At 47.0% G+C, this 144,179-nt stretch overlaps 1 protein-coding gene across 4 annotated transcripts; it reads right to left on the bottom strand.

The window, feature by feature from the left end:
* Positions 1-45,431: 45,431 nt before the first annotated feature.
* st8sia4 (ST8 alpha-N-acetyl-neuraminide alpha-2,8-sialyltransferase 4) lies at positions 45,432-119,162 on the bottom strand. 4 transcript variants are annotated; one of them, XR_005461629.1, is made up of 6 exons: positions 118,892-119,162; positions 117,276-117,407; positions 108,027-108,284; positions 82,879-83,172; positions 47,694-49,482; positions 45,432-46,252 (listed from the first exon to the last, which is right to left on the bottom strand). XR_005461629.1 is itself a non-coding variant. In XM_038805187.1 (5 exons), the coding sequence occupies exons 1-5, from the start codon at positions 118,996-118,998 to the stop codon at positions 49,206-49,208; spliced, it is 1,068 nt and encodes a 355-aa protein (XP_038661115.1). In that variant the 5' UTR covers positions 118,999-119,162; the 3' UTR covers positions 45,432-49,205. The 4 variants fall into 4 exon arrangements, 2 of the variants coding, with proteins under 2 accessions (XP_038661115.1, XP_038661118.1); XR_005461630.1 differs by having other exon boundaries at positions 49,138-49,482; XM_038805187.1 differs by having other exon boundaries at positions 45,432-49,482.
* Positions 119,163-144,179: the final 25,017 nt, after the last annotated feature.

The following is a 144,179-nucleotide window of genomic DNA, read 5'->3' as shown; positions in this document are numbered from 1 at the left end:
ACAGGTTTGTTTCAAACACGAGCTTTCGGAGCACGGCTCCTTCTTCAGGTGAATGGAAAGGCTTGTTCCAGAAATGTTTATATAGACACAGTCAGAGATGCGCCGGAATGCGAGCACCTGCAGGCAATCAAATCATCAAAGATGCAGAGAGAGAGGTAACTCCAGGTTAAAGAGGTGTGAATTGTCCCAAGCCAGTTCAGTCGGTAGGCCTCTGCAAGTCCAGGCTTGTTGGTGGGGGCCGAATGTAATGCGACATGAATCCCAGATCCCGGTTGAGTCCGCATTCATGCGTGCGGAACTTAGCTATAAGTTTTTGCTCAGCAATTTTGCGTTGTCGCGTCTCCTGAAGGCCTCCTTGTAGAATGCTGACCCGGAGATCAGAGGCTGAATGTCCTTGACTGCTGAAGTGTTCCCCAACTGGAAGGGAACAGTCCTGCCTGTTGATAGTCGCACGATGCCCGTTTATTCGTTGTCGCAGTGTCTGCATGGTCTCGCCAATGTACCACGCTTCGGGACATCCTTTCCTGCAGCGTATGAGGTAGACTACATTGGTCGAGTCGCACGAGTATGCGCCGCGTACCTGGTGGGTGGTGTTTCCACGTGTAATGGTGGTGTCCATGTCGATGATCTGGCATGTCTTGCAGAGATTACCCTGGCAGGGTTTTGTGGTGTTGTGGTTGCTGTTCTGAAGGCTGGGTAATTTGCTGCAAACAATGGTTTGTTTGAGGTTGCGCAGTTGTTTGAAGGCCAGTAGTGGGGGTGTGGGGATGACCTTGGCAAGATGTCCATCCTCGCTGATGATGTGTTGGAGGCTGCGAAGAAGATGTCGTAGTTTCTCCGCCCCAGGAAAGTACTGGACGACGAAGGGTACTCTGTCAGTGGTGTCCCGTGTTTGTCTTCTGAGGAGGTCGGTGCGGTTTTTTGCTGTGGCGCGGTGGAACTGTCGATCAATGAGTCGAGCGCCATATCCCGTTCGTACGAGGGCATCTTTCAGCATCTGTAGGTGTCTGTTGCGCTCCTCCTTGTCTGAGCAGATCCTGTGTATACGGAGGGCTTGTCCATAGGGGATGGCTTCTTTAATGTGTTTTGGGTGAAAGCTGGAGAAGTGGAGAAACAGGAATGTTTCAACACCTGAGTCCCCATCTGGGCGCTAAGACCTGAACAGCCCCAGTAAAAGGTCTCAAATACCCCATTCACCTTACCTGGGTCAGAAACCATGCTGTCCCCGGGTCTTTTATTTGCACTATATCCCTTGACGCCACCTGCCACCTCAGCTGATGTGCCAATAACCTATTGGCCTTCTCACCATGCTCGTAAAATGCCCCTCGCATCTGAGGCAACTGGCCAACCATTTTCTGTGTCAAAAACAATTTGAACACCATCTGGAGCTTCTTTCTCTCCTTCAACAACCCATCCTTTGGGATAGTCAAATACTGCCAGATTATTTAGAACAGATGCACCCCATAACCTCCTCCAGCCCCGGTGAGGCCTGCACACTTCCAACCTCTACCAACCTTCACCTTTCCATCCTTCCTGCCTTCTCGCTGTGCACCTTAATCAAGATCAGCTCCCCCCATGAACTGCATTTAACGCCTCCCAGAACGTGAAGGGTGAGACCTCGTTCTTTTTGAATTCCGCATACATTTCTATAGCTGTGATTATCCTTTCACATGCCCCCTTATCCATACTAAATGCGGCGTTCCTTTTGCCAGCTCCACTCCCAAGGTCTGGTAGATTTGGATAGTGTGACTTTCCCAGCTGCACTCCTGCATTTCATTTATCCACCTCTAAATCTTTTCTTTCTCTCGGTATCTATGGAGCTGAACTATGATTGCCTGTGGCAGCTCCCCAGCTCTAGGTTTGTTCCTCATCGTCCAATGGGCTCAGTCCACTTCAGGAGGGCATTAAAAGACCCCCACCCCCACCAACTGCTCGAATATCCTTGCCACATATTCTGTGGCTCCCACTCCTTCTATGTCCTCGGGCAGCCCCACAATCCTCAAGTTCTGTCATCTGGAGTTGTTCTCCAAGTCATCAAGCTTGGCCCTCATCATTTTTTGCCCCTCTGGCATCATCCACATATCCGCTTCCAAGAAGGCGGCCCGATCCTCATGGTCAGTAACCATCTCCTCCATCCTCTGGATCAACACATCCTGCAACCACCGTTTCACCCTTTCCAAGGCTGCCTGAATTGGTTCAGTCACTTTGCTTTTTAAATTTGGTCGATAGGAAGTCGACCAACTTGTCCATCAGCCACTGAGCGGGCAACAATGCCAAAGGTCCCTCCGTCATATTTTCCCCTCCTGCGCCATGCATGTCCTCTGAGTCCTCTGAGTGACCCCAATTCGACATCCTCCTCATTTGATTGCTCCCCCCTTCCATAAACATTCAATCCGCAGTCCAAGGTAACTGCCTTCTGCATGTATGGCTTGTCCACAATATGCAACATGGTTTGTGCGTGTTCATATTAAAATTCACTTTATTGGTGGAATTGAGTGAAGCACTAGGGTCTATTTGCTTCAATAGTGGCTTTGACAAAACATTACATTCTTCCCCAGTGTCAATTTTGACTTTCAGTTTAGCATTATTGTGAGCAATGTTGAACGTTGTGAATATTTCACCCTTTCAGCAGTGAGGTCAACAATTTTCCAAGAAAATGATTGCAGGGGCTCATGGTTTTAATTTGTCTCTAGCTCATCTACTTTGTTTGTATGCTGAGCTTCGGAGAGGTATCTGGCTGCAGCATGTCTTGTGTTAGTAGCTGGTTGATGTGGCTTTGATCTGCAACACTTGCCAAAATGATTCCATTTACCACAGTTATTACAGCGCTTGTTAAATGCAAATCATATGCTTCTTTTTTGTGGGTGCTGGACGTTGCAGTTTGAACAGGCTGTCTTTTGTACTGAAATGACTCCAGCTTCTCTTTATTCTTTAGTGTTCCTCTCGGATTGTTCGTTCAACATGCAAATATTAATGACAGATTCCAATGTTAAGCTTTGTTTGCACACCAGCTCCTTGCACACACTGACGCTGTGTATTCAACACACTACAATCTCTTACAAGTTAATCAGTGAACACACCAAATTTGCACTTTTTGCCAGAATTTTCTGTGTTGAGATGTTCGACCAGGTCAATTCATTGGGTTTCGAATGAGCAGTGTTGAAAGCATGTCAATCCATGAGGAGATTTTGTACAAGCGCACAGATTTGATCAAAATTCTTTGGTAGTACTTCAGGATCCTTGTCTTCCCCCTGTTGGAATGCGAATGATTCTGATTTCTGCACAGCCTCTGGGCCTGCCAGGTTCTACAACATGTAGGCTTGGACTTTACTTCACCAGTTGGACAAACCGGTGTAGCAGTCTACACGCTATTCATTCTTGAACTTTTTCCAGATGTCAGCAATATTCCAATCAAAACTAAAGTGGACGATGCGCCGGTGGCTTTGTGCCATCTCAACCAGCTCCTGGCATCACACATTCTTGTGTGGTCGCGTAGGAATGAAGACACAGGCGATAACTGCAACAGTTTTTGCAAATGTTCTTGATTGTTCTTACATACCGTGCCTGTAGCCATGTGGGAGTCACTTCTTGCGCCTCCCCCGACATCATCATGGAATTTACAGTGCAGAAGGAGACCATCCGGCCCATCGAGTCTGCACTGGCTCTTGGAAAGAGCACCCTACCCAAGGTCAGCACCTCCACCCTATCCCCATAACCCAGTAACCCCACCCAACACTAAGGGTAATTTTGAACACTAAGGGTAATTTATCATGGCCAATCCACCTAACCTGCACATCTTTGGACTGTGGGAGGAAACCGGAGAACCCGGAGGAAACCCACGGGAGGATGTGCAGACTTCGCACAGACAGTGACCCAAGCCAGAATCGAACCTGGGATCCTGGAGCTGTGACGCGTTTGTGCTATCCACAATGCTACCGTGCTGCCTTTATTCACAGTTTATGTATTACTCCTGGTGCACAGGTCATTTGGCAATATGTGAATGGAACCACGTTCTACAAGTTTCCCACAGGGATGAGGGTTTCTGATTAATAAAGGCTTTATGCTGTTGAATTTCAATAATTTTACACCATTTGCATGAGCTGGGTAATCTTGTTTACAATGAGTTATAATTGGAAATTGCAAAAAAAAAGCATCTGCCAGTTCACCAAGTGTGAACGAAGCGACGAGCAAAGAACCACGGCAGTTAGAACTAAACATTTTAGCCCAAGTATCTTTGGCACCAGACAGAAACAAAGTCCCGTTTTGGGCACGTTTAGTGGTGTGTTTCCTGGTGCCAGCAGCGCCGAAAAAGACATGGCTATTTAACGGCATTTTGCCGTTTTCTTTTGGCCTCAACGACGAACGATCTGCCGAGGCCATACTTACACTATTTCTTGGAAAACAAGTTGCGGATCGGAGCGCCATTTTTAAATGTTGCCCTGATCTTTCCACCCCCTCAGCCAATGCAGCCCGGCCTCTGGAACCCCATCCACTGCAGGAAAGGTGGTGGCGTAGCGGTATTGTTAGAACATAGAACATAGAACAGTACAGCACAGAACAGGCCCTTCGGCCCTCGATGTTGTGCCGAACAATGATCACCCCACTTAAACCCACGTAACCCGTATCCCAACAATCCCCCCATTAACTTTACACTACGGGCAATTTAGCATGGCCAATCCACCTAACCCGCACATCTTTGGACTGTGGGAGGAAACCGGAGCACCCGGAGGAAACCCACGCACACACGGGGAGGACGTGCAGACTCCACACAGACAGTGACCCAGCCGGGAATCGAACCTGGGACCCTGGAGCTGTGAAGCATTGATGCTAACCATCATGCTACCGTGAGGCCCCCTAAGTAGTCCCTACTTAGTGGACTAGTAATCCAGAGACCCAGGATAATGATTTGGGGAGCCAGGTTAAAATCCCACCACGGCAGTTGGTGGAATTTAAACTCAATAAAATATCTGAAATTAAAGTTCAAATAACGATTGTGAAACCATTGTCAATTGTTGTAAAAATCCATCTGGTTCTTTAGGGAAAGGAAATCTGCCATCCTTACCTGGTCTGGGCTATATGTGACTTTAAACCCACAGCAATGTGGTTGGCTCTTAAATGCCCTCTGAAATGGCCTAGCAAGCCACTCAGTTGCGTCCAACCACTAGAAAAACGCAAGAAATAAATAAAACCAGACGGAACAAAAGGCATTGAACCAGGCACCGGAAACGATAACGGCAAACTCAGCCCTGTCGACCATGCAAAGCCATCCATGCTAACGAAGTTGGGAGAGCTGTCTCAGACTAGTTGTTCCTGAGGCAGCACCTTCCAAACCATGACCACTACTATCTAGAAGGACCAGAGCAGCAAATACCTGGAGGTTCCCCACCAAGTCACTCACCACCCTGACTTGGAAATATATTGCTGTTCCTTCACTGTTGCTGTGGTAAAATCCTGGAACTCCCTATCTAACAGCATAATAGGTGCATCTACACCAGAAGGACTGCAACGGTACAAGAAGGCAAATCAACACCTTCTGAAGGGCAACTAGGGATGGGGAATAAATGATGGCCTAACCAGCAAAGCCCACATCCCGCAAATGAATTTTAAAAAACAACCTAATTCTTACAGGCAAGACCCACCCCCTGACCGGTCCCTGGTATGGGCAACCTGGCACTCAGACACCTTGGCACTGCCAGTTTGGTAGTGGCATCTGGGAACCCTGGCAGTGTCAGGTTGGCATCACAAGGGTGACCAGGTGGCACAGCCAAGGTACCAGGTTGGCAGTACCAAGGTACCCAGATATCAGCGGGAGTGCAAGGGTACCAGTCTGCCCAGAGCTCGACCGCCCAGGAGTCTCAAATGGCCTTGGAAACCACCTTAAGTGGTCCACATTTGTGGAAACCAGTGTTATATGCTGCCATGGCGAGGTCTCCCATGTGAGGCTGTACGTTCCTGGGCTTCGGGAGAATCTGGCGCAGACTTATAAATATGACAAATCTGGATTTCGCCCAGTGAAGGCGAGATCCAGACCGCGATGTCTTCTGAGATTTCATTAAACAGGAAGTATGTGGGAGGATATTGATTTTACCTTTTTTATTGCATTCCTCAATTTATTTTCATTTCAAAATATTCTTGAACAGAATTTTTGTGGGGGAAACAGTGACCTGAGGACTGTGGGAAGGAACCGGAAAGAACCCGGATGAAACCACAAGGACACAGGAGGAACGTACAAACTCCACACAGACAGTGACCCAAGGCCGGAATTGAACCTGGGTCCCTGGCGCTGTGAGGCAGCAGTGCTAACCATAGTGCCACTGTGCCGCTTCAGTTGTCTCTGGTGACCACATGTGCAGGAAATGTTTCCAACTGCGGCTTCTGGCATTTTGGAGCTGAGAGTGGATTCACTGTGGAGCGTCCGCAATGCTGAGCAAGTCGTGGATACGTGGATAGCACATTAGTGAGGTGGTCACTCCGCAGGTGAGGATTGAACAGGCAGAAAGAGCATGGGTAACGATCAGACAAAGCAGCGGAAGGCAGGTCGTGGAGACCCCTGCGGCCATCCTCCTTTCAAACAGATATACCATTTTGGATACTGTTGGGGGAGATGACAGTGCAGGGGAAAATTGCGGCAGCCAACTTCATGGTACCATGGGTGGGTCTGCTACACAAGAGGGGAGGAGAAAGAACGGCAAGGCGGCAGTGATAGGGGATTTAACTGTAACGGGAACAGACAGGTGTTTCTGCGGGTGCAAAAGAGACTCCAGGATGGCATGTTGCCTCCCTGGTGCAAGGTTCAAGGATGTCACTGCAAAGCTGCAGGGATATTTATGAAGGGGGAGGGCAAAAGGACAGGTATCGTGGTACACATTGGTACCAACAATATAGGTAGTAAGAGGGATGTGGTGCTGGAGCAGAATTTAGGGAGATAGAAGTAACATCACATTGCATTTCTTTGAGGACGTTTGCGATATCCCACACAGGTCTACACTCAAGCCCTGGAATGAGCCAGAGGCATAAACATTCAGGGCGACCGTCACCTTGACGGACAGCAGGAGCGGGTGTCCTCCTCCATATCTTCGTGGTGCCAGGTGTGCCACATCTGGCACAGATGCTGCATGGTCTTCCTGGTGAGCCGGGGTCGGCATCGGCACACAAAGTCTGGCAGCTCCACGAAGGACATGCGGCGGAGGTATACACGTGGCCAGATGCGGCGTCTCTATTGCACCTCCTCGGCCTGTTGAGCAGCCAGCTCAACATTGAGTCTCATTGACTGGCACCTGCTCTTCTGGGAAAGGGTCCTCCCTGGGCTGGCCATGGCGCTCTAGCCTCCATGCATCTGCAGCGGCAACTGCAGGCAGGTAGATAACGAGCATAGCTGGTTGTACTCCGATATCCCTGTAACTGGGGTGGAGGAGAGAGACAGAGAACGTTCGCAAGATCAGGATTCCCTTGACCATCCAAAGCCACCAGGATACCTGAGTTGTACTACTGCGAAATCGCCCCCCCCCCCCACCACTCACCAGGCGCCTTTGTTATGATGTCGTCTGCACTGCACCCCTGTCCCCATCAGTGAGTTGCACCGGGCCTGCGATGTGGGAGCCTCTATCCTCACCACCATCCCTGTCAACAGGGGTACAATATTGAGCATCACATAGATGTGGCTGCAAGTGGACCAGGGCTGGGATCTTAATATGCAAGGATATGTGTCCTATCGAAAGGACAGGCAGATGGGCAAAGGTGGCGGGGTTGTATTGTTAGTAAGGAATTAAGTTAAATCGATAGCAAGGAGTGATATAGAATCAGAAGGCATAGAATCTCTGTGGGTAAAGTTGAGAAATCGCAAAGGTAAAAAGACCCTGATTGGAGTTATGTATAGGCCCCCCAGCAGTAGTCAGGATGTTGGGCAGAAAATAATCAAGAGATAGAGAAAGCACGTAAAAAAGACAATATCACAATAATCATGGGGGACTTCAATATGCACGTGGTTTGGGAAAATCAGGTTGGTAGTGGATTCCAACAAAAGAATTTGTGGAATGTGTAAGAGGTGTTTTTTTGGAGAAGCTTGTGATAGATCCAACTATGGAACAGGCAATTATGGATTTGGTGATGTGTAATGAGGCAGATTTGATCAGGGATCTTAAGGTGAAGGAACCCTGAGGGAGCAATGACCACAATATGATAAAATCTACCCTGCAGTTTGAGAGGGTGAAGGTGGAGTCAGATATAATGGTATTCCAGTTAAATAAGGGTAACTACAAAGTCACGAGGGAGTAGTTGGCCTGAGTTGATTGGAAAAGGAGCCTAGCATGGAAGGCAGTGGAACAGCAATGGCAGGGGTTTTTGGGGGTTATTCAGGAGGCACAGCAGAAATTCATCCCAAGGAGGAGCAAACATGCTAAGGGAAGGACGAGGCATCCATGGTTGACAAGGGAAGTCAAGGACAGCATAAAAGCAAAAGAAGAAGCATACAAAGTGGCGAGGTTAGTGGGAAGCCAAAAGATTGGGAAGCCTTTAAAAGCAAGCAGAGGACAACTAAAAAAGCAATAAGGGGCGAGAAGATGAAAAGATATAAAAGAATTAGGAAGATATATAATATATAAAAGGTAAGAGAGAGGTAAAAGTAGACATTGGACCACTGGAAAACGTGGCTGGAGAAGTAATAATAGGACACAAAGAAATATCAGGCAAACTGAATAGTTACTTTGCATCAGTCTTCACGGTGGAAGACACAGTGGGATGTCAGGAAATCAGGGGGCAGAGGTGAGTGCAGTGGCCATCACTAAGGAGAAGGTTCTGAGGAAACTGAAAGGTCTGAAGGTGAATACGTCACCTGGGACGGATGGACTACACCCCAGGGTCCTAAAAGAGATAGCTGAGGAAATTGTGGAGGCATTGGTGGTGATCTTTCAGGAATCACTGGAGGCAGGAAGGGTCCCAGAGGACTAGAAAGTGGCTAATGTAACACCACTGTTTAAGAATGGAGGGAGGCAGAAGACAGGAAATTATAAGCCGGTTAGCCTGACTTCGGTCTTTGGTAAGATTTTAGAGTCCGTTATTGAAGATGAGATCGCGGAGTACTTGGAAGTGCATGATAAAATAGGACTGAGTCAGCACGGCTTTGTCAAAGAGAGATCATGTCTGACAAATCTGTTAGAGTTCTTTAGGGAGGTAACAAGGAAGTTAGACAAAGGAGAACCAGTGGATGTGATTTATTTAGATTTCCAGAAGGCCATTGACAAGGAGCCGCATAGGAGATTGTTAAATAAGTTAAGAGCCCATGGTGTTAAGTGTAAGATCCTGGCATGGATAGAGGATTGGCTGACTTGCAGAAGGCAGAGAGTAGGGATAAAGGGGTCTTTTTCATGAAGGCAGCCGGTGACTTGCGGTGTACCTCAGGGTCTGTGCTGGGACCACAACTTTTCACTATATGCAGTAATGATCTGGAGAAAGGAACTGAAGGCACTGTTGCTAAGTTTGCAGATGATACAAAGATCTGTAGAGGGACAGGTAGTATTGAGGAAGCAAGGGGGCTGCAGAAGGATTTGAACAGGTTAGGAGAGTGGGCAATGAAGTGGCAAATGAAATACAAGGTGGAAAATTGCGAAGTTATGCACTTTGGAAGGAGGAATTTAGGCGTAGATTATTTTCTAAACGGGGAAATGCTTAGGAAATCAGAAGCATAAAGGGACTTGAGAGTCCTTGTTCATGATTCTCTTAAGGTTAACGTGTAGGTTCAGTCAGCAGTTAAGAAGGCAAATGCAATATTAACATTAATCTCAAGAGAGCTAGAATACAAGACCAGGGATGTACTTCTGAGGCTGATAAGGCTCTGGTCAGACTTCATTTGGAGTATTATGAGCAGTTTTGGGCCCCATATCTAAGGAAGGATATGCTGGCCTTGGAAAGGGTCCAGAGGAGGTTCACAAGAATGATCCCTGGAATAAACAGCTTGTTTTATGGGGAACGGTTGAGAACTCTAGGTCAGTACTCGTTGGAGTTTAGAAGGATGAGGGGGGATCTTATTGGATACTGCGAGGCCTGGATAGAGTGGACATGGAGAGGATGTTTCCACTTGTCGGAAAAACTAGAACCAGAGGACACCATCTCAGACTAAAGGGATGATCCTTTAAAACAGAGATGAGGAGGACTTTCTTCAGCCAGAGGGTGGTTAATCTGTGGAACACTTTGCCACAGAAGGCTGTGGAGTCCAAATCACTGAGTGCATTTAAGATAGAGATAGATAGGTTCTTGATTAATAAGGGGATAAGGAGTTATGTGGAGAAGGCGGGAGAATGGGGATGAGAAAAACATCAGCCATGATTAAATGGCGGAGCAGACTCAATGGGCCGAGTCGCCTAATTCTGCTCCTATGTCTTATGGTCTTTTGGGTACCGGTGGCTGCTGCAACTTGTGTTAGCGATAGACTGTGTGGCTCCTCTCCTGTTTCCTCCAGTATCCTGTCTTGGTGGGCCATGTGTTATCCTGCCAGCAGGGTGGCAACTGGTTGTATGGTGGAGATGGTCACAATGTCCTGCCAGTTGCCTCCATGCCAAGAGGCTGGTATGCAAGTAGGTGCTACAGATGAGGCTGAGTGAGTGATGTGTGCGTTTCCTGGTACCTTACCTTCATTGTGACGTGGGGTCTGGGTGTAACACATAGGTTGTAACAGAAAGCTGGTCAGGTTTCCTGGCCGGGGGCAAGATGGATGGGATCAGTGGTGCGGTGGACATGCAGCACTTGGAGACATCTTGTGATCCTCAGGGGTGGGCTGTGATAGTATCACTGATGAGACTTCTACTCTGAGAGGGCTGTGTGCCAGGGAGGGGTACAGCAAGGATGGTACATTTGTCCTTTGTTGGGAGTGAGATTTGCTAATGGGTGGGTTTGAACTGCAGCAATGCCAGTCTCCGCTTGGCGACCCCGATCCCGAGGGGGACACTTTGAGTGCACGGACCTGGCAACATGTTGTTCCTCACTACTCCCTGTGGTCCAGGCAGACACCCTCTGGCAAGGCAGCAACATTATGAGAGTTTTCTTACATTCTTGCTTCCCCTCAACAGCCATGATGCCCAGATCCTTCTCGGAAATACCTGCACCAATTCACCTGGGAGGGGTGTCCTACCCATTAATCACAGTAAAATCCATGCAAATGGCGAATTTGACCCTCACTGCCTCAGCCAACAGGAGACAAGAGCAACATGTCTGATTTGGTGCTGGGCGCAAATCCAGATTTTGTCTCCACAAAACATTCTCCGCCCGATCACGATTCTTGCTGCCGTTATTGAGTAGCACAGAATCCAGCCCATGATTTGGCGAGTGTGAACTGGGAGCAGGCACTTTTAGGTAAATCTGTGACAGAACAGTGGGACACACGCGAGAAGGAAATAGGGAGAGTACAGGGCCAACATGTTCCAATCAAGAAAAAGGATGGGATCAACAAGTCCAGTGAACCCTGGATATCGAGGGATATACAGCAATGGATAACGAGAAAAAGAGAAGCGTATGGCAGATATCGAGGAATAAAAACAGCAAAAGCCCGAGAGGCATATAGAATGTGCAAAAGGGAATTTAAAAAGGAAATTAGGAGAGCAGGAGAGCAAAACTAGGGAGCGGGGTTCTCGAATAATGGGGCTAGGTCCCCACTCCAGCGTCAAAACACGGTCGTTTCATTCTGGACTTTCTTCCTACCTGCAGGAGGCTTGCAGGGCCCCAGAGTACTCCTCGTAACTCTGGCCTCCAATATGGGGCTCTGCACTTCTGATCGGGAGTCCGCACATGCGCACGGCGGTGACCGCCCCATGCGAAATGGCAGACTCCCCGAGATGGCGCACGCCCGCGGAATGGTGACCCCCGATCACTAGCCTGGCTAATCCATAGCCATGACCGTCGCCCCCAATGCTTCCACCGCAACGCCATCTGTGCACCGTTCGCCTGGGTGGCATGCATGGTTGGCACCACCACTTGCTGCTGCAAGCGGTTGGACTCCTCAAACTGCACCTGCAGGTGCTGGATGTTTGCCAACAATCCCTCATGTAGTCCCTGACTCTGCGACTGCATCTCCACTGTAAATGGGACTGTCTGTTCCAGAAACCCGAAGCCCGTCATAATAGCAGCTCAGGTGTTCCTAACTCCAGCAGCTGTGTGGTGCACACCAGATAGCGTCCCAGGAGCCTCTTCACTACTGTACCCAACCGAGGTGAATGTCTCGGGCATGGCTGAGAGTGTTGGAAACAGCTGTGATGGAAATTAATCGTCAACTTCCGACAGCGAGCTCCGGGGTCTCCTGAGTCTTGGGCGGAGGGCTGGTGTCCGAGCTGCTCTCAGCGTCACAGCACGTCTCATGGGAGAGCTTCGGCTATGGCACAGGCTGGTGGTGGCGGTGCCAGATGGGCTCCCCCATCCCCAGCCGGTCCTGCAAGACACAATACAAGATGTATGATTAGACCGCACGCCGGGGAGGGAGTGGGGGTGGATGTGTGGGTGGGTGTGGGGGGTGGTGGGGTGCAGGTGGTGCAGGGTTGAAGGTGGTGTAGGGTTGAGGGTGGTGTAGGGTTGAGGGTGGTGTAGGGTTGAGGGTGGTGTAGGGGCTGGTACCGCAACTAAGCGACATCTCGTTTCTTCACCCATGGCCGATCTCCACCCCGGCGACCTCCCTTTCTTCCAGGCTGCTAATCACGTCCAGGGCCCTCTGCTCTGCCAAGGTGAAAAGCCACAGGTTCAGCGATCCTCTCCTGTCTTCTCCCGCTCCCGGCGGTTGTGTGTGCCCTGGGCAGGGGGCGGGAGAAACACAGAAGACAGTGTTAAACAGTCCAATGCATGAAGCCCTGGTGGGTAGCTGCTGCCCTCAGTAGCCAGGGCACCCGGCCATGGCAGCTGGTATGGGTCCCGGCATGTAGTGCAGGGTGAGGGTTTGGTTATCCTCCGGGTTGGGTTGGGTAGGGCTATGAGTTTGTGGGGGAATGGGGGTTAATGCCGGGAGCACAGTGCTGCCTAATCACCCTGGTCGCCCTGAGAAGATTGTGCAGTTTCTTCCAGCTCTGCCGGTCGGTCTGACTATGTTTCCCATGGTGCTGACCGCCTCTGCCACCTGCGCCCAGGCACCATGAACGGCGGCAGCTGGCAGCTTCCTTACCGGGCCAGAGTACAGGGTCACCCTCCCCTTCTTCACAGTGCCCAGCAGGATCTCCAGCTTGGTGTCCGTGAAACCGGGTGCCGCTCTCCTCATTGCCATCTTGTTGGCTGGGATGGTGTGTATGGGGAATGCAGGGTGTATATGCAGCTGCAGCTCCTGAGTGTCAATCACGAAACCGCCAAATCCCGCACCATTTCTCTTTGGAATCAATTGTATTCCAATGACGCCAGTTCTAGCCCCTTAACAGCAGCAGAATCGGTCGAGGTGCGACACCAGTTTTTCTGTCGTCAAAGTCCATGGGCGGGATTCTCCCCTACCGGGCGGGGTGGGATGAACCGGCGCCGAGGAATGGCGTGAACCACTCCGGTGTCAGCTCGCCCGGAAGGTGCAGAATCCTCCACACCATCAGGGCCTAGGCCGGAGCCAGCGGGGTTGGTGCTGCGCCAGCTGACGCAGAAGGGCTTGGTGCCACACCAACTGGCGCTGAAGGGCCTCCGCTGGCCGGCGTGAGTTGGCGCATGCGCGGGAACGCCAGCGTCTGCTGGCGTCATCCCAGCGCATGTGCAGGGGGGTTCTTCTCTGCGCCGGCCATGACGGAGGTTGACAGCAGCCGGCGCAAAGGGAAAGAGTGAGCCCACGGCACAGGCTTGCTCGCGGATCGGTGGGCCCCAATCGCGGACCAGGCCACCGTGCCCCCCCCCCCACCCCGGGGCCAGATTCCCCCGCGCCCCCCCCGAGGACTCTGCAGGCCGCCCACAGAGCCAGGTCCCGCCAGTATGGAACTGGTTTGATTTACACCGGCGGGGCCGACCAAAATCGGGCGGCCGCTTGGCCCATTGTGGGACGGAGAATCGCCGGGGGAGGCGCTGCCAACGGCCTCCAATCGGTGCGGCGCAATTCCCGCCCCTACCAACACCCCGGCACCGGAGAATTTGACAGCCGGCATCTGGGCGGCGGGGCGGGATTCATGCCGCTCCCGGCGATTCTCTGACCCTGCGGGGGGGGGGGGTCGGAGAGTCCCGCCCCACGTATTCTGTGTTGGCGTCAACAGTTAGTCTCAGAAACGGAGAATCCTGCCACATGACTCACTAAGTTTTTTTTCTCGGGATAATCCCAGACTATCCAGAGCATACATTTTCACACTGACTTTTAAAACTCATGAAACAAGACGCACTCATATTTCTTTTAATCTCGAGATAATCCCTAAATATCCGGAAAACAAATTTCCACACTGACTTCTTCTGAAAATTATAGTTCCATTCTTTCTTCTTCTAAAACCCATATCCTCCTCGCCCCTTTGACACAAAGGATCCATCGAGGAGCCTTTTGTCACTGGCCACCTTCCACAAGATGATTCGAATATCCTTTTCCTATTCCTAGACTTTAGATCTGAGACCCTTGATTTTAGTTCATTTTTAAGTGTTTCTCTGCTAATTATTCTACTCAGTGCTTAACAGTAGATATGGAAAGCAGGCCAGGTTTACGTCAATACTAACAAACTTACCGAGTACAGGATGGTTAATGGTGCCAAATAGTACAGGAGGGGGTGGGTAAACCAGCCACCACCCGATGAGAGGAGCACCGATGCAACTGTGCTGCGCTTTTTAACTGCGAGGATCCGTAGCCTAATTATTGACCTTTGGTCCCCAACACTTTCAAATTTACTGTAGTATGTGACCCACTGGGTCACTTCTACTCTGGGCACACTACCATTTCGCTACTGTTTTCTTATTCTCTCTCTCTCCTTTGGGTTTGATGTGGAGATGCCGGTGTTGGACTGGGGTGAGAACAGTAAGAAGTCTTACAACACCAGGTTAAAGTCCAACAGATTTGTTTCAAATCACTAGCTTTCGGAGCACTGCTCCTTCCTCAGGCGAATGAGGAAGGTTTGTCACAGATGTGTAGGAATCCTCTGAGTTAGGGGGCCGGCTTTCTCTAAACTCCCTCCCAGATTTTACCCAACTCCCTTGACTATCCTAGGTCTAAATACGTAGTTTGTTCACCTTGTGTTACGGACACCTGGTTTATGGCCCAATTTACTGGTTGAATCTGTATTGGTCCTTCACTCACCTAATGCTACATGACGTGGGGTATTTACCCTCTTAATTCAGGCTCAGGAAGAGTGTCGGAAAATACGGATGGATGGTTCTGACTTCGGAGCAACAAAGTTACTTCATTTTGAAGTCCCATCTGATGGTGCCAAAATGTTGTATCTGTCCAATTAAGATACTATTGGCCACTTCACTTACTCTAAAGTTTTACCCAGGTGCCCTTATTTGCGAGATGAACAAAATATGACTCGGACTCACAGCTGAGCTTTAGGTTTTACCTGCACTTAGTGAAGGAGAGCACCAGGCTACGATCACTCGATGTGGATACCTTCTCTGGGCTTTGAAACCCAGGGTCCCGTCTTCTTGCCATGGTTGTGCCTTGGGTTCTCCCAGGTTATCGCTGAGAATTTGTTCCGATGTTCCTTTCTTTTTACTGGTCTGCCAGCATTGAGTCACAGGTATACACTCACAACTGGCCATTGTCCCATCCAGACCCGAACAGGAGACTGTTAATCCAGGGTGATTCAATCAAGACCTCTGAAAAACCCTTGCCTGACCAGCCATCAGCCTATTATAGAGACTGATAGCTTCTTTTGACTGTCCTTTGCCCTGCTGCAAAGTTGATAACCTGTGTCTGGACGTTCGTTATATTTTCATAGTATGTGCTTGTTCTTTTGTGTAACCGTGATGGGGTAATCATAAAGCCCACATTGTAATATCGAGAATATGTGTTGATTTGAGTGCTCTTATAGATGGCCAGTATCAATTCCAGCCTTGCCAGTCTGACAACAGTCCTCTGACCTCTTAAACGTTATGTTGCACAGAGACATTGAAGGACTCCAATACTTCACGCTGACAGTTAAGAGCTGTGTTGTTCAATCATTCTACTTTGTTGCTCAGGAGTCATTTGACTTTTTTATCCTTACTGATCAAATAGAACCCAATTTTATGTAATAACTATTACACTCCCAGGCAGCAGAAAGTTTTTTACACAATCAAAAAGATCTTGTGTAGTTTATCTTGGTTGCAAGTATAGAATTTTTCCCCAAATATTAATTTACTGTCACTGTGTTAATACAGAGCAATATAGGGGCTGGTTTAGCTCACCAGGCTAAATCACTGGCTTTTAAAGCAGACCAAGCAGGCCAGCAGCACGGTTCGATTCCCATACCAGCCTCCCCGGACAGGCGCCGGAATGTGGCGACTAGGGGCTTTTCGCAGTAACTTCATTGAAGCCTACTCGTGACAATAAGCGATTTTCATTTCATTTCATATACAGAACAGTTAATGAGGGCCAAGTCATTCACCAAAATCAATGTCATGTTCGGCACAGTATTACAAATAACTAAGAGGATAATTTCCTGTCAAACTAACACTATTGCACAATGCTGTTAAAGTAATATTTCTGCAAGTAATGTAAAATATTCTCTGGTTTGTTTAATAGTCGCATTGGAATCATCTACAGGACGCTCAGAAACAAACATTGCATTACATTTTTGCTGCGCTTAATACTAGTGACCCACACTGCATATATATCCCACAATATTTGTAACCAGATGCCAACAATGGATGTTAACATTTTACCGTGAACCTTTCTGTGATTGGTGAATTGCTTGGTGCATCTTGAAAGGAGGAAAAATATTATGCCTGATTGAGGGGGAAGGTTAAGTGGTGGAGGGTGGGGGAAGTAAAGAGCTGGAAAGAGGAGAAGCACATGATTCCTCTCCCTGCTCCTGGATGCGGTATCCTATTATGGGGAGTTCCCACTATCCTGACCTCAATGAGACACAAAATAAAATGGAGATGCTAGGAAGAGAAGGCACCATGGCCTCCAGGAGAATACATTAAATGCATGGAGACCCAGGTAAGAGATAGAAGGTTTTTTAAAAAAATTTTGAGTATCCAAATCATTTTTTCCAATTAAGGGCCAATTTAGCATGGCCAATCCACCAACCCCGCACATCTTTGGGTTGTGGGTGCCAAACCTCCACAAACACGGGGAGAATGTGCAAACTCCACATGGACAGTGACCCAGATGCGGGGTCGAACCTCGGATCTCGGCACCGTGAAGCAGCTGTGCTAACCACTGCGCCACCGTGCCGCCCTACCCAAAGATAGACTTTACTATGCATTCCTTTAATCCCCTTAGTAAGGAAGCCAAAAGAATGAAAAAAATAATAATTCTCCAGGGCAGATGGGACCCCTGACTTAACTCACTCACATCGCTACCACCCCACCAACAGATAATAAATAAATAAACAGCCAAGCACCAGAGTTTCTGGCTGGGTGGAAATGGTACATGGTGGACATACTTTGTGTACCCTGGGCCATGGGTACCTGCTGCAGGGATGTAAACAAGTTACCAGAAACTCTACAACAGGGTTAGTGTTGGAGGCACTGGTGGCTGCAATCCCACCATAACTATGAAGATCATGGTCCGATGATATTCAGGATCAGATTCCCAATGTAGGAGTGGAATGGTTGAAGGCAGTGCCACCTGCAGGATGGATTGGGAATAGAAGACCAGAGATGCCAAACTGAAGGTGCATGATGGGATATAGAGCTGTAGAAAATTGTAGAGGTTTGATTGAATTGGCATCATTGAAGGGTTGGAAGATTTTCATATTGATTTTAATTGTCCTAGTATAAAAAAAAGTAGTTGCCATAGTCCCAGATGACTATAGGTTGCTTTGCCCTGTGACAGGGAGAGCTGACTGGTGGTGATTTAACCTGAGGATCACCACACCTTGGGCAAGGGGCAAGGTTGAGAAGGCGGGCCTTCATGTAATCTCAGCCCAGTCGAGGGATTGAACCCATACTGTTGACTTCACCCTGCATCAGAAACCAGAGGCTGGATTCTCTCACCCCGCTGCGCCACATTTCTGCCCCGTCCCGCCGGCGGGATTCTCCGTTACGCCGGCCAGTCAATGGGGTTTCCGCGCCGTCGGGAAACCTTTGGGCACCGGCAAAACGGAGAATCCCGCCGGCGCAGAATCCCGCCCCAGCTGTCGAGCCAACTGAGCTAAACTGGCTGAAGATAGAAATATTGAGCACGATCTACCGACTCTTCATGCCAGTGGGATATTCCGGACCCACGCTGGCGCTCGGTTTTCCTGGTGACAAGGGGTGCAGTCATCGGGAAATCCCGTTGATAAGGGCGAGGGAGGTAAATCCTGCTGGCGGGCTGCCTCCACAGCTGAAAAACATGCAGCGGATTGGCCGGTAATTCCCATCTGTAGAGTAAGATCAAGTCAAAATGTGAATGACAGAGGTCAGCTTGATAAACAAGTGAGAACCTGGCTGAACGTTTATAGAAAATTCATGGTGGAAATTTAAAAATAAGAGAAGGAAAAAGAGAATGTGAGAAGAGATTAGAACTGACAACTAACATAAAAGGAAGCCCAAAAGTATTTTATAGAGATATAAATAGCAAAAGGTTGGTAACAGTAGAGCTGTTATGAACCAAAAAGCATGGGCGGGATTCTCCGACCCCCCTCTGGGTCGGAGAATCGCCGGGGGGGGGCGGCGTGAATCCCGCCCCCGCCAAATTCTCCGGTGCCGGTGTTCTGCCGGAAGCGGGAATTGCGCCGCGCCAGTCGGGGGCCATTGGCAGCGGCCCCCCCGGCAATTCCCCAGCCCGCAATGGGGCGAGTGGCCGCCTGTTTACGGCCTGTCCCGCTGGCGTAAATGACAACAGGTCCATACCGACAGGACCTGGCTCCATGGTCGGCCTGCAGAGGCCTCGGGGGGGCACGGGGGGATCTGGCCCCGGGAGGTGCCCCCACGGTGGCCTGGCCCGCGATCGTGGCCCACCGATCTGCGGGCTGGCCTGTGCCATGGGGGCACTCTTTCCCTTTGCAACGGTCGCTGTCAACCTCCGCCATGGCCGGTGTGGAGAAGAGCCCCCCTGCGCATGCGCTGGAATGACGCTAGCACATGCTGCCGCTCCCGTGCATGCGCCAACCCGCGCTGGCCGGTGGAGACCCTTCGGTGCCAGTTAGCGTGGCACCAAGCTCTTCCGCGTTGGCTGGCGCGGCGCAAAACACTCCGCTGCTGGCCTAGCCCCTGAAGGCGCGGAGGATTCCGCACGTTCGGAGCGGCCCGACGCCGGAGTGGTTGACGCCACTCCTCGATGCCAGAGTGGCCCGTCCCGCAGGTTCGCGGAGAATCTCGCCCCATATTTATGCATTGGGACAGACAGCATGGCTTTACATTTACTTAACCAAGGAAGACAATGCTGGAAAGTCTTAGTGAAAGAGGAGGCAGGTTTTGTCATATTCATTCATGGGGTGTGAGCTTTGCTGGCTGGGCCATCCCTGAATGCCCTTGAACTGAGTTCTGAGGGCAGAGCAGAGGGCATTTAAAAGTCAGCCACTTTGCTGTAGGTCTGGAGTCACATGTCGGCCAAACCAGGATGACAGAATTATTTCCCTAAGCCAGATGGTGTCATGTTTGTCATTGGACTTTTAGTTATTTTTTATAAACTGAATTTAAATTTTACCATCTAAACCTAGATCATTTCTTTGGGTCTCTAGACTACTACTCCAGCGAAAATACCACTATGCCATCACTCAATGGGATAAATGGTCTCCACCATTCGACAAGGTGTCCTTCTGCACTGTAAATTCTATGGTCTATGGTCATAAGATAAGGGAGCAAGGCATTACGGGTGATGTATTAGCATGGATAGAGGATTGGTTAACTGACAGAAAGCAAAGAGTAGGGATTAATGGGTGTTTTTCTGGATCAGTGGCTAATGGTGTGCCTCAGGGATCAGTTTTGGGATAGCAATTGTTTACAATTTACACAGATGATTTGGAGTTGGGGACCAAGTGTAATATGTCAAAGCTCGCAGATGACACGTAGGTGAATGGTAGGGTAAAGTATGTAGAGGACACTGAAAGTCTTCAGGGGGATATAGATAGCTTAAGTGAGTGGGCAAAGGCCTGGTAAATGGAGTGCAATATTGGTAAATGTAAGGTCATCCATTTTGGTAGGAATAACAGCAAAATGGACTATTATTTAATGGTTAAAAAAATTGCAGCATTTTGCTGCGAAGAAGCATTGTGCATGAAGCAAAAAGGTGGTTTGCAGGTACAGCAGGTAATTATAAGAACATAAGAACATAAGAACTAGGAGCAGGAGTAGGCCATCTGGCCCCTCGAGCCTGCTCTGCCATTCAATGAGATCATGGCTGATCTTTTGTAGAAATTGTACCATTGGGCAGACGCCCTTTATGAACCCATGCTGCATCTCAGCTCCACTTTCCGGCCCGAACACCATAACCCTTAATCCCTTTATTCTTCAAAAAACTATCTATCTTTACCTTAAAAACATTTAATGAAGGAGCCTCAACTGCTTCACTGGGCAAGCAATTCTATAGATTCACAACCATTTGGGTGAAGAAGTTCCTCCTAAACTCAGTCCTAAATCTACTTCCCCTTATTTTGAGGCTATGTCCCCTAGTTCTGCTTTCAACCGCCAGTGGAGATCACTGCCCGCATCTATCCTATCTATTCCCTTCATAATTTTAAATGTTTGGACACAGACATAGCAGCCTTGGTACGTCGGTGCCAGGAGTGCCAACAGGGGCAAAGAGTGCTACCAGCGGCGCCATTGCACCCGTGGGAATGGCCAGGCAGACCGTGGACCCGCCTGCATATTGACCACGCCGACCCTTTCATGGGCTCAATGTTTTTGGTGATAGTGGACGCCCACTCCAAATGGTTAGACGTCCACCGGGTAAACGCGGCAAGCACAGCATCGACAATTGAAAAGCTCAGTGCTTCGTTTGCAACACATGGACTTCCGGAGGTATTGGTGTCGGACAACGGAACGGCATTCACAAATGGGGAATTTGGAAAATTCCTGAAGGAAAACGGAGTCCTTCACATCAAAACGGCCCCTTACCATCCAGCGACCAACGGCCTGGCAGAGAGAGCGGTCCAGACACTTAAAGCAGGACTCAAGAAGCAGCCGGCAGCGTCAATAGACACAAAGCTCTCCCGCTGGCTGTTTGATTACAGGACCACACCGCATTCCACAGCGGGCATACCGCCAGCTGAACTCTTAATGGGAAGACGGCTGCGAACGAGGCTGAGTCTCCTTTTCCCAAATTTAACGGGGAAAGTGGAGAAACAACAGGAGGCCCACGCAGGGGGCATGATAATAGTCGGCAGCAGAGACATTTCCAGGTGGGGGCACCGGTTTGGGTCAAGAATTATGGGAATGGACCAATGTGGGTCAAAGGCACGGTAGAGTCCCAAACAGGGCCTATATCGTATGAGGTTGCAATAGGAGGTAAGGTGCTGAAGAAACACCTAGACCAAATAAGGGCAGCGGAACCACACCTGGAGGCAGGCGAAGCAGGACCGCTTCAAGCTGGGATAGCCCAGACGGAAAGGATACCCACACCCCAGCCCCGAGCAATTTCTCCAGACCCCATCATCCAGTCGTCAGAGTCGGAGATGGACACGTTCTATGAAGCCGCCGCGACACCTCTCCCCGAGGAGGAGGAAGAACAACTTCCAAGGAGATCGTCAAGGAAAAGACGGGCACCTATGAGGTACACCCCGCCCACTTCGGAGAACGACCCGGCGGACGACACAGTGGTGACAGACCCAGACATGAGGAGCAGGAAGACGCTCAGAGGAATGCCAGCTGGCAGAAATTCCTCGGACCTTGGGGGAGAGGGGTGTAATGAACTCCAATTGGCTTTATTGGTTGGCCAATTGGAGTATGAGCTCCCTCAATGATAGCTCATTGAGGGGGCCCATATAAGCACCTGTGTAGGCTTTGTGAGACAGTCTTAAGTTGACTGTACTGCTAGCAGAACTGTTTGTAGCTGCTCCTGTTATATCGTTATTGTAAATACATATTGGTGTGGTGATGGAACTCCTGCCTCCCGTGGATTACTACAGTAACTTTCACCTGCGGTGTGACCAACTCGCTAAACGTGCTATCCACAACCTCCTCAGCATCGCGGATGCTCCAAAGTGAGTCCATCCGCAGCTCCAGAGCCGTCAAGCGGTCTAACAGGAGCTGCAACTGAACACACTACTTGCACGTGAAATAGCCAGAGACAGTGGACGTGTCCCTGAGCTCTCACATCGCACACGAGGAACATGACACGGGTCTGGGATCTCCTGCCATGTCTTAAACCTTAGGTAAACTTATACAACTACAATTTCAAAATAAAATGAATAAATTAGACAATGAAAAGAAAAACCACTTACCAGTCACTTACCAGGGTTAAAAAGCACCTCTGAAAAAGCACCTTCTCTCACTCTGCACCGAATTACCTCACTGCACCAAATTAACAAGTTACAATTCCCACTCTGGATGAGCCTCACTCCAGCTGTGTCTCCTTGACAAGCGCAAGCTTACTGAGTGCGCTTTCTGTCTGTCTTTTATGCAGACCTCAGCTAATCGATGACTCAAAAATACCTAAACTTCAAACAGTTGAATACAATGTGCCCTTTGTGCCCCTAAACAGGCCTCAGGTGACTGACAGATAACTGCCTCTCAGCAATTAGGATGGGGGCAGCTTCAGCCAATCAGACACTAAGCTACACATTGCACTTTTAACTGAAAAACAGCAGAATTAGATTTACCACTTACCTTTCCTGATTACTTCACTGCACCAAATTACCAAGTTGCAATTCCCACTCTGGATGTGCATCACTCCGGCTGTGTCTCCTTGACAATTTTGTCCTTCATTGATAGAGGGATGGAGTTTAAAAACAGGGAGGTTATGTTGCAGCTGTAAAGGGTGCTGTTGAGGCCACACCTGGAGTATTGTGTACAGTTTTGGTTTCCTTACTTGAGAAATTATGTAGTGGCACTGGAGGGGTGCAGAGGAGATTCACTAGGTTGATTCCGGAGTTGAGAGGATTGGCTTATGAGGAGAGACTGAGTAGACTGGGACTGTACTGCTTTGAATTTAGAAGAATGAGGGGGAATCTGACAGAAACATTATGAAAGGAATAGTTAAGACAGAAGCTGGGAGGTTGTTTCCACTGGCAAGTGAAATGAGAACTAGCGGGCATAGCCTCAAAACGAGGGGAGCAGATCTTGGACTGAGTTAAAGACAAGTGCAAAAACAGAGTGCAAAAACAAGGAAGTTATGATAAACATTTATAAATCACTGGTTCAGCCTGAACTGGATTATTATGTCCAGTTTTGGGCACCACACGTTATAAAGGATATGAAAGCATTCAAGAGGGATGTGATAAAGGTTTACAAGAATGATTCTGGGATAAGGAATTTCAGTTAGGTGGATAGGCTGGAGAAGCTGGGGTTGTTTGCCTTGGAGAAGAGGTTTGAACGAGGTATTCACAATAATGTGGACAAAGTAGATAGAGAGAAACTGTTCACATTGGTGGAAGGGCCACGCGTGACTGGCAAAAGAACTGCATGTTACAAGAGAATAAACGTTTAACACAGTGAATGGTTAGCATCTGGAATGCACCACCCGAGAGTGTGGTGAAGGCAGATTTAATAGTGGCTTTCAAGAGGGTTTTAGATCATTACCTGAACAGAAAACGTTTGCATGACTTTGGGGTAAAGGTGGGGGAATGGGAATAACTGAGCTGCTCTTGCAGGGAGCTGACCTCAACCAAATGGCATCCTTCTGAGCTTTCTATGATTCTAAAGGGAAGCCCTTAAGAACTGGAAAGGAACAGGTTAATTCTGCTTTCTTTTTCAAGATGAATCACGATTGGAACAGAATACATAAATGCAAATTGAGAAAAGACATCTCAGGAAGTGGTTTTTCACACAAATCACATAAGCCTTAACTGCAACTAAAAATGCGAAGCAAGTGAACTTGTTTCCAAAATGGAGGCCAATGGTCATCCACTAATGCAGTTTTAGAAGGTGTCAGTGACTGGGCTGGAGTTCTTGGGTCTTTGAAAGCAAAAATGGCATGAGTGTAGGGGATGGGGTGGAAGGCTGTACTTCATGGGATTTGAGAAGGGGCAGCAGGGTAGCATGGTGGTTAGCATAAATGCTTCACAGCTCCAGGGTCCCAGGTTCGATTCCCGGCTGGGTCACTGTCTGTGTGGAGTCTGCATGTCCTCCCCCTGTGTGCGTGGGTTTCCTCCGGGTGCTCCGGTTTCCTCCCACAGTCCAAAGATGTGCGGGTTAGGTGGATTGGCCATGCTAAATTGCCCGTAGTGTCCTAATAAAAGTAAGGTTAAGGGGGGGTTGTTGGGTTACGGGTATAGGGTGGATACGTGGGTTTGAGTAGGGTGATCATGGCTCGGCACAACATTGAGGGCTGAAGGGCCTGTTCTGTGCTGTACTGTTCTATGTTCTATGTTCTATAAAACAGGAACATACCAACATCTTAAATGGTCTTGGTAAAGGCAGATGCAATGGCCTGATTGTCCTCTGCCTTTGCTGCTTGCTACAGTTTTGCAACACCTTTATCCTGGAAGAGAGAGGGAAAAATGTCAATGAGTATTTTGCAATATATTTCGATGTGCCTGCCATTGTTGAAAAACTGGAAGTCTGTGGAAGCAGTAAGAGGGGGTTTGAGGCTAGTAACATTGGTAGATGTACAATGGTGAGGTGGAGTACCAGAAAGCTGGGCATGAAACCTGATTCCTAGAAATTTTTGCCTGGTGAGGGATAGAGGGTGGTGTATTGAATAATGGGAGAGAGGTGTGGTGAGTAGGAAATGTCAGGTATGGCTACATTCACTGACCTTGATAACCCATGTGAAGGTATTGAACTTCACAGCCACTACTGTGCTAGGTCCATATTGTTCTATATTGTTTTTTTTTTTCTCTTCCAAAAAAGGGCAGCACGGTAGCATGGTGGTTAGCATAAATGCTTCACAGCTCCAGGGTCCCAGGTTCGATTCCCGGCTGGGTCACTGTCTGTGCGGAGTCTGCACGTCCTCCCCGTGTGTGTGTGGGTTTCCTCCGGGTGCTCCGGTTTCCTCCCACAGTCCAAAGATGTGCGGGTTAGGTGGATTGGCCATGCTAAATTGCCCGTAGTGTCCTAAAAAAAAGTAAGGTTAAGGGGGGGGTTATTGGGTTACGGGTATAGGGTGGATACGTGGGTTTGAGTAGGGTGATCATGGCTCGGCACAACATCGAGGGCCGAAGGGCCTGTTCTGTGCTGTACTGTTCTATGTTCTATGTTCTATCCTCGAAGCCAGGCTCTGTAAACTGACTTCCCTGGTCACCTGCTCCTATTCACTTTCTAGGGCACCTTGAGAACCTCCTGGCCCTCTGTAAAAGGAACATTGCACAGAGTGTTAGCTGCCAAAGGATGAGGTGTGTGTTCGAGCGCTGGTAGGAGGGGTTGAAGCCCCAAAATGTGATATTGGGACAACAGGATCACACCCAGTTCTGAGTTTAACTGGTATGTAACTTTCTGGTCTGCCAGGCCCTAACGATGCGTGTTGGTGGATCCCCAGAGTGTACATGAGGAGTTCTGGAAGACTGCTGTGATTCCTGCCCTGTGACCTAGGTCCCCTTTGGCGACCGTCTTTTGGGGCGACTGGGCCTGGATGGGCCCGGCTGCTGCTTGGGTGTCCCAAGTCTCGTGATGACTTCCTGTTCTGCCCAATGTCCACCAGATGCACCGGGGAGTCCGAGGTGCTGCAGTGTTTCAGCACCTCCCTTGCGGGAGTCACCGGCACAGGCCCCATCAACTCCTCCTCCTTCGGGTTGCCCGGTGACCCCTGGGCTATTCCATGGGATGGGGGTGTGAGCAGAGCTATCCCTTGAGGCTCACCCATGCTGCCAGTCCTGGAGGCCCACTCTGCTCTTGACCAGCTCTGCTTGCTCACGGCCATGGAGCACAGGGAGTGGGCCATCGCTGTCTGGGACTGCGCCACATCACCCCTTGACGATGTCATCCCCTTTTGGGTCTGTGCCACTTCAGCAAGCGACTGTGCCATCTCCCTCTAGCACTGGGCCACCTCCCGCTGTGTCTGCAACATGTTGGCCAATGCCTGGGCAATGCCCCTGACATTTCTAGCCAAGGCCTGCTGTGACTGGGCCTGGCTCTGGTGCATGGCTGCCTGTGAGATGGCAGCCCTGTCCTGGTCCTCAGCCAGTGCCCACACAGAATGCCTCAGGCCTTGGACATGCTGATTCATAACCCAAAGCGCCGCCCCCAATGCCTCCACCACAAACGCTACCAGTGGGGAAGGGATGCGATGTCCATGGCCCTGGCCAGTTTCCAACTCCCCCTAGTTGGTGAAGCTGGAGGCGATGAAGAAAGTCCCATGCGCATTGGCCCTGGCGCATGTGTTGTGCGGCCTCCCGTGCCTGACTGGGCCCCACGTCCTGCCCATCATCTCTCTCCCCCGCATCCTTCTCATCAGACGAGGACTAGTGTTCATCCGCCTCCTCCAGCACATCGCCCCTCTGCTGAGCAATATTGTGAGGACGCAGCAGGCCGCCAGAATATGGGCAATCCTCTCAGCGTCATATTGGAGGGCCTATTCAGAGTGGTCCAGGCACCTGAACCGCATGGGCCGCGTTGTAGTGGGTCTTGGCGTCGGTCTGTGGCCTCCAGATAGATGTCATCAGCCATGACTGCAGTGAGATAACGCCTGTTGCCCAGGATCCAAGCCACCAGCTGGGGGGACATCTCAAATATATCAGGAATGGTCAAGTGTGCCAGGATGAAGATGTCGTGCACACTAGCTATCGGGGGCAGATGTGCATGGTCCGCAGATGATGGTCACATATCAGCTGTATGTTCATCGAGTGGAACCCCTTTTGGTTTGTATAGAGTGGCCTGTCATCTGCAGGTGCTCGTAGGGGCACATGCACCCATCGATCATGCCCTGGACCCGGGGCACCCCGTCGATGGCGACCAATCCCGCTGCCCGAGCATCCTGTGGGTCCGGTCCACATTGAAATGAATGTATTGTGCTGACCGGGCATATAGGGCCTTTTGTGACGGCACAGATGCATCTATGCATCGAGCTCTGTGAAACCCCGGACAGGTTCCCACTCGGCGCCTGGAAAGACCTCATCAGGTCAAAGTTCAGGGCAATCATCACCTTGACAGCCATGGGGAGCGAATGTGCTCCCACATTCCCCCGTGGTGCCAGGTGTGCCATGATCTGGTAGATCTGTCGCATGTGCCTCTGCTCAGCTGGAGTCTTCGACGGCATGCCCGGTCCAGCATGTCCCAGAATGACAGGCGTGGTTGGTACAATCGAGGCCTCATGCGGTCCCTCCTTGGCACCTTCCCCTCCTCGGCCTGTAGGGCACCTGGCTCCCCATCCTGGTGTAGCCACCTAAGATGGACACTGGGCTAACAAAATGGAGAACTGCTAAGGCTGTAGGGAGAAAACAGTTTTAGCCAGGACAAGCAGTTTGCAAAAGGCTAATTAGCATTCTGCACGTATCGAAACCAGTTTATGGCCAGGTGCAAGGTCTCAACCAAAGGTGTAAATGGCAACAACGCTTTGCATAGCAATGAGGCGATCCAGATCTGGGCCCACACAATAGAAACATTTGGGTTTGAATGGATACTTTGAGTGGACGCCCAGACGAAACGGCACCAGAAGTATCCATCACAAAAGACCCTAGAGACCGCCCCACCCATCGAGAAGAGACCCTCAGATTGGGGGATTTGTAAGATATCGATTGGGAAATGACCCAATCGATACATGGCAGGTAAAGGCCCGCCCCGAAGAGGCACGGACATTGGGGGACCTATAAAGGTTCTGTCTGTTTTTGTGCTCCGGCTTGGACTGCTGTTTTGGCTCCGGCTCCGCTTCTGACTCCGACTCCAGCCTCCAGAACCTGTCTTTCATCACCGGCCGTTGAGCACCAGCCATCGTTCAGTAAGTGCCAAACGACGCTCGCTACGTGACCCCGGCATTACCTATACTCTAGCCGACTATTAGAGAACAGAAGGTGCAGTCCGGAAAGGAACAAAGGCCTTGTCCCCTGACCTTGCTGGTTCCTACTTAGGTAAGTATTTAGTCGTTTAATAGTAGAAATAAGTATTAGTCTTTAGCGTATGCATGCGTATTTATTATATTTGTATAATAAATATCAATCGTTTGAACTTACTAATCGGTGTATAGTTTTATTACTTTGAACCTGACCTTGAAATACTTGTGAGGTGTCTAAATACGGCACCTGGCTACTCCAAGCTGAAATTACATACACAGAGCTGTAGTAGTGTTAAGCACACGGCCTTTAAACGGAGGCGTGTTAATACACTCCAATAAACGCGTAATACACTCAAGTAAAACGTGCAACACTGGGTAGCTGTCTCCTGTTCCCCTGGGGCATGCTCCACTGCTGCAGTGTCCTCTTCCTTGGGCAGTGCCAGCTCGTACAGTTACAGTGCATCCCGCAGGGCTGCGGCGACTAGCAGGAAGGCCACCATTGCTGGTGGAATTCCGATATCCATTCTCTGCAGGGGGGTGAAAGCCCGATATGTTAGCATGGTGCATACCCCCGTGCTCAACCAGGTCCAACAGGCTACATGGTGGCCCCAGTTGGCACGGCGGTTCCTGCTCCACCTGTCCCTCACCGCAACCGCATCCCTGGCCCTGTCGCCCGTCCCTGATGTCAGGGGTAGCGTCGGCTGGTGCTGCCCTTGCCTGCAGTATGGTCTGCTGCCTGCACCCAGGACCCCTATAGGGGCTACTGTGAGCATTGCTGTGGGTGGATTGCCTGATGCCCTGCCATCAGGTGGCAGCCGGTTTGTTGGTGGGGAGTATGGCGGAGGGTGGGGTGTGGGAGATGGGGGGGGGGGGGGGGCACATGCATGGCCGGTCTGCAGAACTAGGGGCCAAAGTGGGTGATCAGTGGGATGTGCAGCAATATGGCTGCCTTGCAGGCTGCGGAAATGGCGGTCCGTGCCAGGACACCACCCCAGCCCCATGGAGGGTCACTCCGGCCACAAGTCCCGTTCCCCCTTCAACTTCCCCCCCCCCCCCCAAACTATGGCAGGCCCTCCCCCACCACTCCCAGCCTGCCCGGCCAGTGTCCGGCCCTGCAGCCCACAGTCACGCCTTCACGTGTCCTCATTCCTCTTTTTCTCTTGGAAACTGCCACAACGCAGTTTTCATGATTTTAAAAACATAAGTGAACCTCGCCACTAGGAATTCATCCCATTGGAGGCATGGGAATCGCTCAGGCCCTGGAGAATATCGGATTGGGCCCGCTAATGAAATGTGATGGAACCATCAATTCAGCGAACACATGTAGTTGGTTCTGAACAGAGGCTTTAATATACTTACAACAGAGCTAGCCTATTTGTCGTTGAACTCCAGGAACTGGCAGGCTGGCTCTAAGGCACTGATCTTTATACATCGGTCCCAGGGGGAGGAGTCCTGGGCGGAGCCAAGGGAGGAGCCCAGTACAAACTATCGCGTACTCCCAGAGCGACTCCCCCTGGTGGTCGGATAGTGCAACTGCACTTACAATGGTGGATAGTGAACATATATACACGGAGTTATATTGGCAACTATATACAGCATTGATCTTACAACGGGTAGATAACGAACATATATACATGGAGTGATATTGGCAACTATATATAGTGTGAATCACATTCACCACAATATGCAAATAGTATTTAATATATGTGTGTTCTGGGACACATTGACACCGCTGTCAAGGCGACAGAGAATTCCGATTTGGCGTCAAATCGGCTATTTCCGTGTCGGACCCAATTCTCTATTCAATCGCGTTACCGACAATGAATCCCGCCCGTTATCATTGTATATAAGCCAGAGATAGACATCTCAAACTGAGTAACAAATGTCAATCCAAATTAAATTAACTGCTTACCTGTGAGTGAAACCTCCAAGTAAAGCACAAAAACAGATCAGTGCGAGAGGAGTAGATACATAAAGGTTGAAATATGGCTGGTCACAATCCTGCTGGTGCCCTCCAGATTTACAGTATCAGTGGAAGATCATCTCAGCACCATGGAACTGTTGGTGCAAGAGCCATTTTGTGTGCCCCATTTCCCTAGATTAACATTCATTGCATATGCTTGATCGATTCCCCATGAGGTTTTCTCTGTCAAGAAGGAATTCCTCACTATCAGGTCAGAAAATCTACAAAAGGTGGGGAAGGACCTTAAAGAAGCAGATGCATCCCAAAGACGATTGCAATGGAAGCATAGAAGGCCTTGCCATGGTTTGGAGGAGGAGGATGCCACATGGCACTCTCTCTCTCCTACCAGAAGTAAATAACCGTGGAACGTGAAGTGAACGGTCCCAGTAAAACTTGTCTGAACCGGCCTTGTATACCTTAAGATAGAACTCCAGTAGTACTGGTGCTAACATTGCTGATTTTTACTGGGATTTGAAAATTTGAAACTTCCTTTTTACTTACGTGGGGAAATCTGGGGCCTCTATTTCTCAATCCTGACGCCTATTACCATCTTTTACGTGACAGACCTGGGAAGATGGGATGAAACCCCACTGGGGAGTGGCTTCTTGCCTAATTTGCTATTTTCATGTGTTGGTTCGAAAGAAAAGTCCTGGTCGTGGCATTAAAATGGAGGCAGTTTGAAGTGGAAACGTGGAGGAGAATGACCTCTCTCCCAACAACTCAAGCTTACACCTGAAGCCTTGGGTAAGAAGGCTGATGTTGTCTTTGAAACTGTACCCGATATCTGTCACATTTCACACCAAAAAGAAGAAAATATGTACGACTAAGTACTACTGCTGGAAAACTGAAAACTGTTCCTAAAATGGAGGCAGGACAAAAAAAACAGGCTATTACATTTAAAAATTGTCACATTTAATTGTTCTTCAATTGTCTAAGGAAACTGTATTTAAATTGTATTTAGAATACTCATATTGTAAGAATTGTTTTCTCATCATTAGCATGTAATGTAATGTCTTTTTAGTCATTCATTTTTTTGAAGACAGTATTAAAAATATTTTACCATAATATAGGTTTGTCATTTTCACAAAAAAAATCAATGCTTTCCCTTGAAATGTACCAACTATGATTACATACACTATGTAGGAACATAGAAATTAGGAGCAGAAGTTGGCAATTCAGCCTTTCGAGCCTGTTCCGCCATTCAATCAGATCATGGCTGATCACATCCTGGTCTTAGATCCACCTCCCTACCTGTTCCCATATTGCTTTAACCTGTTTTTAAAATCAGAAATGTATCTATCTCCTTCTTGAAACCTCTCACTAACTCAAACTCTACCGCACTTTGGGGCAGTGCGTTTCACAAATTCACCACCCTCTGCGAGAAGTAGTTCCTCCTCATCTCAGTTCTAAATCTACCACTTCTCAACCTCTGTCTGTGACCTCTTGTTCTAGATTGCCCCACAAGGGGGAACATTTGGCTAAAATAATGAACACTGATGTTGATTTTTAAAGGCACAAGCTTACCCCATGTCTCAAATAGCTTATGTTTTGTCAAATTGTCTTAATCACAGTTGGAAAAGAAAATCTGCAATTCTTCACATATGGCAAAAATAAATAAGATTCAATCACTGTTTGAGTGGGATCTAAAGACCCATTATACTATTCAAAGAACAGGGGCTTCTCCATATATCCTTGGCAACATTCAACCCTCAGCCAACCATCAAAAAATAAATTAATTGGAAACTAATCTCCTTGCTATCAGTGGACCTCTGCTGCTTTAGAATAGCTCCATAACTGCATTTCAAGGTAGTTAATTGTGATTGGGGAGCACTTTGAGATATTTCAAAGTGGTTGATGTGACCATCAATTCACATGACATGTGGTTGGAAGTGAACAGTGGTTTTAATAGTCTTACAACAGAGCCTGCCTGCGACGAGATGAAATGGCAGGCAGGCTCACGACTGCCAAGCTTCATTCTTCCGGTTAGTGGGAGGAGCCATGGGCGGAGCCATGGGCGGAGCCATGAGCAAAGCCAAGGGCGGAGCCCAGTACAAACTCCTCATCTCCCCCTATGGGCAGAGCTGCGCAACTGCTCATATAACGAGATTACATAGACACAGTACATCATATATAATAACAGTGTCAATTACACGGACTGTGATTCACCACATTCACGCCCTGTAAAAAAATTGAGTCCAGCGAGGGTGATGTGTCTACAAATTCCAAATTACGAGTTACAAGTTACAATTTACAGGTTATAAATCACAAATTAAGTCTATCCGGCGGCCGAGTCGTCCTCTGGGATGGATGAAGCACCGGGGTTGCAGCCTCTTCTGGTGGCTGGGTGGTGCCGGTCGGCAAGGGAACTATGCCGGACTCCGGTGGTGATTCGGACAGAGCTTCGTATCCGACTGGTTCGACTGGTGACGGGGAGCTGGCAGGCAGGCTCACGACTGCCAAGCTTTATACTTCCGGTTAGTGGGAGGAGCCATGGGCGGAGCCAAGGGTGGAGCCCTGTACAAATTCCTCATCTCCCCCATGGGCAGAGCCGCGCAACTGCTCGTATACCGAGTTTACATAGACACAGCACATCATATATAATAACAGTGTGAATTACACGGACTGTGATTCACCACAGTGGTAAAGCACAATGACAATTGTTATGACCCCCTCAGGTGCCAAACTCAATGGGTGGGATTCTCCCGTACCCGGCGCGGCGCGGGGTCCCAGCGGGACGGAGTTGCGTGAACCACTCCGCCGTCGGCCCACCCCAAAGGTGCGGAATCCTCCGCACTTTTAGGGGCTAGGCTGATCGCCCCGTGCCCTCCCAGAACCCCAGAGCCCGTCCGCGCCGCCAGGACCACCGGTAGGAGACCTAGTCTAATTTACACTGACGGGACCAGCATAGAACGGGTGGGACTTCGGCCCATCACACATCGGAGAATCGCCGGGGGAGCCGCTGTGAGCGGCCACCGACCGGTGCGATTCCCACCCCCACAGAATCTCCGGCGCCGGAGAATTTGGTGGGAGCGAGATTCAAGCCGTCTCCCCAGCAGGTCGGAGAATCCTGCCCAATACTGTATACGGTTCCCCTCCAACACCTTGGAGTACAAACTCCCGCAGCCCGCGCACCCCACCCTCTGCCAAATCGGGAGCTATCTGACAGGACTGGGAGCAGGTCGTGGAGGGTGACCCTGTGGATTGATGTAATTGTAGTATTGTGTGCAGAGTAATTAAACCTAGTTGTTATTCTACCTATCTGATGTTGTACAAAGTCCTTGGTTGGAATTCTCCGCAATGGCCGACGCCTTCGTGAAACCCGGAGTGTTTCACGACGGCGTCAGAAGTTGCTCCTCGCCCCCTATCCCCCCCCCCCACCCCCCCCCCCCCCCCCCCGTCAAGGCCTGGCGGCCGAGAATGACGCGGCCGGCGATGCCTAATTACGTCAGCCGCGCATGTGCAGGTTGGCCGGCGCCAACCCGCGCATGCGTGGTTGCCCTCTTCCCCTCCGCTGCCCCGCAAGACGTGGTGGCTTGATCTTGCGGGGCGGCGGAGGGGAAAGAGTGCGTCTTTTGGACCCCGTCCCGATGATCGGTGGGAACCGATCGCGGGCCAGTCCCCTCCCGAGTACGGCCGTGATGCTCAATCCCCTCTCCACCCCCAACAGGCCCCAAACTCACCTTTCGCGCGCTGTTCATGCCGGCAGCGATCAGGTGTGGTTGCCGCCGGCATGAACAGGTCGGGAATGGCGGGCCGGAAAATCGTGGGTCGCCATGAAAAACGGCAACCCGCAATTCTCCGAGCGGCGTGTTGCAAAACGCGACACGCCATTTTGGGGGGGTGGGAGAATCGCCGGGGATGCCCTACCGTTATTCTCCCACCCGGCCTGGGGAGCGGATAATCGCGCCCCTTATCTTCGGCTCTCACAACGAGGCTATGGCAACATGAGAAAAGTGGAGTTGCCGCAGCCACCGGACTTTTTGATCACCAACCAGCTTCATTTAGGCTTGGAGTGGCCTCCAACCCGAGTAGAGAGATGACGCTCATTGGGAAGTTGGAACCATTTGACACTGACACCAATGATTGGGCCCAATACCTCGAGTGGGTACGACTGTTTTCTCGGACAAATGCCATCGTGGGTGATGAAAGTCACACTGCTAACACGCTGCCTTTCGCAACGCCAGTCGACTTGGTCAAAAGACACTTAAACCTCCAGCCCCAATCATGATAAGGAGGTACCGTTTCCACACAGCGTCGCAGGCCTCGCCCAAATCCAACGGGGAGTTTTTGGAGCACCTGCGGGCGCTTGCCACCCCCTGCAAATTTGATGCTGCCTTAGTCGAAACCCTCCAGAGCCTTTTTGTCTATGGCTGAGGGACCATGAGGCGCAGCGCAAATTACGGATGAAGACTCCCCGACCCTCCAGTGAGCAGTAGACATAGCACTCTCCAGGGAGAGTGCCGAGTGTGGTCTCCAGGAACTCCAGGACCTAGCAGTTCTCACTAACGGCTATCAACAGGACCGCTGGCCAGCCACAACCTGATGTGATCAGCCGGGGTTCTCGCGAGGACAAACCCATCGTAGGTTGTACAACAGTTGCCACGACTCATCCGGAGCGACGCTGGAGTTTCACCCAACCCAACGAGCCAGGATGGCAGTTACCGAAATCGAGCGGGACACCACGACCAGGTCCGAGGCTCTTGGAGTTCATGTGGGGACGTTGTTCCCCGGAAACAGACCAGTCACCACCCTGTGAGGCCAGACGTACTACATGGCAGCCCAGAAGCACAGGACACTCCCCTGTCGCTGCACTGTGGTACGGACTCCAGGACCTCACTTATCTGGTTCATGCTACAGCTAAATGGCCATCCCACCAAGATGGAACTTGACACTGGGGTGGTGGTTTTGGTGATCAGCCATTTGATGTCCGCCATAATCCGGACCAGCCTCCAGATGTTGAAACTTCGAGACACAGGAGCCAGGATAGCCACTTACATCAGGGACACCTTGGCCATCAAGGGTGCTGCCCATGTGCCCGTAGTAGGCAGCAACCAATCAACATGTTTGCCATTGGTAGCGGTCCATAGCAATGGACCCAGCTTGCTGGGCCATGATTGGCTTCGCCACCTGCAGTTGAATTGGCAGCGCATGTATTGGATGTACCTTGGTGGGCCGGACGGAGTGCTGGCCAAGTTCCCGGGAGTTTTCGCCAAGGGCCTCGATGTCATAAAGGGAGTGATGCCCCGTTCAGCATGGACGAGAACGTTCAACTTCGGTATTTTCGTGCCTGCCCAGTACCTTATTCACTGCCCCAAAGTCGAACATGAGTTGGGCCAGTTACAGCATTTGGGCATCATCTGCCCCGTCCACTTCGGAGATCGGCCACACCAATGGTCCCGATATTGAAGCCCGATGGATCCGTACAATTCTGCGGCGATTACAAAATAACCTTGAACCAGGTATCCCACCTTAACCATTACCTGGTCCCCTGTATCGAGGACTGAAATACTAAGCTCAGTGGGGGAAAGATGTTTACAAAGTTCGATATGAGCCATGCATACCTGATATAAGATATATGATCCAAGGTCCCAAAAATTTGTAACGATCACCATATACAAATATACCCGGTCGCCACTCTGGATTTCCTCACGTGCCGCAATTTTACAGCGTTTGCCAAGAATGGTCGTGTACTGTGACGGTTTCCTAATAACCGGCACCTCCAAGGAAGAACATATGGAGAATCTCGTCAAAGTCGTCGAGAGGTTTGATAAGTTTTTCATGCCACTGAAGTCACTGACCTGGGTAACTGGGTGTACAGCCGGGATTTCCAGCCGGTGGAGGAACAAGGTGACCCAACAGAGCACCGCTCCTTTCTCAGAAATTTAGTTTGGAAAATGTATACCTAGAATGTTCAACCCACTCCACCAGCTCTTAAAGGAAGGGCAGTGATGGGACTGGAGCCCCTCACAACAGAATGCCTTCCAGGAGGTCAAGCAGTGCCCATCATCAAATGAACTACTGATGCACTTCGACCCGTCAAAGCCGGTGCTCCTCAGAAGAGACACCTCGCCTTACACCGTCGGAGAGGCCCTGACGCATCGGATGCCTGAAGGCTCAGAACGGGCAATAGCCTTTGCTTTCCGCATGCTCGCCAACCAAAATTATGCGCAGGTTAAAAAGGAAGATTTGGCCGTCATATTTGCAGTATGGAGGTTCCATCAGTACCTTTATGGCCGTGCCTTCATGATTTACACAGACCACAAGCCCTAGCTGGGATTATTGAAAGAGGAAAGGGTGATTCCGCCGATTGCATCCGCTTGGGTACAATGGTGGACTTTGCTATTAGCCACCTAGAATACACCTTGGAGCACTGCCTGGGCACAAAAATACCACATTCCACGCATTGAGCCACCTGCCCCTCTCCACAAAACCGCCAGTGCTCACTTCGGCTGCGGAGGTAGTCGCCAACCTCCACTTCATGGACACCTTGCTGGTCACAGCGGCCTGTATCAAGGAGTGGACCCAGACGGACCCACAATTTTCATGTGTCCGCACATGGTTCTATAGGGGGCCCAGCACAGAGCACTGCCGGACGATCTAGGGGCCTGCACCACTGAGCTACAGGAGCTGAGCATCGAAGATGGCGTCCATTTGCGGTCATCCCCAAAGAGGGTCGCACGTCCTTGTTGAAGGACCTCCACAATGGGCACCCTGGGGTGGCCAAAAAGATGCTGGTTCACAGCTACGTTTGGTGGCCCACGATGCACTCTGAGATTGAGAGAGTGACCCAACATTGCAACCCTTGCCAGAAGCATCAGAAGGCTCCATCAGCGATCCAGATGCACCCATGATAATAGCTGAGGAAACCATGGTCTTGCATCCACATGGACTTTGCTGGCTTGTTACAGGGGCCACACTCCTTACTCTGGTAGATGACCATTCCAAATGGCTTACGATCCACCGGGTACAAACCACGGCTACATGGATGACTTGTAGACAGGCTACAACACACTTTTAGCATACAAGGAATATCCAAAGCCCTGGTGACCGATAATGGGACGGTGTTCACCAGTCAAGACTTTGCATCATTCATGGCCGCGAATGGAATCCGGCACTTGAGGATTGCCCCATACCACCCGGACCCCAATGAATTGGCCAAGCGGGCAGATCTTAAAGCAGGCCATGAAGAAGATGACCACCTGACCTTGGGAGACATGGCTGGCTCACTTCCTCTTCAGCTGCCATATGGCACAGCATGTCATCACTGCAGTTGCCCCAGAGCAATTGCTCATGGGACGATGGCTCAGAACTTGCCTCATTCTCGTGTTCCCCGATGTAGGCAGGATCACTCCAAGGCGGACTCACATCGGTGCACTTTTCAAGCCGGGTGACACGTTCTACTTTCAAAATTTCTGCACCGGAGCCATATGGATCCCTGATGTGGTCCTCTGAGCGGCGGGCCCAGTCTCCTATGCGGTCCAGACACGAGGGAATTAAGCTAAGTGACACCATGACCACATTCAACGACGCATGCAAGAACACCTGGAGCTAGGGTCCGACCAGGGTCCGAGCACAATCCCCTTTACAGCCTAGGAGGACCCCGAAGCACTACTTGCTATCGCCGCCGCCTGTCAGACATAGGGAAGCTGAGGTACCTGATGCACCTGTCCAACGACGATGGCTCCGAAATGGACACTAACACGCCTGACAAAAGCATACCAGCGCCGTTTGCCGGCCGAGCCCCTCGCACCTCGGCACTCTTCACAAAAACGTCTGTCGCCAATGCGCGACACACCTCCCGGACCGACCTTATCGCCACTGGACCACCGTCCGCTTCCCAAATGGTCAGGGAAATCACTATCTGAAGTTTTTCTAGACTTGGGGGTGTGGCGCTAACAATTGCACTCAAAGACGACAGACAAGTACAATCAAGGCTTTATTGCTGTGTGATGCTATTCCTCCGGCTGCAACTGTAGACTAGGGTCTGAGTGACTCACACGCATATTTATACACAAGCTCACTGTGGGCGGAGCTAGCCGGCAGGGGCTTACCGGAGGAACCTGGATTACAGGTACAGCCATACATCCCCCTACTGCAAGTATGCATATCTACAGTGGTTATCACCACATTCACAAAGTAATACAAACGATGAAAGATGTACAAACAAATATAGGTTCAAACAAAGAAAACCAAGAGTCCATCCAGTTAGCAGGTTACAGGTTGAGCCGAACCGGCGGTCAAACGTTCCGCTGTGATTGGCGTAGCTGTGGTGGCGACGTCGGTGCAGGTGCTGGCGATGTTGGTGCTGGCTGCTGGCGGGGTGACTCCAAGAGTGAGCCAAAATCTTCCGTGTCCTCCAGTGTGGGCAGGGGGATGAGGGATTGACCTGGTGGGGACGAATAGGGGGGCGCCGGGGAAAAGGAGGGTGGTGCGGGGGAAAAAAGGGGTGTGGGCATGGGATCGGCACCTGAGGGAGCCAGGTCCCGGAGCGAGACTGTGTCCTGGCAGCCGTCGGGGAACTCCACGTAGGCATACTGAGGGTTGGCGTGGAGAAGGCGTACTTTGTCCACCAGTGGTTCCGCCTTGTGGTGCCAGACATGCCTACGGAGAGGGACTGGCCCCGGAGTTGTGAGCCACGTCGGGAGCGACACCCCGGATGTAGACTTCCGAGGGAAGGCAAAAACATGTTCATGGGGGGTACTGTTAGTTGTGGTGCACATTAGTGACCGAATGGAATGGAGCGCGTCAGGGAGGACCTGCTGCCAGCGAGTGGCTGGGAGGTTCCTGGGCTGTAGGGCCAGCTGGACGGCCCTCCATACCGTCCTGTTCTCCCTTTCTACTTACCCGTTTCCCCGGGGGTTGTAGCTGGTCATCCTGCTGGAGGCGATACCCCTGCTGAGCAGGAAATGACGCAGCTCATCGCTCATGAATGAGGATCCCCTGTCACTGTGGATGTAGTCGGGGAAACCGAACAGGGCGAAAATGGAATCCAGGGCCTTGATGACGGTGGCAGACGGCATATCCGGGCATGGGATGGCAACGGGGAACCTAGAAAATTCAGCGACTACACTAAGGATGTAGGTGTTGCGGTCGGTGGAGGGGAGGGACCCTCTGAAGTCCACGCTGAGGCGTTCAAAGGGGCGGGACGCTTTCACCAGGCGCGCGCGAACTGGCCGGTAGAAGTGCGGCTTGCACTCGGCACAGACCTGGCAGTCTCTGGTGACTGTCCGTACTTCCTTGACGGAGTAGGGCAGATTGCGGGCTTTGATTAGATGGTACAAGTGAGTGACCCCTGGATGGCAAAGGCTCTCGTGCAAGGCACGGAGCTGGTTCACTTGTGTGCTGGCACATGTACCTCGGGAGAGGGCGTCTGGGGGCTCGTTGAGCTTGCCGGGGCGATACAAGATCTCGTAGTTAAAGGTGGAGATCTCAATTCTCCACCGCAAGATTTTGTCATTCTTGATCTTGTCCCGCTGCGTGTTGTTGAATATGAAGGCTACCAACCGTTGGTCAGTGAGGAGAGTGAATCTCCTGCCGGCCAGGTAATGCCTCCAGTGCCGCACCGCTTCTACGATTGCCTGAGCCTCCTTTTCAACAGAGGAATGTCGAATTTCGGAGGCGTGGAGGGTGCGTGAAAAGAATGCCACGGGTCTGCCTGCCTGATTCAGCGTGGCGGCAAGTGCGACATCTGAAGCGTCGCTTTCTACTTGGAAAGGCAGTGTCTCATCTACTGCGTGCATCCCGGCCCTGGCTATGTCAGATCGAATGCGGGCGAAGGCCTGTTGTGCCTCGGCCGAGGGGAAAATGTGTGGCTGGATAAGTGAGCGGCCCTTGTCCGCGTATTGTGGGACCCACTGGGCGTAATAAGAAAAGAACCCAAGGCAGCGTTTGAGGGCCTTGGGGCAGTGGGGGAGTGGAAGCTCTATGAGGGAGCGCATGCGGTTGGGGTCGGGCCCCAGTAGTCCGTTTTGGACTACATAGCTGAGGATGGCTAAGCGGTCTGTGCGGAACACGCACTTTTCCTTATTGTATGTGAGATTAAGGAGAGATGCGGTGTGGAGGAATTTAGAAAGGATGGCGTCATGGTCCTGCTCGTCATGGCCGCAGATGGTGACATTGTTGAGGTACGGGAAGGTGGCCTGCAGTCCGTCTCGGTCAACCATTCGGTCCATTTCTCGTTGAAATACCGAGACTCCATTCGTGAAGCCGAAGGGAACCCTAATAAATTGGTACAGATGACCGTCTGCCTCGAAAGCAGTGCAGGGTCGGTCCGATTTACGGATGGGGAGCTGGTGGTAGGCGGATTTCAGGTCAATAGTAGAGAAGACCCGGTACTGTGCAATCTGATTGACCATATCAGAAATGCTGGGGAGGGGGTACGCGTCGAGCTGCGTGTACCGGTTGATGGTCTGGCTGTAGTCCACGACCCATCCTGTGCTTCTCCCCGGTCTTAACCACTACCACCTGGGCTCTCCAAGGGCTGTTGCTGGCCTCAATGATATCCTCCCAAAGCAGCCGCTGGACTTCGGACCTGATGAAGGCCTTGTCAGCTCCTGGTGGCGAAGGGCTTGCAATCTGCGGTCAGATTGAGGGTCGCGAGGCCGCAAACGGTGAGGGGAGGTAGGGGTCCGCCGAATTTGAGGGTGAGGCTCTGGAGATTGCACTGGAAATCCAGGCCTAGTAAGAGTGACGCGCAGAGGTTGGGGAGAATGTACAGACGGAAACGGTCGAATTCCATGCCCTGTACAGTAAGTTTAACCAGGCAGAAACCCCGGATCGGGACAGAGTGGGAACCGGAGGTGAGGGAGATCTGCCGGTTGGCGGGATGGACCGCAAGGGAATAGCGCCTTACCGTGTCCGGGTGGACGAAGCTCTCGGTGCTCCCGGAGTAGATGAGGCAGGATGTCACGTGGCCGTTGACCAGCACCGATGTGGAAGAGGGTGCCAGGTGGCGAGGGCGCGACTGGTCGAGCGTAACGGAGGCGAGTAGCGGGCGATCGGCAGTCGAGTCAGATGAGTCCGACGAGGAGCGGTAGCGACCCGTGTCCTGTGGCCCTGTCCTGGGAGGACAAAATGGCGGCGTCTGGAGTACCTGTGTGGGAGAAGATGGCGGTGGACAAAATGGCGGCGCCCATGGAGTGCACGTTGTGGGGTCAGGACAAAATGGCGGCGCCCATGGAACACACATGGTGGTGGGGGATGAAGATGGTGGCGCCCATGGAGCGCACGTGGCGGGGGCGGCGAAAGATGGCGCCCACTGAGCGCACGTGGGGTCGGGGGAAGCGGACAGCAGGACCCATTGTGCGATCGGCTGAGGCGAGGGGAACGGGGGCACGATAACGGAAACCGTCCAGGACTGACACACCGCTGCAAAGTGGCCTTTCTTGCCTCAAGCTTTGCAGGTCATGGTGTGGGCCGGGCAGCGCTGGCGAGGGTGCTTCTTCTGATTGCAGAAGTAACAGTGGGGACCCCCAGGGAACGCGGTGCGGCGAGCAGCGCAGGCGTAGTGCGCGGGGGCGGCTGCTGGGGGGGGGCGGTTGCGGGGTCCACGAGGGGTAGGACGGGTGGGCCTGGGGGGCTGTTTGCGGGGTCCACGAGGGCTAGTACGGGTGGGCCGAGCGGCTAGCGGAGTAAGATCGCGCACTACAGGGGGCGGCCGTCATGGAAAGCGCCAGTGTCTTTGTGGCTGTGAGGTCGACGGCGGCCCCTTCCAGCAGTCGTTGCCGGATGGGGTTCGATGCAATGCCTGTAACAAAGGCATCGTGCATGAGTAAGTCAGAGTGTTCCGTGGCTGTGAGGGCCCGGCAATCGCAGTCTCGTACCAGAGGTATAAGGGCCCTCCAGAAGTCCTCAATCGACTCACCCGGCTGCTGGACGCGAGTCGAGAGTTGATGCCTCGCAAATAGTTCTCCTTGAGCAGTTCCATAGCTCTGGTGTAGTCAGTCGCATCTCAAATTAGCGGAAAGACACTGGAGCTAAGTCTCGAGTACAGGAGTTGCTTTTTCTGAGCCTCCGTCGGGGGAGGGTCCGCTGAAGAGATGTAGGCCTCGAAGACTGCAAGCCAGTGAACAAAGTCTTTCCTGGTGTGAGGCGACTGCGGATCCAGCTGCAGATGGTCAGGCTTGATTCTGATGTCCATGGTGTACGGAAAATCACACAGCAATAAATTGTGGCGCTAACAATTGCACTCAAAGACGAGAGACAAGTACAATCGAGGCTTTATTGCTGTGTGATGCTATTCCTCCGGCTGCAACTGTAGACTAGGGTCTGAGTGACTCACACGCATATTTATACACAAGCTCCCTGTGGGCGGAGCTAGCCGGCAGGAGCTTACCGGAGGAACCTGTATTACAGGTACAGCTATACATCCCCCTACTGCAAGTATGCATATCTACAGTGATTATCACCACAGGGGGGAGGGGTGAATGACCCCCTCAGGGGCCACACCCTATAATGCAGAGTTCCCCTCCTCCACCTCAGAGTATGAACTGCAGAGTTGATTGGGAGGGTGCAGCCTCCCCCCTAATAGGGGGGAACCTCACAGGATATAAACCTGGACCTGGTAGCAGGTTGGGGAGGGTGACTCAGTGGGGTGAGGAGTAATGTAATTGTAGTGAGTAGAGTAAATATACCCAGTTGTTATCCTGGCTACCTGTTGTCATTTGAAGTCCTTGGGCGGGATTCTCTGACCCCCTGCCGGGTCGGAGAATTACCCGGGGCCGGCGTCAATCCCGCCCACACCGTGTCCCGAATTCCCCGTCACCAGAGATTCAGCGGGGGCAGGAATCGCGCCGCGCCGGTCCCCCCGCGGCGATTCTCCGGCCTGCGATGGGCCGGATTCCCGTCGCTTTCAAGCCTCTCCCGCCGGCGGGAATCAAAACACCTACCTGACCGGCAGGATTGGCGGCGCGGGTGGACGCAGGGTTCCTGGGTGGAGAGCGGGGCGATCTGACCCCGCGGGGTGTCACCACGGTGGCCTGGCCCGCGATTGGGGCCCACCGACCGGCGGGAGGGCCTGTGCCATGGGGGCACTCTTTTTCTTCCGCCTTCACCATGGTCTTCACCATGGCAGAGACGGATGAGACCCTCTCCCGTGCACATGTGCCGGGATAAAGTCAGCAGCCGCTGACGCTCCGGCACATGCGCAGACTTACGCCGGCCGGCGAAGTCCTTTCGGCCCTGTCTGGCGTGGCGCCAAAGGCCGTTCACGGAGTGGTAACCACTCCGGCGTGGGCCTAGCCCCTCAATTTGAGGGCTTGGCCCCTAAAGGTGCGGAGAGTGGTTCACGCCACTCCAACACGCTGGGACCCCCCGCCCCGCCGGCTATCACAAAAATGCAAGCATTAATTCCTCTGAATGGCCGACAAATGTAACTAGGAAAGGAACAGATGCTACATGTTTTGTTCCCTGGCTTTGCGGTGGTTTGCTATTCAATGACTCATGCTGGAAGTACGTGTATGAACTTAAGGTGAAGGCAAACCCAAGTTTAAATCTGATCATCCTTCTGTCCTGCTAATGCCAATACTCACACACAAATAACAGCCACTTGGGGAAGTCTTCACAGTGGAAGACACCAGTGACATACCAGAATTTCAAGAGTCAGTGGGCAGAATTAAGTGCGGTGGCCATCACTAAAGAGAAGGTACTGGAGAAACTGAAAGGTTTAAAGGTGCATAAATCATCCAGACCGGGTGGGCTACACCCCAGGGTCCTAAAAGAGATAGCTGAGGATATTGTGGAGGCATTGGTGGTGATCTTTCATTAATCACTGGAGGCAGGACGGCTCCCAGAGGATTGGAAAATGGCTAATTCTTGTTTGAGAAGCGAAGGAGGCAGAAGACAGGAAATTATAGGCTTGTTATCCTGACTTCAGTTGTTGGTAAGTTTGCGGAGTTGTGAGAAGTGCATGATAAAATATGGTTGAGTCATCACGGATTCATCCCGGGGAAGTCATGCTTGACAAATCTGTTAGAATTCTTTGAGGAAGTAACAAGGACGTTCGACAAAGAAGAACTGGTGGACATAATTTATTTAGATTTCCAGAAGGCCTTTGACAAGGTGCCTGACAGGAGAATGCTAAATAAAATACAAGCCCATGGTGTTAGGGCAAGGTACTGGCATGGATAGAGGATTAGCTGACTGGCAGAAAGCAGAGAGATGGCAGCCGGTGGCTAGTGGTGTTCTGCAGGGGTTGGTGTTGGGACCGCAGCTATTCACGATGAACATTAATGATCTGGAAGAAGGAACCGAAGGCACTGTTGCTAAGTTTGCAAACAATAAAAAGATACGTAGAGGGACAGGTAGAATTAAGGAAGCAGGGGGGCTGCAGAAGGACTTGGATAGGCTAGGAGAGTGGGTAAAGTGGCAGATGGAATACAATGTGGAAAAGTGTGAGGTTATGCACTTTGGTAGGAAGAATAGAGGCATATTTTCTAAATTGGAAATAGCTTTGGAAATCAGAAGCACAAAGGGACTTAGGAGTCGTTGTTCAGGATTCTCTTAAGGTTAACATGTAGGGTCAGTTGGAGTTGGGAAAGCAAATGCAATGTTAGCATTCATGTCAAGAGGGCTAGAATACAAGAGCAGGGGTGTGCTGTTGAGACTATAAAAGTCTCTGGTCAGACCCCATTTGGAATATTGTGAGCAGTTTTGGGCCCTGTATCTAAGGAAAGGTGTGCTGGCCTTGGAGGAGGTTCACAAGAATGATCCCTGGAATGAAGGACTAATCATACGAGGAGCGGTTGAGGTCTCTGGCTCTGTACTCAATGGAGTTTAGAAGGATCAGGGGGACCTCGTTGAAACTTACAGAATGCTGAGAGGCCTAGAAAAAGCGAACGTGGAGAGGATGTTTCCACTAGGAGAAACTAGAACCCGAGGGCACAGCCTCAGATTGACAGGACAATACTTTAAAACAGAGTGAGGAGGAATTTCTTCAGCCAGAGGGTGTTGAATCTGTGGAATTCATTGTCGCAGAAGGTTGTGGAGTCCAAGTCACTGAGTGTCTTTAAGACAGAGACATATAGGTTCTTGATTAATAAAGGGATCAGGGGTTATGGAGAGAAAGCAGGAAAATGGGGATGAGAAACATGATTGAATGGCAGAGCAGACTCGATGGACTGAATGGCCTAATTCTGCTCCAATGTCTTATAGTCTGTGGTCGAAGATATTGGATAGTATCTTGAGCATGGAATTGTTTTTCAGCAAGGAGCAAATAGATGTTGCTGCCATTTTTGTCATGGGTGTAAATTTGGTGACTTAGATTGGTTGCTTATAAAGAAAGTCTAATCGAGCACAATATACCTGTGGCCAATCCATAACTACTCATTTTCCATCCACACCAGTGAAAATCATTCCCGACAACTCTGGAAGGGAGAGAGGAAATTTGAAAGACAAATGCTGAACATTTGAGATGTTTGATAGTAAACCCTCATAAACCTTTATTTACTTTATTACAGAGTTGCAAACAAATGTAATAAAACTTCCAGGAATCATGAATGAAACATGGGTAAAAAAGGACATGAACCTGCAAAGATGAAGGATTTCTCACAGTTAGGTCTCATGACACGAACAATGTGTTGCTTCCTTACAGCTTAAAATGATTCCCAAGCAATCACTCACATTGCAGAAGGCAGCACACAACTGTGGAACAAGCCATGTTTGTCCTTTTAGCTGGACTAAGTACTTTCCTTAACATTTTCAAGTAAGGTCATTACCAATGTATCATAACGAACTACAAGAATCTATGAGAATGCTACTTACTCTATTATACTGAAATTATCCCACATTTGGTCACTTTGACAGTATAGATCCCAACCAACCTTTTTCTTTGACTCATTTCTGATTCCTTCCAGATACTTCCATGTCCAGCTGCTGAAGGTGAAAGCAAGGAGTTCCAGACACAAAACAGCCTGGAGATCTCGGAATATAGATTTCTGCAGGTAGAACATAATTCTTTTTACAGCAGCTTGTTTGAGGGTCCAGGTCATTGGAAGTGGTTAGCTGCACATGCTGTACAGAAGGCTCATATGACTGATGGCCTTCATGCCAGCTTGGCAGTACCTCCTATGTTCCATTGGTGTAATGCTATGAGGGATTAGCTGGAGATCTGCTATGTGCTGTTGTCCTGAGGAATTGCAATACTCTGCAGTTCTGACTGCTAGTTGGCTTGCTCCTCATCCTCTTCCCATCATCTTCCTCTTCTACCTCCTGCGTCCATTGCTGTTGTGGATCTGCAGGAAAGGAGGACAGAAGCTAAGAATATGTGAGCACCACCCTCTTGGGATTAAGACAGAGAATGTGGTGGAAGCTGGTGCTTCAGCGTGATGGCATGGTGACTGCTGAGTGGAACATTTTCTAAATTTCTGCCAGAAGGCCTGATGCTTAAAGAGGTCAATGGCTAACATTGGGCCATGAAGCAAGATGGTAAAGATGCCAACAGACTTGTTTGTGTGAAACTAACTACTTCTCAGCAGAACGACCTTTCTGGGAATGGGCTGAACAACTTGCAGATGGACATTTCACTGGTAATACTTTGTTATGGAACAATGAGAAAAAGGTTCTTTCTCTCTCTCTTCAAGGACGAATGAGGCCTATGTGTGCTTCGGGAAGTTTATATGATTTAAATATAAACTAAGAACTGAAACCTTATAATACATAGCACCACCGTGATTTTGTTAGTGATAGCCGCAGGGATCAACCATCGTACAATCAGACCTGATTTTGAAGGCTTACAACGCACAGCTCCTGAGAAAAACTGGCCAAGTGCTCTCCACTGGGGTAGTATATTTTTGTTCAAGTCGTGAGTCTTGAAACTTATGTAACTGTTTAAATAAGCACACAACTATAATAAACTTGTATTAATTCAACTGGCAGTGAGTATTCAATTTTGTCTGCATTCGTCAATTGGTGCTCCACATTGAGCACCAACATGACAGTGTAAGGTGCTCAGTAACGATGTCAGTAAGATGCAGCCATGCTGAACATTGCGCAAGGCAAGAACTGCATGTCTTTTCCTTGAAGGTCATGATGTACCACAATTAAGAGAAGCAGATTCTCTCCCCTCCCCTCTCTGTCCCAGTGCCCTGTGATAGAGAGTGTGTGTTGACAAAGGCTAGCAATTGAACATTGTGCGGCATGCAGTATGGAAAAGATGAAGTTAGAAATTTGGGGATATGAGGCTGTTAAAGTTGAGGGAGCGGTTTGAAAGTTTGATATGCAATTCCAATGAGAGGAGCTCAGCCATAGTACAAGCTGAAGCCCATCAACAAAACAGCAGTGTGAAGGATTCATTGGACAAGTGCTGTCTTAAGAGGGTGAGAAGGAAAAGGGGAGGTTTGAAACAGGTTTGTTTTCCTGACTAGCTAAGGTTGTGGAATTGGTGTGGCATTGCTCCGTGGTCGGGGGATGAAAGAATTGATAAACAGTGTCAATGCCACTTCTCATCAGTTAGTGGCATGCATACTTTGGGGCCTGTTCACCTTGCTGAATGGCTCAAGAGGCCTGAATGGCATAAAACTGTACATTCCTTATCTCTGGTTTGATTCTCCATCCTGCTGCCTTCTCTGCACAGATGGTTTTAAAGTAGTCAATATTCTGTTCAAGTAAAAAAAAATTGCTAAAACAGGCAGTGAAATTATTTGAAAGTGAAAAGAGCCAAGCATCATTCCTCACTTGTCTGTTCATCGTCCAGTCTGTTCAAATTTGTTTTTAAAAGCTGTGCAGAAGTTTCCAGGCAGTTCAGTTGCTCTTTTGTATTTTCACATCAACCAGTGGGAATGTAAACGATTAGACTCAGCTAACGTATGTATAGCTGTCTCTAGAAATTTCCAGTGTACATATTTTCAAAGGAGCAACAGCAGTGTAGCTCAGTGGCATTCCAAGTGACCAGATACTGTGGTTCTATTCCAACATTTGCAGAAGACAATCTACAGAAATAAAATTAAATGTTGTCGGGCTCCAACTCTGGGAAGATCCTGAGTCACTCCTGCCATTTCCCAGGTCTGCAGGCAGAGCTTTGTGGCAACCGCAGTTCTGTTTGGTATTGTGCAGTCAGGAAACCAACCATTAGGAACTGGAACCAGGCACAGTTGACCAGGGATCCTCCTGGGTAGATTTTAAAGAATTGCACGAACAAATAATTTAAAAGGAAGCAGGACATTTACAATGTTACCTCAGAATATACATTACATAATATTTACAGAAAGGAGAAATGGTGCTGATGCTGGCCGCGTTATGAATGGGAAATTGCAAGGTAAGAAGTAGGATTTTTCCACTCAGCATGGATTCAGAACATTTAGTAGAGGAACTTGTTAGTGAGTGAACTTTTCAAATGTACCAATTTTATTTAAATAAATTAGAGTAGAATTCCCCCTGTGTTTTAAGGACCTGGTAATCTGTGCTTTTGTTTAAATAAGACTTGTGCTTTTTACTCTGTCCAATCTTCCTTTTTCTCCAGATTCCTCCTGCTGAAACCACAAATGTAGTAATTGCACAAAACACTTTACCCTATAATTTCCGAAATGTCAGTCTTTACAAGCAACTTCTGACAGGGTCAGTATATAAAGATCTTTGGTACCAGCAGCAAGGGCACCTTTAACTTTTTACAGTTCACATTCAGCACACCACATAAGACAACTTCTTTACATTCATTGAGCTATAAAACTACCAACAACACCGAGCTGGGGTGCTATCAGACCTTCAGTCCTCTCATGACCTTTTCATTCTTATAACTGATAATACCCTTGGCTGATTCACATATGCAGACAACAACAGTGTATCTGTGACTCAGTCCTGTTACACTCAGAAAGCACTTTGGCATTGATTGCTTGCTGAGATAGCTTCTCAAGACAAATACTGACCTCGAGTTAACACCAAATCTGATTAGTCCTCAGGACTTCGGTGGCTACAATAAATGCAGAGCCCTACTGATGGTGACAGTGCTCACAGACCTGAACCATTCTGTCAATCAATATTTAATCATTTTTAACACATCACTGCTTGATCTTTTGCTTCTAACAGTGAGATTATATTATTTCATCACAACAATCTGAGGCTGTAAAAGTAACTGTGAGATGGGTACTTTACAGCACTGTTGCAATTATCACCAAGGTGTTACCTGTTCACATAAAATCTACAGTGTGCAAATATCGCACCAACTCTGCTTTTCAGCTTTGGCGTCTAGGGTTACACACATTTCCCAGTTGTTAGTTTCAGAGCTCCTTTGTCGTGTAAAGATTTTAATGTTTTGAACTCCAGTGGCATTCTGTGTGGTCCAGCATTAGAAAAATATCTGTACTTTAAGTTGTCATAGTAGTGATATTTAACTGGTGTCCCCTTTGCATCTTTTGGGAAAGGCCAGTATCCGTAAAGGTGGATCTCATCACAGAATCGAGTTGAAAGTGTATACATCAGTAAGCCTGTGCTTGGTCGCTTGATGTAAATCTTGTTTGTCAGCCAGTATCTGTAAGAAAAACATGCAGTGGTATTGATAAGTTCAGAGTAACCTCCTTTGTATTACAATTTCAAAACCGCAAGTAGATTCCAAACACAAACATAATAGCATACAACAGTGACATGCTGAACCCCACCTACCCATCTATGGTAACCACTAAGTTCTAATGACGCAAACAAATATCTCCAGATATTGACTGCATGGCACATCCTGGGATTGACCATGGTTTCTGGGAGGCTAAACCAGCATATTGCCTGGGAGGCTGCCTTTTCCAGCTGCAATATTGAGGCTACCGCAATGAACCCTGCAACCAAACTTCAGCCACTGAATGGGTGTTCCACCATAGTTGGGTCACAGCAGTACCAGCTGGTTAGGACATCAGTTCTACCTGCTGGTATAAATCCCCAGGAAGGGGAGAAGAGTTGGCGAGTGTGCCCAGCCAAAAAAAGGCCAGCACCAGCCCTTTTTGTGGGGACCAAAAGGGCAATCCTGCTCCAGCTGGCCCATGGAAGCAACTTAAATCTCCCATTACCAGGACCTCTTTGGCTGCATTGCTGGCTGACACTGTACAGAGTCCCTGTCCTCCGCATCAAGCTAAGTCCACTAAGTCTGCTAAGTCCACCAACACTTCCTAAAATGAGTTGCACACAGACCATGTGGTAAGGTTTACTTATTGTCACTCTGTATTCAATATTCTCTGGGAAAGTTATGGAAATCTACAGGGTTAACTTCTTCACAAGGTGATCAAGTTGAATATGAAGACTGCACAGAAAGATAAACAACATTTAGCAGGTCAGATAAAGAACAGTCAGGTTTGATTTTTGGGATGGTTTCACCTAAAGTAACATGCAGTTTTGTTAACTTTTAATTAAGTGCAGTAGTGAGACCGCTGCAGAGATCAGTTAGTTAAACAGTTGATGATTCATATGATTTCAAGGGTGTCAATGTTTTCTATTTTATTTAACTGTTGGCTTTAGAGATGATTAATTGCTTTAACTGGAGATAGATGAGGCTCAATGAAAATATCTGGTTCCACCATTTTATTTTATTGAGATTCACAGGGTGTTTACACTCACCAACAATGGTGTTTCAGACTTAATAATGATTCTTCACCACAAACTGCATCCACCAATTATATCACAGTCTTGATCTCTATCGATTGCTTTATTTACAATATATTTACATAGATTAATATTGCATTATAAGATCTATTTAATTTGAACCAAACAAATCCATTATTTACTAATTAGAAAGAAAGTAATTAAACCATTAAATCTCAGCATTTAGATACATGATTATAATACAGGATGAGAGTTACTGAAGAGAATTAAGGACAATTACGATTATACTGCCAGACTTCAGAAAATTAAATGTTAATACTGCAACAAGAAATCACAAAAGATTAATTGGAAAATACATTAGATGATAATGTAATTGAAGAGAAATTGCTTTTAGAATGAAATGCAGAAAGATGCAATTAAAATACACACCACTGAGAAACAAAAGAATAAATAGGATTTTGTAGAAATCTGTAATAGACACAGGACCTTGCTAGTATCAAGCATGGGTCAAGGGAGTTGGGTTCATATTGCTCTAACTCTACATTTTACCTGTGCTAGCAGCGGACCCTTGCAACAGCCCCTAATATTTATACTTAAGCCACAGCAGTTGAACAAAAAGTAACTGAGATGTCAACATGCACTCGAGTCATAGAACTGGGCCCATTAATTTTTCAAATTTTGAAACAAAGTTGAAAAGGTAAGAAAAAATTAAATCAATGTAAAGAATAAGCAGTATTTCTGCTGCTAGCTTGCTGTTAGTGACAGGGATGGGATGATCTGCCTGCAAAATGATCCAAAGTCATTTTTGTGCCATTAAAAGGCAGCGGAAAAAGTGACATGTGATTCCACTAGTCCTCAAAAATACCCAGTAGAAAGGAACAGCGGGATGGTAAATTAGTAAAAGAGTCGTCTTCAGTTACCAGTATCTGCTGTAGTGCACCATTCTGGCTGCCTGCAGATATCAATAGGAAGCTGCCCAACAAGTAACAAAGGAAGGACACTTAACTGGCAGGAACAGATTACTTCCTTGGCATTCTCTTCTTCTGTGAATGCAGCACTAATTATTCAAATCTCTCATTATAATCGTAACCTCTCACCCAATCATTTAAGTGAACATAATTTGCACCTATTCCTTGGCCTCAATATCCCTTCTGTAAGCGTACCTGAAACAACAAAATACCTTACTGGTGCCCAACAAACTTGTCAATGAAAAGGAAAACTGGGCATGGTGCCAACCGATCTACAGTCACCAGCTTTCCACCCATGCCACAAATCAACATGATCCCAAATCTTTTGTACAGATATATCATCAGTTCCTTACCTTTGTGCTCAATGTCCTTCTTTAAAAAGGCAGAATTCGATTTGCTTTTTGTTTCCATCAGCAATCTTCCTTAAATTTCAGTCATCCTTAAATTTCTCTCCCCTTCCAGCCCACTGAGAAATTTACTATTTTGAGTATATTTCACTCTCTGTTCTTCTCCCTCAAGTGTACTTCATGGGCGAGAGCTTCCAAGATGTGGCAATCACAGTCGGATTTGCCCTCTGCTTCCTCTTCACTACCTTAGTCGGGGACTGCACCTTTGTTGTCTGACCTTCCAACTTTGGCCGGATGAGAAAAGTGTTGTACAACGGATTCCCGAGGCCTTCAGTCAAGGACAGTAGAGTTGGATGAATGGAAACCTTTCTTACTGTTTTAGCTGCTGTAAAGTAGGTAGGTATAAAGGTCCCAGCAACTTTCAGAAGCCAAAGTAAGTGTTTAGGATGGTGGGGAATGTCAGGTGGCCAGTGGGTGGAGGGGGGGGGGGGGGGGGGGGGGTGTCAGGAGGTAAGAGGGGAGGTGGAGGATGGGTCTTGGGGATCAGATGCTTCAGATGGACAGTGGAGGGATCAGGATAGGTTGGGGGTAGGGTAGTCAGTGGGGCGTAAGATTTGTTGCGGAGTAGGGTGGTCAGTGGAGGTTCGAGAGAGGAGTCGTTGGTGTCAGCAGGGTAGGTTGATAGGTGTGGGGGGTAGTCAGTTTGTCATGAAGGTATTTGGAATGGGTGGTAGTCTCGGAGGAGGGTTTCCATGAGAGTTGGGAGGTTAGTTGGGAAGTCTGTGAGGGGACGGGAGTGTCAGTATTTCAGGTACTGAAGAGTTAGAAGTGATTTCATTTCTTCTAATGTTTCCCTGGTGACTTCTTGGGAAGAGGGGGGGTCCCCCAGTGCATCCTCTGGAGTACATCCTGGGAATGACCTTCTCGAGATCAGAGGTAATAGGCCCATATTTGTTTTACCCTCTTATAGCTTTGATGTTTGTAAACTGTTCATTTAGAGAGCAGAGAGGTTGATGCAGCTCAGGAATGGGTTAGATATTGATCTCAACCATGAACAAAGGGGGCTGGATTTTAGAAGGACTGCAGACTTGGCAATGGAGGAGGGCTGGCCCGCAATAGCTGGCTGCCGGCTGGTGCACCTGGTTGCTGCCATGTTCCCACCTCATCACCATGTTTAAAGACTCTGGAGGGATAGGTGTTGGCCCGCCAATTAAGGTTGCAGTGCATTTACCTCCAGTTGGCAGTGAGTCCTCCACTGGAGATTAAACTCCAGCTGATGAATAGAGATGGCAGACTAGGCACGGCCTAGTTCTCCATTTACTGTTTTAAACACACCATTCCCACCCTCCCTATCTCCACCTTCCACTCATGGCCTTAACTATGAGATGGCTACAGCTGTGGCCACAATATCCCCTTCTTGGAAACAGTCTGACAGATGTGTCCTCTTTTTATTTTCAAGTTTTTGTGAAGACTTGAGAGAGTACATCCATCCTGGGGTATATGGGAACTGCCAGCTCCGATGGTGCCCATGCCGACCTTTCAATGCTGGAGGGCCTCCAATGGGTCCTCCAGCCCCAGTACTCTGCCTGCCATCCTTAATTGGACAGTAAGTATCCAGACTGACCACTAATTGACCTGCATGTTAAAAATGGCATCAGGCATCACGTGATGTGGGTACAGGACCCTGATATGCATCCAACGCCGGAACCCCAACCCAGAACAAAAACACAACCTATGGTGGCAGGCTTTTCTTGCATTAGGGTCCGAACCAGCCACTGTAAATAAGAGCAATGCAAAATGTTGCTGACTGATTACACTTAAACAATAGAGTCATTGAATTTTACACCAAAAAGAGGCCCTTCAGCCCATTGGATTCACACCGGTCATTAAGCACCTACTTACTCTTAACAGTTTACAAATCTCTAATTCAATTTTCCTGCACTTGGTCTATAGCCTTGTATGTTATGGAGTTTCAAGTGCAGATTAAATGTTGTGGGCGTTGACGCCTCTACCACTCTTTCAGACAGAGAGTTCCAGATTCCCACCATCCTCTAGGTGAAAAAGATACTTCTCAACTCCCCTCTAAATCTCCTGCCCCTTACCTTAAATCTTTGCCTGGTTATTGACCCCTCCATTAAGGGGAAAAGTTCCTTCCGATCTATGTCCCTCTTAAATTTATACACTTCGATCATGTCCCCCTTCAGCCTTCTCTGCCTGAAGCAAAACAACCCCAGCCCAGCTAGTCTCTCTCTTTATAACTATAATGCTCCAGCCCAGGCAACATCCTGATGAATCTCCCTTGCACCCTTTCTAGTACAATCACATTTTTCCTGTAGAGTGGACCAGAACTGCACACAGGACTGCAGCTGTGGCCTAACCAGTGTTCAATACAGTTAAAAAATAACCTGACTACTCTTATATTCTATGCCTCAGTTAATAACGGCAAGTGTCCCATATGCCTTCCTAACAAACTTATTTACCTGCCCTGATGTCTTTGGACATGCAAATAATGGGGAATGCTGATAGCCTTGTAACTACATCTACAGTGAAATCCAACCCACCATGTTTTCTTATGGGGTAGAGATGAAATTGTCAATTGAGTCCTGTAAGCTTTTATTTCCAATGGATAGGTAGAAATTGTGTATGTAAGTATACAATCGAAGAGCCAAGTAAACTAAATCTTCATCAAGGTCTCCACTAATTGAGTTTTGATTTCAGCTCTGTGGAATCAGTTGTATTCCTTCCATTACATCTGAATAATTTCCAGACTTCTTCATGAATACTGAGGAAGATTTTCTTACAGACGACTTCGGGACCCCAAAGTCATGAAGTGAGGCAGACCAGGGATCGATTTGCCCAGAGGCAGCCTCCTGTTTGGCTGTTTCTGAGCTTTCCATTTGATTAAGGATGGCGGGTGAACTCACGATGCAGCTGGCCCAATCTGAGGCCTGTCAGCTCAGACGCACCATTAGGAGAGTTGAGCATTGCTGAGGCAGTTAGAGAATGCGAGGGTATTTTCATATGGAGGTGCCCTTTTGAGGGTTGATAATTAATACATGTTTCCGGAGTGCCAAGCAGGCTGACTCCTCCACTCATTCGGGAATCCCCTCCGGTCACAGCGATTGGCCATAGGACACAGCCGTTGTTGCCAGCGCTTCCAGCTTTGGAGGTCGAAGCTACCGACTGTGATGATCCCACACCCAGACTGCTGCAGTAGAGCCAACGTCAATTAGGTTGGCAGGCTGACAGTGCCAGATGATCAACTTGCTGGCCTGACTCCAGGAAAATGCTGTCTTTCTGGCCCCCACCACTTAAGGATTAGGAAATGTTACCCTCTGCTTCTGAGGAAAGTGGTGTTATTTGCAATGCTCACTTTTGTCGTTAAGCTGAGTTAGCAACAAATGAAACAATATTGAAGACAATTTAAAATTAATTCTTGGAGGAAAAAGTAAAAGCCAATATTGGATAGATCAAAACAGCTCTTTACTGTCTGCCGAGCAGCCTGTTAGTAAGACTCCTGGAGTCTCACTGGTTCAACAACTACCAGTCCAATGATTCCATAAGCACTTTGCTGCTGTAATATTTTAATGGCCTTAATAGAGCATGAAGGGAAATGTATCTCCTTCTAACTCTGCCACGCTTCTTTCATTAATGACAGTGAAACTGTACAATCAATGTTTAGTCTGCCCAGCTTGCTGTTGATCAAATCTCCAATTAACACTAAATGAATTTGAGCTACCACATGTAATCATTTTTGTATCTGTCCACAGCATCCCTCTGACAATCCTGAGTTTATATTGATTCATAATTACAGAAAGATGAAATTATTAGTCTACAGTAACATTCTGCCACTGCTGTGAGCATTAATCTCAAGGACTTAAAATGTTAAAAGTGATCTATTGTTTGTAAACATTATTTCAGTGACTCTTAAGAACTCTAAAATTATCTCACTTTGATCTCCTACATTCCTCATGCAAATGAAAACTGTTTCTGATGGATGAAAAGGAGACTTGGCTGGGTTTCATAGCGAGTGCATTGATCAGCGATGAGGCCATTTTTCCTTGCTTCGAGTGAGGAAGGAAAATTGTTTCCTGAAGACCCTGTGTGGAGGTAACCTCCTGCTGAGAGCACTTCCCTCCCAACTCTCTTTGGGCAGTTTGCCCTCCGCTGAACAACCATTCATCTATGGTTGTATACTAGTGTCAGGAGTCTGAGTTAGGAGAAAAGATAAAGAAACCTAGGGATTTGATGGGTGATTTCCTAAAATATACGAAGGATTTTTAAAGAGTATAGAAAAAGTTAACTGAGAACACTGCATTTCTTTAAAATATAGGAGGAGGATAAGGAGGCATTTTAGTATCAGTTTAAGATAACATCAGGAAATTCTTCCAGATGTAAAGAGTGATTTTAGCTACAAGTTTAGGTAGGAGATGTTTGTTCTCCTTGGAGCAAATGAGATTGAAGGGAAATTTGGGTCACAATTCTCTGATGTTTGGGAGTCCCTGAATATTCTGGCAGTGCACCCTCGCCTGTAGGTTCCCTGGTAGCATTGGGTTTCTTCAATGGGAAATCCCATTGACAAGAGGCAGCAGTAGATAAACCCTCTGCCAGTGAATGGCTTGTCGCTGAGAAATAGCTGCTGGGGGACCGGAGAGTTCAGTCCCTGATAGAGATCTACAAGATGAGGATAAGTTTGGATATGGTAGTCAAGGAAAAACAGTTCCTATTAGCGTATGGAACAAGGACTAGGGGACACAAGCTCAAAATTTGGGACAAGAATCGAAGGGATTGTGAGGAACAATACTGCACGTGGTAATGGAACTCTCTTCCCATAAGGGTGGTAGAAGCAGAGATAATCAATAATGTCAAAAGGAAATTGGATGTACATGTGTAGGAATTAAACTTTACGGTGCAAAGGGGACCAGGCAGGTGAATGGACTGACTGGATTGTTCATCAAAGCTGACATAGGCATGGTGAATGGCCTCCTTCTGTGCCATAAATGATTCCATGATCAATGTTGTATAAATGTTCAGAAAGAGCCGTGAAAGTAAAATTGTGGGAGTTATTTAAGGAACGATTCAGTGCAGTATGGAGGGATGATAGGAACTCCCTGATTAATAGATTAATAAATTAATATGGACTAAACAGTCTTCTTCCTCAGCAAGTATCTAAGATCCTGCAAGCATATGCTTCCAGAGGCTAGCTTGCAACATGGTCTTGTTTCCTACCAGTGTCATACAGGGATGAACACTGCGTTTGCCTTTTCATTCCAACCATGTGTCAGTCCACTCAAAGCAACAATGCGATTTTCAGAAATCTGCCTCCATAGGCTTTCCCAGTCACCGAAGAAGCTCAGCAAGAGGAATGGTAACATTTCTAAAGGGACTTTAAGTCAATATTCAAGTGCAAACCCTTTCCTTGCAGAGTTATTCTGACATTGCCACTGATGTTCTGATTCTCCCCATGCTATAAACATCAAAACATTGAAGAACAGGAAGACAATATTGCAAATCTCTTCCACTTGAACAACTTATGCTAGAATGAGCCTGGTTCACTAAATAAAAGCAAGAAGCAGTTGATAAATACTTGATATCAAGGTTTGCAGTTACACATTTTATATTAACATGTGTGTTCACCTTTTCCGTGTTAAAAGTATGCATCAACTTATTCATTTTTAAAAAATAAATTTAGAGTACCCAATTAATTTTGTTTCCAATTAAGGGGCAATTTAGCGTGGCTAATCCACCTAGACTGCGCATCTTTGGGTTGTGGGGGCAAAACCCACACAAACAGGGGGAGAATGTGCAAACTCCACATGGACAGAGACCCATAGCTGGGATCGATTCTGGGACCTTGGCGCAGTGAGGCAGCAGGGCTAACCCACTGCACGACCATGCTGCCTTCCACTTATTCATTTTAAATCCTGAATTAATTTGGCCGACTCAATTCATTGACACAGGCGATATCCTTGTTAATTTTGGTTTTAGTCACTGGCTATTTAATGGTGGAACAAGTTGTCTTTGCAGAACATTATGAGAATGAAACCGATATAGAAGATGGCATCAGTGAAGGAGTCCCAGAAACATAATAATAAAATACTTATTCTGTGTTATGAAGCAATTCCTTTTTCTGGAAGAAATATTCAAAACGTCTGATCAAGGGATTCAAAATACAAAACTGATTAGAATTAATTGTTTGTGAGCTGAACACTTAACATTTGTCACCTGTACAGCTGAAACCTATGTGGCATTATTTATAATGACTTTATTGGTTAGTAAAGGTTTTATTTTCCTCAAATCCTGTATTTTCTACAGTAATAGCTGAGCTATCAGACTTGAAATGATGTGCTTGCCACAGGATCTCATAAGATAGCAGGACTCTTGAAATTATGCCTCAGGTTGGAAGATTTATAATGTTTTACCTTTTAAGATAGAGTAGCCTTTGAGAGGGAATTGCAAACAAGAAATCAGTATGAACTATCTGTCCTGTCAGCATCCTACCATCTATAAAAGATGAAGGACAAGCAGCAAGCATTCCATTTTAGATAGGGTGTCTTTATATGCTGCAACTTTGCTGACGGCTGAAGAGGCAAATCCTTGAGCAGCAAGTTCTGCCAAAAGTGCCACACATGAAATTCCTATAAGTGTTGTTGTGGGTTGTTGTTTTTGATGTTGGTATCTGCTGCCAAGTCTGTAGCCACTGGCCATCGTGATGGTGCATGCCAGCCTACTGGAAGCGTTGCCATTTTGTTCTGTCATCAGTCAGTGAATCCCAGGAATGAAAATTGATATTTAGGGCCTTCATGGCATGCTTGCTAGAGTCCTTGAAGTCCATGGCATTGGGTGTAGTGCTGATCAGTCGGCTCTGGCTACCTCACTGTATAGAAGGTCCAGAGTACACTATCATCATCCATGCTGCAACTGTAGCTGAGCCAACAAAGCTGCCTCTATTTAATGAGTGCTAACAAATGTAAGGGCTCTGCCTTTGAGAGAATTGCCCCATTCATGGAGATGAAGATGTCAAAATGAGTGGGGGGCAAGGACACAGCCCTGTTTCACTCCATTCTTCACTCTGAAACTGTTGGAAGTGGAGCTATCAAGCTGGACAGTGCAGTGTATATTGCCATGGAAAGAGGGGATGAGACTGAGGAGCTTTGCTGGACGGCCAATTTTCCCCCAAAACATTGTTGTAATAACACTCACAAGACCCACGGAGATGAACCAATTGATCTCCTCGTGGGGCTCATGGAATATGAATTCCCTCACTAATGGGCGGAGGCCTATTCTCGGGACTGCTAAACATTTTATACTGGCGATGAGGAGAAACAGCTGCGATTCTGGACATCCGGACCACATTTAAATTCCTCAGCACGAGGGCGAGGTCAGAGAGAATTTAAAAATACCGCTTTTTGGCAGCTTGAGGCCTTTGATGCAGGCATGGAAGATTGGGCGTAGCATACCGAATGGATGTGATATTTCCTCCAGTCGAATGCTATTGTAAGAGACAACCGGCAAAAGGTAATACTCCTGAATGCCTGTGGAGTCCCAACCTCCAATATGATCAAAAGTCTTACCTACCCAGCAGCCCCAGATTCGAAGACCTTTAATGAGCTAGCAGCACTTGTTAGAGACCATTAAATCCCAAAACATCGGTGATGGTGCAGAGGTAGCAGTTCAATATGGCCGGGGGCATCGGTCACAGAATTCCTGGCACACCTTTGCAAACTGTCCGAGCATGCGATGATGGGCCATCCCTCCCAGCAGAGATTGTGAGACCATCTAGTGTGAGGCACTAACAACATGGCGCCCCAACATAAATTGTTGGCAGATCCTTCCTTGGACCTACAAAGGGCCATAGAACTATATCTCTTGTGTGAAAACACAGAAATGGGAGTCCAGGAACTCCAGGGCTCCATGGAGATGGTTTTACATAGCATTGGCTGCCCCACATTCCGGTTTATGGGACCCAATCATCACTTGAGCAATGTTGTGGTCAGACCCATTGGCCAAAGCCCAATGACTGTCGTAACGGTGCTGCACTTGCGCTCGCAGGATCCACGCGGGGGCCAAGAACGGCAAAATTGACAGCGAGTGCATCACCGTGGTCGGATGACACAACTACCCTGGGTGAGAGGTCTACACTTAGCCCAGCCCGATGAGGATGATTGTATGCAACTAAGTTGCATTACGGCACCAAACGCAGCTCCATCAGGGTAACCATCCAGGTGAATGGCCACCCCCTGGATATGGAAATAGATTATGGGGCTGATGTCTCAGTCATTGGACAACAAGCGTACTGGAAAATTTGTACGGGGATCGAGCCTAAGGGTTACTAAGCCACAGAGAATACTGGAGAACCATTAATCAGTATCAGAACAATGATGATTCTGGTCACCTATGGGCTATTACATCTTCAGGAGGCCAGAGAAGGTGAACTAAACAGAAGTTTATTTTCTGGTCTAAAGAAATGGCCATAATATGGCATACAGCACAACTTTCCAATCAGAACGGCAAGCCATACCGCCCCAAACTGGGCTGGCTTTTAAGTGTTGGTTTCACGAGCCCCAGATGATAGGCCCCCACCAATCAGTGGAGGGAGCACGTATTCTATGAGCCCCATGGGGAGATCAATTGGATCATCCCCATGGGTCTTGTGAAGGTTATTACACTTGTTGAGACCTGCTCTGCTGACAGTGTTGAACACCTCAATTGAGATTTATGAAAGTAAGGTAAAGAGATAAACCCTGTTACCTATAATTCTCTTGTAGCTAGTATGCGTCCCTTAGTGTCCAAAATTGCCCTTAGTGTTGGGTAGGGTTACTGGGTTATGGGGATAGGGTGGAGGTGTGGACCTTGGGTAGGGTGCTCTTTCCAAGAGCCGGTGCAGACTCGATGGGCCGAATGGCCTCCTTTTGCACTGTAAATTCTATGATCTATGTGGAAAAGATTATGTTGATGGTCGATCTATCAGCTCAGAATATGTGAGACTTGGTTCCTTTGCCTTTCTCTGCTCTGGTCTCTTTATCCTGACTGGGAGCATACTCCAGTAGAGCATCAATAAGTTTAATGTTGGTCAGGTATGGATTCCAAAGAACAGACTTAGCTATAATAATAATAATTTTTATTGTCACAAGTAAGCTTACATTAACACTGCAATGAAGTTACTGTGAAAATCTAGTCGCCACATTCCGGCGCCTGTTCGGGTACGCAGAGGGAGGATTCAGAATGTCCAAATGACCTAAAAGCACGTTCCGGGACTTGTGGGAAGAAACCGGAGCACTCGGAGGAAACCAACGCAGACACAGGGGGAACGTGCAGACTCCGCACAGACAGTGACCCAAGCCGGCAATCGACCTGGGACCCTAGAGCTATGAAGCAACAGTGCTACGCACTGCGCTATCGTGCTGCCCTTGTGCTACCGTGCTGCCCTATATAGTATTGACTGATCCATATACATCTATAGATAGCTACTAAAATTTAATGCTGGATTGCTAACAAGATGGCAAGAACTCAAACTGCTTTAGGACTCAACTTTCAACGAATAGCAACACTTGTGGCCTCGTATCTCAACTTTAAATGAAATACCAAATTCAGCATTCTCCAGGTGCAGTGATGTTATCCATTCGAGGAGCACAACACAAAAGGTCTCTGTTTAAACCAATGGACATTAAAACTAATTTTACAAAACTTTTTTTTTAAATTTAGAGTGCCCATTTCATTTTTTCCAATTAAGGGGCAATTTAGTGTGGCCAATCCACCTACCCTGCACATATTTGGGTTGTGGGGGCGAAACCCACGCAAATGCGGGGAGAATGTACCAACTCCGCACGGACAGTGACCCAGAGACAGGATCAAACCTGGGGCCTCGGTGCCGTGAAGCAGCAGTGCTATCCACTGAGCCACCGTGTTAATTTTACAAAAATGGTGACATTCTGATGTCTGTGCATTCCTGCTCTTGCAATCTGAAGTCTCCATTATTTATGCTAATAAGTGGCAATTGATTATCTTTGAGTTTTCCTTTGCTCTGCTTTCTCTAGATACGTGACACCGATCAACTGCAGCTATTCAACAAACGCATTCCTTTTTCTTTGAGCACAAATTTCAAATGAAGCTGCAGTGCTTAATCAGAAATTGGGAACGCAACCAAATCTGAAATTCCAGAAATAGGTGAAAAAGATGGGAATCACAATTACCAACAATATTTAAGTAAACAACAGTTATAACAAACAGCCTTGTAGTATTGTTGTTGAAGGCAGATTTAGAAGGAAGGTTTAAGACAACGGTACCTGTACAGGGGCATTTTTGTAGGAATGGATATTGCATAAACCCGAACATATGTAATTTTATATTCTAAGAATCGCTAAATGATCAGAAAGGCTCCACTACGTTAACAGCCATGTTGACAAGAACCCAGTTACTAAAAACACAAAATGGCTGTTAGCTGAGTTAGCCACATTCCTGAACATCATTAGCTGGGTGAGTCGCAAGCTGGTATAAACAACAGAAACAATTACAGGCAGAAGGAATGATCAGTGAGATAATGGTGGCTGATATTAGCAGAAGGTGCGGAGTCTTAAACTGAAAACAGACATGTGGGATTAAGGGATACATTCACAAAGAAGTGATAACAAGGCCCCAGAACAAAGAGCATTGTGAACCCTGTAGACTCAAGGGTCGGGATTCTCTGAGCCCGCGCCGGGTTGGAGAATCACCGGGGGTGGGGGGGACGCGAGAATCCCACCACGCCACTCCGACACCGGCCATTGATTCGAAGACGACTGGAGAATCGGAACCAATTGCTCCCGCACGGTCGCATTGGCGCCCGTTGAAAGCGGCCCCCGCGGCAATTCTCTGCGCTCAACAGGCCGAGTGCCCGCCGGCGTGGTTTGCATATGGTCCTACCCGACGGGACCTCGGTGTTTTCACTGCGGTGCCGTCCTGGGCGGGGGCCTCAACGGTGGCCAGGCCCATAATCAGTGCGGAGACGGCAACCACGCGCATGCGCCAGCACGGAGACAGCCGCGGCGCGCATGCGCAGACCCGCACTGGCTGTGGCACGAATGCGCGGACCATCGATGGCCGTGTAGTACCAGCTTTCGGCACCGAAGCAGTGCACAGCACTCCGGTGCCGTTCTAGTCCCCAAAGAAGAGGAGGATTACTGGGCCTGGAAGCCCGTTGACGCCGGCGTCGTTCGCGCCAGTTTTGACGCCGGCGTTAACGCTTGGCTGCGATATCGGTGAATCCCTGCCAAGGACTCCAGATGGAGACAGAGAGGATAATTTTAACAAGGTACCATGACTCATGTTCATGGGGTCATGGGCTGATCATGTACCAACTCACTTTACGTAATTCAAATTTCATTGGATACATAACTAATTATGTAATCTATAATCAATATTATTGGACAAGTTCCAGCCGTAATGGGCTCTGTAGATGTTTTGAAAAATGTATAAGAACAGATGTTTTTCCTTTGTTCGGTGGAGAGAGTCAGTGCCTTTAACAGACAGCATCTCCCCACCAGCATAATAAACCATTTGATGGGAGTACCATTCCTGAGTGTTGAATGATTTCTTCAAGATTCTCTCCCGCTAACAAAAGTGATTCAGGTACTCCTTGTACATTAGTTTTTTTGCGAGTGTCAGTCAACAGTGAATAAGATTGTTCAAAGAAACCAAAATATTGGTGTTTCTTCAATGCCGTGTTTCACTTTAATGAAAAATGATATTAGGCCAACCAGTACAAGGCAGAGAGCTGATGCCAAAACTATGCAGCTCAAGTTGACGGGATTCAAATAAAACTGCAATAATATACAATGTATATTTCCCTTGAGGCGTTTTTGTGCAGTAAACATACCAAGGGGTATAGATGGATCAGCCATGATCTAATTGAATAGCAGAGCAGGCTCAAAAGGCTGAATGGCATGCTGCTGTCTCTAGGTTCCTAAATGCTTCATTTACTGCAGCACCAGAACAACAAGATGCTCTCAGTTGAATCTTTATTCTGTGCTGAGTTAGTAACATCACAGTCAGTCAACTGGCAGGGTACTGTCAATGCAAATTGGAGGAACAACACCTCATTTTCCGATGAGGCATGTTACAGCCTTCGGACTTAACATTGAATTCAACAACGTCAGATTGTGAACTCCTTCCTCCACCGTCACCCCATTTTTATTTCTATCAATTTATTTTCATTTCTTCCATTGATACGTTTTCCCCCTCACCATTGTCTCCCCTCTCCCCACCCACCCTGCTGGGTCCATCTGTTCCCTGTTCCAGGTTGCCCTTTGACACACTGCTTACCTTTGTTCTGCCACTCACACATTCTAATCTCTTAATGTGCCACTATCAGCACCCTTCTTAGCCATGATCCCCGCCATTTACATTTCCTTTGTCTTTTTGTCCACATTATCTTTGTCAATCGCTGGCCCGCTATTCAGCCCCAACACTGTACCCTCCCCCTCACCCCCCAACAGCAGTATAAATCTGACCCTATTTCCAGTTCTCTGCAGCTCTGAGAGTCATCCAGACTCGTAACGTCAGCACCCTTCTCTCTCCAGATGCTGTCAGACTTGCTGAGATTGTCCAGTATTTTCTATTTTTGCTTCAGATTACAACATCTGCGGTCATTTGCTTTTATACTATGGCAGGGTAAGAGTGTGGAGTAACTGCCTTTAGCACTCTGAGGTCAGAAGAAAAACTGGCCAGGTTTACCAGTCCTCAACATTATCCTGGAACCTTGTTGGAAGCTGGAAGGGGCTGGATTAGCACAGTGGGCTAAACAGCTGGCTTGTAATGCAGAATAAGGCCAGCAGTGTGGGTTCAATTCCCATTCCGGCCTCCCTGAACAGGCACCGGAATGTGGCGACTAGGTGCTTTCCACAGTGACTTCATTGAAGCCTACTTGTGACAATAAGTGATTATTATTATTATGAGTCATGATGTGGAGATGCCGGCGTTGGACTGGGGTGAGCACAGTAAGAAGTCTTACAACACCAGGTTAATTCACCTGAGGAAGGAGCTGTGCTCCGAAAGCTAGTGATTCGAAACAAACCTGTTGGACTTTCACCTGATGTTGTAAGACTTTTTACTTGTTGGAAGTGGCAGTGAGGACTGCATCAGGTCTGACTGTGATGGCTTCCACTCACCATGGCCAGACCTGATGAGAAGGTTCCTGCTGTCTGTGGAACCACAGGCCTACCATGAGTATTTCAGAGCAAAACAGAAATGAGAAGATCAGGAAGAAGAGAACACGAGGCTAACACATGAAATAGTTTGCACAGTCAAGTCGATTAGTGTAGAATTAATTTTGTTCAAGAAGAATTCAAATGACCACTGAGTTCAAGTTAAGCGTTTTTTATAAGCTAACCCAGTCAAATCTGAAAAAAACTGTACAGGAAATTTAATACACGTAATAAAACATCAAAAAAGCGATTGAGATGTGCATGATAAAATTTTGAGTGACCTACAAAATATACATGGGAAAGTCCAGTCATTTCATAACAGGCTCTGTGATTGTGGTTTGCTTCCTGTCAGCATTTCATCCATAATACTATCAATTACGTCTAGCTGAGAGAAATGCAGTGAGATTGATAATCTTCTTGCCAAAGACAACATTTGTGTCTCAGTGGTTAGCCATTTCCTCTTTAATTGTACAGAATTACAATCTATGGCGTTGGAGGTGGCGGTTGGTGGAGGGGGAGAGTATGTGGGACTCAGTTCCTTTGCCTTCATCTGTTTTGGCATCTTCTTTAATCTGCCGAGCAGCATTCCCCAGCACAACGTCAATAATTTCTTTGTCAGTCAGCTACCTGGAATGAGGACTTCAGTATTTCCAGCATTTTGGATTTTTATTTCAGATTTCCAGCATCCACAATATTTTGCTTCTATTACACCTGGGAAGGTGGATTCAAAACTCAAGGCTCCAAGACAACCCATTTGATGGAACCATCAATTCACCAGACACGTGCTTTCCGATATGAAGAGTGGTTTTAATCTACTTACCACAGAGCCATCCTGTTACCCGTTGATGAACTCTCGGTGAAATGCAGGGTGACTCTGGACAAGGGTATTTATACAGCAGCACAAGGGGGAGGAGTCGTGGGTGGAGCCAAGGGTGGAGCCCTGTACAAACTCCAGAGCATTCCCAGAGCTACTCCCCCTAATGGTCGAATAACGCTACTGTGCTTACAAAGATACAGTGTGAATTACCAAGTTACATTCACCACATTCACCCCCTGCAAAAAAATCAAGTCCGGCGGGGGTGGTGGTCTACAAAGTCAGTCTGTCCGGTGGTCGAACTGTCTGCTGTGATCTGCGGAGCACCGGGTTTGCAGCCTCTTGCGGTGGCTGGATGGGTGTTGTGTGCTGGGGTACAATGGCGGACTCCACGGAGGGTTGTATCCGAGCTTCATACTCTCCTGGTTCGACCGGGGACAGGGGGCGCTGGGGACTAGCCGGCGCGGGTGCGCGGAACTGGTGGAGCGAGCTAGTGGGCTCGGGAGCGCGAGGGGTCGGCAGCATGGGGTGTAGGGTGAGGGGTGGTTCTGTGGGGGTAGAGATCCCGGAGTGCGGGTGCCAGATCCCGGAGGGATACCGTGTCCTGACGGCCGTCAGGGAACTCGACGAATGCGTACTGGGGGTTGGAGTGGAGCAGGCGCACCTTCTCAACAAGGGGGTCGGTTTTGTGTGCCCTGATGAGTTTCCTCAGGAGTATGGGGCCCGGTGTCTTCAGCCATGTCAGAAGTGAGACCCCCGTGGTAGTGCCCCTGGAAAAAGACTCTCGTGAGGGGTCTGATTGGTCGCTGTGCACAAAAGGGACCTAATAGCGTGGAGCGCGTCTGGGAAGATTTCCTGCCACTGGGAGACTTGGAGCTTCCTGGACCGGAGGGTCAGTAGGACGGTCTTCCAGACGGTCACGTTCTCCCTCTCCACCTGCCCGTCCCCCCTGGGGTTGTAGCTGGTAGTCCTGCTCGAGGCAATGCCCTTGTCGAGCAGGTACTGACGCAGCTCGTCGTTCATGAAGGACGAACCCCGGTCGCTGTGTACGTAGCTGGGGAAACCAAATAGGGTGAAGATACTATGCAGGGTCCTAATGACTGTGTGGGAGGTCATGTCGGGGCACGGGATAGCAAATGGGAAACGGGAGAACTCATCTACGCCGTTTAGAAAGTAAACGTTCTCGTTAGTTGAGGGGAGTGGCCTTTGAAATCAATCGCAAGGCATTCAAAGGGCCTAGAAGCCTTGACCAGGTGGGCCCTGTCTGGTCTATAGAAGTGCGGTTTGCACTCCGCACAGATCGGGCAGTCCCTGGTGACCGCTTTTACCTCCTCGTTGGAGAAAGGCAGGTTTCGGGCTCTGATGTAGTGGGCGAGCCGGGTGACACCCGGGTGGCAGAGGTCATTATGGATGACTTTCAATCGGTCAATCTGCACGCTGGCGCATGTCCCGCGGGATAGGGCATCCGGAGGCTCGTTGAGCTTCCCTGGTCGATACTTAATATCGTAATCGTAGGTGGAGAGTTCGATCCTCCACCTCAGAATTTTGTCGTTTTTAATTTTGCCCCTTTGGGAGTTGTCAAACATGAAGGCAACCGAAGGGTGAACCTCCTACCTGCGAGGTAATGCCTCCAGTAACGAACAGCCTCCACAATGGCTTGTGCTTCTTTCTCGACTGAGGAGTGTCGGAGTTCTGAAGCGGAGAGGGTACGGGAGAAAAATGTGACTGGTCTCCCTGCCTGATTTAGAATGGCTGCTAGAGCTACCTCTGAGGCGTCGCTCTCAACCTGGAATGGAGTGGATTCATCCACCGCCCGCATGACCGCTTTGGCGATGTTCTCCTTGATGCAGTCGAAGGCCTGGCGTGCCTCAGCTGACAGGGGAAATCGTGTGGCCCTAAAGATTGGGCAGGCTTTGTCCGCATATTGAAGGACCCACTGGGCGTAGTAGGAGAAGAAACCCAAGCACCGTTTGAGGGACCCGGAGGAAATGGAAGAGGCGGCCATCGGCCTCGAATGCCGTGTAGTGGCGTTCCTCCGGGCGGATTGGGAGCTGGTGGTATGCAGACTTCAGATCCACCATGGAAAAGAGCCGGTACTCGCCGATCTGGTTTACCATGTCTGCAATCCTGGGGAGGGGATACGCGTCGAGGAGCGTAAATCTATTTATAGTCTGACTGTAGTCGACCACCATACGGAATGTTTCCCCGGTCTTAACGACCACCACCTGAGCTCTCCAGGGACTATTGCTGGCCTCTATAACCCCCTCACTGAGTAGCCTTCGGACCTCTGCTCTGACAAATATCCTATCCTGCAGGCTGTACCGCCTGCTCCGAGTGGCTACGGGTTTACAGTCCTTAGTGAGAATGGAGAAGAGAGGAGGGGGGGAGATTCGCAGCGTAACGAGGATGCAGATAGTGAGTGGGGGCAGAGGCCCGCCGAAACTGAGGGTGAGGCTCTTGAGGTTACATTGAAAGTCTAGGCGTAATAAGAGTGGCGCGCAGAGGTCGGGCAAAACGTAGAGTTGGAATTTTGAGTAGCCAGCGCCTCGGATTGTGAGTGTCGCGGCGGTGCGCCCCTGGATCTGGACCGAATGGGAGCCTGAAGCGAGCGAGATAGTTTGCCGCATGGGGAAAACGGGGAGCGAACAGTGTCTTACCAGGTCTGGATGTATGAAGCTCTCAGAGTCGTAGAGGCATGGCGTTTTGTACCCGTTGATTTGGACCTCTGCCATCGAATTTCGCAGATGCTTCGGGCGTGATTGGTCCAGAGTGACTGCGCTGAGTTGCGGGTAGTTCTGAGTTCGTAGTCGTACTCTATCGATGAGTTGTCCGAGCGTGGAGATGCAGGTCGGGCCCGTGGATCGCACGTGGCGGGCGGCGAGGAAGATGGCGTCCAAGATGGCGGCCCCCATGAGTCGCACGTGGCTGGCCGCGTGGTGGAGGTTTGCCAAGATGGCGGCCCCCATGGATCGCACGTGGCGGGAGGGGGCGGAGTTGGGGCATAGGCCACAGCGTTTTGGGCCCCGCGGGCCTGCGGGTGTGCGAAGCAATTATTTTGTGCCGCTGGGGAGTTGGAAGCTGGTGTAGTGGCCTTTCTGCCCGCAGCTGCTGCAGGTCGCATTGCGGGCCGGGCAGTGCTGCCGCGGGTGCTGATTCTGGCCACAGAAATGGCAGGCTGGAGCAGCATAGTGGCTGGCTGGGGCAGCATGGTGGCTGGACAGCCGCGTAGCACAGGCCTGAGGTAGTCGCTGGTCGGGGGCCCATGATTGAGTCGCGGGGTCCGTGGGAAATGGGTTAAGGCTGCGGAAGGAGACCTCCATCGTGGTAGCAGCTTCCACAGTTGTTTCTAAGTCTTGGGCTCCCTTTTACAGCAGTTGTTGGCGCACATAATTAGACCTGAGGCCCGCTACAAAAACATCGCGTATAGCAAGTTCTCTGTGTTCAGCCGCGGTAACCGCTTGATAGTTACAGTCATTTGACAAATTATTGAGTTCCTTTAAAAATTCGGCGAGTGATTCTGTAGGCCGCTGGCGGCGAGTCGTGAACACATGGCGAGCGTAAACTTCGTTAATGGGTCTTACATATATCCTATCAAGTACCGCTAGCGCTGCAGTATATGAACCGGCCGACTTTAGTTGCGTAGAGATTCTGTGGCTCACCCTCACGTGCAGTAGACTTAACTTCTGTTCCTCTGTCGTTTCGGCAGTGCTCGCTTCTGCCAGGTAGGCCTTAAAGCACCGCAGCCAGTGGGAGAAGATTTCTTTTGCCTCTGCATCCTGTGGGTCGAGTTCCAGGCATCCAGGCTTGAGGGCCGATTCCATGATCGATCTTGACTGTTCTTAAGTAGATTAAATTGATGGAACCATCAATTCACCAGACACGTGCTTTCCGATATGAACAGTGGTTTTAATCTACTTACTACAGAGCCAGCCTGTTACCCGTTGATGAACTCTCGGTGAACTGCAGGCTGACTCTGGACAAGGGTATTTATACAGCAGCACAAGGGGGAGGAGTCGTGGGCGGAGCCAAGGGTAGAGCCCTGTACAAACTCTAGAGCATTCCCAGAGCTACTCCCCCTAGTTGTCGGATAACGCTATTGCGCTTACAAAGATACAGTGTGAATTACCAAGTTACATTCACCACACCATTGTAGGAAGCTCTCAAGGTCAGCTGTGAGATCCGCAACTATGTCAGACGAGGCTGCTTCCTCTGTTGGTGGTCTGAATTTGCACTGCTCTTAGCAATGGATTATGTTCTCACTTGTAGCAACAAGTTCCACGACTCCTGTTCATACTAGTCTTTCTAGTTCTTCTTCAACTTTTGGCCTGATGGCGTATTGTATGGTTAAAACATTGATACATTTGGGTATGCTTTCCAGCTTGATTTTTAGATGTACCACAGAACCTTCAAACACCTTTCCATACTTTATTTGATGTTGTTGCAAGTTGTTCTTTGAATCCATTAGTTGATTTACTGTTTCCAAGTTTAGCCTAATCTTTGCTAACTATGCTCTGGCAAATAGAGCATGAAAATTTCCAGGTACAATATGAAGATGCAACTTCACCATCTGCACATTTGTTTCTAATTTTACCACAATGCATCCTTTTAATGTTGTAACCTCTTCAGTGTATATCCTGAGGATCACGTTTGAGGTTGCAAAGGCAGATGCTTCAGCTTTTGGTGATAAATTGCCTCAGGTATTAGCGATACTGCTGTGCCCGTACCTAATTCCATTTTAATTTCATGACCTTTGAGTTTTGGATATGCCCAAAAACATATTTGATTGTCCTGCATTGACAATAAGTCTACCTTCAGCTCCTTCAGTAGCTCTATTCTGTTGTCTTTTGAGTGCCTTTTGCGTTTTGTCTACTAGCTGATTGGCACGACTAGTCTGTTTGGATGTGTTTTTCTTCCAAATTCCTAGTATAGAAGTTTTCTGAGCCCAACATGCCTTGGTGATATGGCCCTTCTTGGCAGTTCTTTCATGAATTTGTTTTACTCCAGCATTCCCCAACGAATGTCCAACCTCGTACTTTGGTGACATGGTTGCATCTTGCAGTCTTTTTCCTTAGGGTAACCATTTTGTGGATCTTTACTCCAGCCTCTATCTGTGAAACTTCTTTTATCACTAGCTAGGTTTCGTTTCACAGCAACCACGAGAGTTAAATAAATTACAGTAAGCAGCTTTGTCTGAATAGCTCCATGATGGAGTCCACAAACCAACCTATAATAAAGAGTATCATCAAGTCTTGCATCAAATTCAATATTTTGCTAACATTCTTAAAGTCGCTATGAATTGTAAAATGCTTTCACCTTCTTCCTGACAATGGCTGTTTAAAAAAAACCCTTCTGCAATCAATAATGGTCTAGGATATAAAAGTCCCTCTAGGATTTTCATTAATTCAATGTAGGACTTAACTCCTGGTTTTGCGGTGTGAACTACATTTCACACCCTACTGAGTTGAGAAATGTTGCAACCTTTAAGACCTCCAGAGTTTGATTCACTATGAGATATAATTGGAATCTTTCCTCTTATGTGTTCCAAGTCTCACAGTTTTAATCAAATGGACCCATGCCGTTCATTTTTTCCGCCATTTCAGATCCCGGCTTTGAGGGTTTATATTCAACCAACTTCCTCCCTTCTGATTCTTATGGAAAGTATGGCATTAATGGTCCCCTTTATTACAAGCAAATAGAATTTTTTTCCATTTTGTCTGACAGTAGTTTGACTTTTTTCCCGAGTAATGGTCCATGCAGAGTCAGCAGATTTCAAAATCTCCATTACCTGCAGCCCATTTAGCTTTATCATGTGGCAGGGGTCTAGGACAACTCACCGCCGCCGACTCATCGCCGCCGACTCATCGCCAGCCCAACTCATCGCCAGCCAACTCATCGCCAGCCCAACTCATCGCCAGCCAACTCATCGCCAGCCCAACTCATCGCCAGCCAACTCATCGCCAGCCCAACTCATCGCCAGCCCAATGAAAACAGTACAGACAACAGACTTCTTAACAGCGCTCTGGAGTGAATGGAATCTATTTAAACCAACAGACTTCTTAACAGCACTCTGGAGTGAATGGAATCTATTTAAACAATTTAAACCTATAGAAAATAAAGGACATTTTAACATATTTTTCAGTAAATTGACTCTATTTAAAAAGTGCCCAATATAAAAACGATTGTATTTAACCAGAGACGGATGGAAAAATGCATCTAAACTGCATTTTACCACTGGTCGGCTGAGACAGACACTCCAATACAAATCAGATACAATGAGAAATTTCTGGTTTGAGAGGTAGAATTTAATAAAGATTTCTGTCACACTGCAAGGTTTGGCGAAATACTCACGGTGCTTTGTAGAAAAAAGCTTGTCCTTACTTATGTCCATTACACAACATAATTATATGTATATTCGCACCTGCCACATATAATTTTGTGCTTTTCATCTGAATAGCTGAAATTGACAAACACCAGGGTTATGGAACATGCGAGCGACAAATGTGAAATTGATTAGGTTCAGATTTGGTCAGTTGACTGTTTACTGTAGGGCTCTATTGAAATAGACGCTGTTAATTGTAAGTTACTGTTTTTTGTATTGTGTTTTCCGTCCGTCTCTGGTTAAATACAATCGTTTTTATATTGGGCGCTTTTTAAATAGAGTCAATTTACTGAAAAATATACAGTAAACAGTCAACTGACCAAATCTGAACCTAATCAATTTCACATTTGTCGCTCGCATGTTCCATAACCCTGGTGTTTGTCAATTTCAGCTATTCAGACGAAAAGCACAAAATTATATGTGGCAGGTGCGAATATACATTGAGCAACTTTGTGAGTTGCAAAGTGCACTCTGGTACAAGTCAGCTGAGATATGGTTTCTATAGGTTTAAATTGTTTAAATAGATTCCATTCACTCCAGAGCGCTGTTAAGAAGTCTGTTGGTTTAAATAGATTCCATTCACTCCAGAGCGCTGTTAAGAAGTCTGTTGACTGTACTGTTTTTATTGGGCTGGCGATGAGTTGGGCTGGCGATGAGTTGGCTGGCGATGAGTTGGACTGGCGATGAGTTGGGCTGGCGATGAGTTGGCTGGCGATGAGTCGGCGGCGATGAGTCGGCGGTGGTGAGTCGGCGGCGATGAGTTGTCCCATTCCCTGTGGCAGCCCCTGCTCCCAGACCCCACTCACTTCAACGCAAGCACGTTTTCTCGTCTGTCAGTCTTCTTACTCACAGTTTCAGTCAAATTTTTTTAAACCTTCAACATCGGCCGCAGTGCTTTACTCGAATGTGTGTGTGTCTGGACCAGAGAATCTTCCTTTGTTCCCGATGTTTCCATTGTTTAGTCGACAAAATCCAAAGATTTTTCTTGCCTCAAACCTCATCACCAGTTTCTCTTCTGTAATATTTCTATGTTACCGCAAAGAGAAACGGTATGGAGGTGCCCACACTCTGGATTCTTTCAAAACACGATGAGGTGTTTTAATAAGAGGTGTTGCTCATACAATTGTTGTATTGTTGTTGTCATTACAGAGACCTGGTTGAGGGAAGAGCAGGCCCTTTCAAGCATCGGTTACACTTATCCTCGACCCCCTCAAAAAATCGATTCATCCTGGTTCTGGTCAGCTGAGTCCTAAACACTACCTTTAGCTGAATCAGGCTCAGCCTCAAACAGGATGATATAGCATTTATCCTGCAAAGGGACTCACTCCACACCTCCTCCTCCAAAATAGGTCCTAGCTCCTCTTCCCACCTGGCCTTCATCTCATCCTCCAAAACTTGCTCTTCTCCCATAATCCATCTATAAATCCCAAACATGCAGCCCTCCTTAGACCATACACACGAGAGTAACCTTTCCAGCAAGGTGGACGGTGGTGCCTCCGGGAAAGTCGGAAATGCTCGCCTAACAAAGTCCCGCACCTGAAAATATCTGAACCTATCTGATCTCCCAAGCTCTGCTTTCTCCTTCAACTCCTCCCAACTCGCAAACCGCCCCTCTAAAAACAAATTCCTCCTCCTCTCTCCAGCCCCTTATATTTCCATCCCCTGATTGCAGCATCCAACCTAGTCGACTCAAATAAGTGACTCCTAGAGATTGCAGCCTCCCTTGCGAAGAACGTGGTGCTGTGGTTTGGGGATCAGGAGGTTAGTTGGGTACAGATGGAGTCTGGGTCATGTAGAGGAATGGGTCTGGAAGTTCTGGTGATGACATCCTTGCCATTTCCGTCGGCGAAATATTCTGTGAATCGGTAGTAGTCTCCACGTTAAAAGTATGGCAGCAACTACATCAAAGCCAAATTTAAAGAAGAATTGAAGACCAACTTTCAACTTTCTCAGTAAATTAACTTGTTTTTCCCTGCAAGACGAGGTCAGGTAGGCCTGAAAGATTAGCTGTTCTGGTCTACTTAAAAGAGGCAGCACAGGTTTAACAAGTTGGATGGTACATCATTGTTTTTCAGGTGGAAAGATTTTGCTATTAACCCGCAATGATTCCATTCTTCTTTAGAGAAGCAGAGGGAGGGATGTTATGTTTCTATGCTATTACATTCTTCATCTCTCCATGGTGCTCCTCAACATGTATAATAAACTTGGCTTGGAATTTTCAGCAGCAGCATTGCATGGACATGCGACAGAGTGAAAGGTCTACCTGGTCTGGTCTTACATAGGACATACAGTGCAGAAGGAGGCTATTTGGCCCATCGAGTCTGCACCGACCCACATAAGCCCTAATTTACACCCTATCGCCGTAACCCAATAATCCCTCCTAAACGTTTTGGACACAAAGGACAATTTAGCATGGTCAATCCACCTAACCCACACGTCTTTGGACTGTGGGTGGAAACCGGAGCATCGGAAGGAAACCTACGCAACACAGGGAGAACGACTTTGGTCCTGTTCCAAATCCGAGTGAGATTTCAGTGCAACACCTTTCCGTTCCATCCAGTTAACAGTGTAAGGAAATAGGTCGACCTGCCTAAAGATGGAAGACCTCACAACCACTTTCTTGATGCTCCTTTTTAAACTGGCATCTATCCCTCTTGAATTGACTGCCAATTTCTGAAATGGGAATTGTGCAGCTCAGGTATTTTATGGAGATGTACAGCTGGTGGAATTTCTGGGGAATTCTATCAGACATTACTAGAAGGGTGTTGGGACCGTGAAAGTGGGCAGGTGGGTTTCCCTTGGGAAAACATTATGGTGTCTGTGTTCCAGCTGAAGGAGGGTTGCTGTCAAAGCTTTAAGTGAAAAAATTCTGCAAGGAAAGTTTGATGCTGAAAGTGATGACTAAGCATGATGCTGGAGTGCTGTTATATTTGGATGCTTTACGCAGAAAACACTTGATCTGATTCTCATAAGAGGAACAGAGAGCAGAATCCATTGCGAACAACAAAGTGCAAATTCAGACCACCAACAAAGGAAGTGGTTTTATCTGACACTGTAGACACCTCTCTGTCTCTCCCCCCTCCTTTAACACAGTCCTTAAAACCTATCTCTCAACCAAACTTTTAGTCACTTCTCCAAATGTGTTCTTACATGGTTCAATGTCAAATTTAATTTGATAACACTCGTGTTTATCACCTTAGGATGTCAATTACATTAATGACATTATAATAAGTATAACTTATTGTTTGTTCATCTGTTGAGATCAATAGTGATAATTAGGAGCTAGCACGTGGCTAGCCATCGTAATCATGTAGGGATCAATGATAGTGTTGTTTGCATATTAGTACTGATACTTCTTAATGAGAGGCATGCCGAGTATAAATGATGGCTGTGGTTGAGGGGTCAATCATTTGATTCCTGGGTGGAGATCTTCAGGGTAGTGCCCCAGGTGCAACCATCTGCTTCTTCAATGACCATCTATACATCATCAGGGGCGAAATTCTCCCCTACCCGGCGGGGCGGGGGGTCCCGCGTAGTGGATTTCTCTGCACCTTTAGGGGCTAGGCTCCCACTCCGCCGACTGGCGCCAACGGCCTTTGGCGCCATGCTGATCGGCGTCGGGGCTGGCCGGTTGGCGTGAATCCGCTGACGTCACCACTGGTGCATGCACGGTCTCTTCCTCCTCCGCCATGGTGAAGGCTGTGGCGGCGGCGGATGAAAAAGAGTGCCCCCACGGCACAGGCCCGCCCGCCGATCGGTGGGCCCCGATTGCGGGCCAGGCCACCGTGGGGTGACGGGATCCGATCGCCCCGCGCCCCCCCCAGGACTCCGGGGCCCGCTCGCGCTGTCTGCTCCCACCGGCACAGAGGTGGTTTAAACCACGTCGGCGGGAGAGGCCTGACAGCGGCGGAACTTCGCGATTCCCGCCCCCGCCGATTCTCCAACCCTGCGGGGGGTCGGAGAATTCTGCCCCAGGTCAGAAGTGGGAATGTTTGTTGAAGATTGCACAATGTTTGGCACCATTTGTCACTCCTCAGATACTGAAGCGAATGCAGCAACACCTGGGCTGCTAAGAGGCAAGTAACATTAGGGCCACACAGGTGCCAGGCAATGACCATCTCCAACAAGAGAGAATCTACCCAACGTTTCTTGACATTCAATGACATTACCATCACTGAATCCCCCACTATCAATATCCGACGGATTACTGCTGACCAGAAACGGAACAAGATAAGCCTTGCAAATAATGTGGCTACAACAGCAGGTCAAAGGGTGGGAATTCTGCAGAGGTTAACACACCTCCAGACTCCCCTAAGCCTCTCGTTGACAAGGCATAGGAAAGGAGTGTGATGGAATACTCTCCATTTGCCTGGTTAAATGTAGTTCCAAAAACAATCAAGAAATGAGACACTACCCAGGACAAAGTCATACACCTGATTGGCACCCTATCCAATATTCACTTACTCCACCACTGATGCACAGTGGCAGAAGTGTGTACCATTTATTAGATGCATTGCATGAACACACCAAGGCTCCTCAGAGAGCACCTTCCTCTGCCACCTAGAAAGACAGGGTCAGCAGATGCATGGGAACACCACCACCTGCAAGTTTGCCTCCAAGCCACACACCATCCTGAATTGTAACCATATCACCGTTCCTTCACTGCGCTGGGTCAAAGTCCTGGAACTTCTTCCCTCACAGAACTGTGGGTGCTCCTACAAAATATAGACTATAGCGATTCAAAAATGCAGCTTCTTCCCAATGACAATCAGGAATGGGCAATAAATGCTCGTGCAGAATCCGTACAAAGTAGCACACATAAACGGCAGGTAGAAAATACTGAACATATGTTTATTAGCAATATAACACGTCTCCACTCCCCTAAGGGTCTCCTTCTCCAACCTGCGCCCAGGTCGGGAGTTTTTTACAAGTGCGGGCTCGACTTGCTAAAGGGGAAGCCCGGCCCCGTTACTGGGGATATTTATATTCTATCGAGGTCACGGGAAACTGGATGGTCCTTATCCCTTGACCTCCATGGGGGTTATAACACCTAGTCTAGCCTGTGACACCCACATCCCACGAATGACTAAATAAAAAATTGCCATAATCTTTTAATTTTTTATGTGGTTGTGTCTGAAGTTTGAATGTTATTGAATTGTTCTTGAACTGACATTCAGTGGTTTCATAATCTTTTTTGCTTTGTGCTTTTTCACGCTTAAATATTATTGGGAAAAGGTTTTCCAACATAACTTATTTTAGTTTCTTGGTATCCTTCAGGCTTCCTGTGAAACTTGCAAATAAGCTTGGGCTGTGATATGATATTTGTTGTGCATTGTTAAGAATTCAAAACTACATGTGTTTCGGAACTATCGATGTGAACAACTAAATTATTAATGTGCCACTTTATCTCCCAAAGAATGTTTTTATGAGCAATATCTTTCATTCCCCAGTGTTCCATTTTAGTAGGTCTGTCTGTCATGGTGTTGCTCATGGGCAATCAGTAACCTGGATTGTGGTTCCATGTATGTTTATTGTGGTTATTCTTAAGCCAAAACACATTGGTGGTTTGTTCTAATGTAACAATATATCCTGACTGGCATGAAGATATTACTTGTATATTGGTAGCATCATGTCTAAGTTATTAGACTTGTAATCCTGATATCTGGGCCAATAATTCAGAGAAAGTGAACATGCAGATCCATCCACAGCAGTTTAAGAATGCAATCACAAAAGAAAGTCTGAAGATAAAAAGTGACCGTGAAGTTGTTGGATTGTCACAAAGGATAGCTGATTCACCGTTTTTTTAAAAATAAATTGAGAGTACCCAATTCATTTTTTCCCAATTAAGGGGCAATTTAGCGTGGCCAATCCACCTATCCTGTACACCTTTGGGTTGTGGGGGCAAAACCCACGCAAACACGGGGAGAATGTGCAAACTTCCATACGGACAGTGACCCAGAGCCGGGATCAAACCTGGGACCTCGGCGCCATGAGGCAGCAATGCTAACCACTGCGCCAACGTGCTGCCCTCTATTCACTGCATTTTGTTTTAGGGAATGGAAACCTGCTGCCCTAAACTGGTCTGGCCTATGTATGATTCGAGTCTAACATCAATGTGCTTGACAACTACAAAAGCAAATACTGTGGATGCTGTAAAGCTGAAACAAAGGAGAAAATGCTGGAAATATTCAGCAGGTCAGGCAGCATCTGTGGAAAGAGTTAACTTGCACGTAAATTACTTTCATCAGTAGTCTTGATGGAGGTTCTGATGAGAGGTCTTGGACGCAATAGTTAACTCTCTTTCATCTTCTAGAGATGCTGACAATTCGGCCAAGTATTTCCAGCATTCATGACTGTCCTCTGAAATGTTGTGTCAACATCATCTTAACAGCACTTGCTGAACATTCCTGAGTGTACTGCTAGATTCACGAACAATAAGTTTAAAATAATCAACCAAGTTTTTAACATGGCTCATATAAGCTTGCTACAAGTGACGTACATTCATATGCAGGGACCTCTTTGCCTTGTTTGAATTATCCAGTAGCATGTGGAGCCTATAGTTAGTTCCTTGTTTTTTTTTTAACATGGCAAGGCATCGGCCAATCAGAATCAACTTGTTAACTGAGGAGTTCCTCAGGGTAGTGTCCTCAATCCAAACATCTTGACCTGCTTCATCAATGACCTTCCTTGCATCGTAAGGTCAGAAGTTGGGATGTTTTCTGATGACTGCACAGTGTTCAGCATCATTAGGCGATTGAAACTGAAGCAGTCTGTGTCCATATGCAGCAAGGTGTGGGCAATATCCAGGCTTGGGCTGACAAGTGGCAAGTAACTTTCACGCCTCACAAACCAGGAAGTGACCATCTCCAACAAGAGAATTTAACCACTGCTTCACAACATTCAACGGCATTACCATCACTGAATTCCCCACTAACAACATTCCGAAGGATTACCATTGACCAGGAACTGAACTGGACCAGCCAAATAAATACTGTGGCTACCAGAGCAGGTCAGAGGCTGGGGATTTTGCAACAAATAACTCACTTCCTGACATCCCAAAGCCTCTCTATTACCTACAAGGCACAAGTCGGGCATGTGATGAATACTCTCCTCTTATCTGGATGTGTGTCGCTCCAAAATCACTCAAGAAGCTTGACACCACCCACGACAAAGCAGCCTGCTTGATTGGCACTCCAACCACCACCTTCAACATTCACTCCTTCCACCAATAATGCACAGTGGTAGCAGTGTGTACCCTTTACAAGATGCACTGCTGAAACTCACTAAGGCTCTTTTGACAACAGCACTGAAACCAGCAACCTTTACCACCGAGAAGGACAAAGACATCAGGTGCATAGGAACACCATCAACTTCCCCTCGGAGTTCCCCTCCAAGCCACACATCATCCTGACTTGCAACTATATCACCTTCAATGTCACTGGATAAAAATCCTGGAAATCCCTCCCTAACAACACTGTTGATGTGCCCACAACTGGACTGCAGCAGTTCATGAAGGCGAATCACAATCACCTTCTCAAGGAAAATTAGGGATAGGCAACAAATGCAGCATAGCCAGCAATGCTCATATCCCATGAACAATTGAACTTTTACAAAGCACCCTTACCTCTTGCAGCATAAATTGTTGTGATTGTTGGAAGTGTGGCATTCTTGCATTTGTCCTGATGTGACAAGGCAAAAAGCTTTGGCAGCGTGTTTGTCTTTGCAGCAATATTCAACTTCTGTGGTGTTGGATGAGATCTACCGACTGTTCATGCAGGCTGGATCTTCTGGTGCCACCCCCCCACTGTGGGGTGGATTCAATGGGAAATATCATTGACAGTGGTAGGACCAGGAGATCTTGGCCGGGATTCTCCGAGCCCGCAACAGGTCAGAGAATCGCTGGAGGGGGCACAAGAATCCCACCACGCCACGCCGACGCCAGGCCGCCGATTCTTCAGGGCCTCCATGGGGTTCAGGCCCGTGATCGGAGGCTTCCGATCAGCAGGCAGCCACCATCTGGAGGGGGCCTACCTCCCTCCGAGCAGGCCCACTGTTCGTCACCGACATGTTGCTCCGCGCCGGCACGGAGAAGGCAACCACACGCATGTGCCGGTGAGGAGACAGCAGTCGCGTGCATGCGCAGACCTGTCCTGGCCGTGGCGCGCATGTGGGGACCCGCGCTGGCCATGCAGGGCCGGCTTTCGGCGCTGGAGCAGCGCACAGCACTCCGACGGCGTTCTAGCCCGCTGCAATCCAGGGAATAACTGGGCCAGGAGACCCGTTGACGCCGGCATACACCACTCCGGTGCTTATGCCGCCATCAACACTTGCCCGGGATTTCGGAGAATCCCGGCCCTTGTTGCCGGTCAACAGCAAGCCATCTCCAGCCACCGGAAACATGCCTCGGGGATGTCAGAGAATATTGCCCAACCTTTTTCTCCAATGCCTTCACATCCTTCCTCAAGTATGGTGCCCAGAATTGGAATCCTCTGCACCTTCAGGGGCTAGGCCGGCGGCGGCGGGGTTGGCGCTGCGCCAACTGGCGCCTAAGGGCCTCCGCGGCCGGCATGAGTTGCCGCATGCGTGGGCGCACCAGCGTATTCTGACGTGATCCCAGCGTATGCGCAGGGGGGTTCTTCTCCGCACTGGCCATGGCGGACCATTACAGCGGCCGGTGCGAAGGGAAAGAGTGCTCCCACGGCACAGGCCCGCCCGCAGATCAGTGGGCCCTGATCGTAGGCCAGGCCACTGTGCCCCCCCCCCCCCCCCCCGGGCCAGATTCCCCCGTGTGCCCCCCGAGAACTCCGCAGGCCACCCGCAGAGCCAGGTCCTGCTAATAAGGAGCTTGTTTGATTTACGCCGGCGGGACTGGCCACAAACGGGTGGCCACTCAGCCCATCGCGGAGCGGAGAATCGCTGGGTGGGGGCCACTGCCAATGGCCCCCGACCGGCGCAACACAATTCCCGCCCCAGCCGAAATACCAGCGCCGGAGAATCCGGCAGCCGGGGTCGGGGCGGTGGGGCGGGATTCATGCCGCCTCCCCCCACCCCCTCGGGATTCTGCGGCCTGGCCGGGGGAGGGGGGGGTCGGAGAATCCCGCCCCACATTACTATATCCAACTGTTACCTCATCAGAAAACGCAATTAATTCGATCAAAACAAATTTTGCCTTTGTCTGGACAATAGTTGAACAACATGGATCATGATCACAACTGCGTTATTTGGAAAATGCATACAATGATCACGTTGCACCATTTATAGTTCATACAGCAGAATTAAATTTTGGAATGGTGTCTAATTTGTCAAACATTACAAATGTTTCTGCTTCATAATACTATAGTGGTCTGATATTCAACCTGCATCTAAGCTGTCAACATTTTCTAGCACCTAGTTCATTTATAAATACCATCAATGTATCCTTACAAATAAGCAGTTAAACGGGAAACTGCATTCCAATGAGTTACCTTGCTGTCCCTCAAGATTGGAAAAAGAAGATTTTTGCCTATTTTCTGGATTCTCTGTTTTATGTTTTACAGGTAGTATGGGAATGGAAGTTTTGTACAGAAGTTCCCCATATCAAAGGTCATGTCTCCCCAAAGAGTGGAACGAAAACTATGGGTTGAATGACGGAAACCTGCTGCTATTCAGCAATTTTAAAGTATAAAGTGTATAAAGATAACGAGTCATCGTTGAGAAAAAGTACGCAAGTATCTTCCCTCATCTCATTTAGGGACTTTAAGGGAATTTTGTCCAACATACTTCCTCATTGAACCAAATAACTTTCTGAAAAACATTTCAAAAAACAAATACAGGCAGATAGACAAAATAATTATCAGGAACCATGCGGCCTTTGAAACCCAATTATGTAGAAAACATTTATTTATTTATATTATTTGAGATAGGGATATATTTATTACTTATACCACAACTATTTTTAATGTCAGTTAGGATTATATGCAAACTAAGTTCATTTCTAATCCATACATCTTCATGGAGGCAGACATTCATCAGGCATAACTGTATGGTGGAGTGGTGTATGGCTATTAACTTTTCATAGTAATCTTCTAACTTTCACTGCCTCTGAACATAGTTGATAAATGAGTTTATGGTCAGGAAAGTTTCCAATTGCAGAAAATTTTAATTATGTTATCAATCATAAGCCCTTTGCCCACTATTTCACCGAGAATGGATTCGTTTTTGTGCATTATTCAAAATAATGCCAGGTTCCAATCAGAGTTTCCTTAACGTCATCTATTCTTTATCTCATTTGATGTTGGGAATGCTACTGATCGACCCTTTTCAATTCAAGAACTATATATAGAGGATGATTGGTTTGAATGGAGGTGATATATTATTTATATTGCATAGGTCAAGCAGGCCTTATATGGTAAAACTTTGCAAGATTCCAGCCCTTATTAATCTAAACATTAAAAAAAATGCTTGGATTATGCAAATTGTGCAGATCTGAGGAAATTTTGAGACACTTTTTGTCCCCCTAATCATTTGTCTTAAAATTGAATTCCTATTGATAGCTGAGCGTTTAAGCTTTGTGGATCAAAGTTATACATCCCTGGTCAGCAGATGTTCAAGATGCTGTCTGCTTCATGGTCTAAAGCATACAGCGAACCTAGTCTGAACCGTGGAATGATACTTACCCTCGGACAGCATGTATGAGTCGTAAGGATGGATAGGCTGTCTGAATGTTCAGTCTGTTCTTCAAGATCAGCTCGTTTACATATTCAACATGTTTCTCTCCACCTTTAACCATGAACGCGGGGATCCACAGAACACTGTCGTTCAACACTGCTAGCCTGTCGACAAATTTCTCTCTGTCTGTCTCACTTCGAAGACTTCCAAAAGCTCTTTGCACGACTGATGGATTCATTGTGACAAAATCAGATTTGAGTCCCACATCATCAGTGTATTCCACAAGGGGTGCGAGATTACACCTACAACATACAAAACAATTTTTAGCAGAAGGTTTTGTTCCCAATCAACGTATTTATTTGTATTCAGGAATAAATTACAGATTTAAACAACCAATATTCTTTCACATGAGTTCTATCATATTTTTTGTGTCAAAATTAATAGTCTGCAGATGACAATGGACTAGAAATGCATTTGCGGCGATATCTGGGTACAAAGGTCACGATTTGCGGTCTATCCACACTGGTTTGAATCGAGGTGAGTAGTAGGTTGAATTTGCATACCCAACTTATTTCCCTGATTATAACAGGCCACAAGTGGCTTCAGGCTGGTTTGGTGTGCTGATGGCAGCCTCTGCACAGGGCAAGCGACTGAATAGTGCTCTGGAGTGACCAGGCCAGGAAGCAGTCTTTCTATTTTAAAATTGCAGAGTTTCCTACCTATGGAAAACTGTGGTGCACTGCAGACATTGAAGCATTGAGGGAGAAGGAGGATGCCACACCAGGCCAGTGAAACAGCTCCCTATTTTAATGACTCTGCCCTGGATGCCAGGATCAGAGAGCTGGAAGCAACAAAGGAGGCCATGTTTCCAGAGGGAATGATGTGGAGATGCCGGGGTTGGACTCGGGTGAGCACAGTAAGAAGTCTTACAACACCAGGTTAAAGTCCAACAGATTTGTTTCGAATAACTAGCTTTCGGAGCGCTGCTCCTTCCTCAGGTGAGTGTCTTGTGTTCCTATTCCAGAGGGAATAGGAACACAAGATGAGAGGGTTTAATGCCCAGAGCGTGACACCCAAGACATAGGAGCGGCACAACTAAAAGTTTAAATACCTCATTCAGGTGGTTAAGGTGAGCAAAGTATCTGCACAAATCATCTTCCTGTTACACTGTCCAATGCACCACATCCCCATCACTCACCCAGTAGCACACCCCTTAACAAGACACTCGAGAGTCACTCCCAACATTCTTACACAGCTCAATGCTGTCCTTCACACTGCTATCCCTCACAACACTGTCCCTCACAATGCTGTCCCTCCAATGCTGTCCCTCACAATGTTACCGCTCTCTGTTGCCCCTCGCAATGCTGTCCCTCACATGCTGTCCCTCTCAATGCTGTCCCTCTCAATGTTCTCCCACTCAAAGCTGTCCCTCTCAATGCTGTCCCTCACAATGCTGTCCCTCACATGCTGTCCCTCTCAAAGCTGTCCCTCTCAATGCTGTCCCTCTCAATGCTGTCCCTCTCAATGTTCTCCCACTCAATGCTGTCCCTCACAATGCTGTCCCTCTCAACGTTCTCCCTCACAATGCTGTCCCTCTCAACGCTGTCCTTCTCAATGCTGTCCCTCTCAATGATGTCCCTCTCAATGCTGTCCCTCTTAATGCTGCCCCTCTCAATGCTGCCCCTCACAATGCTGCCCCTCACAATGCTGTCCCTCACAATGCTGTCCCTCTCAATGTTGTCCCTCACAATGCTGTCCCTCACAATGCTGTCCCTCACAATGCTGTCCCTCTCAACGTTCTCCCTCACAATGCTGTCCCTCACAATGCTGTCCCTCTCAATGCTGTCCCTCACAATACTGTCCCTCTCAATGCTGTCCCTCTCAATGCTGTCCCTCTCAATGCTGTCCCTCTCAATGCTGTCCCTCTCAATGCTGTCCCTCCCAATGCTGCCCCTCACAATGCTGTCCCTCACAATGCTGTCCCTCTCATTCACAATGCTGTCACTCTCAACGTTCTCCCTCACAATGCTGTCCCTCTCAATGCTTTCCCTCTCAATGCTGTCCCTCACAATGCTGTCCCTCACAATGCTGTCCCTCACAATGCTGTCCCTCACAATGCTGTCCCTCACAATGTTGTCCCTCACAATGCTGTCCCTCACAATGCTGTCCCTCACAATGCTGTCCCTCTCAACGTTCTTCCACTCAATGCTGTCCCTCTCAACATTCTCCCTCACAATGCTGTCCCTCGCAATGCTATCCCTCTCAATGCTGCCCCTCACATGCTGTCCCTCACAATGCTGTCCCTCTCAATGCTGTCCCTCACAATGCTTTCCCTCTCAATGCTGTCCCTCACAATGTTGTCCCTCACAATCCTGTCCCTCACAATGCTGTCCCTCACAATGCTGTCCCTCTCAATGTTCTCCCACTCAATGCTGTCCCTCACAATGCTTTCCCTCTCAACGTTCTCCCTCACAATGCTGTCCCTCACATGCTGTCCCTCTCAATGCTGTCCCTCAAGATGCTGTTCCTCACAACGTTGTCCCTCTTAACACTGTCCCTCACAACCCTGTCCCTCACAACGCTATCCCCCTCAAAGCTGTCTCTCTCATGTCCACACTGACTCTTCCCAACTTTTACAGATGCACCATAGAAAGCATCCTATCTGCTCCATCACAGCCTGGTATGGCAGCAGCTCGGTTCAAGACCGCAAGAAACTTCAGAGTCATGAACACAGCCCAGTCCATCACACAAACCTGCCTCCCATCCATTGACTCTATCTACACCTCCCACTGCCTGGGGAAAGCGGGCAGCATAATCAAAGATCCCTCCCACCCAGCTTATTCACTCTTCCAACTTTTTCCATCGGGCAGGAGAAACAAATGTCTGAGAACATGCACGGACAGATTCAAAAACAGCTTCTTCCCCGCTTTTACCAGACTCCTAAACGACCCTCTTATGGACTGAGCTAATTAATACTACACTCCTGTATGCTTCACCCGATGCCAGTGTCTATGTATTTACATTGTGGACCTTGTGTTGCTCGATTATGTATTTTCTTTTTATTTTATTTTCTTTCTCGTGTACTAAATGATATGTTTGAGCTCTCGCAGAAAAATACTTTTCACTGTACCTTGGTATATGTAACAATAAACAAATCCACCCATCCAATGCTGCCTCTCACAATGCAGTCCCTCACAATGCTGTCCCTCTCAACGTTCTCCCTCACAATGCTGTCCCTCACAATGCTGTCCCTCTCAATGCTGTCCCTCACAATGCTGTCCCTCACAATGCTGTCCCTCACAATGCTGTCCCTCTCAACGTTCTCCCACTCAATGCTGTCCCTCATAATGCTGTCCCTCTCACCGTTCTCCCTCACAATGCTGTCCCTCACAATGCTGTCCCTCACAATGCTGTCCCTCTCAATGCTGTCCCTCTCAATGCTGTCCCTCTCAACATTCTCCCACTCAATACTGTCCCTCTTAATGCTGCCCCTCACAATGTTGTCCCTCACAATGCTGTCCCTCTCTATGTTCTCCCACTCAATGCTGTCCCTCACAATGCTGTCCCTCACAACGTTCTCCCTCACAATGCTGTCCCTCTCAATGCTGTCCCTCACAATGCTATCCCTCACAATGCTGTCCCTCATAATGCTGTCCCTCTCAACGTTCTCCCACTCAGTGCTGTCCCTCTCAATGCTGTCCCTCTCAATGCTGTCCCTCACAATGCTATCCCTCTCAATGCTGTCCCTCTCAATGCTGTCCCGCTCAATGCTGTCCCTCTCAATGCTGCCCCTCACAATGCTGTCCCTCACAATGCTGTCCCTCACAATGCTGTCCCTCACAATGTTCTCCCTCACAATGCTGTCCCTCACAATGCTGTCCCTCTCAATGCTGTCCCTCTCAATGCTGTCCCTCTCAATGCTGCCCCTCACAATGCTGTCCCTCACAATGCTGTCCCTCTCAAAGCTGTCCCTCACAATGCTGTCCCTCTCAACGTTCTCCCTCACAATGCTGTCCCTCACAATGCTGTCCCTCACAATGCTGCCCCTCACAATGCTGTCCCTCACCATGCTGTCCCTCTCAACGTTCTCCCACTCAATGCTGTCCCTCACAATGCTGTCCCTCTCAACGTTCTCCCTCGCAATGCTGTCCCTCACAATGCTGTCCCTCTTAACGTTCTCCCTCTCAAGGCTGTCCCTCTCAATGCTGCCCCTCTGAACGTTCTCCCTCTCAATACTGTCCCTCACAATGCTGTCCCTCTCAACGTTCTCCCACTCAATGCTGTCCCTCACAATGCTGTCCCTCTCAACGTTCTCCCTCACAATGCTGTCCCTCTAAATGCTGTCCCTCACAATGCTGTCCCTCTCAATGCTGTCCCTCTCAACGTTCTCCCACTCAATGCTGTCCCTCACAATGCTGTCCCTCTCAACGTCTCCCTCACAATGCTGTCCCTCTAAATGCTGTCCTTCACAATGCTATCCCTCACAATGCTGTCCCTCATAATGCTGTCCCTCTCAATGTTCTCCCACTCAATGCTGTCCCTCTCAATGCTGTCCCTATCAACGTTCTCCCTCACAATGCTGTCCCTCACAATGCTGTCCCTCTCAATGCTGTCCCTCTCAATGCTGTCCATATCAATACTGTCCATATCAATGCTGCCCCTCACAATGCTGTCCCTCACAATGCTGTCCCTCACAATGCTGTCCCTCTCAATGTTGTCCCTCACAATGCTGTCCCTCTCAACGATCTCCCTCACAATGCTGTCCCTCACAATGCTGTTCCTCTCAACGTTCTCCCTCACAATGCTGTCCCTCACAATGCTGTCCCTCACAATGCTGTCCCTCTCAACGTTCTCCCACTCAATGCTGTCCCTCACAATGCTGTCCCTCACAATGCTGTTCCTCTCAACGTTCTCCCTCACAATGCTGTCCCTCACAATGCTGTCCCTCACAATGCTGTCCCTCTCAACGATCTCCCTCACAATGCTGTCCCTCACAATGCTGTTCCTCTCAACGTTCTCCCTCACAATGCTGTCCCTCACAATGCTGTCCCTCACAATGCTGTCCCTCTCAACGTTCTCCCACTCAATGCTGTCCCTCACAATGCTGTCCCTCTCAATGCTGTCCCTCACAATGCTGTCCCTCACAATGCTGTCCCTCTCAACGTTCTCCCTCACAATGCTGTCCCTCACAATGCTGTTCCTCTTAACGTTCTCCCTCTCAATGCTGTCCCTCACAATGCTGTCCCTCTCAACGTTCTCCCACTCAATGCTGTCCCTCACAATGCTGTCCCTCTCAATGCTGCCCGTCTGAACGTTCTCCCTCTCAATGCTGTCCCTCACAATGCTGTCCCTCACAATGCTATCCCTCTCAATGCTGTCCCTCTCAACGTTCTCCCTCTCAATCAGTGGCGTGCAGAGTGGGGGGGGGGGGGGGGGGGGGGGGCGACGGTACGTTGGCCCCGGGCATCCATTGGATGGGGGCATTCAATCAGAGAATGGATCGCGCCTGCGCACCGCGGTCGCCGCTGGTGAAGAGGCGGCTTTCCACTCGGCGGCTGGAGCGGGAACAGAAAGGGCGCAAATTCTCCCGAATCGACGGCAATGCCACCCTGGGTGCGTTTTTAACGAACGAGTGCTTTTTGCGAAATAATACTTGAAAAGCTATGATTTCCGCCCGACGGCTTTGGGCTCAAGGCCCAGCTCGTGGGGAATTAGCGGAGGTTATTCGGAAGCAAGTAGAAGGGGGAATGAGGCGAAGTTGGAAGGAGCCTGTGCAGGGCTGATGGCCCGAATGGCCTGGCCTTGCCCAGCCCTGTGTTATAGAACAGTAAGAATCTTCCAACTCCAGGTTAAAGTCCAACAGGTTTGTTTTAAACACTAGCTTTCGGAGCACTGCTCCTTCCTCAGGTGAATAACCTGGTGCTGTAAGACTTCTTAGTGTGTTCAGTCCAACGCCGGCATCTCCACATCGTGTTATAGAATGGCTGCTGCACCCAGTGAGGCTGCTCACCCTGTCCATGTTGGCAGCCTGGAAGAACGCTTCACTTTGCCTCACTCCTACCTTGCCCACCACACGGAAAATTTGTTCCCTTCAGGCACTTCTCCAACTTCCTTTTCAAAGCTTTAGTTGAACCTACGTCCTTCACACTCTCAGGCACTGCATTCCACATCCAAACCACACTTTTTTTCTGAATGTTGCCATTGCTTCTCTCGCCGATCAATTGAAACCTGTGTTCTTTGGTTCTTGGCTCTTCCGCCAATGGGAATAGCCCCATTTTATCTAATCTGTCCAGACCCTTCACAAGTTTTAACACATCTCCATTAAATCTCTCAATCTTCTCCCGGGGCAACATTCCCTTTTTCTCCAGTCCATCCACAGAACTGATATTCTTTATTTTTTGATCCATTTTAAAACTCTTCTCTGCACCCTCTCTATTGCTGTCAACTGGACCAGGCAGCCGTCCTATACCTTAGAGATGACAAAGATAAAGAGGTCAGTGAATAGCTCTAGAACGAGTGCAACTACGTTTTTTATAGGTTTTTTGGTGATATTTAATGAAATATTTACGTGGGATGTAGTAAGAGTGAAGCCTGGATGATCAGAGGACTGCTATGGCATTTAATCTCGGAATAGGAGACATTTATTCCTTCACATGCTAATATTCGAATACAGATACCACTAATTTGCAAGTCTATGATATAAATTGCACAAAATTATCAGTGGAGAATCAGTGTGAAATAATTTGATACAAAGGAACAAAGAAATTAAATATGGTTTATCCGTCTGCAACTGACCGATTGTTTACCATTTTCTTCCCATTTTCTCATGCGTCTTACGGTTTTTGAGATAGAAAATGAAATGTTACGAGTATTTCGTGTACAACCGAGTGGAGCACAGAACAAGAAAAAAAAGAGGGCCAGAGTTGAAGAAGAGTCCCATCAAAGAGGGGCATTAGATGCATGGATAAAAAGAAGTAAAGAAGAAGTAGGAGAACCTGGAGAAGTAAAAGATGATGTGGGTGCAGAGAAGGATTTTTCTGATACGGATTCAGCTCGGTCAGAACATAATACTCTCTCTCCTCAGTCTCGTTGTCAGGATGATGATCCATGTGAAGAAAATAAAGAAGATTTTAGCATATTTTTGCAAAGAAGCAATTTTGGCTGTTTGAAGAAACCGATTCCAGATCATTTGAAGATGACAATATTACAACATGGCCCTGAAAGATATCAGAATAAAAGTGGTCCATTTGCTGAGAAGGATGGGAGATCATTTTCCAAACAGTGGTTTGATAAAGTTTCCACAAACGGAGAAATTGTGGAGAGAAAATGGTTGTTATACTCTCCATATCGGAAAGCATGCTACTGTTTTGTTTGCTTTTTGTTTTCAAAGGAGCATTTGTCGTCTGTGTCAAACTTTGGAAAGGAAGACGGTTTCTCCACTTGGAATACCTGACCATGAGAAAAGCCCTTCTCATAGAGCTCACATGAGGGAATACCTGAACCTCGTAGTTCGACTCCATCATTCAACTACGATAGATGCTGAACTTCAACAGCAAATGTCTGCTGAAAAGAAAAGATGGAAAGCTATAACTGAACGGATTGTCGAGGTTATATCCTTTCTGGCAAAACAGAATCTGGCCTATCGTGGACATCGAGGAGAAGGAATATCTGGGTTATCAGAGCCAGGGGAGACAGTCAGTGAAAATACAGGAAACTTTCTAGCAACAATCAGACTTTTGGCCAAATATGATGACATCTTAGCAAAACACTTGCAGAGAGGGAAAGAGAAACCAAAAAGTGTCACCTACTTGTCCAACAGAATTCAAAACGAAATAATCAATCTTCTTGGTGAAACTGTCAAGAAAAATATAATTTCCGAAATTAAGGAAGCAAAATATTTTAGCATAATGCTGGATTCAACTCCAGATATTGCCCATGAAGATCAGGTTTCTGAAATTCTGCATTACGTTCATATTGATGAAAACAGAAAAGTAGAAATAAAGGAGACATTTCTGGGATTTTTTCAAGTCAACAAGAAAGATGCAGTCAGCCTGGTAAATAAAATTCAGGAAAAATTGGAAGAAGACAAAATTTCCATGAATGACTGTCGTGGTCAAGCATATGATAACGCAGCAGTTATGGCTGGAGTGAGAGGAGGTGTTCAACAAAACATTCTTGAAGTTAACCCAAAAGCTGTGTTTGTGAACTGCGAGAACCACAGCCTCAATTTGGCCTGTGTCCATGCAAGTGAGGTGCAACCTACTGTTGTTACATTTTTTGGCATTCTAGAAAAACTCTTTACTTTTTTTTCTTCATCTACTTCTCGTTGGGAAGTGTTAAAATCATTTGTCACTCGGACTGTGAAAAGACAGTGTGACACAAGATGGAGTTCCAGCCATGATGCTGTGCAAGTAATCCACGAAGAGTGTGACAACGTTACTGCAAGCCTTCAACACCTGCTGGAAGGAGAATTTTCAAGGGAAACTAAATCTGATGCAGGATCGCTACTGAACTCTATTCAACAGTTCCCATTTATAGCTTTATTAAATTTTTGGACTCAGTTTTATCATCAGTGGAGAAAGTCTCAAAACGTTTGCAGGATCCGAAAATGGGGTTCCATGAAGCTTCTTGTGATCTGAGAGGACTTATTCATATCTTGAATTTGAAGAATGACGAAATTATCCACAATGCAATAGATTTAGCCAATGAATATTGTGAAAATTGGGGAATACCAATTGCACGAACAAGGAGAAGAAGAATAATGCCTGGAGAGTCAGCAAGAGATAGTGGACTGACGGCACAAGAAGAAATGAATAGAGTAATGGTAGAGATTGTGAACAGATTAAAAACTGAAATTGAAGACCGTCTTCAAAGACTCAGTGACCGATTTTCTTTTCTTCTGAACTTGAATTCAGTAGTGATTGAAGATGAACAAGAAAGAGAGAAATTAAAAAAGAAATGTTCAGACTTTGCAAATTATTATGACAATGATGTGGTTGCAATTCAGTTATGTGACAAAATTATTGATTTTGTGATGCTCCTTCGAGCTGGAGGGAATAGAGTTCCCTCTGATCCTAAAGATGCTCTGGAGTCTTTACTGCAGTATGGGAGGGATGTCTTTCCGATGCTGTGTGTTTCATACAGATTACTGCTTACAATCGCATTTTCAGTCGCAAGCTGTGAAAGGTCATTTTCAAAACTGAAATTAATAAAAACATATCTGAGGTCTTCTATGTCACAGGAGCGACTGACCAACCTGGCTTTAATAAGCATTGAAAAAGAATTTCTCACAGCTGATGTAAAGTGAAGTAGTTCAGGTGTTTTGTGACAGGAGGTATCATTTGGGGAAAAGAACTTAATAAATTTGATTGATTTATATTAAAATCGAATAAAGCGTTTATTTCATGTTTCATCTGTGTTTATATATTCAAAATGTTTTCCTTTCTCATAATATTTCTCAGTATATTAGGCCTTATACTTGAGTCTTTGGGGCATACAATCAAGATTTGCCCCGGGCATCACCAGATCTCTGCACGCCACTGCTCTCAATGTTGCCCCTCTCAATGCTGTCCCTCTCAACGTTCTCCCTCACAATGCTGTCCCTCACAATGCTGTCCCTCACAATGCTGTCCCTCTCAACGTTCTCCCACTCAATGCTGTCCCTCTCAATGCTGTCCCTCGCAATGCTGTCCCTCACAATGCTGTCCCTCTCAATGCTGTCCCTCTCAATGCAGTCCCTCAAAATGCTGTCCCTCACAATGCTGTCCCTCTCAATGCTGTCCCTCACAATGTTGTCCCTCACAATGTTATCCTTCACAATGTTGTCTCTCTCAATGCTGTCCCTCACAATGCTGTCCCTCACAATGCTGTCCCTCACAATGCTGGCCTTCTCAATGCTGTCCCTCACAATGTTGTACCTCACAATGCTGTCCCTCACAATGCTGTCCCTCTCAACGTTCTCCCTCACAATGCTGTCCCTCACAATGTTGTCCCTCACAATGCTGCCCCTCTCAATGCTGCCCCTCTCAATGCTGTCCCTCACAATGCTGCCCCTCACAATGCTGTCCCTCACAATGCTGTCCCTCTCAAAGCTGTCACTCACAATGCTGTCCCTCACAAAGCTGTCACTCACAATGCTGTCCATCACAATGCTGTCCCTCACAATGCTGTCCCTCTCAACGTTCTCTCTCACAATGCTGTCCCTCACAATGCTGTCTCTCTCAATGCTGTCCCTCACAATGTTGTCCCTCACAATGCTGTCTCTCTCAATGAATGCTGTCCCTCACAATGCTGTCCCTCACAATGCTGTCCCTCACAATGCTGTCTCTCTCAATGCTGTCTCTCTCAATGCTGTCCCTCACAATGCTGTCTCTCTCAATGCTGTCCCTCACAACATTGTCTCTCTCAACGCTGCCTCTCTCAATGCTGTCCCTCTCAACGCTGTCCCTCACAACATTGTTTCTCTCAATGCTGTCCCTCACAATGTGTCACTCTAAATGCTGTCCCTCACAATGCTGTCCCTCACAATGCTGTCCCTCTCAATGCTGTCCCTCACAATGTGTCACTCTAAATGCTGTCCCTCAGAATGCTGTCTCTCAGAATGCTGTGCCTCAGAATGCTGTGCCTCAGAATGCTGTCCCTCTCACTGCTGTGCCTCTCAATGCTGTCCCTCTCAACATGAAGTAAACTAAACCATGGCCTCAGACTAAGTGATGGACAGATAGCAGGTGATTAACCTGACATCTTAGATACCTGTGCTGTATTCGTTGGTAAGAAAGTTTCAAACAAGTGAATGACACAGAGTAAACTGCCTGCCCTTAGAAATAAAGTACATTAATTTGTGCTCGGGCACAGGGGACTGTCCTTGTCAAATGGCAGCCCTCGTCAGGCAACCATCTTCTTCATATGGAAGAGCAGGAATGATGGAGGGCGGGGGGGGGGGGGGGGGGGGGGGGGGGGGGGGGATGGGGTCTTTGGAAAGAGTTCCCTCATACTTTGGCTGGAGCAGAATGCTGCCACCACAAGCTACAGTGATCAACTGTGCCAACCGTCTGTACGTCCTCTGGGATCAGCGAACCGCTCTCATATCTGCCAAGGGACATTGTTTTTCCTGTCTATTTAGCAATGCATTGGAGAGACAGTGGCGTAGTGGTATTGGCACTGGACTAGTAAGCCAGAGACCCAGGGCAAAACCTGGGCATGGCAGGTGGTGAAATTTGAATTTAGTAAAGAAAATATGGCATTAAAAGTCTAATGATGACCATGAAACCATGTTAATTGTCATTAAAACCCCATCAGGTTCCCTAATGTCTTTCAGGGAAGGAAACCTCTCATCCTTAACTGGTCTGGCCAGATGTGACTCCAAATCAACAGCAATGTGGTTGACTCTCAAATGCCCTCTTAAATGAAGGGAAGTTGGGAATGGGCAATAAATGTTGGCCCAGTTCTATGTTTCTATGTTCAAAAATAGCAGGGATCAAAAGGGCTGAAATGAATCTTTGCTGCCGAGGTGGTAGTCTTTGTAATCGGTGATCTTGAAATCATCCCTTGGCTTGGATCTTTTAGAATCTGGCTTCAGTTAGATTCATAGGCTGCAAGAAATCTCCAGAGAGTCACCTTTATTTGGACAAAATTGACTCTCAGTCTCACTGAGACAGCACTCAAATTCTCTACCTCAGAGTTTAAAGGAGGGGTTTTCTGTCCACTCTGCCTCTGCTCTTTGTACAGAGTTTCCGGTTGCGGTATATAGAGAGAAAAGGACCTGGATGGCAGGACTCTTTTTAGATTTTAAGGAGAGATATCAGCCTGAGATTTTCCCAGCCTTTCTCACAGAGGTTTAACTTGCACAGGGCTGGCTGGAAAGAATGATTGCAGCATTTAAATCAAGTGTTAAACCTTCCCAGGTCTAGCTGGATAGAGAATGCTTACAGTATTCAAAACAGGAGTTAAACCTTCACAGGAATGATAGTGTGTCCAGACCTGGTCACTCCAGCAGAGATATCAGAGAGAGCAATTCCAGCCTTTCTGGAAGAGATATTTAACAGGCTTCTGTCCAGCTCCTTCTTCGAATGAAACTGAAAGCGAAAATGGAACCTGCCTTTCACTCTAGAATTTTCTGAAAGGTTCTACCAATCCCAATGGAAAACAGAAAATGTCCCAGAGTTCAGGAGAGGCAAAGTCCATCAAAATGGCACCACAAGCTATGCCACGGAGCACATTGTATCAAGGGGTGTGCTTGGGCCAGTACAAATTGCATCTTGCAACAGGGCTGGGGGGGTGGGGGGGGGGGGGGGGGGGGGGGGGGGGGGGGGGGGTGGCTTCAGTTTAAAAACAAAAGTCTGTAGTTTTAAAAACAGCCAGCAGGACAGGTGTTAAAAGGAAGCGAGATTCAGACAAGAATTTAAAAGTGGTTCCTTACAATATCAAAATTGTTGCTTCTAATAAACTACCTTAAAATTACATAAGAATACGTGACTGTCTCGGTATTTATGGCTCCCAAACTCAAAATCTTAAAATTGGCATGAGATCTACAGTGGTCAAGGTATCATTGGTTCAAATATTGTCTACTTTCTTAGCCCCTGCTTTTAATACCATGAACCTCTCCTAATACAATTAACCACAAATCACTCTGAGATAGTAAGAAGTCTTACAACACCAGGTTAAAGTCCAACATGTTTGTTTCAAACACTAGCTCTCGGAGCACTGCTCCTTCCTCAGGTGAATGAAGAGGTTTGTTCCAGAAACACATATATAGACAAATTCAAAGATGCCAGACAATGCTTAGAATGCGAGCACTTGCAGGTAATTGAATCTTTACAGATCCAGAGAGAGGGGTAATCCCAGGTTAAAGAGGTGTGAATTGTCTCAAGACAGGACAGTTGGTAGGATTTCGCAAGCTCAGGCCAGATGGTGGGGGATGAATGTAATGTAACATGAATCCCAGGTCCCGGCTGAGGCCGTACTCATGTGTACGGAACTTGGCTATAAATTTCTGCTCCGCCTTGGATTACGCTTACTCCGAGATCAGAGGCTGAATGCCCTTGACTGCAGAAGTGTTCCCCAACTGGAAGGGAACATTCCTGCCTGGTGATTGTCGCGCGATGTCCGTTCATTCATTGTTGCAGCGTCTGCATGGTCTCACCAATGTACCATGCTTCGGGACATCCTTTCCTGCAGCGTATGAGGTAGACAACATTCATCCCCCACCATGGTGGGGGTCCGCCATCAGTGGGACCGGAAGATCCAGTCGGCGGGAATGATAGAAAATTCCGACGATAGAATGGTTCCAACACTTAAGGTGGCCATTCAACCTATGAAGTCTGACCCAGATGACTGCAAAAGAAATATAGCTGGAAACACTTTTTCCCGTGGCTCGGCAAATATTTTCCTGTCAGGTGCTTACAATCTCTGTTTCAAATAACGATTGAATCTGTCTCCAACATGCTTTCAGGCACTGCATTCCCAATCCTAGCCACTCTCTGGATTTTTCCTTGTCTTTCTATTAGCTGATTTTGCCGATCATTATTGATCCATGTACTTTGATTCTTGGCCCTTCTGCCAATAGGAACTGTTTCTCTGTATCTGGCCCACTCAAGATTTTGAACATCTCTCCAATATCTCCTCCCAATCTGCTCTTCCAGTTTCTATCCACCTAACGGAAGTCATTAATCTCTGGACCAACTTATGTAAATATTTTCTGCACCCTCTGTAAAGCCCTCAAATACTTCATAAAAAGTGATGCTCAGCTTTGGGCACAATACTCCACTTGAGGCAGAACCAGTGTTCCAGGGTCGGGATTCGAACCCAGGTCCTCAGTGCCGTAGGCAGCAATGCATCCAACGTAAGAATGCATGACCACTGGAAATGTTTGAGACATCTTGGCATTCAACTTTTTTTTTACAAAAACTTTACACAGCACAATTTTCCTTCTCCACTGGGCCAAACCTAGCCATGTTTCGGCAAGTGACTGGTGAAAAGACCTTTGTGTGGGCTCCACAAAGTTTGAGCTTTTATATTTTAGGTAACCTATTTATAAAGCTCAGGATCTCACAGGTCTTGTTGACCGAAGCCAACCTGCCCTGTCACCTTCAATGATTTGTGCACAAAAATCTCCAGGTCACTTTGTTCCTGCATTTCCATCAGAATTGTATCTTTTATTTGGCATTGTTTTGACAGATGCTTCTCTCAGTTTTGATAGTTGATTTTGAGAGGTCTGTTGACAGTTGCAATGAGCTTGACAGTCCTGGGTGTATGCACTTTTTATGTATATTTATGGCTACATTTCACAATTCCAATTGGCCCCTAACATACCCCAAAGGACACAAGGCAGGTAGATAAGGTGGTCAAGAAGGCAGACTGGATCATTTGTTTTATTGGTCGAAACCTAAAATATAAAAGCTCAAACTTTGTGGAGCCCACACAAAGGTCTTTTCACCAGTCACTTGCCGAAACATGGCTAGGTTTGGCCCAGTGGAGAAGGAAAATTGTGCTGTGTAAAGTTTTTGTAAAAAAAAAGTTGAATGCCAAGATGTCTCAAACATTTCCAGTGGTCATGCATTCTTACGTTGGATGCATTGCTGCCTACGGCGCTGAGGACCTGGGTTCGAATCCTGACCCTGGATCACTGTCTGTGTGGAAAATGAAAATCGCTTATTGTCACAAGTAGGCTTCAAATGAAGTTACTGTGAAAAGCCCTGAGTCGCCACATTCCGGCGACTGTTCGGGGAGGCTGGTACGGGAATTGAATTGTGCTGCTGGCCTGCCTTGGTCTTTCAAAGCCAGCGATTTAGCCCAGTGTTCTAAACCAGGAGTTTGCACATTCTCCCCATGTCTGCGTGGGTTTCACCCCACAACCCAAAGATCTGCAGGGTAGGTGGATTGGCCACGCTAAATTGCCCCTTAATTGGAAAAAATAATTGGGTACTCTAAATTTATATTAAAAAAAAGAAGTTGGATCCACAAGAGGCAATGTTTTGGTATTACCTAAACTACTATATCTTCCGCTGGAATATGGCAGCACGGTATCATAGTGGTGAGCACAGTTGCTTCACAGCTCTTGGGTCCCAGGTTCAAATCCTGGCTTGGGTCACTGTCTGTGTGGAGTCTGCACGTTCTCCCAGTGTGTGCGTGGGTTTCCTCCGGGTGCTCCGGTTTCCTCCCACAGTCAAAAGATGTGCAGGTTGGGTGGATTGGCCATTCTAAATTGCCCTTCGTGTCCAAAAAGGTTAGGTTGGGTTACGGGGATAAAGGGGATAGGGTGGAGGCGTGGGGCTTAAGTAGGGTGCTCTTTCCAAGGGCCAGTGCAGACTCGATGGGCTGAATGGCCTCCTTCTGCACTGTGAATTCTATGATTCTATGGTCTATGAATAGAAGAAACATTGCAACAGCTGGTACCGACACATCAGGAGTCGCAACCAGCTGGGTCAGTGCCACCACAGGAAATGCTTTGGCCATATTGGCAAAGCCAGGTCTGGATACATCTGTCCAGCATTGATGATCAAACATTGTTTTCTTCAGCATGAAAAGAATTAGCTGCAGCTAATAAATGAAGAATAGGGATTATGCGTGCAGCCATAGATATGTCTTATTCATAGCATAGCAGTGGATGTCACTTCAACTACATGCTTATTCAAGGCAAGCAGATCTTAAGAGAATAGCATCATGAACAATACCGGGAAGGGATTCTCCGACCCCACGATGGGTTGGAGAATCGCCGGCGGGCCGCGCGAATTGTGCCACGCCGCCCTGACGACGGCACGCGATTCTCCGCAGAGCATTGGCGCCGGCATGGTTGGTGCAGCGCCGGTCGCGGGCCGCTCTATGCCGGCCTGGATGGGCCGAGCGGCTGTAAGAAAAGAGCCGAGTCCCGCCGGCAACGTTCTAACCTGCTCTGGGCCAGAGGGACCTCGGCGTGGAAGGGTCGGGTGGCGGCCTGTAGGGACGGAGAGGGGGTCCGACCCCAGGGGGGCCTCCAATGTGGCCTGACCTGCGAACGGGGCCCACCAATCGGCAGGCCGGCCTCTCTGGCTGGGGGCCTCCTTTCCTACGCGCCGGCCCCTGTAGTCCGCGCCATGTTGCGTTGGGGCCGGCGCGTTGAAGGAGGCCACTGCGCATGCACGCATTGGCTCTGGCACCACTGCGCATGCACGCATTGGCGCTGACGCAACTGCGCAAGCACGGATCCCGTGACGCACAGTTCGCGCTGGGATCGGCAGCTGGAGCGGCGCAAACCGCTCCAGTTCCATGCTGGCTCCCTGTAAAAATGAAGAAAATGAAATGAAAATCACTTATTGTCTTAAGTAGGCTTCAACTGAAGTTACTGTGAAAAGCCCCTAGTCGCCAGATTCCAGCGCCTGTTCGGGGAGGCTGGTATGGGAATTGAACCTGCGCTGCTGGCCTGCCTTGGTCTGCTTTCAAAGCCAGCTCTTTAGCCCTGTGCTAAACCAGCCCCTGTGGGACTTTCATGCAGGAACATAGGAATTAGGGGCAGAAGTAGGCAATTCAGCCCCTCGAACCTGCTCCACCGTTCAATGAGATTATTGCTGATCTCTTCCTGGTCGCAAATCCACCTTCCCACGTGTTGTCCATATCCCTTTAACCCATTTTTGAATCAAAAATATATCTATCGCTTTCTTGAAAACATTTAATGACTCAAGATTCCACAGCCCTATGGGGCAGTAAGTTCCACAAATTTACCACCCACTGTGAGAAGTGGTTCATCCTCATCTCAGTTCTAAATCTACCACCTCTCAACCTATATCCGTGACATCTTGTTCTAGATGTCCCCACAAGGTGGAACATTTGGTCTACGTTTACTTTCTCAATACCATTTAGTATTTTATACACCTCGATCAGATCCCCTCTCTATCTTCTAAACTCCAGCGAGTATAAGTCCAAACTGTTTAATCTTTCCTCATACTTTAACCCTTTCATCCTGGAATCAATCTGGTGAACCTCCTCTGAACTGCCTCCAATGCCACGACATCCTTCCTCAAATAAGGAGACCAAAACTGGACACAATACTCCAGATGTGGTCTCACTAACACCCTATACAATTGAAACAACACTTCTCTACTTTTAATATTCCAGTCCTTTTGTTATAAACACTAACATTCCATTTGCCTTTTCAATTACATGCTGTACCTGCTTACCGACTTTCCCTCGCCCCAGACGCATCTTGTACCTGATTTCCATTTAGATAATAATTCGCATTTCTATTTCTTCAGCTAAAATGCATAACCTCACACTTATCTATGTGGCCATCTAAAATGGCCGCCTGCAAAGGACAATGGGAATTGTGGTCAGGTTGGGACACAGGCGATACACAGTCCCTGTGTATTGTGCAGAGGAAACCAGACTTACACAGAAACTGGCACCTGCTGAAGGTCAATCACTGATTTCCCCAGGACAATGGGACACAGATTGAAACATAGCAGTAGTAACTGACTTGGGAGCGCCTATTTACCTTATTTGGGAGTGCCAACGTGCTTTGGACAATGACAACTAGGACCCGCCCAGCTATCATAGTACCCGCGCCTAATTGGCCAGAATCGATTTGGGTGATCGAAATCCTATCGATCCACTGGATCCCGAGTTAGGACCGCCCAAAAAAGCGTGAAAGATTGGAGTTTAAGAAGAACTGCGCGACCATTATTATGCCTCTTTTGGGACCGGCCTCTGCCCCACCAACTGCAGCACATCGACCAGCCAAGTTCAACAACCTGCGATCGCTACCTGAAGGACGAGCCGCAGCCTCAACGTACCTGACAATTTCCAGCTGTCACACGTGGGGATGCAGATAAAGGCCTTGTCTAACCTGCACAGAGCCGGTCATATGAAAGTTAAGTAAAGGTCATTTAAGCGGTTAGGTATATTTTAATGTGTAGCCGCGTGTAAATTATTACGCATAGAACCAAGCCTATGTTCAATAATAAACAACAATTGAACGACTATACTGGTTGAGTGGTCAGTTGTCCAATACACGGAACGTACTCGCATCTTGTGGTTATTATTAATAAAGATAAAAGAGCAGCATTTACATTAAACTCCACCTACCAAATTTTGGCTCAATCTCCTGGCCTATTTATATCCATCTATAAAATCTTTATCTCCTCATCACTGCCTGCTTTCCCACACTATTTTAATATCATCCACAAATTTTCCTATGTTACATTCTGTCCCTGATTGCAGAAAATTTATATAAATTGTAAACAGTTGAGGTCCAAGGACTGATCCCTGTGGCACCCCGCTAGCTACAGTTCGCCAGCTAGAGAAGGACCTATTTATCCTGACCCTCTGATTTATGTCAGTCAGCCAATTCTCAATACAATATGGTACTCGACCCGCAATCCCCTGTGATTTCATCTTCTGGATCAGTCTTTTATGCAGCACCTTCTGGAAGTCTAGATATACCACATGTACAGATTCCCCATTATCCACCTTGCTGGTTACGTCCTGAAAGAAATTAAGCAAGTTTGTCGAGCATGACTTACCACTCATACATGCTGACAATGGTGGATTGAGCTTTATCTTTCCAAATGTCCAGAGGTCAAGCTAACCAGTCTATAGTTTCCTCATTTTTGCCCCTCTCCCTATTTGAATAGCCACTTCACATTGGCATGTTTCCAATCCACCGGGGCCCTTCCAGAATCCAGGGAATTCTGAAATATCATAACCAATGCATCCACAATCTCAGCTGCCATCTCCCTTAATACCCTAGGGCGCAGCCCATCAGATCACGGAGACTTTTATATTTTATGCCCTTAATCCCATCAGTTTACTCAATACCGTCTCCCTAGTGATGGCTATTGCACCAAGTTCCTCTGCGTTAACTGTAGTTTTTGGAAAATGTTTATCATCTTCTATCGTGAAGACAGACAAAATATTGGCTCAGTGCCTCTGTCATCTCGGTGTTCCCCATTATTACCTCACCAGTATCGTCCTCTAAAGGGCCAACATTTACTTTAGCTATTCAGTTCCTCTTTATACTAGGGGCTTTTTGAAGCCTACTTATGACAATAAGCGATTTTCATTTCATTTTCATATACGTACATAGGCTTTTGGTATCAGTGTTTATGTTTTCTGCTAGTTTCCTTTTGTAATTCATCTTAGCTGTCTTGATTTTATTTTTATTAGCCTTTTGCTGGACCTTAAAGTTCTCCCGACCCTCCAGCTTACCACTAGCTTTGGCCTTTATACCTTCCTTGACTTCCTTGTTTAGTCATGGAACATTTTTTATTCCCTTTTACAATTCCACATCCTCTCAGGAATGTACTTTGATTGAGTGGTATTTAATATCTCCCTGAACATCCACCATTGTTTCTCAACTGTCCCACCCAGTCTACTTGGGCCAACACTTTCCTCAGGCCTGTATAATTACCTCAGCCCAATGCTAAACCTCCAGTCTGGCACTCTGTCTTCTCTGGCTCAATCTGAATTTGAAATTCTGGCATGTTATGATCACTCCCTCCAAGAGGATCCTGAACGACAAGACTATTTATCAAGCCTTTTTTGTTACATAATACTAAATCTAAAAAAGCCTGCTTCCTGGTTTGCTCCATAACACATTGCTCTGAGAATCAATCCCTCATATACGCTATGCAATCTCCCTCGAGGCTACTAAAAAGAAGAAACGTTTCTATGAGCAGAGAGGACAATCCTCAAGGGAAGAGATTTAAAGTTTTCACCAGAAGAATTAGAAGTGGGTTGATGAGTAATTTTTTCATCCAGTAGTGTGTGGAACACAAGAACTCACCGCCTGAAGGGTGTTGTATGCAGAAACATTCATTACATTAAATAGTGGTTGGATAAGTACATGAGGTGCCGAAGACCAATGGGCCAAGTGCTGGTTGGTGGGATCAGGCTAGAGAGCTCTTCCTCATCTGACATGCACATGATGGGCCGAACAACCTCCTCTTGTGCTGTAAATCTTTCATGTTTCTATTCTCAAGCAAGATAACCAACACTAGTTCAATGAGACATGTAGGAGAGCATGCCAGGAGCAGCAAAAGGCTAAATGTTGTGCCAACTTGATGAAGCCACAACACAGGAAATATAAGTGTTAAGCATGTGTTAAGGAGAAGCAGCAGACTCTAGACAGAGCTAAGCGATCCCACATTCAATGGAATTTTTCCACATCCAGTCATGAAAACTAGCGGACAATTCAGAATAAGAGATGGTTCCATGAGTCATTTCATTCCCAATGATGATGGTGCCCAGCTAAAGCGCAAACTCTGAAGTGATCGATTGGAGACGGAAATGTTGACTGGATAATCTATCCCAGCCTTCTCCTGAGGTCCCTACTGAATCTGCTAATTTGATTTACTCCAGATGATAGAACATGGAACATAGAACATACAGTACAGGAGGCCATTCGGCCCATCGAGTCTGCAGTGCCAAAACAAATCTAACGCTATGGATCCCAACAACATCCAAGCTGTAGTGTTGCAAACCTGTGATTCAGAGCTATTCATGCTTCCAGCCAAGCTATGGCAGTATAGTTATAACACAGGCCTTTACCCAACAATGTGGAAAGTGTTACAGGTATGCCCTGTTCCAAAAGGAAAGAAAAATCTAAGCCAACCAATATTGGCCCTATCAATGTCATGTCAAAAAGACCATAAGACAGATGAACAGAATTAGGCCACTCGGCCCATCGTGTCTGCTCCGCCATTCAATCATGGCTGATATTTTTCTCATCCCCATTCTCCTGCCTTCTCCCCATAACCCCTGATCTTCTTATTAATCAAGAACCTATCTATCTCTGTCTTAAAGACACTCAGTGTTTTGGCCTCCACAGTCTTCTGTGGCAAAGAATTCCACAGATTCACCATCCTCTGGCTGAAGAAATTCCTCCTCATCTCTGTTTTAAAGGATCGTCCCTTTAGTCTGAGATGGTGTCCTCTGGTTCTAGTTTTCCCTACAAGTGGAAACATCCTCGCCACATCCACTCTATCCAGGACTCAGTATCCTGTAAGTTTCCGTAAGATCTCCCCTTTGTGGGAAGCACGGTAGCACAGTGGTTAGCACTATGGCTTCACAGCGCCAGGGTCCCAGGTTCGATTCCCCACTGGGTCACTGTCTGTGTGGAGTCTGCACGTCCTCCCCCTGTGTGCGTGGGTTTCCTCCGGGTGCTCCGGTTTCCTCCCACAGTCCAAAGATGTGCGGGTTAGGTGGATTGGCCATGCTAAATTGCCCGTAGTGTCCTAATAAAAGTAGGGTTAAGGGGGAGGTTGTTGGGTCACGGGTATAGGGTGGATACGTGGGTTTGAGTAGGGTGATCATGGCTCGGCACAACATTGAGGGCCGAAGGGCCTGTTCTGTGCTGTACTGTTCTATGTTCTATGTAAACCCAGAGTCCTCAACCGTTCCTCATACAACAAGCTCTTCATTCCAGGGATCATTCTTGTGAACCACCTCTGAACCCTTTACAAGGCCAGCAGATGGGCTTATTAGTGGCAAATAGAATTCAATCTGGAAAAGTGTCAGATGATGCACGTGGGCAGGACAAGGCATGTCAATACATGGTAAACTGCAGGACCCTGGGAAGCACCAAGGATCAGAGGGACCTTGGTGTGCATGTACCCCGGTCCCTTAAAATGGCAGGACAGGTAGACACAGTGGTTATGGTATACTTCCCTTTATGAGCCGAGGCATAGAGTTGAAGAGGGAGATTATGTTGGAACGGTATAAAACATTGGTTAGGCCATAGCTCAGAGTAATGTGCATAGTTCTGGAATCCACAAAATAGGAGGGGTATAATAGCACTACAAGGGTGCAGAAGAGATTTACAAGGAACTGGCCTAGGCTGGAGAGTTTTAACTATGAAGAGAGACTGGATAGACATGGGTTGTTTTCTTCAGCGCAGAGGAGACTGAGGGGGGACATGATTGAGAAGTATAAAATTATGAGGGGCGTAGTGGAGACAGGAAGACACGTTTCCCCTTGGTAGATGGACCAATAACCAGGGACCATTAATTCAAGATAAGGGCCGGGATTCTCCCCGACTCAGCAGGGCAGGGGGTCCCGGCGTGTCGGAGTGGCGTCAACCACTCTGGCGTTGGACCGCCCCAAAGGTGCGGAATTCTCCGCACCTTTAGAGGCCAAGCCCTCACATTGAGGGGCTAGGCCCGCGCCGGAGTGGTTCCCACTTCGCCGGCTGGCGTGAACGGCTTTTGGCACCACGCCAGCCGGGGCCGAAAGGACTTCGCCGGCCGGCGTAAGTCCGCGGATGCGCCGGTGTGTCAGCGGCTGCTGACATCATACCGGCACATGAGCAGGGGAGGGGGTCTCTTCCACCTCCGCCATGGTGAAGGCCATGGAGGGGGCGGAAGAAGAGTGCCCCCATGGCACAGGCCCGCCTGCCGATCGGTGGGCCCCGATCACGAGCCAGGCCACCGTGGGGGCACCCCCGGGGTCAGATCGCCCCGTGCCCCCCCCCGCCCCCCAGGACCCCGGAGCCCGCCTGCACCGCCAATCCCGACGGTAAGAGAGGTGGTTTAAACCACGCCGGCGGGAAAGGCCTATCAGCCATGGGACTTCGGCCCATCACGGGCCGGAGAATCGCCGCGGGGGGCCCGTCGACCGGCACGGTGCGATTCCCGTCCCTGCCAAATCTTGGGGGGCGGAGAATTCGGGACACGGCGGGGGCGGGATTGACGCCGGCCCCGGGGGGGTCGGAGAATTCCGCCCAAGGTTCTGAGTGGATGGGAGGAAACTTCTTTTCACCCAGAGGATAATGGGAGTTTAGAGTTCACTGCCTGAAAGGGTGGTGGAGGTAGAGACCTTCATAACATTGAAGAAGTATTTAGATGTGCACTTGTGATGCCAAGGTTGGGGCCAAGTTCTGGAAATTGAGATTACAATCTCCAGATCGTTGTTTTTGACTGCAGAAGCGTTGGGCCGAAGGACCTTTTCTGTGCTGTAGTCTTGTATGACACTACGCCATGAAACATTTTCCCGGCACAGATGCTGACAGACCTGCTGAGTATTTCCAGCATTTTCTGTTTGATTCAGATTTCTAGCATTCATAGCATTCAAGGATGTACCGAAGTGTGGTACATTGGCGAGACCATGTAGACGCTGCGACAACGGATGAACGGACATCGCGCGACAATCGTCAGGAAGGAATGTTCCCTTCCAATCAGAGAACACTTCAGCAGTCAAAGGCATTCAGCCTCTGATCTCCGGGTAAGCGTTCTCCAAGGCAGCCTTCAGGACGCGCGACAACGCAGAATCGCCGAGCAGAAAATTATAGCCAAGTTCCACACACATGACAACGGCCTTAACCGGGACCTTGGATTCATGACGCATTACATTCACCCCCCACCATCTGGCCTGGGCTTGCAAAATTCTACCAACTGTCCTGGCTTGAGACAATTCACACCTCTTTAACCTGGGATTACCCCTCTCTCTAGATCTGTAAAGACTTAATTACCTGCAAATGCACGCATTCAAAGTATCGTATTGCATCTTTGACTTTGTCTGTATGTATGTTTCTGGAACCTACCTCTTCATTCACCTGAGGAAGGAGCAGTGCTCTGAAAGCCAGTGATTTGAAACAAACCTCTTGGACTTTAACCTGGTGTTGTAAGACTTCTTACTGCAGAAAGAGTGCAGAAAAGATTTACTAGGATGCTACCGGGACTTGATGCTTTGAGCTACAAGGAGAAGCTGGATAGACTGGGACTTGTTTCCCTGGAGCAGAGGAGGCTTAGGGGTGAACTTATAGAGGTCTATAAAATAATGAGGGGCATATTTATGGTAGATAGTCAACACCGTTTCCCAAAGGTAGGGGAGTCTAAAACTAGAGGGCATACGTTTAAGGTGAGAGATACAAAAGGGTCCAAAGGAGCAATTTTTTCACAGAGGATGGTGAGTGTCTGTAACGAGCTGTCAGAGGCAGTAGTAGAGGCGGGAACAATTTTGACTTTTAAAAAGCATTTAGACAGTTATATTGGTAAGATTGGTACAGAGGGATATTGGCCAAATGCGGGCAATTGGGACTGGTTTAGTGGTAAAAACTGGATGGTATGGAGAAGTTGGGCTGAAGGGCCTGTTTCCATGCTGTAAATCTCTGACTCCTTAATGGGAAATGTATAGGCTGTTTACTTACCTTTTCCTAATGTTTGCTAATACATTATTGATGAGGTGGCGATGGAACAAAGTTCAGCATAGCTAAATACTTCACCAGTAGCTTCTACTTGCATTACTTCATTTTTTAATTCATACTTTTGTTCCACTAGAATTAACAAAATGTTATAATTTGCCCCCAAGTGTGAAATAATAACACTCAGTTATAATTAATTCCTCTTTAAATTTATGTAATTACATGTCTGTTTCTTATTCTACGGATTAGATGGGGGGTTTTCCACATCGACCCTGCAGTTTCCCATTATAATTTCAAAAGTGTCAACTTAGCCTTTGGAGACAGAAACATATTTATGTCCTTTTGTTACTCTATAAATCAAAAACTTAAGAGCTGGTATCATCCTTACCATTCCAATTGAGCACTTTCCAATGTTTTTACCTTTATTCATAAAATGAATAATCAAATGGAGCGTAATACTCTCAAAGAAGTATGTGAACCATTTTATAAATAAACATTTATATTTTATAAACATTTTTTAAAACATTAATTTATTTTTCTTAACCATATTACTGTGCCACTTTGTAATCTGCAACCCCATGAGGATTGAAGATCTGTCTCTCCCCATAACAGTGCAGTTAAAATCAAGAACTCAACATGGAGGTGATAGCCTATGTGAACTTGCTTCATACCACTACATGGCACAGTCTGTGAAACCTGCAATAGCCTGTGTCATTGCCCTGAAATCGAGTAATTTCAGCCCAGAAAGGAAACACTTGACCAGACGTTATTTTCTTTTCATATTGGCTTATATTTTTTCAAGGAAACGCCATGTAATTTCATTCAAATCAGGCAAACTGAAAACATTGCATTGGTAAAAATAACATTTTGTTTACAAAGTTTGTCTCTCTTACACAATGGATCAATTTTAACCCATTCAAATACCAACTACCCATAAAGAATTACAGCCAGCCCCAATGCTTATAGTATGCATAAGGTCAAACATCTGTGTTTTAGAAAACCACTTTTAACTGTGAAGGTGTTAACTTCCTGTTATAGAGTGGGTCCTACCTTATTACAAACTCATGACTGTCAATCTCCTTTCCACATCCACTGCCCAGGAGAATCCCAGAATTTCCAACGACTGCACAAGTGCTGAATCGCTTGTTCTTCATAGGGGACACTTCCGGGAGAAGACTGTGTAAATTGTGAGAGATGTTGAGGGTCCGGCGCCTGTCCAGCACATAATGAATAACATCCCCTGGCTTCAAGCTGCTCTTCACCACTGATATATCTCTCTCTGCGTCTAAAAATCGAAGAATATCCTTCCTGCATTAGAAGAAATTAAATTCAGTAAAAAAGATAAATCACTCAGAAAATATGCTTCCACTGAACTAAGGCAACATGATAACAAGTTAGATAGTATTTTTTTTTAATTTAGAATACCCAACTATTTTTTCCAATTAAGAGGCAATTTAGCGTGGACAATCCACCTAACTTGCACATCTTTTGGTTGTGGGGTTGAAACCCACGCAGACATGGGGAGAATGTGCAAACTCCACATGGACAGTGACCCAGGGCCGGGATTCGAACCCGGGTCCTTAGCGCCATAGGCAGCAATGCTAACCACTGTGCCATTGTGCTGCACTTGTTAGATAGTATTTTTAGAAATATCAGTGAATAACACCATCAGAAATACCATATTCATTGGGATACATATTAATGTAGAGTAAAAGTGTCATAATGGCACTACAAATTTATGGTCAGTCACAGTGGGCTCCTCACCACTAGAACAAATATAATAGCCATAGAGAAAATCCAATGCAGATTTACTCAGCAGAAGGTGAGAATTCTGAGTCACAAGGAGTGGATAGAGCAACCAGAGCTTTGAACTGAGAAGACGTGGGGGTGGCATTTGATTGGAGGTTTTTCAAAATGATAAAAGAGACAGACAAAGTAAACCTAGTTAAGGTTATATTTCTTGGTAGATCAATTGAAGACAAGAGGTCATGATCTTAATGTAAGCTGGAACACATAAAAGGGGAAATCAGAAGAGACCTGTTCATGCAACGTTATTGAAATGTCGAATGCTTTACTGCAAGTGAAGGTCACTATTATTGAATACAAAATTCAAAAAGATGCTAGATTATTATTTAAATGAAAATTAGAACATGCCACTTGACTGCTTTACAGAATCAGGATAAGGAGCTGCAGGTGTTGGACTGGGGTGGGCACAATAAGATGTCTTACAACTCTCATGTGATGAAGGAGCTGCACTCCAAAAGCTTGTGACTCCAAACAAACCTGTTGGACTTTAGCCTGGGGTTGTAAAACTTCTTACAGAATCGGGAATTGGGATTATGTTTGGAGAAAGCAGATAATTGGACTTTGTGAATTTGGTCCCCAAGAAACTGTTTATTAAATAAGAACATCTGGGGCTGGTTTAGCACACTGGCTAAAGAGCTGGCTTTTAAAGCAGACCAAAGCAGGCCAGCAGCACAGTTCAGTTCCCATACCAGACTCCCCGAACAGGCGCTGGAATGTGGCGACTGGGGCTTTTCACAGTAACTTCATTTGAAGCCTACTTGTGACAATAAGCGATTTTCATTTTCATTTCAACGAGGAATGAATTACCTTTTTTTCCAGGAATGCTTCAATGTCGAAACTAAAATTGTATACGTATAATTGTCTCAGTAAAGGTAAAACAGTACCTAAATTCAAATTGTGAAAATTATCTGTTCTGCGCCCTCTGATTTTTAAAGATCCAAAACACATGCAGTACATTATTACAATGCTTTCTGATAGTATAACATCTCTCATTGAAAAAGCACTCGTTGTTTATGGTTCCTTCTTTAAAATGAAGCACATTTGACTTAACATGCCATTTACTGGAATATTAAGGTTTTCTTGCCACAAAGGTTTGCACTTGCAGGGTTTTCAGTATTATTTTGAAATGACATTGTCAGCATAGTAAGTTCTTTGTAAAACACTTTGCTTTGTCCATAAATAAAACTTGTAAAGGCAAAGTAGTATTGTTAAATCACTGGTCGTATCTGCCATACATTGTTAAAATAAATAATACTTTGAATAACAATTAAATCAGGGTTTGAAACTACATTCAAAATGTTAATATCATAGATATCTGCAGCATTTCTGATACACAGTTGTTTAAACAGAGCTTTCCGAGTGAAATTATAGCAAGCCACAAAATGGTTGGCTGGCACTGCTGCCCCAACAGGCAGATGTTTTATTTAATTTGGTTCCTTCTCCGGTTGTGGAACCATGATGCAGTTTCCAGTGGGTGCAGCATATGGTCATAACGTGACTGGCTAAACTGGAAAGACACAAACACATTTTCTCAATAATCTTTAAGGTGTCAGAAGGAGCATGAATGTCTCTGTTAAGAGTCATAATGATCTTCTGGTCTGCTCCGACCCTTCTGTGTTCCATCTCCTGCTGTTCTTTATCCCCTCGTTTAGTATGGGTTTCTGGTTTGGTGGGAAGGTGGGCCATGTTCCCTCACTACCCCTGTGAGCTGCTGTCACCAGTAATTGAACTGGTTTAAACCACGCAAATAGTTTGTGCGCCCACTGATGACAATGGACAGTAGGTGCAGAACCTACCCTATCTACAACGTAGTAGAAAATAATTTTGAATACATTTGGCTTGAATTACATTAAACTATTTGCCATCTTCAATCTGATATTTCAATCCGTTAGCAATTTAAATAAAGAATGTGCAATAATGCTGGCAGGGAAGTGAGTTAGTTCCCCAGTTTTCAGTGTATTCAATCTCAACCATGTTGCTAAAAGGGAATGATGGAAAAGACACATGAAAATCAGGCAGTTGCTCTTGTCCTCTTCTCCAACAGCAACTGGAACTAGGGGCGAAATTCTCCCACACCCGGCGGGGCGGGGGGTCCCGGCGTAGCGGAGTGGCGCCAACCACTCTGGCGTCAGGCCTCCCCAAAAGGGTGGAGAATTCCGCACCTTTAGGGGCTAGGCCCGCGCCGGAGTGGCTCCCACTCCGCCGACTGGCGCCAAAACTGGTGCCAACGGCCTTTGACGCCAAAGCTGGCTGAAAGGCCTTCGCCGGTCGGCGTGAGTCCGCGCATGCACCGGAGCTTCAGCGGCCGCTGACGTCACCACCGGCGCATGCGCGGTGGAGGGGGTCTCTTCCGCCTCCGCCATGGTGGAGGCCGTGGCGGCAGCGGAAGAAAAAGAGTGCCCCCACGAAACTGTCCCGCCCACCTATCGGTGGGCCCCGATCGCGGGCCAGGCCACCGTGGGAGGCATCCCCCGGGTTCCGATCGCCCCGCGTCCCCCCAGGACCCCAGGGGCCCGCTCGCTCCAATCCCGCTGGCACAGAGGTGGTTTTAACCACGTCGGCGGGAGAGGCCTGACAGCGGCGGGACTTTGGCCCATCGTGGGCTAGAGAATCGCCGCGGGGGGGGACGCCGATCGGCGGGGCGTGATTCCCGCTCCTGCCAATTCCCAGGTGGCGGAGAATTCCGGCCACGGTGGGGGCGAGATTTACGGCAGCCCTGGGCGATTCCCCGACCCTGCAGGGGGGTCGGAGAATTCCGCCTCAGATCACTAGCCTAGACCAGCAAAAGGTTCAAGGAAACGAGAAAGATAATGGAGGAATGGAAATCCCCACAGGACAAAATTGTGCCTTGCTGATGTTACATTCTGATGCACCATATTCACAAATTCAAATCAAACAACTCAGCACTCAGAATTCATTTTGAATCGCGATTTAGTTTTGAATGAGCCTGAGTCTCAAATGGAATTTCTTGAAATTAATTAAAAAGAAAATCCCTACAATATTGAAATTCCATGCACTCTTGTTACTGAACATGCTTCAACATCTCCACTTTTTTCCTAATTGTCTCTAAGTCCCTGGGTTGAAATGACTGATCACACTACCGACGAATACATCCTACTTGTGTTAGATGTATGAGTATCATGTAATTTATGTTACAATATATATCGTTTTTTACATCTCATGTACAAATGAATTAGCCTGCAATAACAGCAGGTGGTTTTGAAAAATCACCGCAAGTTCAAAGCTTTTCTAATTGTGTTTTCTCAGAATTTTATATGTCAGTAGTACATCAGTACTAATGTGGAGTAATGATATCCTTATATCCTGGGTAAGAATATGGACTTGTGGCACTGCTGCCATACAGCACCAGGTACCCAGGTTTGATTCCAGCCTTGGGTGACTGTCTGTGTGGGGTTTGCACTTTTCTCCCTATGTCTGCATGGGTTTCCTCCGGGTGCTCTGTGTACCTCCCACAGTCCAAAGATGTGCAGGTTTGGTAGATTAGCTATGCTAAAAAAATTGCCCCTTGGTGTCCAAAGATGCAGGTTAAGTGGATTGGCCATGCTAAATTGCCCCTTCATGTTCAAAAATGTGCAGGCTAGGTTAACGGGTTCTGGGGAAGGGGCAGGGCAATGGGCCGAGGTGGGGTGCTCTTTCGGAGAGTCGGTGCGGATCCGGTGAGCCTCCTTCTGCACCGTAGGGATTCTATATTAATATTTACAGTTGCTTCTGAAATCTTCTGCTGTCCACCATTTTCTTATTTTTGAATATTTCAATGAGTTTTATTAATACTGAACAGAACTAATCTCCAGCACAGATGAAATTCGAAATGATGAAATAAGAAAATGATTTTACTTTGCGTCATGAAGAGAGGAGTCAAACATATGACATCACAGGCGACCTGATTCTATGAGGAATAAAAATTTCATATTTCCTTAACTTGGTGTGAGTTGTAAATCAAAGCCACAACAAGAATCCAGTTCTCTCTGATTCTCTTGGCTGCTGGTTTGCTGGTCTACAGACGTAAGCAGGTTGAAGTGACAATTTCTCTCATAAAAATCTGATAGCCAATTTTCAAAACTATGCACATTTGTTTCTGAATTTTATGCACAACAGGTGAACAATGGGCAGCACTGCAGCACAGTGGTTAGCACTGAGGCTTCACAGCGCCAAGGTCCCAGGTTTGATTCCCCGCTGGGTCACTGTCTGTGCGGAGTCTGCAAATTCTCCCCGTGTCTGCGTGGGTTTCCTCCAGGTGCTTCGGTTTCCTCCCACAGTCCAAAGACGTGCAGATTAGCCGTGGTAAATTGCCCTTAGTGACCAAAAACGTTAGGAGGGATTACTGGGTTACGGGGATAGGGTGGAAGTGAGGGCTTAAGTGGGTTGGTGCAGACTCGATGTGCCGAATGGCCTCCTGCTGCACTGTATGTTCTATGTTCTAATGCTTGTATCAGAAGTTAGATCTATTTGTTAAACCGGGTATACCATGGAGAATAGTGAAATGTCTTTTTTATTTCACTTGCGAGAAAGATTTTCTTAAGTAATTGTCCAGAGGAGTTATGTGAATTAACAGGGAATTGACATGTTCTCCCAATGGTTCACTGCACCACACATTAAGATAATGAAACATATCCTCCCAGTTTTAATCTTAGATCTGTCCTCCTGAGGATCTCATGGGCAATGGTGGTGATGGCTATGGTTAGTCCCTATAACCCTGGGTTCAAGGGAGGGAAATGCACCCTGGATTTCCACACCAGTCTTCTATTCATTGAAACCTACTGGAAAGGAATGAGCTACAGGCTCAGAGTGAACTGTAAGAGTGACCACACACAAATACCTGCTAACAGCTTCCACCTGGACATGTATGTGGTACTTGTATGTAGCATAAGATCATGGAGGGCTGCTGGTGTGTGCCCACAAAAATTTAGGGCCTCCAAGTCTGTCAGGGGTTGAATTGAGGATAACATGAATAGCATACTGTGTCCAGTCTACAAACCCTACACATATATGTCGCATTTTTTTAAAAAAACAACACTGATTCCTATTTACCTTGGAAAGGGTCAGTCATTCCAGATTTCACAGCTGGAAGGGAAATAAAACTTCCCAAAACTCCTGAGGATTTAGACGAGTGGTGTAAGCAAAAACATTTTACAATGCTCGTAATTTACAGGTTTTCCTGTTTGCAAGTGCTCTTTGTAGACCACTTCCTCTAATTCTGTATTAATACAAAATGTAGTCATTTCTGAAATGCAACGGAGAACCTAAAAAATGTTCGAGCTGATCGCTAATACTAGAAGTCTCTCCAACAGGAACTTCCTCACCATCGTCCCTTAAGAAGAAGAAAATTTAAAGAAAGAAACAGCTGTTCAGTTTTCAAAGATCCAAGTCACCTTTTACTTTTAGCAGAATTGTTCAGCTATAAAAAAAACAAAATCAAAATGACCCTGTTAATTAATTTAGTTCCAGCCCCAGTGCCTTGTAAGTTTAAGTAGGAAAAGTTTTATAATATATATTGTGCATTTGGCCAATATGAATAGCTCTCACAAAAAAAAAGTCACTTGTGTTCTGGGTACCATATTATTGCTATCATGACCCAATATCTCTTGTTCAAGTAATATTTTCTGAGCAAATCTATCACATTTATAAACTTTTATTATTATGTACATACAGGCAGTAAGTATATCTTTACGTTATGGCGAAAACTGCATCTGTGAATTTTGCTTTTCAGAAACTCAACTGAAAACACCAGTAACTGGTGTAACACCCGAGTGCTAATTCAACAAATAAATAATGAACAGTCATAGTAAATATGGGAATACTTTAAAATGCTAGAATTTTATTTGACATATGGTTGTCGGTGGTATTTTCCATGAGTGTTTTAGCATGTCACCTCACGCCAAATTACAACTAATTGCAGTTACACATAACAACTGAGAGCTAAAAAAATATTTCTGACCCCCAAACGTTCTGCCCTTCCACCCTGAATCTGCTAACTTAAGTTTGAGGGCTTCAGCACCTCCTGGTGTGCTAGCATTCTGGATTTATGAGTCAGATGATGATAGCCAGCAATTTGAACTGAAGAGTGAGAGATGTTTACAGCCAAGCCTGACGCTTTCTTTGCTTTATAAACACATGTGCACTTTCCAACAGGAGTCACTGGTAATGGCTGAGTCAAAGTCCATCTATCCAACTATACAGGCCAGGAAAATTGCATACTCTGTTCCCAGTAAGTGCTAAGTTAGCTGAACTTTGACAGGGAAGAAGCAGGAATATTGTTATGAAGAATTCTGAGAAAGGAAATTCCAGCCAGAAATCCCACTCTTCATTGTATCTTGTGACTCAGAAGGAAAAAAACTGTAAAACGGGGAAGTAGGAAATCTGCTCCAAACTGCTTTTTTCTTCTCGATGGGAAATTCATATTGTGTGACCCTCCTCCTCCTTCAGGTACAATGTCTTACAAGATCATTGGCAGCCATGGACTTTCATTGGATTGCTTTAATCTTATGCTCCGCTCCGCACACTATGCAATGGTTTGCCATTGCCTCCAGCAATATGGCTGACAAAGGAAACTCTTCCACTTTGTCATCAGGCGTACTGGAAGGATTTACAGGCTTATAATCAGCCTGTTGGTTCACATTATGAATGCACCTTCCATCACCGTCAAGACCTGAAGTAGGAGTTCAACAGGGAGCTTCTGGCCCCAAGGTAGGGGAGGATGCTACCTGCTGCACCCCAGGTCCTCCTCTCGCTGTTACACAGAATTCTACTTTCATTGTCTAGACTCAGGCATTGCAAATGCTTCTTGTGTAAAGAATTTATGGAATCATATTTATCCCTGCCTTCAGAAAAGGAACAATGAAAACTGAGAAAAATGAAAATGGAGAAAAAGAAATCCTAACAACAAGAGTATAAAAAGCAAATTGGGACAGTTTTACCTAATTGGAAGAAGATATGAAATGTGCTAAACTGAAAAAAACGCAAGGGATCTGTAATCCTCACTTTACTGCAATTGCAAAATACTTATGGGTGATTAATGTGCTATTTCTGAGTTTTCTTACGGAAACCTAACTAGGAATTAGGATTTTGCTGCTGGCCTATACAATAGACTCTTCCTGCAATTCACTGTCAAAAAATAAATTCCAACTGCTCCATGTCTCGGTCCCATATTCAATATGGCTCCAGATTCTATGTCACAAATCCAATATTCCTGCAGGCCATGTGCCGAAAGTCAATTTTCCCTCAGGTTCGCTGTGCCACATGGCTTCTTCAAACAGCAACAGAAATGCACCATGGCAATATGGAACTTCTAAAAAGAAAATTCCCTACCTTGTGGACTTAAACTGTAGCATCTTACTGCAGTCAGTCAGTGATCCAGTCTCAACGTCCAGATGAGTAACTCCAGCTTTATTCTGTTTGTCTGAGCTTCTTAACACAACTACTGTCTTGCAACCCAGAGATACATCCACATCTTCTCTCTCATATGCACGCTATCATCTGTCACCACACATTTACATAGATCGAACATATATGCAAAGCAAGCCCGCCTTTGATGACAAGATATTTCTGGAGATCTGCCCATTATTAGAGTTTCTATTCTGTACTGAGTTGGGGGAGGGGAGGGGTGTTCATTTCTCTTTATTCTGTCTTTTTGAAAACCTTGTTATCCAACTCAGTCCGCCTTGATTTTCACTGAATACCAACTGGCTGTAACTGAATAAACATCAACTTTAGGATTTAATTGTAAAATTTATTCATGAAAAATTCTTTCTCCCTTAGTGAGACCGAGAATAAACTAGAATACCTGCTACACTGCTGCATTTCAGATTTAGTTCATTTTTCTCTTACACTTTTTTCACAGCAACAGTGCGTGTAAGAGATTGCAGCCCTGGGGTCTTTCCTCTATTAATACCAACTATTGTCTGAGGAATACTCTTGGTTCATTAAACATTTCTATCATTAGTGCTCATATTACTCAATTATGTACATCATAAAATGAGTGCTGCCTATAATTTATAATGTTCAGCTAAATGTCAGGTGGCTTGGGGCAGAGGAGGCCTGGTGACTAGTATACTAACAGCAAACACTTATGCCAACACCTATAATAAAGATTTGAATAATTCTATCTTTGACATGTTTTATCTACTCTGACCTGTGACAGATATATTGGCTGCAAATTTGAGAAAATAACTTGTAGATCTTCTGGGTTTTAAGATCACGCTGAAATCTTTACTGACCTTTACTGGGTGACGATTTGGTGTAAAAATGTGGCCTCAACATACAGCAAGGGCTGAATACATTACGTTTCCTGTTTTGTTCAATAAGAAAAAAACTCCAGTTTTGTTCATCCCTTGCTGACATTAATTATTTTGAAAGCCGTACAGCATAAAAGGGGTTAACCTAGCTGCATTAGGATGTTGGCTACACAATGTGAACACGGTTGTCCAATGTTTACAACATCAGTTGAGTTAATTTTATTAATTTAAACTTGTATACCTGATCTTGATCACTAGGGATGCATTGTTTTTCCAACCTTTCACAGTGTGCTCAAAGCGTGGAAGCACACTCTTCCTGTTTACTTTTCTGGAAGTATTAACCATCAGTCTGGTTGGACTCGCTTCTCCATTCCTGAAACAGTTAAGGTATAAAAAAAAAACAGAAAGTTACTGCAGAGGTTTTTTTCAACTATTTAGCAGCTCCCAGTTCACGCCTGGCAACCACTAAATGTGCATCTTGTACGTCGCAGGGAAACTGACCATTTTATGTTTCACCTCTGTCGCCAGTCACGTACAGCTCTGTGTTCCTGTTTATGACACGGCAGCCACTTTCCGAAGCGATCCAGCCACAGGTTAACTTGTGAGCTGTGTTTAGGGCGACTGAGCGCTCTCTCTCGCCTTGCCTTTACCACATCTTCCCCCATCCAGCGAATGAGAGAGCTTGGCAAACACCATCTCTCCCACTCACCATCTCCCCCCCTTATCCAGCCGATACTTTGTACATGACTTTCTGACAAATGCTGAGAACTGACTTTCCGCTCACACACACACACACACACACACAAAAGAACCGCAGCTTGCGTGTTAGGCTTTCGGAACTGAAGATGTGTTTTTTCACAGCCCGTTTGTATAAAATTACTGAAAGAGTTGGGGGGGGGGGGGTCGATGGCAATCTAATATAAAATAATAACCCGTTGACCCCATTATGGAGAGCGAAGCAAAACGTTTCGAACCCGTAGTGACAGTTTCATAAGAGAAACAGGGAGGTGAAAATGTCAAATCGATATTAGCTGGAGAATCGCTGAATAGTTCTGCAGCCTCGCAAAGTCTGCTAAAAGAGACACGGCTCCCTCCACACAAGAACACTGGTCTTTTTTTGCAGCGCTCGGCTGAATGTGACTTCGGCTGCCACCCCAATCAGTCAAATCACAACCATTCAGTGTGTGTATCAGACCAAATACTGGCGCCTTAACCACATCTGAGGTGTAGGCACAAGCCCACCTACTGGAGAGAAAGAGAGAGATTGCAACTCAATGAAACACAACAGAAAAAGACGGCACTGATTTGGAAAGGGTGGGGGGAGATGCGAAATGCAAGCTCATTTTCAATATCCCCAGAGTTACCCCCCTCCCCTCCCCCACTGACACCCGAGGGTCGCTATCAAAATCCCGGCACCTTTCGTTCGAGACGAGTTGTGTGGGAGAAGTGACTGGCTGGCTTGGACCTGCTTTTGCTTGGTGAAAGCTGAGACCGTCTTTCTCACTGATTCACTTCCACAAAAGGTTTCCATTCCACCCAGCACTTTTCTTGTCTGAACGGAGAACGTTTCGCGCGAGCCACGTCGTCAGGAAAATGAACCACAAAAGATCGCAAGCGGCAAAACTAACTCGATTGAAAACGTACATTTAAAGGGAGGGAGTGGTAAACTCTTCCTGAAGCATTAATAGTAGCTTTAAAAGGTAGGAACACAAATATCACTTGTGGATTACAAATGCTAATTGTCGTTCTTTCAAAAATAAAATTAATTTACCAAACCAATTGCATTTATTGATTTGCAGGCAAACTCCTTTAAAATATTTTCACCACTTTTTCATTTAAGAGACGAATGCACATTACCCCATTTGCGTTTGCTGGTGCTCCGATCTTGTTATGTCCTTTGTTTTAAAAAAAATGACTATGATACTTATGGTGCACAATGTCCAACATTTCCGAGGGAGACGCATTTTTTTTTAATATAAGTGTATCTAGTTATATATAGAAATGACGGAGTCCGCTTTCCCTCCCAGTCTGGGAAATAAGTAAGGCGCAAAGGTTTCTGTCTGTGAGATTTAGAGACAGACACTTCACCACACGCCCCTGCTCCTCCTCCTCTCCCTCTCAGTGAATCTACTCAGTGGGGAAGAACTAAACACAGCACCCTCTGACTGACATCTCCTGCCACCAGTAACAGCACGGATACTGCTTGGCTCCTCTCCTAATGGCCTTGGGGTTCACCAATAGGAAAGCGGAGCTGCTGTTCCAAGCGAGGTAAATGATTGACAGGAGGCGGGCGCTGTGCAGAGTGACTTTTAAACAGATAGCGTGCGTCTGGGCAAATAGAAAAAGAGAAGCGAAAGGTGACGAGCTGATGGTGTGGTATTTGAAGAACAGGGATCCTTTTGGCTAAGATTAAGCGTGAGATCAGAGTGTAATACCTGTTCCTGTCAGCTCGGACCTGCTATGTCCCTTGTCTGGGGACCACAGGTTAAAATGAAAGCAAAATACTGCGGGCGCTGGAATCTGAAACACAAGAATATACTGGGGCGTTCTCAGCAGGTCTGGCACCATCTGTGGAGTGGGAAAACGGAGATAAGGTTTCCAGTCCGTATGACTTCTTCGGAGTTCATATATAAATATATCACAATGTGTTAGTGGGAGAAGAAAGGAGAACAAATGCAAAACGTAAAAACAAGTGACAGATGGGCTGCTAGGGGAGGGGGTAAAATGTTTTAATGTAACATATATTTTAGTATCAAAACATTTTTGTCCCTCTGCAAAGAACCGCCCCCACTTCTGTCATTTGTTCGCGTACCAGCCTCCCCGAACAGGTGCCGGAATGTGGCGACTAGGGGCTTTTCACAGTAACTTCATTTGAAGCCTACTTGTGACAATAAACCATTTTCTTTTTTCTTTCTTTGGTTTTGCTTTCACTGAGCTTTCACTTGACCTTTATTCTCTTATTAACACATTCTGATATCTTAATGCAACTACTAGCACCTTCTCCTGCCATTAATGCTTCCTCTGTACGTGAGACATGCATCTTTGGTGGTCGTCTCTCCTAGCTCCCACCAACCACTGACCTTCTAACCTGCTCCAACTGCTACATCCCCTCTTATACAGTAGATTAAAATAATTTGAAACTAAAATCTGAAAGAGGAAGTAATGTTTTCCATGCCCATGACATCTCAGAACATTGCTTTGAAACAGATCTGGTGCCGCGCCCACACTGATTGATTTTGCATTGCTACAGAGAGTACAAGGGCTGTGCAGGTCTTTACGATGAAGAAGGGCCTGCAGCAAGTTAATTATGAACACAGAAACCAGTTAATCTTACAATTTTTTTATGCATAGCACTTGTTCGTAGTCATACTACTCAAACAATTAAGTGCGCCACATAAATGTTTCATATGCTGATTTCCATATGCTGGTTTTCTGCTTTGAAGTTTGCCCTGTCGTTTTGAGTTTGTTTTCCAATCAATCTGTCATGTTATCCCAAGATTATTCGAGTTTCTGAACATACAAAGTTAGTGGTTTTAACTGGATCCCATTTAGTATCGTGATATTTACAATGGCCTCATTGCCATAGAGAAATGATACGAGAACCAATGCCTGGTAGGATTTGATCTTTGTTTTAAAACAAACCTCATGCTCTCTCCAAAGTCTGTTGTTGATGGAGACGCTGCTTGATCGGATTAGACAGACACAAGAAAACACACACTGTCTACTGGGCAGCACGGTAGCATTGTGGATAGCACAATTGCTTCACAGCTCCAGGGTCCCAGGTTCGATTCCAGCTTGGGTCACTGTCTGTGCGGAGTCTGCACATCCTCCCCGTGTGTGCGTGGGTTTCCTCCGGGTGCTCCGGTTTCCTCCCACAGTCCAAAGATGTGCAGGTTAGGTGGATTGGCCATGAAAAATTGATTTGAGTGTCCAAAATTGCCCTTAGTGTTGGGTGGGGTTACTGGGTTGTGGGGATAGGATGGAGGTGTTGACCTTGGGTAGGGTGCTCTTTCCAAGAGCCGGTGCAGACTCGATGGGTCGAATGGCCTCCTTCTGCATTGTAAATTCTATGATCTATGATACTGTAACTGTTTTTGGGTATTACAATCTTCAAAATCAATCACAAAAAAAATGACTCAGGCTCACAGCTGAGCTCTTGGTATTACTCATACTAGTGAAGGGGGCTGGTCAGGCTATGATCATAGGGGTGTGGATATCTTCTTTGCTGAGCTGAGGGCTCCTCTTAGAACATAGAACATAGAACAGTACAGCACAGAACAGGCCCTTCGGCCCTCGATGTTGTGCCGAGCAATGATCACCCTACCCAAACCCACGTATCCACCCTATACCCGTAACCCAACAAACCCCCCCCCCTAACCTTACTTTTTAGGACACTACGGGCAATTTAGCATGGCCAATCCACCTAACCCGCACATCTTTGGACTGTGGGAGGAAACCGGAGCACCCGGAGGAAACACACGCACACACAGGGAGGACGTGCAGACTCCGCACAGACAGTGACCCAGCCGGGAATCGAACCTGGGACCCTGGAGCTGTGAAGAAACTGTGCTAACCACTGTGCTACCGTGCTGTGTTGGATAGGACATTCACAGACAGCACGGTGGTGCAGTGGTTAGCACTGCTATCTCATGGTGCTGAGGCCCCAGGTTCGATCCCGGCTCTGGGCCACTGTCCGTGTGGAGTTTGCACATTCTCCCCATGTTTGTGTGGGTTTCGACCCCACAACCCAAAGAGGTGCAGGGTAGGTGGATTGGCCACGCTAAATTGCCCCTTAATTGGAAAAAATTGAATTGGGTACTCCAAATTTTTTTTTTAAAAGGATAGGACAGTCACGAGATAGCAGAACTTCTGAATTGTGTTGAGGAGTGTATTTGTATTGCTTTTACGCCTCAACTGTTATTAGGTAGCAAACTTCTTTTAGTTTAGTACACTGTATAAGCTGCTCACAATGCGATTTTCTGCATGTCGGGGAGACCAAACGAAGGTTGGCTGAGTGCTTTGCGGAACGCATTTGTCCAAATCACAAGTGGAACCTAGAGCTTCCGATTACCTATCATTTTAAATTCCCCTCCCCACTCTGACTTTGACCTTTCTGTCCCCAGCCTCCTGTACTATTTCAATAAGGCTAAACTCATGACACAACACCTGACTTTCAAAAAGGCACTTTACAGCCATCCAGACTTGAAGATGAATTTAACAATTTCCAGTCATAAACTGTCATCATTCTCGGCCAGGGGCTGGTAAAAGCTATTACATCTCCAACTTTGAATATTTTTAAGGCAGAGTTAGACATATTCAGGGGTAGGCAGGAATGTGGGTGTGAAGTTACAATCAGATTAGCCACAATCTTACTGAATGGTGGAGCAGGCTCGACGGGCCAAGTGGCCTACTCCTGCTCCTAATTCGTCTGTTCATTATGTACTTACCTCTGTTCTGAGGAAAGTTCATCAACCTGAAATGTTAACTCTATTTCTCACTCCACACATGCTGCTGACCTGCTGAGTACTTCTAGCACTTTCCGTTTCATTTAGTTGTATGTGCTTATCACATCAGTTAGAGTTCCTTTTCTAAATGATCATCTTCTTTGCGTACTATAATCTTCCTCACATACTTTGTATAAATGTTAAGAAAGGAAGAACTCGCATTTATATGATATCTTACACATTCCCAGGACATCTCAAAATGTTTCACAGTTAATTCAACATTTTATACTATAGTTATTTTTGTAATTTAGAAAACCGAGCAATCAGTTTGCCCAGAGCAAGACTATACGAACATCATAGAACCAATACAGTGTTTACCGCACTGTGAACAGTTTTGGACCCCTCAAAAAGGAAAGATATATTGGCATTGGAGGCAGCCCACAGAAGATATGGTAGGTTCATCCCAGGTATGGAGGGATTTTCTTATGAGGAGAGGTAGTGTAGTTTGGGCCTGTCCTCATTGGCGTTTAGAAGAGAGAGAAGTGGCCTTATGAGGCATATAGGATTCTCAAGGGCTTGATGGAGATGCTGAGAGGTTGTTTCCCCTTGTAGGAGAGTCTAGGACCAGAGGGCATAATTTCAGAGTACAGGGGTCACCAATTTAAGACAGCGATGACGAAGAATTTCTTCTCTCGGAGGGTAGTGAATCTTTGGAATTATTTACCACAGAGAGCTGCAGAGGCTGGTTGGTTAAGTATGTTCAAGGCTGAGATAGACAGATTTGTAATTAGTCATGGAGTCAAGGATTATTGGGATATGGTGGGAAAGTGGAGTTGAGGATTATCACATCAGATCAGTCATGATATCATGAATGACGGAGCAGATTCAATGGGCTGAATGGCCTACTTCTGCTCCTATGTCTTAGCATACTTTGGTATTATTTAGCCCATTGGGGCCATGCTGGCCTTCTGCAATAGCACCTACGTTTGTCCCACTCTCCCTCTCTTTTCCCGTAGCTCTCTAAATCTTTTCTCTTCAATGGGCGCCCTACCAATTCCCTTTTGAAATCCCCGATTGAATCTGCCTCCACTGCACCCTCAAGCAGTGCACTGCAGATTCTAACCACTCGTTGTGCAAAATTGCTTTTTCTCATGTTGCGTTCTTTCTTTTGCCAATCACCTTAAAACCGAGTCCTCTGGTTCTCGCCATTTCACCAATGAGAATCAGTTTCTCTTTACCTACTCTCTAGACCCCTTTTGATTTTAAACACTTCGATCTAATCGCTTCTCAATCTTCTGTTCACTCAGGAAAACAGCCTCTCTGTTACTCCATCAAAAAAACCAAGTCGGTTAAGCATGACTTCACCCTTAGGAAAGCCATGTTGGAGTAGGTCCATACCTGTCCAAATGAATGTTAATATTTTCCAGATTATCCTTTCTAAAAGCTTTCCTACTGCCAAGATTAAACTAACCTACCCTGTTTTCATATCTCATCTGAAAGATGGCACCTCTGATAATGCAAAATGTCCTCAATTTTGTAATTAAGTGTCACCTGAGATTCAGTGCTCAAGTGTTGAATTAGTGTTTGAGCCCATTGTATTCTGACTCAGAAACTATGTACTGCCTAGCCAGCTGACATTTTCATTGAAAGTGGAAGTAAGAACAATTTATGTTCAAAGAAATCAAAGCAAAATGACAGAAAGTTTACTCTTTTCTTGAATCTTTTTGAAAGGGACACAACTTATGGGATAGATTGCATGCCAATAATGCCAGTGTTCCCAACATTACTTCAGTGTAACTGGCAGCAGTCCACACATGCAAAAATCCTGAAATATCGCACTTCTCCACAAGGTGCACTGTTGAGACCCTCTCACCACCTCCACCAGGGTGCAAGCAATAGAAATCTACAAAACTAAACTGATGAGAACTTCTAACCTTAAGCCCTTGGAAAAGTTGAGCCATGTTGAATGAGGTAGTGTAGTGTGTTGGTTGCAGCACGGTGAGCCTGAAGAAGTCTTCATTGTCATTTGTAGGTTAACTGCAAGTCTTTCTGGACTTTCTGGACTACTTATGAATATACAGTGAAGTGTACAAGCAAGGAACAGTCTCCATGTTTGCTGCTATACACAGCTTTGTCCAACACTCAACTGATTCCAAAATGTGAGTCTTGAGCCTTTTGCATCACTGTGTGGTAGACCTGCACTCACTCCCCATTAACCAGATATGTGCCAGAATTTTATACTACACCTCCCTCTAAGTCTTCATCAAATGCATTTTAAGTCATTTCAGTTTACCTTGTATTTTACGTATTTTACTATTTTGCATTTACACTGTAATTACTAAATTATCGCTACCCCATCTTCTCCCTTCAAATCCTTGCATTCAAAGATTCAGGTTGGTCTGGAGACCTTATAACCCTTCCATATCTCACTCGCACTGCTGTCAAAGGAGTGGTAGGCTCTGTTGTTGCTATAGGTTTGGCCTCAGGGTATGTTTTTATCCTTCCATTCTTTTATGATGAACCACACTTGATGGCACTGGCTGTTGCACTGGTCAGTGGTTGCCACTCCAACCTGTTTCTTGGATGGATAGTGTAATAATAATAATCTTTATTAGTGCCACAAATAAGCTTACATTAACGCTGCAATGAAGTTACCGTAAAAATCCCAGAGTCGCCACACCCCGGCGCCTGTTTGGGTACACTGAGGGAGAATTCAGAATTTCCAATTCACCTGAAAATCCAACCGCCCCCCCCACCCCGGCGATTCTCCGGGCCCTGATGGGAGGCCGAGCGGCCGCCCGAAAACGGCCAGTCCCGACGGCGTGAAATAGACATGGTCCATATCGGTGGGACCTGGCTTTGAGGGCAGCTTGCGGAGTACTCAGGGGGGCGCGGGGGATCCGGCCCCGGGGGGGCCCCCGCAGTGGCCTGGCCCGCGATCGGGGCCCACCGCTCTGCGGGCGGGCGTGTGCCATGGGGGCACTCTTTCTCTTCGTGCCAGCCTGTGTAAGGGTCCACCATGGCCGGCGCAGAGAAGAAACCCCCTGCGCTTGCGCAGGAATCACAGCAGCGGTTCTGCGCATGTGCCAGAACACACTTGCATTCTTGCGTACGTGCCAACCCGCTCCGGCTGACGGAGGCCCTTCGGTGCCGGTTGGCGCGGCGCCAACCACTCCAGCGCCAGCCTAGCCCCCAAATGTTCTGCACCTTCCGGGCAGCCTGACGCCGGAGTGTTTCATGCCACTCTTTGGCGCCGGTACGGCCCGCCCGCCGATTGCGGGAGAATCCCGCCCCTTGTCCTTTGGGATTGTGGGTGGGTACCGGAACATCTGGAGGAAACCCACACAGACACGGGGGGAATGTGTAGACTCATAGACAGTGACCCAAGCCGTGAAGCAACAGTGCTAGCCACCGTGATACTGTGCGCTTGTCATCTGGCCATTATTTTTGCATCTTCTGTCACCATATGGGCCTCTGTGGCTGAGGATGACCATTCCTGTAACTAGAGTGAAGTTTAGTGCTGTACTCATCTCTGCATTTTGCTGTCAGCAATGGATTTCTGCAATAGGGGTTCAGCATGTTTTGTGGCTTCGGCATGCTGGCAGGGAGTTGCACAGTATGTTTGGTGGTTTCAGCGTTGATATGCTGCACAGTCATCGGAGGTTGAGGCTCATCACATGTTTTGTCACACTCTTTCATATTCTACACTGGACGCATCGTGGTTACCTCCTGTATGGTTGGCTGGTCTCACCATAGATGGTTTTTAAGCATCTGTAACGAGAATGCACAAACTTGCTCCACAAGAGAGAAGACAGTTCAGAACTGAACACTTTCTTTTGTCTCCATACTCAGGAAGTTTTTGGTTCTACATGATTAATAACAACCTGCCATTTTGTGGAGATTCATGATTACACAGGCATCTCTGCTCAAAAGAGAGGCTGGTTACAGATGATGTACACCAACTCAAAGATTTGTTTTCTCCATAACTGGTTCCAGAATCATGCCTATGACTGGAAATTAGACTCCTCCTGGCCCACAGACTGAAGTGTCTGTTGTTGAAAGGCAGAGTCTTGTAGCCACCGTTTCTTCCCCATAAGACCATAGAACCTTAGAATACCGACAGTGCAGAAGGAGGTCATTGAGCCCATCAAGTTTCCACCAACCCTCTGAAAGAGCATCCTACCTCGGCCCACTCCCCGCCCTATCCCTGTAACCCCACCTAAGGGGTCATTTAGCATGGCCAATCACCCAGCCTGCACTCCTTTGGACTGTGGGAGGAAACCGGAGCACCCAGAGAAGAAAGTGCAAACTCCACAAAGACAGTCACCAAGGCTGGAATTGAACCAGGGCCCCTGGTGCTGTGAGGCAGCAGTGCTAACCATTGTGCCCACCGAGTCACTGCGGCATCTCCTGTTGGACTTGTACGCTGTCTCCTTTATTGAATTTAAAATTTGTTAAGTGGCCATTAATTGAAATGTCTGTATTCAAAATGAGAAACCAAGATCTTTGACCTCACTCTGCGTGTCTTCTGGGCTTGCAGTATCAATCTTGTGGTTAATCTTTGAGCCTTCTGTGCATTTCAGAGTTTTTGTCTTGCAGTTTGCCGTAGTGTCCAATCCTGTTACACTGAATGCAGGACATCGATCTCACCTTGGGAGCGCATTTCTCTACAACGTTGGCATAGTTGCTCTGCTGGCCGGTTCGAATATTGTGTCCCTGGCCTGGAGTCCCTGTGTCTACAGGAATAGGGATATCTTTCTGCAGTTATACAATGGCCTTGGTGAGGCCACACCTGGAATGTTGTATGCAGGTTTGGTCTCCTTATCTGAGGAAGGATGTTCTTGCTATAGGAGGAGAGCAGTGAATGTTTACCAGACTGATTCCTCGTTAGGCAAGACTGATGTATGAGGAGAGATTGATTCGCTTAGGATTATATTCACTTGAGTTTCGAAGAATGAGGTGGGGGGGCAGGACCTCATAGAAACCTATAAAATTTTAAAAGGACTAGACAGTGTAAATATAGGAAGGATAGTCTCGACGGCAGCGAGTCCATAACTAGGAATCATAGTCTAAAGATAGGGAGTAATCAATTTAGGACTGAGATGAGGAGAAATTTCTTCACCCAGTGGGAGAGGTGAGCCTGTGGAATTCACTTCCACAAAAAGCAGTTGAAGTCAGTACCTATGTTTTCAAGGAGTTAGATGTAGCTTTTATGGCTCAAGGATATGTGGGGAAGGGTTCCTGAGTTGGATGATCAGTCATGATCATAATGAATGGTGGGCGGAACAGGTTCGAAGGACCACTCCTGCTCCTGGCTTTTATGTTTATTGCCTAACTAGCTGAACTGCGGGTCAGCCTCTGTACCATGGTTTGGTTTCTCTCCTTAAGGTGGTTCTATGCTGCTCATGAAGCTCTGACTGCCTAACTATCTGGATTGTCTTTTCTATGGTTAGATTCTTTGCCTGCAAGAGGCCAGAAAGTGCATTGTCTGCTACTCCTACCACTATTCTGTCTGATAATTTCAGATTTTAACATACATAATTGTAACCTCTGCTATCCTGTACAGATCATTGATGAATGAATCAACAGATTCTCCTGGCTGCTGGTCTCACTTGTTACATTTAGCTCTTTCAAGCATTTTATTGCTTCTTAGATTGAAACAAATTATTATTTAAACAAGGGATTATTATTTAAACGAGGGATTATTATTTAAATGATAAAATGTTAAAGCATGCCGCTGTTCAGAGTGACTTGGGTGTGCTAGTGCATGAGTCACAGAAGGTTGGTTTACAGGTGCAACAGGTGATTAAGAAGGCAAATGGAATTTTGTCCTTCATTGCTAGAGGGATGGAGTTTAAGACTAGGGAGGTTATGTTGCAATTGTATAAGGTGTTAGTGAGGCCACACCTGGAGTATTGTGTTCAGTTTTGGTCTCCTTACTTGAGAAAGGACGTACTGGCACTGGAGGGTGTGCAGAGGAGATTCACTAGGTTAATCCCAGAATTGAAGGGGTTGGATTATGAGGAGAGGTTGAGTAGACTGGGACTGTATTCATTGGAATTTAGAAGGATGAGGGGGGATCTTATAGAAACATTTAAAATTATGAAGGGAATAGATAGGATAGATGCGGGCAGGTTGTTTCCACTGGCGGGTGAAAGCAGAACTAGGGGACATAGCCTCAAAATAAGGGGAAGTACATAGAACAGTACAGCACAGAACAGGCCCTTCGGCCCTCAATGTTGTGCCGAGCCATGATCACCCTACTCAAACCCACGTATCCACCCTATACCCGTAACCCAACAACCCCCCCTTAACCTTACTTTTATTAGGACACTATGGGCAATTTAGCATGGCCAATCCACCTAACCCGCACATCTTTGGACTGTGGGAGAAAACCGGAGCACCCGGAGGAAACCCACGCACAGAGGGGGAGGACATGCAGACTCCACACAGACAGTGACCCAGCCGGGAATCGAACCTGGGACCCTGGAGCTGTGAAGCATTTATGCTAACCACCATGCTACCCTGCTGCCTAGATTTAGGACTGAGTTTAGGAGGAACTTCTTCACCCAAAGGGTTGTGAATCTATGGAATTCCTTGCCCAGTGAAGCAGTTGAGGCTCCTTCATTACATGTTTTTAAGGTAAAGATAGATAGTTTTTTGAAGAATAAAGGGATTAAGGGTTATGGTGTTCGGGCCGGAAAGTGGAGCTGAGTCCACAAAAGATATCTCATTGAATGGCAGAGCAGGCTCGAGGGGCCAGATGGCCTACTCCTGCTCCTAGTTCTTATGTTCTTAAATGTCGAGTGATCAGAGTACTGCTTCAAGTTTAGCAGATGATTCACTGATTCCCTGCCTTGAAATAACATCATCTGCAAAGGGTCTACCAAGTAAAGCAGAAGCTCTGCTCCTGTCTTTTGATCTGAATCATAAACAATGCTGTAACTTAGGAATCTATTCCTCCAAAGGCCCCAATTAAGTGATTGATCTTTGCCTTGGATTCGTCCAAATTGATGTGTGGAATTCTGATCCATGGTTCAATTTCTGAAGTGTAAGTTCAGCTTTAAGAAGTCACTGAAAGATCTATTCCTGGGGAGGAGGGCGGACGCCCTTGCCTTTGCCTCCCTGATTGCCCGCCGTAGAATCCTGTTTGGCTGGCGGTCAGCAGCACCACCCAGAGCTGCAGACTGGCTGTCCGACCTCTCGGAATCTCTCCAAATGGAGAAAATCAAATTCGCCATCCGAGGGTCGGACGACGGCTTCCACAGAACGTGGGAGCCATTCATGCAACTGTTCCGGGACCTGTTTGTGGCCAACGTACATGAGGAAGAATAGTCGGGTGGCCAAGAACCAAGGGAAAATGGGCGGGAATCGGGGGAAGGTAGCCGGGGGGAGGGGGGGGGGGGGCTACGGGCTCGGTATGGGGGTTTGATGGCAAGCCAAGGCCCAAAACCAAACTATAAATAAATGCCTATAAACATGTGCCTCGGCCATATTGGGGAATGTAAAATATGTATGCTGGCTAAAGGGGGCGGCCACAATTATTGTTATGAAGATGCTTACCTGTAAATATTCATGTTAAATTTTTGTGTTTTCCTTTTTTTTTTTCTCTCTCTCTAATAACTTGTAATTTGTCATATATAAAATATGAAAACTCAATAAAAAAACATTTATAAAAAAAAAGAAGTCACTGAAATTCAAGTGAATGCTGCCATTTGTTTGAAGACAAAAGGTTTAACCCTGCCTGCCAGCCTAGGTGGGCTTTACTACATCGTGATCAGGATTATCTGGGCTGCCTGCATTGACTGCCTGCATAGTTCTCTTATTCAGAGTTTTTCTTTAATGTCACACATTTATCAAATCCTGGCTTTTGCTTTCTCTCAACTGAATCTAGAAGTCACAATTCTCATGGATTATTATTTTTTTGTTGTTTCGAAGTGACCTCAGACATGTTCAGACACAGGGCTCTGGTTTTAGCAAAAGTTTTTTTCAAACTGTACTTTTGACTCTGAATTATTTATAAATTTCTCAGGACTTGCTGTAGTCTGGAGTTTTAAAAGATTTAGCCCACCCTTGCTTGAACTACTCAGTCCACACTCTGATATTTGAAGCTGAACTTCCAAAGAAGATTCGATGGAGTCTCCTGCTACAGTAAGGAATTTTAAATTTCTGCCTTCAGCTTCCTAGCCTTTTGTTTGGGCTTTTCTTTCCTGGTGATTTTCCCTCTGTGCCTCTACTTCTGGTGCTTCTTTTCAGCTCAGACTGCTTTGCTGAATTTTTACTTTGTCTTCCAGCATTTTAGATTTTCTCTGCATTTTCTGCAAGGTCTTTGGTTTTTCCACGAGCTGCCACCAGGTCTGAAAGTTAATTGTAAGTCTTTATTGACTCTTAAGGGGCTGGTTTAGCTCACAAGGCTAAATCGCTGGCTTTTAAAGCAGACCAAGCAGGCCAGCAGCACGGTTCAATTCCCGTACCAGCCTCCCCGGACAGGCGCCGGAATGTGGCGACTAGGGGCTTTTCACAGTAACTTCATTGAAGCCTACTCGTGACAATAAGCGATTTTCATTTTCATTTTCATTTTCTTCGAACTATTTACAAATATGGGGGAAAGGGTACAAGTTAGGAGCTGACTTCATGCTGCTGGTACACAACTTTCGACTGACCTCCAGATGTGTCACCTGTGCCTCTATCACTGTGTGGACAATACTGTACTCAATCACACTTTAACCCTATCCGTGCCAGACCGTTATACTGCAGTGTAACTTGTTTTTTGAAAATCTGCTAGCTTCATAATTCTTGCTATAAACCTTCATTGGTTCTGAGGAGCTAATTTGATATTTCTGGAATGTAAAGTTTTATACAATGTGAAGCAATCCACTTAAAAAGAAATGTCCTTTTCTCTAGTTTAATTTATATGTTAATATAATCATAATGAATTTACAGTGCCTCCACCCTCATCCCTGCTCGCATCCCCGGGTTTAATGGTGGGTGGGATAGGCGGGGTGGGGGTTGTTATAATATGACAGGAGCAGAAAAATCTGTTTCCAGCTGGCTTAAAATTAGTGGGAATGTGCACTACCGGCCATCATGGTGGTTGCCATTCCCGCCAGAGGTCGATGAGAAATCTGTTTGCATCCCATTAATGGAATATAGGTGAAGGGCCGACCAGAATTTCCTACTCTGCCCAATCATCCGCGATGCTAAGAGGTTTTCACAGCAGTCGAGAACATGTCTGAACCAACTTAATGTGTAAATGTCGACACGTACTTGTAATATGGCTTGGGCAGTCCCCAGAGACCAGACGCTGGAACCCCACAGGTAGCATGGGTTGGTGGAGCATAAACCACATGGATCTTCTGGACACGAGAGCTTCTTCCATGGGGTAAGCTCTCAAGCAGCAGATGGACAACTACAGGAGGTATTTTTGGGCAGTGCTTGTCTCTGCTGGGAGTGGGATTGGACGGAGAGGATCGGAATGGAAAGGTGGGGCAGATGTGGAGGCCTGGGGGGGAGGTAGGGGAAAGAGAGAGATGCTGTGGGTGGTATGGGATGGATAGGTGGGATGGAGGCATGTGGTAGTAATTAGTGGGTGTGGTGGTAAGGAGTAGGTATGATGGTATGGAGTGGTTGTGGTTGTATGGAGTGGGTGGGTGGGCAGAATGGAGTGGGTGGGTGGTATGGAGTGGGTGTGATGGTATAGAGTGGTTGTGGTGGTATGGAGTGGGTGGGTGGTATGGAGTGGGTGTGATGGTATAGAGTGGTTGTGGTGGTATGGAGTGAGTGGGTGGGTGGTATGGAGTGGGTGGGTGGTATGGAGTGGGTGTGATGGTATAGAGTGGTTGTGGTGGTATGGAGTGGGTGAGTGGTATGGAGTGGGTGTGATGGTATAGAGTGGTTGTGGTGGTATGGAGTGGGTGGGTGGTATGGAGTGGGTGTGATGGTATAGAGTGGTTGTGATGGTATGGAGTGGGTGGGTGGTATGGAGTGGGTGTGATGGTATAGAGTGGTTGTGGTGGTATGGAGTGGGTGGGTGGTATGGAGTGGGTGGGTGGTATGGAGTGGGTGTGATGGTATAGAGTGGTTGTGGTGGTATGGAGTGGGTGGGTGGTACGGAGTGGATGGGTGGTACAAAATGGATGTGATGGTATGGAGCGGGTGGGTGTTATGGAGTGGGTTGTATGGAGTGGATGTGATGGTATGGAATAGGTGGATGGGTTGTATGGAGTGGGTATGGCAGCATGGAGTGGATGGGTGGGTGGTATGGATTGGGTAGGTGGTATGGAGTGGGTGTAGTGGTATGAAGTGAGTGGGTGTTATGGAGTGGATATGGTAGCATGGAGTGGGTGGGTGGGTGGTATGGATTGGGTGGGTGGTACAGAGTGGATATGATGGTATGGAGTGGGTGGGTGACATTGAGTGGGTGTGGTGGCACACAATGGGTATGGTGGTATGAAGTGGGTATGGTGGTGTGGAGTGTGTGTGATGGTATGGAGTGGGTGGGTGGCATGGAGTGGGTGGTACGGAGTGGGTGTGGTGGTATGGAGTGAGTGGGTGTTATGGAGTGGGTATCGTGGTATGAAGTGAGTGGTTGGTAGGAGTGGGTGAGTGGGTGGATGGTATGGGGTGGGTGGGTGGTACAGAGTGGATATGATGGCATGGAGTGGGTGGGTGGTACAGAGTGGATATGATGGTATGGAATGGGTGGGTGACATTGAGTGGGTGTGGTGGCACACAATGGGTATGGTGGTATGAAGTGGGTTTGGTGGTATGGAGTGTGTGCGGCGTTGTGGAGTGGGTGAGAAAGGATGTCCTGCAGTGTGGACAGGGTTGGAGGCAACTCAAGCAGTCACTCACTTTCCTCTCTCACTTACAAGTGTCAGCAGGAAGAGGGGAGGGGAACAAAAGGAGGCCCTGATGACCCAACACCCATGCAGCATCTTGAGATCTCCACCACAAGGCACAGCATAGTAAAGAACAGTCAACGAGCCCCCAGAAGCCCTGTCCCGCGGCACATACCCCAGCGCGCAAGAGGACCACCTGAAGGCTATCCACAATGACCTCTGCCACCCGGGGGTCACCCGGCTCGCCCACTACGACAAAGCCCGAAATCAGCCTTTCTCCACCGATGAGGTAAAAGCCATCACCAGGGATTGCCCGATCTGCGCGGAGTGCAAACCGCACTTCTATAGACCAGACAAGGCCCACCTGGTAAAGGCTTCCCGGCCCTTTGAACGCTTGAGCATCGATTTCAAAGGGCCACTCCCCTCGACCAATCGAAACGTGTACTTTCTTAACGTCATCGACGAATTCTCCCGCTTCGTCTTTGCTATCCCGTGCCCTGATATGACCTCCCATACAGTCATCAGAGCCCTGCACAGTGTCCTCACCCTGTTCGGTTTCCCCAGCTACGTACACAACGACAGGGTTCGTACTTCATGAGCGAAGAGCTGCGTCAGTACCTGCTCGACAAGGGCATTGCCTCAAGCAGGACTACCAGCTACAACCCCAGGGGGAACGGGCAGGTGGAGAGGGAGAATGCGACGGTCTGGAAGACCGTCCTACTGACCCTCCGGTCCAGGAATCTCCCGACCTCCCACTGGCAGGAGGTCCTCCCCGACGCGCTCCATGCAATTATGTCCCTCCTATGCACCGCCACCAACCAGACCCCTCACAAACGACTATTTGTTTTCCTCTAGGGGCACTACCACGGGGGCTTCGCTCCCATCCTGGTTGAGGACACCAGGCCCGGTTCTCCTCCGGAAGCACGTCCGGACACACAAAACTGACCTGCCAGTAGAGAGAGTGCTACTGCTTCATTCAAATCCCCAATACGCCTTCATTGAATACCTCGACGGCCGTCAGGACACCATTTCCCTCCGGGACCTGGCGCCTGCAGGATCCACCACCACCACCGCTGAGGTACCCCTCACACTACACCCCACTCAACCCCCCACGCCCTGTGCCCCCGCACCTATAAGTTCCCTGCCCACACTTGGCGCTCCCGCGCCTATAGGTTTCCTGCACCCCCGTCGCCCACGCACCGGTCAGGAATGAAGCTCGGGCCGAAACACCCCTGGAGTCCACCCTCATATCCACACCGATCGTCACCACCCAGCCACCCGAAGAGGCTGCAACCCCGGTGCTCCGCCGATCCCAAAGGACTACTCGGCCACCGGACCGGCTCAACTTGTAGACCCGTCACCCCCGCCGGACTTGATTTTTTTACAGGGGGTGAATGTGGTGAATTCATACTGTATTGTAATTCACACTGTATTGCATTGCATTGTACTATGTCCTTGTGGGCTCTGTATGTGGGTCGTTGCGTGGCTCTGCCCATAGGGGGAGATGAGGAGCTTGTACAGGGCTCCATCCTTGGCTCCGCCCATGGCCCCTCCCACTACCGGAAGTATAAAGTGCTGCAGCCGTAAGCCTGCTCTCAGTTCTTCTGGTCGCAGGCAGGCTCAGATGTAAGACTATTAAAACCACAGTTTACTTCCAATCGTGTCTCTAGTGAATTGATGGTCACATCAACCTTACTGAATAGAGGCTGCCTATCAACCTTTCCATCTCTGCAGGCTTGGTCAGGTTCCTCCCCTGCCAGCTGGGGTGCCCGCTCCTTGAATTCGGTCAGGGTCTTAAGGTCAGGCTAGTCCCCTTCTGTCTTCTCATTCTCTACTGTTGTGCCATACCATTTCCTGCACAAAGAGAGAAGCTGGGGTTGGGGGCAATTGGGTTTCATGTAGCTTTCGCATGCTTCCAGTCTCACAGATAACCCACTGGCATGAAGCGGGGGAACATTATACAGATGTGTCGGAGACCCTCAACAGAGCAGTGAGTACATGCTCTGAATTGTGTGCGATGTGCTTGATGCACTACAGGTTGTTACCAGGATACTGAGGCAGAATGATCCAGAGCAGTGCGTCTATGCACTTTGAACGATAAGGTTCAGAGAGGTGTGTAATTAATGGATCTTACTAGTGCCCTCAATGCCCATATCCCTCCCCCACCCAGACAGCCCCAAACAGACAGTATCTGAGCTGTGTAATTGGAAGAGTCAGAGACCCAAAGGTGGTCTCTCCACCTGCAGACTAATGACTATTGAGTAATGACTATACACAAGAATTGATATTTTGGAAGTTCAGTCTGGTTTCTTTCGTCGTCTTACCGTTCTTCTGAGCTGACGAGGTGGTGAATATGATGTTTTCACTGTCTTATGCATGTCATCTGAATTTCTGGTATGCAGTAAATTGTCATGAAAAATTGTGTCTGAAGAGTTCAAATTTGGAAAAATTTGGTGGTGTAATCGAATTTTCTATAATGCACGTCTGTTCCTGTCTAGAAATGAAATGAAATGAAATGAAAATCGCTTATTGTCACGAGTAGGCTTCAATGAAGTTACTGTGAAAAGCCCCTAGTCGCCACATTCCGGCGCCTGTCTGGAGAGGCTGGTACGGGAATCGAACCGTGCTGCTGGCCTGCTTGGTCTGCTTCTTAAAAGCCAGCGATTTAGCCCAGTGTGTTAAACCAGCGTGGCTTCCGCTGATTTTACTATGTAGAAGCGTGGAGCTGCTTGCCTTACGATTGTTGTTGGAGCAGACCAACCTCCATCTGGAATTTTTATTCTTACAAGGTCATCCGTTGTGAATGGTTCCAATTGAGATGCATGTCTGTTGTAGTATGACTGTTGACGTGAACGTTGTTCTTCTTTCTTCTTCAACACTGCCAAGTGATCTGGATTCTACAGTTTGATAGATGGTAAGGTGTTTCTGAGATCCCGATAAAGTAACATTTGAGCCGGCAAGAGTCCAGAGGATAGTAGTGTAGCTCTATAAGATAACAACGCAAGATGGATATGCAGCGCCGGATCAATAGGCTTACTGATCAATTGTTTGGCAATCTGAACATCCTTCTCTACCTTGCCGTTGGACTGAGGGTAGTGAGGACTGGATGTCACCTTTGTGAAGTTGTATTTCTTTGTGAATTCGGTCCATTCAAAACTGTCAAAGCATGGACCATTGTCTGACATGACAGTATCCGGTATTTCATGCCTTGATAATCTTTCCTTGCATGCTTTAATAACTGACCTTGAAGTCAAATCTGTAAGTTTCATTACTTCTGGGAAATTAGAGTAGTAATCTATTATTAAAATGTGGTCTCGACCAGTTGAATGAAATAGGTCAATTCCTACTTTGGTGTAAGGAGAAATAACCAATTTGTGTTGTTGCAGTCTCCTTGCATTGCGCAGGTTGGTGTTTTTGACAAGTTTCGCAGGTGACAACCATGTCAGTAATGTCCCTATTTATTCCCGGTGAGTAGACTGCCTGTCTTGCTTGCCGTATGCACTTTTCTATCCCGAGGTGTCCCTCATGAATCTGTTCAAGTATGTTGGAATGAAGACATTGTGGAATAACGATTCGGTCATGTCTAAATAGTAGACCATCTATGACTGTCAAATCGGATTGAATGTTTCTGTATAGAGGACTGTACTCACGGTCTTATAGATAGGTTATTGATTAATAAGGGGATCAGGGGTTATGGGGAGAATGCAGGAGAATGGGGATGAGAAAATATCAGCCATGATTGAATGGTGGAGCAGACCCGATGGGCCGAGTGGCCTAATTCTGCTCTATGTCTTATGGCCATCGTCCTTTCGGCCACCCATTTCAGAGATGGTACATGATCCTTTGAAGTGTAGCATCTTTCTTCATTTCTGACTTGATTAAATTCAACTTTTGTTCTGATGCAGGAAGGTTGTCTGCATAGAGTTGAGCCTGAGCTTCGACATCACGTAAGTATTCAAATAGTTGACTATCAGTTGTGATGGAGTGTAATAGAGTATCTGCAATAATTAAATCTTTCCCCGGAATGTAGATTAAATTGAAATCATAACGTCGTAATATCATCATTATTCTCTGAAGTCTTGGCGTCATATCATTGAGATCCTTGTCGATAAAGTGGACTAGCGGCCTGTGATCCGTATCAACTGTGAATGTTGGAAGCCTACAGACATAATCATGGAATTTGAGTATTCCTGTCAATAGACCTACAGTCCTTCTCAATTTGGGTGTATCTGCATTCCATTGCTGTCATTGCTGTTGAAGCATATCTGACAGGATCCCAAGATGAATTGTCTTGCTGTAAGAGAACTGTCCCTATTCCATCCAGACTTTCAACAGTGGATATCTGGTTGCTCTTTTCGGATCGAGGAAACCGAGTATTGGTGCTGTCATGAACTGAGTTTTCAAATCTTGCCACTCTTTCTGATGGTCCTCTGTCCATTCAAAAGGTGTAAACCTTCTTATTAAGTTTCTTAAAGCTGTTGTTTTTGCTGACAAGTTGGAGATGAACTTGCCGAGAAAATTGACAAAGCCTAAAAGTCTGAGTACAGCCTTTTTGTCATCTGGAATCTTCATGTTCTGAATAGCTGCAATTTTTTCATTATCAGGTTGAACACCGTGCTGAGAAATGGTATCCCCTAAAAATTTACGTGATGACTGGCCAAAAGTACATTTTGATTGATTGATTATGAGGCTATATTTGTTTAAATACTTGCACTTTAGATGCTCAATGTGCTCTTCTCTGGTTGTAGACCAAATAATTATGTCGTCGACGTATACCCTGACACCTTCAATTCCTTCTGTGATCCATGATCCTGTGGAATATCTCAGCTGTGGATACGATATCAAAGGGCATACGATTGAAACAAAATCTCCCAAATGGCATGTTAAATGTGCACACTTGTCTGCTTGACTCATCAAGTTGCATTTGTCAAAATCCCTGTGACGTGTCTAACATAGATACATAGAAGATAGAAGCAGGAGGAGGCATTTTGGCCCTTCAAACCTGCTCCGCCATTCATCACGATCATGGCTGATCATCCAACTCAATAGCCTAATCCTGCTTTCTCCCCATAGCCTTTGATCCCATTCTCCTCAAGTGCTATATCCAGCCTCCTCTTGAATATATTCAAAGTTTTAGCATCAACCACTTCCTGTGGTAATGAATTCCACAGGCTCACCACTCTTTGTGTGAAGAAGTGTCTCCTTATCTCTGTCCAAAATGGTTTACCCTGAATCCTCAGGCTGTGACCCCTGGTTCTGGACACACCTATCATTGGTAATATCTTCCCTGCATCTACCTGTCTAGTCTTGTTAGAATTTTATAAGTCTCTATGAGATCCCCCCTCATTCTTCTGAAATCCAGCGAGAACAATCCTAGTCAAGTTCTCCTCATATGACAGTCCCGCCATCCCTCAAATCAATCTGGTGAACCTTCGCTGCACTCCCTCGAGAGCAAGAACGTCCTTCCTCAGAGAAGGAGACCTAAACTGCACACAATACTCCAAGTGTGGCCTCACCAAGGCACTGTACAATTGCAGCAACACATTCCTGCTTCTATTCTCGAAACCTCTTGCAATGAAGGCCAACATACCATTAGCCTTCTTTACTGCCTGCTGCATCTGCATGCTTACCTTCAGCAACTGGTGCACAAGGACACCCAGGTTCCACTGCACACTCCCCTCTCCCAATTTACAACCATTCAGATAGTAATCTGCCTTCCTGTTTTTGCTTCCAAAATGAATAACCTTACACTTATCCAAATTATACTGCATCTGCCATTGGTTTGCCCACTCGCCCAACCTGTCCAGATCCTGCTGTAGGATCCCTGCATTCTCGTCACAATTCACCCTCCCATCTAATTTGGTATCAACTGCAAACTTTGTGATGTTACATTTTGTTCCCTCATCCAAATCATTAATATATATTGTGAATAGCTGGGGTCCCAGCACTGATCCCTGTGGTACCCCACTGGTTACTGCCTGCCAATTTGAAAAGGACCCATTAATCCCTACTCTTTGTTTCCTCTCTGCCAACCAGTTTTCTATCCACCTCAATACATTTCCCCCAATCCCATGTGCTTTAATTTTGCACAATAATCTCTTATGCGGGACTTTGTCAAACGCCTTCTGAAAGTCCAAATATACCACATCGACTGGCTCCCCCTTGTCAACTGTACTGGTTACCTCTTCAAAGAATTCCAACAGATTTGTCAAGCATGATTTTCCCTTCATAAATCCATACTGACTCTGACTGATTCTGCCACTGCTTTCTAAATGTTCCGCTTTAATGTCCTTGATAATGGATTCACGGATTTTCCCCACTACCGATGTTAGGCTTACTGGTCTATAATTCGCTGCTTTCTCTCTATCTCCCTTTTTGAATATCGGAGTGACGTGAGCTACCGTCCAATCTGCAGGGACAGTTCCAGAGTCTATAGAATCCCGGAAGATGACCACCAATGCATCCACTATTTCCAGAGCCACCTCCTTTAGCACTCTGGGATGCAGATTCCCAGGCCCTCGGGATTTATCCACCTTCAATCCCACCAGTTTTCCCAGCACCATTCCTCTACTAATGTTGACCTCCCTAGTTCTTCCCTCTCACTAAACCTTTCATTCTCCAATATTTCTGGTATTTGATTTGTGTCCTGATTTGTGAAGACAGAACCAAAGTATGTATTTAATTGCTCAGCCATTTCTTTGTCCCTTATTCTGCATTGCCCTGTTTCTGTCTGCAGAGGCCTACATTTCTCTTTACCGATCTCTTTCTCTTCACATATCTGTCGAAACTCTTAGCGTCAGTCTTTATGTTCCTGCAAGCTTCCTTTCATACTGTACTTTCCCCTTCTTAATCAATCCCTTTGTCCTTCTTTGCTGAATTCTAAACTGCTCCTCAGACCTATTATTTTTCTTGGCCAATTTGTATGCTTCTTCCTTGTATCGGATACTATTTCTAATTTCCTTTGTAAGCCATGGATTGGTCCTCTTACCCCCTTTGCTTTTGTGCCAGGCAGGAATGAACAGTTGCTGTAGTTCCTCCATGCATTCCTTGAATGTTTGCCATTGTCTATCCACTGTCATCCCTTTATGTAACTCTCCCCAATCTATCAAGACCAACTCACACCTCATGTCCTCATAGTCTCTTTATTAAGATTCAGCACCCTAGTCTCCGAATCAACTACTTCACGCTCCATCTTGATAAAAAATTCTATCATGTTATGGTCGCTCGTTCATCCCCAAGGGTTCTCGTACAGCCAGATTGACAACAATTCCCATCTCATTACACAGTACCCAGTCTAAGATGGCCTGCTCTCTAGTTGATTCCTCCACATATTGGTCAAGAAAACCATCTTGTATACAGTCCAGGAATTCCTCCTCTATGGCATTGTGGCTCATTTGATTTGCCCAATCTATGTGAAGATTAAAATCACCCATGATCACCGATTTTCCCTTATTACATGCATCACTAATTTCTTGTTTAATGCCATTCCCAACCTCACCAGTGCAGTTTGGGGGTCTATATATGACACCCTCTAATGTTTTTTGTCCCTTGGTATTTCTCAACTCTACCCATACAGATTCCACATTGTCAGAGCTAATATCCTTTCTCACTATTGTGTTAATTTCCTCTTTAACCAGCAGTGCCACACCACCACCTTTTATGTCTGTCCTTCCTAAATACTGAGAATCCTGGGACATTCAGTTCCCATCCCTGTTCACCCTGCAGCCATGTCTCCATAATCCCAATTATATCATACCCATTTATATCTATCTGCGCGATTAGTTCATCCACTTAGGAAAGATGCGTGCATTCACCATCTCACTTGTGATTTCCTCAGGCCTTGACTTGGGATAGTGTTCCCTTAGAACATAGAACATAGAACAGTACAGCACAGAACAGGCCCTTCGGCCCTCAATGTTGTGCCGAGCCATGGTCACCCTACTCAAACCCACATATCCACCCTATACCCATAACCCAACAACCCCCCCCCCCTTAACCTTACTTTTATTAGGACACTACGGGCAATTTAGCATGGCCAATCCACCTAACCCGCACATCTTTGGACTGTGGGAGGAAACCGGAGCACCCGGAGGAAACCCACGCACACAGGGGGAGAACGTGCAGACTCCACACAGACAGTGACCCAGCCGGGAATCGAACCTGGGACCCTGGAGCTGTGAAGCATTTATGCTAACCACCATGCTACCCTGCTGCCCCTAATGTTCTTCTTATGTTCTTATTGAGATCCTTGGGATCAATGCAGATGCAAAGATCATCGGACGTTTTTTTTACGCAAACCAATGAACTGACCCAGTCAGTCGGTTTTGTGACTCACCTTGGGTTTGAAGTCGGTCTAGTTCTTTTTTTAACCTCTCTCGCAAAAGAGCAGGAATTCTCTGAGGCGGATGTGCAACTGGCTTGGCAACCTTCTTTAGTAAAATTTTATACTGGAATGGTAGAGTGCCCATGCCTCTGAAAACATCAGGGTGCTGATTCAAGATGCATTGGATATCTTCATCCAAACTTGTACATTCAGTTGCTGTGTAAATATGCTGTACAAGCTGCAAGTCTTTTACATGCTTGTGCTCCTAGAAGTGAAGGTTTATCATTGTTAAAATCTCAAATCTTAAGATTTTCTTTGTTTGTTCGATACTTTCAAATGGCATGATCCTATTGAAGAGATCAGGTTGCTGTTATAGTCCTTCAGTCTGCAGGTTGCTGGAAGTATCTCAGGTTCCTCTTGAATCTTCCTGAGAACCAGGCTTGAAAGCAGATTTGCTGAAGCTCCAGTGTCAAGTTTAAACAAAATTGGGCAGTTGTTAACTTAAATGACTGTGTTCCATTCATTATTCATATGAACTGAATTAATTTGCTGAGGATTGATTATTGTTTCTTTTGATTCCTCACACTTTTCTATGATGCCAACGAAAAATGTATTTTCCTGTGAATAATTTTCATTGTCTGATGAAAAGTTCCTTTCAATTTATTTTTCTGTTGATTCGACACTCCGAACATTAATCTGCCAGTAGTTTTGTTCAGCAAGTTAAATGGGAGCGAAGATCTGCACTGCGAAGCAAAATGATTAAGCTTGCCGCACTTGGAGCATTGTTTTCCATGTGCTGGACATTTCTTCTTTAAACGGGTGGTTCCACATCTATAACATGTCACGGTGGCAACGTCGTGACGCATGACACACCTTCACGCATGCGCAGAATAGCTTTTGTCCGTCTCGCATTTTATGACGAAGTGCACATGTGCAGGGTTTAGTGCGCGTGCGCAAGATGGCTGCCGTCCAAAACATGCTTCTTCATCGATTGTGCCACCATTTTTACACACTCAACCGCATGGTGGATTTTCACTCCTGTTTCACGGGTATAATATTCATTATATTGACTTTTGCTCTGCTGATGTGCTAGGCATTTTTCAATTGCGATTTCTAACGTTCGGTCTTGTCTCAAAAACCTTTCTCTTAGGTGCTCATCATTTATCCCAAATACAATCTGGTCATGAATTAACGTGTCATGCAGTGCTGCAAAGTTGCAAGATTGAGCTAGAAGTTTTAAAGTCTGTCACAAAGCTAGTAAACAATTCCCCTGTTTTTTGCAATCACTTGTGGAAAATAAATCATTGAAATGTCTCATTTGTTTGTATCTTGCAGTGGTCATCAAATTTACTTAAAATCAGATCAAATTTAGCTTTGTCCTGACCAGTAGGATATTGAAAGGAATTATAAATTTTGATTGCATGCTGTCCTGCCATTGATAAAAGCAATGCAAATTTTCTAGCATCAGTTGCAGTAGTTAAACCTGTAGTCTCCAAATAAATTTGAAATTGTTGTTCAGTTTCCAATTAGAGTTCAAATTACCAATAGTCTTGAGGTGATGTGGAGTTTGTGCTTCGGTTGTCTTCGAAGGATTTGTTTGCTGCAACGCTTCTCCAGTCGAATAGCTGCTATGGATTTCTTCTGTTTCTGATTTAACTAAATCACTCCAGCTAGTTTTTTCGAAGCCAAAACCTGGTACCATGTTATGTTATGTGATTGTAGTACGGCATTACTCTTTTTCTTACTCCCAGAATGGCCTGATGGTTGTAGTTCAATGAAACTATCAGTCTTCAATATAAAGCAAATAACATTTAATGAATAAAACAAATATAAATACTAATGAGTTCATTCACTCTTCCACAACTGTAACTGATAATAAAGTAAATCAGAAGAAGTATAAATAATGTTTAACACGTGCCAACTAAGCTATATCTCTCTAACACTCTGCTATCTAGTCACTCCTGGATCGAAGAGGCAGGAAGATCCTCTGAGTTCAGTTTATATGGATCTGGTACTGCCATCTCGTGATTGTGTAGCACTATGATACAGTTGTTAACCCTTTACATACCAGCAGATATATAGATCACTATAGTCCCAAGTCAATAGATCTGGCCAGGTTATAATGCCCAGTAAGGACTGTACTGGGAGAGAGTTGCTGCTTGAGCAGAATATTGTATAATTAAATAAGCCACTGTTCTCTTACTGCTGACTTCCTCAAGTTACTAAACGCCCATAATTATTTATTTTGCTATCTGAAGCCTTAAAGTAAAAATGATGGGAATGATGAGCTTTCAGCTTCCTGGTTTAGTGTCTGTGGCTACTTCAATTTGAATGGTTCTTTACCTACCTACTGATTTCATTGCTGCTATGTGCCTGGAGATTCCCTTAACTAGGCACTAAATTTAAACTGATTTCCAGGCCACAGAGATCACTAACCTTTAAAGCAGGCTTTCTTTGAGATTGGGAGCGAGCATCAGCAAAATCCAGTCCAAGAAGACAAATAAGATGTATTCAAGACTTTCATACACTAAATGTTT

Source organism: Scyliorhinus canicula, chromosome 8 (genome assembly GCF_902713615.1).
Source record: "Scyliorhinus canicula chromosome 8, sScyCan1.1, whole genome shotgun sequence".
NCBI lineage: Eukaryota > Metazoa > Chordata > Chondrichthyes > Carcharhiniformes > Scyliorhinidae > Scyliorhinus > Scyliorhinus canicula.
This window is presented reverse-complemented; position numbering and strand designations above follow the sequence as displayed.

Bases quoted from the DNA above. Each gene is read 5' to 3' on its own strand.
- st8sia4 (XM_038805187.1), bottom strand. From the start codon at position 118,998: ATGCGTCTCCCTCGGAAATGTTGGACATTGTGCACCATAAGTATCATA. The intron at 117,408-118,891 runs GTAATGTGCATT...TAACTGTTTCAG, and splicing joins CACCAGCAAACGCAAATGGG to GAATGGAGAAGCGAGTCCAA. The intron at 49,483-82,878 runs GTAAGTATCATT...TTTTTCTTACAG, and splicing joins CTCATACATGCTGTCCGAGG to ATACTGGCTGACAAACAAGA.